At 43.3% G+C, this 144,179-nt stretch overlaps 1 protein-coding gene and 1 long non-coding RNA gene across 6 annotated transcripts; one reads left to right on the forward strand and one right to left on the reverse strand.

Moving 5' to 3' along the window:
* The first annotated feature begins 1,674 nt into the window (after positions 1 to 1,674).
* Positions 1,675 to 47,799, forward strand: LOC307212271. The gene is made up of 3 exons (XR_013836924.1): positions 1,675 to 2,156; positions 4,139 to 4,938; positions 47,299 to 47,799. It is a non-coding gene; the product is annotated as an uncharacterized lncRNA (long non-coding RNA).
* A 30,123-nt stretch (positions 47,800 to 77,922) lies between these two features.
* On the reverse strand, positions 77,923 to 107,490 carry VEGFA (vascular endothelial growth factor A). 5 transcript variants are annotated; one of them, XM_079969358.1, is made up of 8 exons: positions 106,349 to 107,488; positions 99,279 to 99,330; positions 91,919 to 92,115; positions 89,079 to 89,155; positions 87,733 to 87,771; positions 84,591 to 84,640; positions 83,268 to 83,399; positions 77,923 to 81,180 (listed from the first exon to the last, which is right to left on the reverse strand). In XM_079969358.1, exons 1-7 carry the CDS (start codon positions 106,412 to 106,414, stop codon positions 83,284 to 83,286), a joined length of 597 nt encoding a protein of 198 aa, XP_079825484.1. In that variant the 5' UTR covers positions 106,415 to 107,488; the 3' UTR covers positions 77,923 to 81,180; positions 83,268 to 83,283. The 5 variants fall into 5 exon arrangements, with proteins under 5 accessions (XP_079825484.1, XP_079825483.1, XP_079825482.1 ...); XM_079969357.1 differs by having other exon boundaries at positions 84,587 to 84,640; XM_079969356.1 differs by having other exon boundaries at positions 84,569 to 84,640; positions 106,349 to 107,487.
* Positions 107,491 to 144,179: the final 36,689 nt, after the last annotated feature.

The raw sequence follows: 144,179 nt of genomic DNA on the forward strand, positions 1-144,179 counted from the left end.
TTTCGAGCATGCTGACAGAAACCCAGGTGGCTGAAAGCCTCTGCACCCTTGCAAATGGATGCAGTGTTAGAAATAATGTCACCAGAACAGTGATTGACACCATCGTTAGCATTTGTGACCCTCTATATGCATGCATGCCAATTTTTAGATATTGCTGCTTTTATTTCAAGATGATCATTTGCTCTTCCATGGGCTTTTCAGTGACTCCATCAGATTGTACCACTGAAAGCTGATTTTTTTTCTCCCGGAGTACAAACGATGAATACTCTGCAATCACTCCTGCACAATACAGCCTGTACCGGCTATGCTTATCCATCCGTATTCCTTCATCTGTATTGCAGCAGCAAACTGCAAGCTGCAACCAGGCTCAGGCACAGTATAAAGAGTGAGGACTGGATACACACACTGGATACACACTGAAAAGCAGGCTGCCTTTATACTTCAAGGCACCACTGTACCTCAACATCAGTGAACAAAACCCTTCTCTCTCCTTCAAATCACATTCTCCCATTAGCTTGGTGAGGAATGTGTTTGGCATGAACACAGACCTGTAAGGTCCTTGAAGGTGTACATTGTGATCTGAGGGTTCTCAGCAGTCAGGAGCCATTGCCTTACTTGCTGCTCCAACAGAGCAAGCATACCAACTCGGCTGCAGTACCAGCCTGCCTCAGGAATAGTCAACTGACCTCACTAGCCAATCCTGGGTCACCACAGTCTATAAAGCCCTGGCCTCAGAATTTGTTCCTCATTCTCACCAATGAAAAAGCAGCAATACAAACTCAGTGTGCCTGGGCTAGACTGGCCCTGATTTGAGTAGAAGCAGCCATTTGTGGGGGTTCTGTTCATCCTTAGTATAAACTGGCCATTCTTAGTCAATAATAATGTGGTCAAATGTTCAACAAATCAACAAGCCCAGGACTTGAGTGTTAAGTGAATAAATCACACAACTTCTCCATTGCATACTAAAACTCAGTGAACATTTTCTTAGTCCATTTACCCTTCTGTTGCAGTTGAGAGTATCTGGACACCACGTTGGGCTTTAGTTCTCCCTTCTCCTCTCCAGCACACTTAGAAGCCCTTTATACAGCTAATGCTACATCCTCCTTTCTGAGGGGTAACTACTCAACACACTAAGTGCAACAAATAAAATTAAACAAGAATATACTATTATGATGAATACTGCAAAATCCTCTGAAGGCCAGGGTAGACTATGTATCAGGAAATACTCTACTCTGATGACTTGCAACCACTTTTGTTGTTTAGTTGTTTAGTCATATCCAACTCTTTGTGACCCCATGGACCAGAGCATGCCAGGCACTCCTGTCTTCCACTGTCTCCCGCAGTTTGGTCAAACTCATGCTGGTAGCTTTGATTGCAATAACTATTTCTAACCATTCTGTGGGCTTCCAAAAGGGAACAGAGGAAGCTGACTTGGGTCAAACCTCTGGTCCCTGTACTCTAGTATTATCTACACTGACTGACAGTAGCTCTCCAGATTTCAGGCAGGGGTTTCTTTCCCAACCCTACCTGGAGATGCTGGGGATTGGGACATTCTCTGTGCAAAGCATCATCTCTCAGGAATGCGAGTGGTTGTTGCTTCCTGCCTGGGCATATTCTCTGAGAGGGAGGAGCTGGAACATCTCTAGGGGTGTAACTTGGATAGTGTTTTCTGCAGCCTGCATTGTGGTGGTTCCTTAGGAGAGCACTGGAGCATCTCCCACAAGAACAAGTTGTGTCCGATTGTGACAGATAATTCCTGTTAGAACTGCAATCAAATAGGAGCAAGGAGTCTCTGCATTCTCCTGTACTGGCATATTTTCATAGGTCTCCTTTGTGCAGAGCAGGTCTTCTGGTTTCATGAGTTTAGCATTATGCCATTTGCCACAGACATTCTTCCGGCAAGCTTTATAATAGGCATCCTGTTCTGCAAAGCTGTGGAAATCAGACCAAGATGGAGTTAGTTAGGTGACAAATGCTGGAATCTTGGAATGGAACTTCCATCCTAGGAAGAACTGGGCTGAAGCCTTTTGCCAAAGGTGTTGGCTGCTATGTCAATAGGACAAGGTAGAGGATGGATGATTTCAACCACAGGTGTTTTTTAGTCAGGACAACATGTTCTATTTCACTGTCGCTCTGGAGAAACAACAGACGTGGAGGTAAGAAGGGTTGAAATCTACAAGCCTCTGCAAATTTTCATATTAGGGATGGGGAGAAATTTGATTCAATTTGCACTTACAAGTCAAGCTTTCGAAATTCTCAGTTTCCTAAACAATATGAGAATCCAAACACACCCATCTTTTGAAAATCAGTTTTCTGAATTTTGCGGCACAGTTCTCCAACCAAACAATATTCATGAAAGTGTTTATATTAGGGAGCAGTTTGCATAAAAAGGAATATATGTATAAAATATATTAGGGGAAATAACTTTTGCAAAAATGTGTTCATTAGTCAAAACTGTATATAAAAATGTTTTTATGAGGAGAAATTTGCCTTAAACACTGAGCAATTTTCATGAGGAATTCTTGTTTTAATTGAAATTGCTGCAGAAATGTGGAGAACTGAATTTAAGACTGGAAACATGAGGAAACAGAGAGAACCAAACTGATAGATTCTTTCATTGCTAAATCAGATGAAAACTGCAGCCTATTATTAGAGATTATTTTCTCAGGAATCCCAAAGTGGGGGGAGATTGGCTTCATTTTATTGACAACTGATCCTGATACAGTATTGGTTACCTGAGCAACTTGGACACGGGTGGCGCTGTGGTCTAAACCACTGAGCCTCTTGGGCTTGCCAATCAGAAGGTTGATGGTTCGAATCCCCGCAATGGAGTGAGCTCCTGTTGCTAGGTCCAAGCTCCTGCCAACCTACCAGTTCGAAAGCACCCCAAAAAGTCCAAGTAGATAAATAGGTACCGCTCCGGTGGAAAGATAAACGGCATTTCCATGCACTGCTCTGGTTTCGGTGTTCCGTTGCGCCAGAAGTGGCTTAGTCATGCTGGCCACATGACCCGGAAAAACTGTCTGTGGAGCGGACAAATGCCAGCTCCCTCGGCCAGTAAAGCGAGATGAGTGGCGCAACCCCAGAGTCATCTGCGACTGGACGTAACTGTCAGGGGTCCTTTACCTTTACCTCAGCAACTTGGAGGTGCTTCCCATATAAAAGAGATCTGTTCCAAGTTTTTGCTAATGATGACTTGGGAGCCTTAAGTGCTTCTGGTGGGCTGGTTTGCATGCTGGCATATATATCACACCTGAACAGGGAGCTGTGCACCTGTGTGTGTGTCCTCTATGTGTGTGCATGTGAAATTACATGTGAGTGGGACTGCTCTCAGTCTTTCTCTTTACAGAGGGCTTTCCCAGTCTCTTTCCCCATCACGCCACCTGAAAAAACTGCCCAGTTTAGCACCCATCAGGCACAGAGGTTGCTGCCAGAAAGAGATATTGTTCCTCCCTCTATATGGGGAAGGGAAGTGGCTCAGTGGTACAGCATCTGCTTTGCATGCAGAAGGTCCCTGGTTCAGTCCCTGACATCTCGGGGGGGGGGGGAGGTTATGCTTTATTGAGATTAAAAAGAAATAACAAACATAAGGATTATCCAGAAGAAAGAAAAGAAAATGGTAATATTTGTTATTCCACATCACAATAAGTTCTTCTTGAGTTTCTGAAGGCTTTCCACCACCCCATCCTGCATCTACCACTTAGTCTATCTAGTCTTTTGTTAATTTTCATCAATATTATATTCTCTTATAATTATCCACAGAAGTCATTCAAGGCCTGCCACTGACGTCATATTTTTACAGTAATCCTTAAGATATTTTTTGTACATGTCCCATTTCCTAATAAATGTTTGATCAGTATGACCTCTCAGTTTTTCTGTTATTTTTGCCAACTTGGCATATTCCAACAGTTTACTTTGCCACTCCAGATTTGTCAGAATTCTCTCTCCTTTCCAGTTCATAGCGATTAATATTCTTGCAGCTACCATGGCATACAAGAATATTTCACTCGCACTTTTTGGTATGTCTGGGCCTAATATCCCCAGGAGGAAAGTCTCCGGTTTTTTTATGAAGGATACTTTGATCATTCTTTTGAGCTCATTATAAATTACATCCCAAAATTCCTTTATTTTCTTACAGGTCCACCACATATGTAAAATTGAGCCTTCCGCTTCCCTGACATCTCTGGATAGGGCTGGGAATATCCTTTGTCTGAAGCCCTGGAGAGTCCTTGCCAGTCAGTGTATACAATACTATGTGAAATGGAGTAATGGTATGATTTAGGATGTGTCAGCTTCCTGTGTTCCTATGGAAGCAGAAACAGCTCTCCTCCTATTGGGAAAATGTCTGAAGCTTTCCTATTTTATATGCACACAGGAAGCCATGATTAAAGTGTTTATAAAGTTTGCATTTTCTGTTCTCTCATTGCTGCCAGTAGTTCAGCAAAGATGCCACACAAACCCCTTAATAAATATCTGGGTATCTTTTTCCTGATGGTGTCAGTGCAAGTAATTCCCACGGTCCCACGCTGACACTTGAACGACAAATGGTCCAAACTCACAGCAATGTTAACATACAACAATTCCAGCTTCTGGGAAGGAAAAGTTTCCCATTTCAAGTGTGGCAAAATCCATTTGTCTCTAATTAGAAAAAGCAGAACCCACATGGCAGTAACCAATGTGCCAAGACAACTCATGAAAAATGGAGAAACATCAAAAAGGCAACAGAGTTGCATTTAAACTGATTTTTCTGAGGGAAAGCTGAGAAGAACTGAAGAGAAGCCAGTCTGGAGCAGCCAAAACAGTCTTGGGAACTGTCACATATGAAAATGACATTTGGAGAGGTGTGTCTATGCTTATGCAAGAAGCCTCCAAGCCAAGATAAGCTCTGAAAGGAAAGGAAAGGCAACAAGGCACAGTCTTCAGATCCCTGTAGGAAAGGTAAATACAATGAGCACAAATTAATGCACATCGGGGCAGAGGGAAACCTTTACACAGATGCAGTCTGAATTGGCAAAGACTAACCAGGAAAGAGATCTTGGTGTTTATGGTGAATAGCCTCTTTTTTATTTTATTTTTATTTTGTAGAAGTGCATTATAAGATTGAACTGAATACCGGAGAATTAATGTACATAGTAACCAAAAGAATCTTTTTTTAAAATAAAATAATATTAATTAAATATTTTAAGGGTTACAAAAAACAAAAGTAAAAGTAATAACACCATATTAAACAAAAACAAAACAACACATCACAATAAGAAAAAAGGGGAAAAAAACAAAAACAAAAACAAAAAACACAACTAATCTTCCCAACTTATCTTTCATTTGCTTGTTTCCTTGACCTCCTCACACCTCCCTTTTTTGTATTCTAATTCGATTAACTATTTCAGCAAATCCTTTCCATCTTTTCCAATTTTTGTTCTGTAATTTATCTCAATGTAATGTAACTTTACTTTCGCTCCTTTCACCATTTTTTAACCTTATTTTAACATTAAAACTAAAATACTTATATATGCTTAACTCCTTATAACATTTCTGCTAAATCCATAAAATATCAATCCACCATTTTTCTATCACTCATTAATTTTGCGATATTTCTATATATAAACTTTAAATTTTCCAATATTCTTCCATCAACTCCTCTCCCTGGTTTTGGATTCTGCCAGTCCTTTCCGTCAATTCCATATAGTCCATCAACCTGGAGATCTTATGTCCGAGGCTCTTAACTCTTTTCCAGGTCCCTTCTGCAGATCTTCTTCATATTCTTTAATGCTAGAGAGCAAATCTCGAGAGAACTCCATCCTAACATTACTTTTATTCCTTCTGGACAGTTCAGCCAAATTTCCATAGTTGAAGCTAGAGTCTATACAGTGTTTCAGGACGTATTTCAAGACTCCTCCAAATCCAAAGGCCCCCAAAACTTCAATCTCCTTCAAATCCAAGTCCATGTCCCAAAAGTCAATTAATCCCTGGATAGAGAGATCTTTCCAACTTTCCTTCTTCAGTCCAACCAGGATCCAATCCTCAAAATCTGGCTTTTTCTAGATTCAATCATAAAAGGCCTCAATTTATAGTCCTCAATTTGCTTCTGTAGAACTAAGGATCCCGCTTGTATTATTTTAGGTTCAAAAACAACGACTTTCTCCTTTTCCTCCACCATTTGTTCTGCCAAGGTAGGTTCCTGTGCCAGGTCCTGAATTATTTCTGTGTTGGTGCTCACTTTTTGTCTCATGTTAGTCGCTTTCTGTTCCAAATTATCAATTTTAAAAGTCATGTCATCCATCTTTTTATGAATCTCTTCCAGCAAATAGTTTGTTTTACATAATGCAGTCAAAATAACTTCTCCTATCAACATTTTGAATGGTCCAAGGTCAATCTCTGGTTCTCAGAATCCTTATCTTGCAGCTGGAGACCTCCCAGTTACACTCCTATAACAATTTCAAAGGCTCCCTCTAGAGGGAAACAGTCCCCACTTGTATCAGTTCTTTCAAGCACAACTCAGGCATTAAACATAGTTTCGATTTTCAGTTACTTTTTCCTCCATTTTAAATGCAGAAGAGGACAATGGAAACAGTATCTTGCTCTTATTTTAGCTAGCTGTCAAATCCGTTCTGTCAATAAACTTTCCCCAAGCGTCATCTGGCAGCCCGTTCCCAGGTTCAGAGCTGTGGTAATTTGATTTTCCCCTCACTCCTGCAGGCTTACTAAGTTCAAAATTTCCCCCCTCTTCACCTGCTTCCAAGGGGGGGGTTGTATTTTTAACCGATGGAGATTTAATCCTTTATCAAAAACTTTCAAAGACTTTAGCTTGTAACGTCTTTGCTTCAGTCTATTTACAAAAGCGGAAGGCGGACTTCCTGTTTATGACCTTCCTGCTTTGGGCGCCAAATTAAGGTACTTAAAGATCCAATTTTCCGTTCTACTCACGGGTAGTTGTTTAAAATCCAACTGCCCACAGGAAAAAGTCAGCGCTCTCCAGCAACAGCAATGCGGCTTCACTTCGTGAAAGAAGCAGTCGATTCAAAGCACCGCGCCGCTCACCCCACGTCGCTCCGGATCCCCAAAACAGGGTTTCCCCGTGAGTAGGGGAGGCGCAAAAGGTGCCAGCCGAATCCCAGGTTCACAGGCTTCTTCCGCCTGTGATTTCAGTGGGTCCCCGCCTTCGCCGTGGCGGTCAGACCCTAATTTCCACGGAGTAAGTTCCTCCCGATCGGAAGAGCTCAGCCATTGCCGGAGGCGCCAACCCGGAAGTCCCCAGTAACCAAAAGAATCAAGTAGGAAAAGATAGCTGGTGGATAGCTGAATAAAAGCATCAACTCAGTATGCAACACTGAGGGTTGGGGGCGGGAATTTCTGTGCTATAGATTATTTCAGAAAAGGACTAAATACAGAATAGGCATTATCATATGTCTGAAATTGAGTTTCCCATAAATGTCCAGTTGGCTGCTGTGAGAACAGGATGCTGGACTAGATAGGCTATTGGCCTGATCCAGCAGTCTCTTCTTCTTAAGAAATGCCATGTACTGTTCTACTTATCCCACTTTGAAAAGGATGTCAGGACTGTAAATTGTGAAGAGAAGGGGAACCACAACAGTGCAGCAGTTTGGACACCTTCCCCAGGTCTTAATGCTGAAATGTTTAGTGTTAGGTGACTCAGGGGGGAAAAAAAGACAAGTATGGAGAAGTATTGGGGGGGGGGATGAAAATGTATGGAGAGAATTCTCTCTTTCTTTGATAATACTTGAGGCCCTCTAATAAACCGTATTGGCAGTAGTTTGAGGACAGATCTGCCTTCTCAAGTATTCTATCATGAAACTCATAATTAACCTGTGGAATGCTTGGCCTTTAGATGTGGTGGCTGCCTCTGATTAAAATGGTTTTTGATGGGGATTAAATCAGGGATGGTGAACTTTATGGACTATAATTCCCATCACTCCGACTGTTGGCCATGTTTGCTGGGACTGAGAGGAGTTGGGAGTCAAATCGCACGTGGAAGGCCATGGGTTCCCCTCCCCTGTGTTAGGCAAACCCATGGAGGTTAGGTTTATTAGTGGCTATTAGCCACAATACCTAACTGGAACCTCTGTGTTCAGATGCAACATATCACCAAATAGTTATTGATGCAGAAGGTTTTTGCCGTGCTATTGTTCTTGTGAGCTTTCATGAAGCCACTGAGGGAAAGAGTGATCCATAAAGGCATTCATCCTAGTATTCCTAAATGAACTTCATAAGAGACTTTGCAGGGCTTTTTTCAGCCAGAAATCACATCAGAACTCAGTTCCAGCACCTCTCAGGTGGGCACCATTGCCATTATAAGAGAACAAGGGAAGCGTTCGTGGTGAGTTCCAGCACCTCTTTTTCTGGAAACATAACACTGGTCAAAAGTAATAAAATAACCACACGACGAGCTACAAATTAATGTGTGATACATCCCTTATAAACCTCCTTTTTCATACACCTTCGCTTGAGGTGACAAAAAAGGAAGTGCTGCTTTTAAAGAGAAACAGACAGAAAAGAGAGAGGGAAATGAAAAAGGAGGAAGGTTTAAGCTTTTGTTTTTTGAAAAATGGGGGTAGCTCATAATGCATCACCATGTTTACAGACTGGAACATTACTGCAAGCAGAGGTACTGTGGCTGCCAGATTTGATGCCAACAAGACTTCTGGAGATAATGAATCTAGTTCCACTGCAGTACAGGCTCTTTTGTGAAGACCCTTCGGGGGGCATGAAATTTGTGTCTAGAATAGAGTAGGTCATAAAGCAGATTTAGTATATATAGCAGGCTGCCTATGGGAGGTCTGAATAAAATAGGTTAAACCGTATTCATTTTCTTTGATTAATGCTCACATTCAAATTTGCACCTCTTTGAAAACTTGGACAAGTTTTTGACATAGATTAATTTCTTCGGTTTGCATTTTAATTAAAGTTAAACATCCGTTTCAATGGGCTTAATTAGTTTGACTAATTTGCTTAGAACAGAGTCAAGCCAAGCTGAAGCTCTGCTTGGATCAGAAAGCAATGTGACACCTCTGCCTTATTTGGTAGTCCATTCCATTGCTTTCAGTGAAACTTCCACTGTTTTCAGTGAGATTTACTTGCAAGGAAGTAAATGTATTTGGATTGCGGTGCCACTCTGTGCAGTCAAAGAATCACTCCCATTGGCTTCACTAAACTCAGGGTCAATTCACAGAGCTGTCAGGCCACTTAAAAATAGATTTATGTATGCCGGTGCTTGCTGGCTGACTGCAAGCACCACCCCTCGCAACATTACAATTTTTAGGTGCCCTGGCAGTTGCTTTAAAATGATGTCTGCCAGCACATGTAAGCATTGCTGTCAACCACAAATTGAAATATCTTGTTGGGCAAGCACTCTTCATTTCTTTTATAAGCTTTTGTGGTCGCCCCACTGAGGCCACTGTCCCTTAGGGAAGGAAACACAAAAACTCCAGCCACATGTTGAATTTCTGCCTCACAGGTACCTTTCAACAAATGAGTTTTTAAATGGAGTCAGGGGAAATTCAAGAGAGAAAGAAATCTAGGAGAATGACTGCAGAACAAGCAGGATAATTGTCAGGCCTGGGCATAGTAGCTCTGAGCATGTGCAGAGTTATTCATTTTCCATGAATAACAGCAGGAAACAGGAAATCTGGGACTGCGGGCCATGACTAACTTGTATATGAGCCATGGTTTCCTGAATATTCCTAATAAAAAGGTAAAGGGACCCCTGACCATTAGATCCAGTCATGACCGACTCTGGGGTTGCAGTGCTCATCTGGCTTTATTGGCCGAGGGAGCCGGCGTACAGCTTCCGGGTCACGTGACCCGCATGACTAAGCCGCTTCTGGCGAACCAGAGCAGTGCACGGAAATGCCGTTTACCTTCCCGCCGGAGTGGTACCTATTTATCTACTTACACTTTGACGTGCTTTCGAACTGCTAGGTTGGCAGGAGCAGGGACCGAACAACGGGAGCTCACCCCATTGCAGGGATTTGAACCGCCGACCTTCTGATTGGCAAGTCCTAGGCTCTGTGGTTTAACCCACAGCGCCACCCGCATCGCTAAATAGGATGCATGCTAACAGCTCGTATCTGTATACCCACTGTTTGCAGTTTATTTGTGGGAGGATTACCTTATGGCCAGTCACAATATGAATGGGCTGTGTCAAAGTGATAGGGCACACTCCTCTACTCCTGCACCCTTCCCTCCACTTTTGGAGACATTACCTCACTAAGCTAGCCCAGACGTACACCTGACAGAAACATAAATTGTTCTTTTTGAGGAAAAGGGGCCCTTTATTTCACTGAAAACAACTTGACTGTGAAATGGTGACGTCTGCTGATTTTCCACACATCACTCTGGTTTCTCAACACTGCCTCTTTACTCTAAGGTCTGTCCCAAAGTATCCCATTCCCCCACTCGCATTTTATTTTTTCTACCCTACTGCCTCTTGAAGCATTCTCATGTTTTTCCCCACACAGTTATTTTTCTGTGTGTTACTGTCTGTCTAAGCATTCCCATGATTTCTCCAAATGGTCACTTTTCTGCATGCATTCTGTCTCACACTTTCCCAAATTTCGCGATGCAGTTCTCCAGCCACTTAATGTGTACAAAAACAAAGTAAAGTGTGCATAAGATTTCATGTATCAGTTAAAATAACATACAAAAAAGCAAAGTGTTAGGGGAAATCACTTTGCCAAAATACGTATCTTGGGCAAACCTGCATACAAATGTACAGTGGTACCCCAGGTTACATACACTTCAGGTTACATACGCTTCAGGTTACAGACTCCGCTAACCCAGAAATAGTGCTTCAGGTTAAGAACTTTGCTTCAGGATGAGAACAGAAATTGTGCTCCGATGGCACGGCAGCAGCAGGAGGCCCCATTAGCTAAAATGGTGCTTCAGGTTAAGAACAGTTTCAGGTTAAGTATGGACCTCCGGAATGAATTAAGTACTTAACTCGAGGTACCACTGTATGTATATTAGGAGGAATTTAAGTAAAGAAAGATGTAATTAAAGCTAAAGTCCAACGCACTAGGGATAGACAATGTGGTGCGCTCCACATATTTTTGGCCTACAAGTCTCATCATCCTTGACCATTGCTTATGCTAGCGAGGGCTGATGGGAGTTGTAGCACATCATCTGGAGGGCAATACATTGGCTATCCTGGCTAAACACCTTTATCTTAGAGGAAACCCCATTGAACTCAATGGAGCTTACATCTGAGTGAACAGAAGTCGGGCAGTTAATGTCACCAGTCCTGTGCTTTGGAATATTCTTCCAGGAGAGATTGGGCAGAGCATCCTTGCTTTTGACTTTCAGGCATCTCTGAGAAAACATTTTTTTCCCCATTAACAGGCCTTTGCAGCTGTTTAATCTTTTATTTTTAATTAGAAGTCTTAACAATTATTTGTACTTTTATTTTGAAAATGGTGAGGGGTTTTGTATTCATTTTGTATGCTGCCATGATGTTATATATGGCGACATAGAAAAACTTGTACAAATAAAAAATAAATATGGCTCTTTCCTAGGCAGTTTTGAATTTTCACAGGCATTCTGCTCTCATTTACAGTATAGACTAACAGTTGGTACATTCATACATTCGAAAGCGTCTCATGAAAAAGGAACTGAGTGATCCAGAACCTCAGGGAATACTGCCACAGTTACCCGGAAGTAACTTCCATGATCATAGCGGCCATCAAAATGGAAATAGCTGCTGGGAAGTTGTGGTTGTGTCCATGGATAGCTCAGGACACAATATTACCTTCTCTAAAGAAAATGCAGGAAAATTGTGTCAGTAAGGCTGCAATCCTATTCCCACTGATTTAGGAGTAATCTCCACTCAACTCAGTAGGACTCCTGTCTGAAATGCCATGCATAAGAATGTTCTCTAAACCTTTTATGGGTCTGAGTCAACCTACCAGATTTGCTCAGATCTTACCTGGGTAGGTTTCCATTTGAAAGTTGCCCATGCACACATTCTTGAAACTTTGTGATAGCTTGGGGTACAGAAGAAAAAACTAAATTTAACTGAGCTGGATATTCCAGTTACTTTTTCTAAATGTAGAAGTTATTTAAACCATGAAGGCGTGCTGGCTGGAATGCAGTTTACAATGGTACTGAGGCTTTGATAGATTGTAAATACCTATCATATTGTGCTGCTTTGTTTAAGTGTTTGGGATAGCAAATAAACCAGGCAGCTTTATGTATAGAATAGCCTCGTGAATTTCCTCAGGGAAATTAACTAGGCTGCTTTTTTATGGGAAGATTCTCAGTTATCTATTTGGGCATACCTGACAGAAGGCTTGAAGATATATGGACTTGTGTTACATCTGTACTTCAAAGAAGAGCATCAGGATGGGATTCTCTTTGTAGCCTAAGCATATATTTACTCTAGCTTCAGTTGCTCCAATGCATGCTATAGGTGTGATTCAGAAGAAGAGAATGAGCAAAAAGAAGAATGGCCACGATAGCAAGCAACAAGGGCCTTCCTCTTATTTAGCCTCCCGCCACCAACAGCACTGTCATTTTAGTGAGACAATATATAGCATACATGTTTTATATATGCTGTAAGCTGCCCAGAGTGGCTGAGGAAACCCAGCCAGATGGGTGGGGAATAAATAAATAAAAATGTTGTTGTTGTTGTTGTTGTTGTTGTTGTTGATCCTGAGAGCTCCATCAAATTCCTCATGAAATCAGGTGGGGAAAAGTGAAGACCAATTCTTGTTAGATGTGCTGATGTTCTTATTAACCCAAGTAGGAAGACATTCTCTTCCAGACACAAAGTATGAGATTAGAAGAAAGGAATGTGAAGGGAACAGGCAAGCCCAGGAACTTAACATGTCTAGGTTACCTTTTGTGGATGTAGGGTCCCTCTGGCCTGACGTATTATTCTGACTGACTATCTCTTCAAGAAACAAGGATTTACTGCCATTGCTATGCAATGTAACTGTGGAGAGTTTTGGATTTGTCTCCACAGCAGGATTTAAAAAAGAAGAAGATAACTTCAGTAGCACAGGTAGGGTTGGTAGGGTGGCACAGGTAGGGTGGCATTTCTCACTTGCCTTCTAAACACCAAGCATCGCTGCCAGTTCCTGAGAGGGGCAGGAAGCTCAGCATGGTGTGGTGGTAGTGCCAATCTGACACTGCTGCCACCTCGCTCACACAATGGCTACACTGCAGAGTGTGCCTCAACCCTCCCTCTCAAGAAGCAGTAGAACCATTTGTGAGCATCACTACCCTACCTGTGCCACCCCAGCAACTGCTATTAGACAGCCTACAAAGTACTTCTTCACACATAACATGGAAAACTATGGAATTCTCTACCACAAGAAGTAGTTAAGGCCACTAACTTAAATGGCTTTAAAATGGTTTTAGGAAATTTCATGGAAGATGTCAATGGCTACTGGGCACAAAGGTTTCTTTGAATCCACTGTTATAGGGGGGGACCTGCTCCTTTTACCTTCCAAGAGCCCATATAGAATCCTTAAGTAGGTTCCCTATTGGTAGGAGAAAATAACAGAGGCCAACCAGAGTATACTGAGAAGCAAAGCAGCTAGTAAGCCTGAACTTTATTAACTGTTGCAACAGGGACCCCACTCACCACACACAGGAGGGAGGAGAAAAACCAGAACAATGGTGCGCAAGCCCTTATATATACTTTTGAAGTTGCCCACCCTGTAGCTCAAGACCCCCCCCCCCAAAAAAAAAAAATCATACACACATGACAGAAGGAGGCGGTCTACAGCAGAAATCCTGTCCGCCAGGATATGCTGATAATGGTCACTGATTGCTTTACCTGGACAGCCTAGCCATTCTTTTGTGATGGTAAATAGTTTAGTTCCTGAATCCAGGTCAGACATGTGGTTTATATAGTTATGTATGTGTACATAACTTGTACATTAATGAACATTTAATTTTTTTATTTGAGACCTTAGAATTCTTATAACACCACTATTGGAGGAAGTATGCTTCTGAATACTAGTTGCTGGAAATCACAACTGAGAAGTGCAATGTTATATTCAGGTTCTGCTGGCTGGATTCCCATAGGCATCTGGGCGGCCCACTGTGAGAAGAGGACACTGGACCAGATGGGCCTTTGGTCTAATCCATCTGGGCTTTTCTTGCATTCTTATAGTTATGCCCCATCAAGTAGTTCAGGGAAACATCTTCAGAATAAACTTCCTTTGAAGGCAACATCACTGAAGTTTTGATGGTGCTTTTTTTTAAATCGCGGGAAGCAAAAGACTTTGCATCAAATCTAGAATCTATGTTTTGGATATACAACTAGATCTAGTGGCAGTACATTTCCTTAAATATCCATTGTGGCTTTAATACATAAAGCCCACAATCCAACAAAAGTTAGGCAAGATTAAGCTAGCTGAAAGCAGTAGGCTTAAGAGCACCTTACTCTGTTGGACTGTGGCCCAAAACTGTGCCATCTGGAAGATTGTTCACCAGAGTGCAGAGCTTGGAAGCATCAGATGGCATCTCACCTCTCTTTGATTTTTGAAGTTGTGTTGTGCTTGAAGACTAGTTTTTGTGGTGCTCCTAAATGCTACAGGCCAGTCAGGGACAAGTTGCCATTAGGAAACAATTTCTGGCAACATCCCTGTGATGTGTGAGATGACCCTGAGTCTTGGGCCAGGCCGCAAAACTCTCATGCCCCTTCTCTTTCAAGCAGCACCATATATTTTTATTTGTCTAGCTCACAAACCTTTGAATCCTGGGCAAACTTGATGTGAGGAAGTGGGGATGTTATACTTAGAAATGACGCCAATTAACCATTGCTATTTATTACTTTCTTCCAGAGTTCAGCCAGGTTAGGCAAAGAACAAGGAATAGGTCACCTAGTGTTTACCTTGGCATTTTGAAGAGCAGGCCAGACACTTATTTTTCACCACTATTTCTTTAATGGATCCAAGTATAAACAACTCTTAAAACTTTGCTTCTTTAAGTCGGGGGTTATTTGAAGACAGGAATGGTCAATGTTGACCCAAGGGAAAGCAAAGAGGTGGTGTCAGGATGCAATGCAAATTCTTCTGTATGATGGTAGAATCATTATTAGATAATATACTAGCTCATGGAAAAGTTCTGGAATTTGGGAGATACTTTCAAAATGCATGATGTGATTAGAGCAGGACCAAATGACTGCATATGTCCAACTAAGTTGGCAAATTTTCAGCCTGGGGATTTTCAGATCTCCAAGAATGGATTAAGTGTTGTTTTATTTATTTACTTACATCCTTCATCCTCCCTTGAAGGATTTGTCTGCACAACAACACAGCAGACACACAGCCTTGGTGATGATTATGGTCACCTGAGATGGCACCACAGCTAAATACCAAGAATTTGCAGTGTGTTGCTTCCAGTACAAGAGGTAACAGGATTTCAGCTAAACAAGATCAAAAACCTGAAATTGCCTAGGAGAGACCAGACATAAAAAGGTGATTAATCTAAAGGTCAGACAATGCGGAACATGCCAAAACTATAAGATCAAGAAGTAAAAAGATTGCCAGACATGTTCACATCTGCTGTTAGATTCATAAGCAATTAGCAGTTCAAGCAACGCGTTCCTTAAATAGTTAGAATGGGCATGCGTACGAATGTGGTGCAGAGAGTTCAAAGATTTGCATCCATGCATTAGACATCAGCGCTAGCAGAGCAGCTCTTTGACCCATCAAAACACTTCACTATAAAAGCATCACCTCACTGAACAGGTGGTTCTGTCAGGCACAGTAGCAGAAGAGGAAGAAATAAAAGGGAAAGCACAACCATGCTCTTATGTCATTGGAATGCACTGAAATCCCAGCGGATTCTTCCCTGACCATATTCATCAGTTAAATATGTTAGGTTCTGTAGGCAATATAATGGATTCAGTTATTACTACCTGGGATGCAGTTAGGGATGTCAGAGGAATCAGTTGAGAATGGACCATCATGAGGACTTCCTTCCATCCATATGTTTGACACACACGTACCCGCCCCCATCATGACACGGACCTTCTTTCAGTGAATGACTTTTGCCTTACGTTATTATGTTTAGATACAATCCATGTCTCTGACTGAACTCATATGTGCCCTACAAAGTGCTGTTTTTAATCACTTAGGAATCTCCTCCCACTTCTTACCATACCATTGTCCATATGTTAATGTTTTAAGAAGGCTGATCGCCAATGAATTGATGCTTTTGAATTATGGTGCTGGAGGAGACTCTTGAGAGTCCTATGGACTGCAAGAAGATCAAACCTATCCATTCTTAAGGAAATCAGCCCTGAGTGCTCACTGGAAGGACAGATCCTGAAGCTGAGGCTCCAATACTTTGGCCACCTCATGAGAAGAGAAGACTCCCTGGAAAAGACCCTGATGTTGGGAAAGATGGAGGGCACAAGGAGAAGAGGATGACAGAGGACGAGATGGTTGGACAGTGTTCTCGAAGCTACCAGCATGAGTCTGACCAAACTGCGAGAGGCAGTGGAAGACAGGAGTGCCTGGCGTGCTCTGGTCCATGGGGTCACGAAGAGTCGGAGACGACTAAATGAGTAAACAACAACAACAACAGACTTAGAGACAGTCCAGTGTGACATGTCAGTGACAATCTGCCAGTGTGGGTGGCTGGGTGGGTGCAACCACTTCTCTGTCCTCCCTGGACACTGACAAGGACATAGGAAAACCATAACAATTTCACTGAAACCTCGTGATTATTGCTTAATTACAGATATTTTGTGCACCAGCATTGGCACATGAAGAAGAAAAAATAACATCCTATAAGCACACACCCCATCTTATTAATTTCACCAAAGATGTCCCTACCCTCAGAGGGGTGTGTATATGAATGTACCAGCCATACCACAGATACTCACAGTCAAGGGTATGAAGGAGGAATCAAGTAAGGACCCTTCCGAGTGAGCAAAAATACTTGCAGGATCTGAAATATGAGCAACAGCATTAAATAGGTTAAAATGGATATATTGAATAGTATATGAGAAATATGCAGCATTCAAGTGTAAACAGGGAAACCATGGAAGGGGTGGATGGATGGATAAAGTAATTTACAATTTATGTTAAAATCTGTAAAGTTTTTTGTGTGAAAAATCAATAAATAAGGTTTAAAGATACTTGCATCCAGGGAGGGAAAGTGATATGTGGGGGGAAAATTGAAACTAGAGAAGTAAAAATGTGATTCAGATAAAACCCCTCTGTTTACAGATGACACACAAGACTCTGGAAGCTGCGACTGTACATCCAGCTCCCTGCACAGGCACCAGCCATTTAAGAAATATAAAGGATACAAACACATTTCAAGTTGCCTTTCACACATGCACACCAACAATGGAAAAGAAACTCAGAAACACTCTAAGTGGCATGTGCAGATTCTGTCTCTGACTCGAGAAAAGTATTTTGTGCAAGACAATTGCATGCCAGCCAGGACATGGTTTTGTAATGGCCGACCTGCTGTCAGGGGCACATGCTCCACTTGTCAGCATTCAGCACAGTCATGTGGAACAAGCAGCAACAGTTCATGCGGACATGATGGAAGCCTTGTGTGCTTCATCTCCCAAGACAGACAGAAACAGTCAAGCACAAAAAGGTACATGCTCAGAGACAAGATATGAATTGGTGCTATGCCTGCTCACCGTGCCTCTCTGTTGCAGTTTGTTTCTTTGTGGTTTATTTTGATCTGTCCCCTGGTTGTCTTTCATGTCTTGGGTTAATCTTTGTGCATTTGCACTGCATATATAGGTAAAGGTAAAGGTACCCCTGCCCGTACGGGCCAGTCTTGACAGACTCTAGGGTTGTGCGCTCATCTCACTCTATAGGCCGGGAGCCAGCGCTGTCCGCAGACACTTCCGGGTCACGTGGCCAGCATGACATCGCTGCTCTGGCGAGCCAGAGCCGCACACGGAAACGCCGTTTACCTTCCCGCTGGTAAGCGGTCCCTATTTATCTACTTGTACCCGGGGGTGCTTTCGAACTGCTAGGTTGGCAGGCGCTGGGACCGAACGATGGGAGCGCACCCCACCGCGGGGATTCGAACCGCCGACCATGCGATCGGCAAGTCCTAGGCACTGAGGTTTTACCCACAGCGCCACCTGCATCCCACACTGCATATATACAAGAACTGCATATATACAAGAACCCAAAAAGCCTGTTCGCTCAGAAGAGTGGGTGGCATTATGATCCCCAAACTAGAGCCGTATTTGGGAATATGACCAGGGTGAGTTGCAGACCCATGAGCTCGTCCTATTTATTCTAAGACATAACCCAGGAAAGGCAGTTCAGTCCTAAAGAAAATTACTAAAATTCACCGCTAGTCTGCACAAATGGAAAGTTGTGTGATAAAACTGCTCATAGATTGAACCACTTCAATCTGCAGGTGAGGGATTATCAATAGACAGATATTGATCTATGATCTGTCTGTCTAAGTCCCTGCAGATAAAAATAAGGGAGAAGGGCTCTAGCCTAAATTTTCTCCTGACATATTCATTTTTGACATGTACAGGTGAAAAATTTCCTCCACATGAGAGCATTCAGGCAAATGATTTCACACCTGCAGTCTGAAGCGGTACCGTCCAGAAACACTTGTACTGTGTGATACGGGTTGCCCCAGCCACTTTGGGCAGCTTCCAACAAAAATAAAAGCATAATAAAACACCAAATATTTAAAAAGGCAACAGGGTTTAGTGAGCAGGAGGAGGCTGTGGCAGAGGGCAGTCCAGATTCAGAGGCAGGAGAGGAAGGGGGCCAGGAGACAGAGAGGAGGTAGGTTGCTGAAGAATCCAGGGAGTCTTCCCCTCCTTGTGTGACCCTCCACACTGGTCTCCCAGAACATGCAGAGAAATGAAGATGGAGGAACAAGAGACAAGAGGACAGAGCCTTTGGCTGCTGTGGAAGGAACCAAGGGAGGCACCTTAGAGAGCGGTCCTCACAACTGCTTCATTGGGGCAAGACTTACTGGGAAAGGTTGCTGTGACCACTAGGGCTGAGCTGATTTGCTGCTTTGAATAAAGAGTTAACTTCACTGACATCAGGTGCTTTATTGCCTGACTTCAGCTCCTGGTGGCTGGACAGAGTCACAGCAACAGCTTCTCGGCAGCGGAGGCGCTACCGCTTATCAGGAATGGCGAGGGGCAAGGTGGCATTTAGGCTGGGATTTTGTGGGTGTATCAGTGGGAACACCAAGATTAACTTTGCCTGCGCATCTACACAGTCCTGAACTTGGTGTCGCCTCATCCCTCTGCCACCGAAAGCCTGTTGCTGTGAGCCCTGCTGCTCTGGTTACCAGTTGCTGTTCTCATTACTTGCTTAGGGGCTTCCCATAGACAGCTGCTCAGCAGCTCTGAGAACAGAAAGCTGGACTAGATGGGCCTCTGGTTTTATCTAGCAGGGTTCTTATGTTTTCAAAAAGGTTGTGGAAGGGGCGATGTCCCTACCAGTAATACAACACAATACCAATCAGTCATGAGAAATTGAATAGCGGCTCATGAGCCCCTCCCTTCAAAAGCCGTTATTGTCACTCTTTTTCTTCCTTTTCTTCTGACCTCATTCCTCCATGCTAATCTTTTTCTGAACTTAGCACAATATCTTGCTTTGTATCCCAGAATGCAAAAGATTATTTATTGCTTCCTTGCTTCATTGTTCGGGTGGGAAGTACCCAGCATTATGGGTGGAAACCCTTGATAAAAAATACAGATATTCCCCCTGTTTTGTTTTGCTGTGTTATTTGATGGAGATAATCATCAAATCAACAGCTTATAATTGTTTCTTCTTCTTCAACACTCCTTTGATAAGTATAGTTCTGTTTTTACTTTTCTCTCTGCCTTAATGATTCACCAGGCGTGTTTAGTGAATTAGTTGTTCCTTAGAGCTACGGATATTGCCTAACAAAAGTAAGTAAATTCTCCTAGGTTGGAAATAGACCTGCACCTTCAATAGATAATCTGGGCATCAAGGAGGTTTCGCCCGTCTGTCCTGAGTTATTATTTCCTTTGCCAGTGATCATGGATTTGAGCTGTAGCCAGTTTTCTTTCATTCAGATCTTTATTTCAGTCATCTTCGTTGCTGGCTGTTATTCTAAAAAGGATGGGAAAATTATATGTTTATTCATGCTCAATCTTGCCCTCCTGCTGGGAAGAAGAGGACACAAACTGATCTTTCCTCCTTTTTTATGATTCCCTTCCCTTCTCACTGGTGGCAGGGAGTGATAAAGTCATAAATCAGGTACCTTTATCTATGAACAATTCAAATTTTCCCATTGTGTTAAGGTGAGTAGTTTGCATAGATAGTTGCTTCCAGAAGAGTGGGTGAAGAAAAGCAAACATAGAACACCATGCCCTTTATTTCAGGAAAATACCCTGTTGAAGAAATCAGCCCCAGAACAGTGGGTCTCACATTATGGAAGTGGATGCAGAATTCTTGTTCAGTAGCTCACTGCCAGTGACACAGTGCTAAAGGCAAAACTGCACCCCATGATCCATGATCAGAGAAGACATCTGGATTCAAGGACCCAGCTGGCAGATGCATTTGAAACAAAGGATGGAGACCAACATACATTTGAACTGTGGTAGAAGTGGCTTGAATATACACTCTCTGCCCCGAAAGCAAATACATTGGGATGCAGTAGGTGGGTGTCCAAACCACTTCTAGCATCCTTTTAACGTGTGTATATGTGCCTGTCATCATCCCAAAAGAAAATTCATTTATGGGTTCTCAGTTCTTACTTTAACTATGTAATTGGTTATCTATGCATACAAAAATACAGTATAAAACGCACACGAGCTGCATCAAATGTGAAGTGCTCATTTATGTTTTGTTGAGAGCATAAGAGCCCAGCTGGATCATCAGTCAGGCAAGAGCCTTCTCCTACTGCTGTTCCTAAGATGGTCCTTGTCCCTCTCAAATGCAACTGAGCAGCATCTGATCCTTTCCCAATTGTTGTGCGTATTTTAAAGTGACAATTGCTGAAAACAGCGCTTGCGTCCATTTCATTTCTCAAATACAGTGCATGTATTTTATACTTGAATGTGTGTTGCTGAATATATATATATTAAAAAATGAAGTGAGAACTGGGCCCCTGTGAATCAGATAATTCAGAAGACTTCTTTACTAATAGGCATCAGGTGTAGCTGTAAAGAACTACATTCCATGCTTGTGCCAAAACATCCATTATTTATTCTTAGCAAGCTAAGCTAGAAGGTGCTCAGTCTTTGGTAGCCCCAGTGAAAGTGGGCATGTTTCTCAGGTAGTAATGTGATCCACTAGCTTTTCACACACACAAAAAACACTGAAGGTAGGTCACTTCTGTCTGATAAATTCCTATCCTATATGCATTGCTTCAAATTAAGAAAGAAAGAAAGAAAACGAAACCTTGGCAAAGTAAATTCTTAACTCGACAGAAGAAATCAAGTTATCCCCTGCACATTGCTGAACTGAAATGACTAAGCCAAGAGCCTTCCAGGTGCCAGCTTAAGTTATATTTCATCATGTTCATATATAATGCGATTAGGGAGATGAGGTTAGTGGATTAGATGCCATGAAAGCCCTCGTTGAGGCTCAGAGTGCCCACACAAGCCTTGAACTGAAGTACGGTTTGCTGAAGTCAGGCGAGGTGTTAGGGCTTCAGTTTCACATGCCCAGAAGAATTGATTACATTTGGGCACCAGCTCTGAGGTATTTTTGGCAGAACACAAACAGTTAGAGCTTGCCCAAAGTGCTATCCACTATTTCTTGTTAGGATGATCAAAAAATAATAATCATTCACTGAGGTAAAATCAAAGTCTGGGTTACAGTACTCATATATTAAAAGACTAAAACAATACAATTTTTCCCCCAGCTGAAATCCTCCACAACAGTCTTGGTATAAAAATGTACAGATAGGTAGCCGTGTTGGTCTGCCATAGTCAAAACAAAATAAAAAAATAAAAAAATTCCTTCCAGTAGCACCTTAAAGACCAACTAAGTTAGTTCTTGGTATGAGCTTTCGTGTGCATGCACACTTCTTCAGATAAACTGAAACAGAAGTCACCAGACCCTTCTATATAGTGAGAAGGTGGGGAGGGGTATTATGTAACACACAATATCCCCAACTCTTCACAAGACTCAGAGAGCAGGACCATTACGTAACTGCTCTGGTGTAAGACTGTGACTCCGGACTATCTATCTATCATCTCCTGTCTATTCATCTCAACAGACCTTCAGAAAATTATCTAAGGCCAATACTGAGGATGGAGGCTTGCACTTACTTTCATATAGTCTCACATTCTTCCTCAAACAGTAAGAAAAACCTACCTGCTTTAGCATATGTGGCATGCTCTAAGATTTGCTAGTTTACAGCGTCGAGGTTTTATATTACCATTGGACTTTTGTTCAAGAGAGATACCACTGCCAGGGTTTTCTTGCACACAGCAGTCCTTGAAGACCTCTTGTTGCTACTTTAAGATTTATCCACAAATGCACATCAAAGCTTTCCCTATACTATGAAACTTGCTTTTAGGGTCAATCAACTCCTTACTACTTGTCTAAACATTGGCCTCTAGGAGGGCGGGGGGGGGGGGTTGTTTATATATATATATATATATATTTTCTGCCTGTTTGAAGTTTCTGCCAATAGAGCCCTACAGCCAATGAGGTCCTTAAGTACTACTTCAGTCCAAATCCTAATAATGATCTGATGTTGAAAAGCTTACATAGGAACATAGGAAGCTGCCTTATACTGAATCCATTGGTCCATGTAGCTCAGTATGTTGACTGGCAGCAACTGTCCAGGTTTTCAGATGGAGGACATGCCTAGTCCTACCTGGAAATGCTGAGGACTGAAACCAGGGCTTTCTGTATGCAGGGCAGATGTCCTATTGCTGAGCCATGACCCTTCCACTAAACTTGAGTTGATAGATAGCTTTGCCAGATGGTGGCATCTTGAGATTTCAGCTCCATAGGCAGGAATTCCTTTCATTATCATTATCATCAACATCATCATCATATCCTGCCTTTCCCCCAGAACTGGGACTCAAGACAGCATACAAAAATTAAAACAAACATGGATTTGATAGAAAAAGCTAAAAACATATAAAATATATTAGTTAAAAGGTAAAGTTAAACATAGAAATGCATGTATTGGTGAAAAGAACATGGAAAATACATTCTATTAGGAAAAATGATTTGCAAAAATGTGTATATTAGGCAAAATTGCATTCAAAAATGTGTATAGGAGAAATTCACACTAAAATGCTGGTCAATTTTCATGCCCCCCCCCTTTTTATAGATGCAAAGTGATGTGGAACTGGGAAAATGAGAAACCAAGAGATGCCTAAATTGATACATTCTCAAAGTGAGAACTATGTTTGCACCGAAGTGCGAGTCTTGTTTAAAACAAAATAATTAGAGGGAGACACTTAAGGTCTTGTTCTGATCATGAGGATAGTGATACAGTGGTACCTCCGTTTTTGAACAGCTTAGTTCCTGAATGACTCAGAACTCAAACGCTGCAAACCCGGAAGTAGGTGTTCCAGTTTTCGAACTTTGCCTCGGAAGCCAAACGTGCTCCTGTTTTCACTGTTGTGCACCTAATCTGAGTCCCCTGCAAAGTAATTAAGGCTTCCTTCCTTCCATTTTTACTGTTGCGCAGCTCATTTGAGTCCTCCCCATCATAATTAAGGCTTTTTTCCTCCTGCTTTTATCCGTGCGCAACTCATTTGAGTCCCCTCCCCATTGTAATTAAAGCCTTCCATTTCTGATTGCAGTGTTCTGAGGTGATACTTGGTGCTTTTGTTTTTGCTAATTTTTTGCGTTGTTTTTTTCGTGTGGCTTTTTCATTTTTGTGATTGTGGCTGTTTTTCGATTTATGATTGATTGACTGATTGATTGATTGACTGGTTGTGTGATTGTGGAAATGGATAAAAGCCCCCCATCCAAACAATGACTATCATCAGTGCAGGTAAGATTAAAAAAATATATTTTTATCATCTACAATGCTGTTTTATTTATTTTATAGTACAGAACATTGATTATTGCTTTCATTTTATGGATCAATTGTATCGTTAGATAGTAAAATTCGTGTTAAATTGCTGTTTTGGGGGTTACCGTATTTTTTGCTCCATAAGACGCACCAGACCATAAGACGCACCTAGTTTATGGAGAGGAAAACAAGAAAAAAAATACTCTTTGCTTTCGCTGCGCAGCGATCCCTCTTGCTGTTCTGGCTTCTGGGATAGCTGCGCAGCCTGCATTCGCTCCATAAGACGCACACACATTTCCCTTACTTTCCCCCTTACTTTTTAGGAGGGAAAAGTGAGTCAAAGAAATACAGTATTTTAAATTGTCTGGAATGGATTAATCCATTTTGCATTACTTTCTATGGGAAAGTGCGCCTTCGTTTTGGAACACTTTGCTTTTGGAACAGACTTCCAGAAAGGATTAAGTTTGAGAACCAAGGTACCACTGTATGTATGTATGTATGTATGTATGTATGTATGTATGTATGTATTTAATATATTATCCTCCAGGCAGTCCATTTATTGAGCATTCGTCCTGATTTGCTTGTACAAAGCTTACACAGAGGTTCAACTATTTCCTTTCTTTATTGAGCACTTATTCTGATTTGCTTTGCCAAACTATATGACAATGTGTAATCATCCTACATCCATCCTGATCTACATACAGGGTGATTATATGTCTTCACTTCAGTCATTCGTTCACCCCACAGTCCTCAATATATTTCCCATTCACTTCCCAACTGCAAAGAGTCTTGTTACTTTTTTTAAAGGGGCTTGTTGTAATAGGGCAACAAAGCACTTTAATCCACATTAATTGTGACAAGCCTAAATTTACAGTCTGCATTTGACTCACTCCTCCACAATAGTAACAGTATGAATGCAACCACATTGTCCATTTCTTATTATGATGGTTTGGCAAACTTTTACCCAGAGCCCTGGTTTGGGTATTTTTCGGTTTGAATTGTTTATTATTAGAAAAGCTGTTATTTCGCAAAACTTCATGGTTGAAAAAATGTGACCTTGGTCAAAGCTATGTCAAATTTGCAAAACTAGGGGAAATGTTGCACAGCACCCATTGCATAGTGACAACCTACCACCTTGTTTTGCTTGGGAGTCTATCAAGAAAAGGAACAAAGAATGTCCATACATTCTTTAAGAGACTGCGTCTTCAAAATTTTAGGAAGCCTATTCACAATAAGTGAAATGTCTCTTAGCTATCATTCCTCAGATCATTGAACAGATCCTGAAAGGTCAATCAGGAATAGCTCTCTCTCTCTGTGTGTGTGTGTGTGTGTGTGTGTGTGTGTGTGTGAGAGAGAGAGAGAGAGAGGTGGAGAGTGAAGGAGGGATTTGATACTGAATGTTTTTGGAAAGTGTGTCTGTGGCTCTTCTGGAACATTTCCCATCATGCATTGCCAGTGACAAACAATGGCTCCAGTCTGTCCCGTACAAGGCCACCCAGAATATCTCTATGGCTCCCCATGCATTGTGCGCTTCCCCAAAAATAGTACGACTGGCTATAATCATAGTCAAAATTTGGTGATCAAGGAGCCGCAAAAAGTATGTGAAAGCCACAGAACCACTTGGCCATAGTATCTATTGCTTCCATGCCAGAATTATTTGTGAGATGCCAAAATTGCTCTCTCTGGAGTTCTCATTTCAGTTTTGTTATTTTAAGACAACAAAGTACCTTGGCTAATCAAGCTCGAGCTACTCACAGCCCATTTGCATATCCTATATCTAAACCAATCAAATCAAAGAGCAACATCTAAGCACATTCAACTCTCCCAGTCAACCATTCCATTCACTCTAACTGCAAACTTGATGGACCTATGCCAGCAGTAGGGCAATAAAATGTGGCCACCCATAGAGAAGGTAGGGAGTTTTTGCATTGTTGGAGGCCTTCCTGGGTGTGCAGGAAAGTGTCACTTTTGCAAAAACAGGCTGTGCAGTCCCAAAACCTTCCCATAGGGAGTGGGGGGGAGTTAGAAAGGATGTGTCGAGAGGCGACATAAGAACATAAGAAAAGCCTGCTTGATCAGGCCAATGGTCCATCTAGTCCAGCATCCTGATCTCACAGTGGCCAACCAGATGCCTGTGGACAACCCACAAGCAGGACCCAAGCACAAGAGAACTCTCCCCTTCTGTGGTTTCCACCAACCACATTCAAAAGCATTACTGCCTCCAATGATATATTTAGCCAGGAGAAGAGACAAGTGAGAGGGTACTCTGAGAGACTCTGAAAGACTCAGGTGATGGAGCAAATTTGTTTTCTCTTGCTTCAAACTCAGCAGGTTCAAATGATGAGGAAGGGGATTTCAAGTTCCCTGATGGTATGAGTTGTTCAACAGTCTGCCCTTGGAAGGTGATAAACTTTCCTTTGAAGTAGAGACTAGATGGTCACCTAGCAGGAATGCTGTGGTCAGTGCTAAAAAGAGGTGCCGGAACTCACCAGGAACGCCTCCCTTGTTCTCTTATAATGGCAATGGCACCCACCTGACATGTGCCAGAACTGAGTTCCGATGAGTTCCTGTTGGGAAAAAAAGCACTGGCTGCAGTTGTGGCAGAGGACTGGATTAGATTAGGTTCCTTCCAACCCTGCGGTTGGTTCCATAATTCCCCAGCCAGTGTGGATGGAAGGATTCAGCAGTCTTCCAATCAGCTCTAAACTCCACCCTACCCCATAGTACTGTAACATTATAGTGGTCAGTTTGGGGACTGGCAACACAGCATGGAGAGGTGGATTTCACCCTCACTGATTCCCTGTGAGGTACAATCCAGGTTGGATGTCATCCTCCATAACCTCCCTGCCCCCACTTCTCTCCCTCAACAATTGCTTCAGGGGGTGAAAGGGAGGATGAATTCTCATCATACATCCTCAGGGGCCTCAGGCTGAATCAGGCTGCACTAGAGATAAGTCCTCTCACCTATTTGGTACACACCTTGTCATTTTTAAAACTTTAGAAGCAAGGCAACCAGAACGAGATGCATGAACCAATGCATGAGTGAAGGCCCTTTTTTGAACCCTCTGCCCCGTGGCGTGGTCTGATTTAAAAACAAACAAACAAAAAACCCTCCTCAAAGCTGCTATCTGACACCAATTCAATAATATAAATACCCACTTGAAATGTCAGCATCATTTTTATCCCACCATATGTATATTTTGAATCCTTATGCCCTTCAGGATAGTATAAGGGCGTTTATGTACCAGTGTGATGCAGTTGATAGAGTATCAGCTTCACCCCATGGAGATATGGGTTCAGTTCCCAACACAACTATTCAATTCATTGGATGACCTTGGGGTTAATGATCCCTATCTCCCAGCCTAACCTAAGTCTCAGGCTGGGTCTAACCCTATAACAGAAATGGGGTGGGGGGATGAGTAAGAACTTTGGCGTGTAACCTCAGATTACAGTACAAGAGAGAGAAAGCATGTTATAGCAGGCCTTGAAACTTGACACTGCTGGTGTTCTTGTGCAACCAGGAGCCACAGGCAGTGAATATGTAGCACATGACCTCAGGAAGTCAGTGGTAGCAATGTGTGCTTGGAATGGATGAGTCGTATACAACTGCCTGTTCAAGGGTCACTCGTATGACTAAGCTTGCAACTGATCGTTTGTCAGCTTCTGAGAAAAGGAGAGAGAGAGAGCAAAATATATCTCATATGACACACAGACATACAGATGCACAAGCAGCTTCTCTAATGAAACATCATTCAGCAGCACCACTTTACTGCTCAGATAATAATAATAATAATAATAATAATAATAAAACAATTTATTATCTATACCCTGCCCATCTGGCTGGGTTTCCCCAGCTACTCTGGGTGGCTCCCAACAGAATATTAAAAACACAATAAAACATCAAACATTAAAAGCTTCCCTAAACGGGGCTGCCTTCAGATGTCTTCTAAAAGTCAGGTAGTTGTTTATTTCCTTGACACCTGATGGGAGGGCGTTCTACAGGGTGGAACCAAGAAGGCCCTCTGCCTAGTTCCCTGTAGCTTCACTTCTCACAGTGAGGAAACTGCCAGAAGGCCCTCAGCGTTGGATCTCAGTGGATGAACGATGAAGGTGGAGATGCTCCTTCAGGTATGCTCTGGTGATCAGATGCTCTGGTGATTAGTCCAGAGCTCTTCACTCACCACAGGTAACATACTGAGAACTGCTGGCTGTTCAGTCAGATGAGCTAAATAAACCTTTCAGTTAAAAACCATGGCTAATCTAATATGAGATAGTCACAAGTTATACTTGAAGGTGCTGGTCTACGACCGTAATAAAGTTTTGTTGTTGTTGTACTTGAAGGTGCTTTTAATTTGCAGCAACTGCTTTGTCTTTAAAGACTTGTCACCCATCCTATATCCTTCGAACAATGTAGACTACAATTTAAATCAGCATATATGGTAAACAAAATGAAATTAAAACAATTTCAAGAGGTTTAAATGAAGAAATCTAAAATAAATTAATGCAGTGCCATCTCTTCCAGGTTTCTTAATAAATGTGACAGACAGCACCACCTGCTCCAGCACCAACCCTGTAGGATAGCCCGGATAGGTGATTCATCCTATTTCTTTCTCTCTTCATGCCACCATTTGTATATGCATCACCTAGGAGAATGGGCATGGAATCCCCACTACCTTGCGGTGGTCTCCTCAGGAGCAGGGAGACAGCCGGCTGGCATCCAAGTCTCCTACCCAGCAACTTCAGGCCATCTTACTCCTGCCTTTCCAGGCACTTTAATAACCAGTAGTGTAGCACAAACCGTCTAGGCAATGTATTATTAGGACAACCAGTCCTTAAGTATCTCCAATTCAGAAGTTTGTTCAGAGGAATTTATAACATAGGGAAATGGGAATGAACAGTGTGCAGGCAGTTTATGCAGATCTAATGAACCTCAGGTGATTGCCACAGAAGTGCAGAAAAAGTCAAACTATGGCGTTATATACAGATTTCAGCTTCCCGAGAATGTTAACTCTCATTTAAAAATAAAATTTAAAAGCCCACAAGTTTCTAATCTTTGTGAATGCAAAGAGAATGCTTGAGAAGTTTGGGTATGAAATCTCCGAAGCCAGAAGGGAGGCTAAATTCAATTCTAAGCAGACAAAACATTGAGGTTTCACTGACAGGCATAGGACCTTGTCTCCCTGCTCCCAGCAGAGCCATGATAAATTATGCAAAATAGGGAAAAAGTAGAATAAATTATGCAGAACAAAAGAAATTATGGAAAGCTACTTAAAGTGTGTAATTCATACAGGCCAACAAATCCAGCTTTTCTTGATATAGAATTCAGGTTGCCTTAACAGAGAGATTTAATTTATTAATTTTTAGTGCAGCAGAGTACACACAGCCCTGGCAAAAAGTCAACATCTAACTGTTATTTCATTATTAGGTTGGTTTCACGCTATGATTCTTTACAGCTCAACAATGAACCCATTGAGGACAGGTGATGACACTGATGGCAAGTTATATAATCAGATTTGACGTAAGGATTTTGATGATTCACTCATCTGAAAATAAAGGAAGCGAATGGACCTCAGTAGGCAGCCATGCTGGCAAGAAGAGGCAGCTCCTGTGCCAAGCCCAGAGGAACTTCTTACACTAGCAATTCTTCTTGCATTGATCCTTCAAAGCTAGTTAAAGATCTGTGAAATTCAGCACTAGGTGTTCTTAATCATGCAAATAGGGATGGGCTTGTGCTGGCCTCGTGCCTGCTGCTGCGTCACTATAGCACTCAAGCCTGCATACACAGGTGGCCTTGGTATGGTTTTCACCACTGTAGTTCTAAGTAGGAAGGGGCAGGGGATGGGGACAGAACACTTGTTATCTTATCTTTCCTCTTTCTGCTTTTTCACAGCACCTGTCCTGTTCAGTCAAACAAGGTGGGTTAGCAGCCAGTGTGGTGTAGCGGTTAAGAGTGGTGGACTCGTAATCTGGTGAACCGGGTTCGCTTCCCCGCTCCTCCACATGCAGCTGCTGGGTGACCTTGGGCAATCACACTTCTCTGAAGTCTCTCAGCCTCATTCACCTCACAGAGTGTTTGTTGTGCGGGAGGAAGGGAAGGGAGATTGTTAGCCACTTTAAGACTCCTTAAAGGGAGTGAAAGGTGGGATATCAAGTCCAAACTCTCCTCCTCCTCCTCCTCCTCCTCCTCCTCCTTCTAGCAAACTATAGCAGCCCAACAAACTCACATTTGTTCACACATTATCTGCCCAAAACATATGCATAAGTGTTAATGGGGACATAAGTATTAAAGTATAAAAGTCACAAACTCTAATGAATTTCCAAAGAAAAGGGATCAAAAAATGTGAACCAGCCATTAATAATGTCTCTCTGTATATGGTATCACTTTGGAATGCATCATGAGAAAAAGTTAGTCACACCTAGGCTGAGACCTAATTGAACATATACCCAAAAGATTTCTTTTCAAGATAATAAAAAATTATTTTAAAAATATTAATTGGAAGTTTGGGATTTTTAAATTTAACTTAGGACACAGTCCTATGGTCCCTAGCATGCTGTCCCAGGAACCACAGGGCAGAGCAGATCTACCTCTCCATCTATGGTCCTCCCTATTTCTCATTTTCCCCAATTCATTATTTCCAATTCTGTTTTTCCCCTAAATTCAGTTCTCCACTTTTCCAAAGTAATTTGCAATTGTTTTAAGATAAAATAAAAACCTCATGAAAATTCACCAGCATTTTACTGCTAATTTCTCCTAATATACACATTTTTGCAGCTATCCTCTGATTTAATGCACTTTGTATGTTAGTTCCATTAATATATGCACTCCCATGCACACTTTCTCCTAATACATGATTTTTTTGTACACATTAGTTAGCTGGACAAGTGTAGTGCAAAATTCAACAAAGTGCAAATTTCAAAAGATGGCTTCCAAAGATGCTTTTCAGTTTAGTTTGGTACTAAGTATTTGTGGCCCGTATAGTTAAAGCTATGGTTTTCCCAGTAGTGATGTATGGAAGTGAGAGCTGGACCATAAAGAAGGCTGATCGCCAAAGAATTGATGCTTTTGAATTATGGTGCTGGAGGAGACTCTTGAGAGTCCCATGGACTGCAAGAAGATCAAACCTATCCATTCTTAAGGAAATCAAGTCTGAGTGCTCACTGGGAGGACAGATCTTGAAGCTGAGGCTCCAATACTTTGGCCACCTCATGAGAAGAGAAGACTCCCTGGAAAAGACCCTGATGTTGGGAAAGATGGAGGGCACAAGGAGAAGGGGACGACAGAGGACGAGATGGGTGGACAATGTTCTCGAAGCTACGAACATGAGTTTGCCCAAGCTGCGGGAGGCAGTGGAAGACATGAGTGCCTGGCGTGCTCTGGTCCATGGGGTCACGAAGAGTCGGACACGACTAAATGACTAAACAACAAAATAACAATTTGTACATCTGCAGTACTTAATTGTCCACAGTATCTTTTCAAAGGTGGAGGATGAGAAGAAAACCAGGGCAACTTGGCCACACCTCCATGACCTTCTAGCAGCAGCCCCCCGCCCAGGTCCATTGACTCTTCTGCTGCTACTACTATTTGTAAGTAGTCAGTTTACTCTTGGAACTGTCTCAAAGCAACTTACAGAAACTACTAACCACCGGTGGGGTGGGGGCACAAGGAGAAAGGAGGGATGGGAGAGGCATTTTACAATTTATCGGGATATGAGTACTGGCACCTCATATTTTTTTTACCAAAGAAATAACGAGTTCAATGGCTGCCTGGCAATGGGGAAATAACAACAAGTATGAAAGGATGAAGGATATATAACACTGAAGCAGGAGTCAAAACAGCAGGAGAAAGAAGGTAAAAGGAGACAAAGGAAGCTGTCAGAAGATGAGCCAACTTTAAGAGCACAGTATTGTGCTGTGGCAGAAGACAGATGTCTCCTCTGAAACACTCAGAGACAATGAGAAGCCTTTTACAGAACAGATTCTAGTCCAAGTGCAATGTTTATTTTTATTTTCTTTTAAGAAACAAAAGACACATAGATGGCATTAACTGCAAGATGGGAATGTAACCTCTGATCAGAGGTATCTTTAGATCCTGGCAGGAGAATGGAGAAATGCATGGCAAGTAACAAGCCAGGAGAGAGATACATTTGCATTACACACACACACAAATACACACACCCCAAACTGCAAAAGGCCAGATTGGTTAAAAACTGACCAAGTGGAAATCTTACATCTACTTACCACTCAGGGGTGCTTCACACATTCCAACACGTTTCCGTCATGGAAAATCTCTTGGGGGTGGTATGAAAGGACGAAAAAGTTGCACACTGTAATTTGGAGTGGTGACTGGAGGTTTTGGGAACTGGTAGTTTCTACAAAGCCATTGTATCCTGTGTATAGATGGTGATGGCCTAAGCCCACCCACATTTTCCATTGCTTGGCATGTGTAACGTTCCAAAAATATTATGTTTTATTCTTCTCATTCATTTTCGCTGGCTTTTGTGATGGAGAGTTACGGTTGTTTTATTAGTGCCTTCACCCTGGGTTGGGCTTATTGTCTTTGACAATCCAAGCACCACATCTTCCAATTAATACAGACGACATTCAACAATAACACTATAGACTAGGATCAAGGATGCCAGAAATAATTTACATGTTTTAGCTGTGTGTGTGTCCCACCTGGTTTAACAGGGCATCTACCATGCATTTTTAAGATACCAAGGGGCCTTTGAATGGGATCATTATTGCATGCTCTCCAACATTCAGCAGAGAAAAATAGATGCAATTGTACTGCATTCAGTTAACAAAGGGTTCGCATTAACTGCATTAATTGGTTTCTGTGTTGCCAAGTTCTTAGGTAATCATTTGTATGCTGCTGCGTCCTTTATGCACTTCAAAATTGTAAACTTACAAGATTTAGGAGACTTAAATGGTTCATTTATTTCTTCTTCAGAGAACAAGGGGTTCAAATGAATCAGGGAACAATCCAAATGAATGAACCACATCCACTGGATCCGGTAGCAAGCACAAAAGAGGTCTGATCCACCAAGAACTTCTCTTAAGTGATCCCATCTACAAAAGAACAGGAGCAGCTCCTGTTCATTTCAGTGAGGCATGCCCAGGAGATTGCTCTGGTGTACTGTGGCCAAGGTTCTAAACAGTAACTTCAACAAGTATAACCTACTACAAAATATGGGTTTGCATCCTCACTGTCTAGCAGTAATGCTCTTATTTAGGGTCGTGGCCAGCCAGTCATATCTTCCTCCAGGATACTCCATTCTGTTTCCCCACATTTTTCATCTTTCTTTTCCATCTGGTCAGTAACAGTTTGCAGAGTTGCAGCACTCACCTGACTTCCTGTTGCCCAGGTCACTGCTGCTTTCAAGGTAGAGGAGACAACAGTGAGGTTGGTGTGGTGGAAACAGAGGACAGATTGACTCCACCACTGCATTTGCACTGCACCAACCCTGACACTGCCTCAGTACTCTGCTGCTACCGCTAGCATGTGGGTGATGGGAGATCAGGTGAGTGGCAGCACCCAGCCAACCAGCACTGCATCTGCTACTCAAATATCTGCAACTAGTGTGTTCAGTCCACATTTGAAAATTGGGTGTGTGCACCCTTAGGATGTTTAAAATGGGTTTTTCTATACTTATGCAATCCCTAGGGAAACCCCAGTATACAGGTGCCTCCCTCTTGTTTCCCAGTAGCTGCATTTTGGCTCTTATCCTGTTGACATTTGCCATGTGGTTTGCTTTTATAATGAAGGGTGCATATGTTCTCCTACACCAAAATAAACAATTATTTCACCTATCAAGCTACCAAAACGCTTTTTTTAAATAACCCCCCCCCCCCCCCCAGATCTTTGACATTTTAGAACACTGGCAAAGTTGAGAGATCACAAAAGACCAATAGTATTGAGACAATCCAATTGGTGGACTCCTGGAAATGGAGAAAGGCTGTAAATGGAAAGAGAGTTCAGGTTAGGAAGCTGGTTGCCATTTGAAGGAGTAGACACTGATTGCAGTGTGTACACTCATCCCACTATTGTGTTTGGTGAAGAGGCTCTGTGGCTTTGCAGTGCTCAGAAAGCATTCAAAATCGTTTTAGCCATAGGCAACAAAGAAATGTGTGTGCACATCATGGTTAGCAACAGCTCTCTCAAAACCATTTCAGCTTCTCCAGTCTAAGCACCAATATAAAGCATAGTTGTTACTGAGGGGCTAACCTCAGGGGGTGGAGAGCTCACGTGCTTGAAAACTAGAATGTCAGTGTGAAGTATTCTAGTCTAATACTTAATACTAACCTGATCCAGACATATTTGTTTCTGGAGTTCAGATTTTTTTAAAAAATGTTTAAGACTCATCATTCAGTTCTAAGACTTTCCACATTCCATCTGAAGTGGTCTAATGCACATGCACATTTACCACCTCCAGGAAAACTAGCAGCTTGTCACATTTGAGCCTTATTCAGCTGTTAATCCACTTCCCCTCCTGTTGAATTAGACTGGAGTAATCCACACCAAGTGGGACGCAGGTGGCGCTGTGGGTTAAAGCCTCAGCGCCTAGGGCTTGCCGATCGAAAGGTCGGCGGTTCGAATCCCTGCGGCAGGGTGCGCTCCCGCTGCTCGGTCCCAGCACCTGCCAACCTAGCAGTTCGAAAGCACCTCCGGGTGCAAGTAGATAAATAGGGACCGCTTACCAGCGGGAAGGTAAACGGCGTTTCCGTGTGTGGCTCTGGCTCTGGCTCTGGCTCTGGCTCTGGCTCTGGCCAGAGCAGCGATGTCACGCTGGCCACGTGACCCGGAAGTGTCTCCGGACAGCGCTGGCTCCTGGCCTCTTAAGTGAGATGGGCGCACAACCCCAGAGTCTGTCAAGACTGGCCCGTACGGGCAGGGGTACCTTTACCTTTACCTTTTTAATCCACACCAAAGTATACTTGAATTTGTATGAGGAACAACTTTGGTCTCTCCCATTCATATCAGTAGGCGTTCCCTTTTCTGATTGTCCCTAGCTTTTAAGTTGTTAATTCTACTATGTTGATTAAGTGCCAACACGTACCTTCTTGTTTTTAAAAGAATTCCCCACCCAGAAGGTGCACAGAAGCACACATTCAGGCAACTGTAAATTCTCAGCACATGTCTGCATTTTCTGATTTTGAGCAACAACAACAACAACAACAACAACAACAACAATTTATTTATTTATTTATTTATTTATACCCTGCCCATCTGGCCGGGCCTCCCCAGCCACTCTGGGCGGCTTCCAACAAAATATTAAAATACAGTAATGCATCAAACATTAAAAGCTTCCCTAAACAGGGCTGCCTTCAGATGTCTTCTAAAAGTCTAATAGTTGTTGTTCTCTGGTGGGAGGGCATTCCACAGAGCAAATCTGAGGGATCTATAGATCTATTGCTCCCCCATTTAGAACCAAGCCAGAAATAGTTACGAGCATTGCTAGAAAAGAAATGAAAACATGAAGGAGGTAGTGGACATGGGAAAGGGAATAGCCAAAAGTGACAACCGACCCACACAACCCAAAATATCAAACCAAATTATCTGTGGCCTTGAGCGGAGTGGTGTGGAGCCCGATCTTCCCCAGCTTACTGGTTTTACCCCATATTGGATAAACCTGAATTTACAGAGGGAAAGCATTGAGGCTGGTATTGCTTAAGGGCAATGCCATGTGGACCGCCCAAAATAAATGGGAACACAAACAGCTGCAAGCATACAGTAAACTCCAGTGTGGAAAAGCCTTCAATCTAAGTAGGCCTTAGGTACCCACCAATATGCTGCAAGCATTCAATATCTATTGATCTATCTTTAAATAAATACAATTTGGAAGTGTCTTTAATTTACTTCTTCCAGAGGCTGACTTTATACAATAGTAGTAAATTGTGCCTCTCATAGATGAGAAACCTCCCTCAAATTCTAAGGATTATATTGTTCGACCCCTTACTAGTTGTAGGGTACTGGGTGATTTATGACACCCTAATCAGTTACTTGTCTTGGCCCCACAATGTGAGTCATGGTATAAAATTGGATATAATTCTAGCAAGTTCCTTAAAATTCAAAATCAACCCTAGGCAATCAAAGGATTTGCCAACTGACACTGTGAGACCTACTAAGACTGGAGATGCCTTTGCTCAAACCTGCCTCAAAGCCACACCCTCTGTTCTAGAAGCCTTTCCCCTCCTGGCCTCCTCACAGGAGATGACATTTCCTTCCATTTTGAGGATTGCATGATAACCTGCACGTAGCTGCTTGGCTGACAAACATTAAGCAGCATGGCCTTAGCAGGACGTCAACTTCAACCGTCATTTCCTAGGTGTGCATGTGGTCATGGATAAAGAGACACGTGCTTATTGATCAGAGCTGAGGGACAAAGATCCAAGGTTCAATCCTTGACATCTCCAGTCAAAGGGCTATCAGGCAACTAGGGCAGGGATTGGGCACCATTTTCAGCCTGAGGGCTGAATGCCAGTAGACTGTGGGGCCAGAGGCAAATAATGGGTGGAGGAAGAGATGTTACCTTTACCTCTGTACAGTAGGTTACAAGCCAGCCACATATAATAATAATAATAATAATAATAATAATAATAATAAAAATATCCCCTTCATGGATCACTGCCTTGCCGTGCCGAAGGGCCTTGAAGAACTCAGAGAAGCTATGAACTATGCCGAGCAGGGCACCCAAGATGAACAGGTCATAGTGGAGAGTTTTGACCAAACGTGATCCACCTGGAGGAGGAACCGGCAAGCCACTCCAGTATCCCTGCCAAGAAAACTCCATGGACAAAGACAACAGGCATATAAAAGTTATGACGCTGGAAGATGAGCCCCTCAGGTCGGAAGGCGTCCAACATGCTACTGGGGAAGAGCGGAGGGCAAGTACAAGTAGATCCAGAGTTGATGAAGCGGCTGGGCCAAAGCCGAATGGACGCTCAGTTGCGGATATGCCTGGAAGCGAAAGGAAAGTCCAATGCTGTAAAGAAAAATATTGCATAGGAACCTGGAATGTAAGAACCATGAACATGGGTAAGTTGGAGGTGGTCAAAAATGAGATGGCAAGAATAAATATTGACATCCTGGGCATCAGTGAACTAAAATGGAGGGGAATGGGTGAATTCAGTTCGGATGACCATCATATCTACTACTATGGGCAAGAAACCCGTAAAAGAAATGGAGTGGCCCTCATAGTCAACAAAAGAGTGGCAAAAGCTGTACTGGGATGCAATCTCAAAAATAATAGAATGATCTCGATACGAATCCAAGGCAGACCTTTTAACATCACAGTAATCCAAGTTTATGCACCAACTACTGGTGCTGAAGAAACTGAAATTGACCAATTCTATGAAGACTTACAACACCTTATAGAAGTGACACCAAAGAAGGATGTTCTTCTCATTATAGGGGATTGGAATGCTAAAGTAGGGAGTCAAGAGATAAAAGGAACAACTGGCAAGTTTGGCCTTGGAGATCAAAACGAAGCAGGGCAAAGGCTAATAGAGTTCTGTCAAGAGAACAAGCTGGTCATCACAAACACGCTTTTCCAACAACACAAGAGACGACTCTACACATGGACATCACCAGATGGGCAGCATCGAAATCAGATTGATTATATTCTCTGCAGCCAAAGATGGAGAAGCTCTATACAGTCAGCAAAAACAAGACCTGGAGCTGACTGTGGCTCAGATCATCAGCTTCTTATAGCAAAATTCAAGCTTAAACTGAAGAAAGTAGGAAAAACCACTGGGCCGGTAAGATACAATCTAAGTCAAATCCCTTATGAATACACAGTGGAAGTGAGGAACAGGTTTAAGGATTTAGATTTGGTGGACAGAGTGCCTGAAGAACTATGGATGGAGGCTCGTAACATTATACAGGAGGCAGCAACGAAAACCATCCCAATGAAAAGGAAATGCAAGAAAGCAAAGTGGCTGTCCAATGAGGCCTTACAAATAGCGGGGGAGAGAAGGCAAGCAAAATGCAAGGGAGATCGTGAAACATACAGGAAATTGAATGCAGATTTCCAAAGAATAGCAAGGAGAGACAAGAAGACCTTCTTAAACAAGCAATGCAAAGAAATAGAGGAAAGCAATAGAATGGGAAGAACCAGAGATCTGTTCAAGAAAATTGGAGATATGAAAGGAACATTTCGTACAAAGATTTCCATAATAAAGGACAAAAGTGGAAAGGACCTAACAGAAGCAGAAGACATCAAGAAGAGGTGGCAAGAATACACAGAGGAATTATACCAGAAAGAAACGGATGTCTCATATACCCCAGGTAGTGTGGTTGCTGACCTTGAGCCAGACATCCTGGAGAGTGAAGTCAAATGGGCCTTAGAAAGCACTGCAAATAACAAGGCCAGTGGAAGTGATGGTATTCCAGCTGAACTATTTAAAATTTTAAAAGATGATGCTGTTAAGGTGCTACACTCAATATGCCAGCAAGTTTGGAAAACTCAGCAGTGGCCAGAAGATTGGAGAAGATCAGTCTACATCCCAATCCCAAAGAAGGGCAGTGCCAAAGAATGCTCCAACTATCGCACAATTGCACTAATTTCTCACGCTAGCAAGGTTATGCTTAAAATTCTACAAGGAAGGCTCAAGCAGTATGTGGACCGAGAACTCCCAGAAGTGCAAGCTGGATTTAGAAGAGGCAGAGGAACCAGAGACCAAATTGCAAACATGCGCTGGATTATGGAGAAAGCTAGAGAGTTCCAGAAAGACATTTACTTCTGCTTCATTGACTATGCAAAAGCCTTTGACTGTGTCGACCACGGCAAACTATGGCAAGTTCTTAAAGAAATGGGAGTGCCTGATCACCTCATCTGTCTCCTGAGAAATCTCTATGTGGGACAAGAAGCTACAGTTAGAACTGGATATGGAACAACTGACTGGTTCAAAATTGGGAAAGGAGTACGACAAGGCTGCATTTTGTCTCCCTGCTTATTTAACTTATATGCAGAATTCATCATGCAAAAGGCTGGGCTGGATGAATCCCTAGCCGGAATTAAGATTGCCGGAAGAAATATCAACAACCTCAGATATGCAGATGACACAACCTTGATGGCAGAAAGTGAGGAGGAATTAAAGAACCTTTTATTGAGGGTGAAAGAGGAGAGTGCAAAATATGGTCTGAAGCTCAACATCAAAAAAACGAAGATCATGGCTACTGGTCCCATCACCTCCTGGCAAATAGAAGGGGAAGAAATGGAGGCAGTGAGAGATTTTACTTTCTTGGGCTCCATGATCACTGCAGATGGTGACAGCAGCCACGAAATTAAAAGACGCCTGCTTCTTGGGAGAAGGGCAATGACAGGCCTAGACAGCATCTTGAGAAGTAGAGACATCACCTTGCCAACAAAGGTCCGTATAGTTAAAGCTATGGTTTTCCCAGTAGTGATGTATGGAAGTGAGAGCTGGACCATAAAGAAGGCTGATCGCCGAAGAATTGATGCTTTTGAATTATGGTGCTGGAGCAGACTCTTGAGAGTCCCATGGACTGCAAGAAGATCAAACCTCTCCATTCTGAAGGAAATCAGCCCTGAGTGCTCACTGGAAGGACAGATTGTGAAGCTGAGGCTCCAGTACTTTGGCCACCTCATGAGAAGAGAAGACTCCCTGGAGAAGACCCTGACGTTGGGAAAGATGGAGGGCACAAGGAGAAGGGGGCGACAGAGGACGAGATGGTTGGATAGTGTTTTCGAGGTTACCAGCATGAGTCTGACCAAGCTGCGGGGGGCAGTGGAGGACAGGAGTGCCTGGCGTTCTCTGGTCCATGGGGTCACGAAGAGTCGGAAACGACTAAACGACTAAACAACAACAACAACAACAATAATAATATTTATACCCCGCCCTCCCCAACCAAGACCCAGCTCAGGGCGGGTAACACCAGATATAAAAACAATTAATTCAAATACAACTTAAAAAACAAGATTAAAATACAACATTAAAACATTAAAATGCAGCCTCATTTCAGTAGAAACTCCAGTAGAAGTCAAAGGGTTCTAAACACACCTTTCTCCAGCCAGACAATCAAGCAGCAGCAGCACATTTCAAAAATGTAGTCCCATCAGGCAAAATGTTCCACAGGCTGATTTAAAACTACAGATGTACTTCAGTCAAAGAACAAAAAAAGTTATCGGCAACTCTCAGGTTTCCCAATGCTTGCCTTCACTTTGCCCTTTCCAGTTAAGGTGGATAAACTGTTGTTTTCCAAGCCCATCCTACTGTTTTCTCATGACTGGGGCCAAATGCTCAATTAAATGTCAAATTGGTACATGTCGTAAATTCTGAAAGACTCTCACGCACCCAAGTGCATGCCCTCCGTGACCTGCCAAACCATTTCATGCACCTGTATAGTCATTTCTTAAATATCTTGCTCTGTGCGGAAAAATCATCTATGTTGCTAGGAAACAAAGAGGTGCTGTTGCAAAACTTGCCGACAATTTGTAGCTGACTTAACTCAGAACTCCCACCAAGCACCTCTCTGCAGTGTTGATTTGACGCAGGTGGTGCTGTGGGTTAAAGCCTCAGCGCCTAGGGCTTGCCGATCGAAAGGTCGGTGGTTCGAATCCCTGCGGCGGGGTGCGCTCCCGCTGCTCGGTCCCAGCGCCTGCCAACCTAGCAGTTCGAAAGCACCTCCGGGTGCAAGTAGATAAATAGGGACCGCTTACCAGCGGGAAGGTAAACGGCGTTTCCGTGTGCGGCTCTGGCTCTGGCTCTGGCTCTGGCCAGAGCAGCGATGTCACGTGACCCGGAAGTGTCTCCGGACAGCGCTGGCCCCTGGCCTCTTAAGTGAGATGGGCGCACAACCCCAGAGTCTGTCAAGACTGGCCCGTACGGGCAGGGGTACCTTTACCTTACCTTTATCTCCTTAGCTTTGTTTGTGACATTTGTATGCCCCAACCCATAAGAGAGTTGTTTGGGTTGTGTATAATAAATAAGTATATTAAAAAACAAAAACAAAGTAAAGCATTAAATCGTGAAAAAGCAGCTGGAGGGGGCTGGGGAAACAGAAGTCAGCATCAGACTAAGGGAGGAATCCCAAATCAAGTCTGTCACAAGTAGCTGGACTGACTTAAGTTCCAGGAGATCTTTGGCAAGCCCTGCTCTGCCCTTCCCCACCCAGAAATAGCCTGTCTCTTATTGCTGGCAGGAGTATGCTGGCGGTAGCTTCTGCCCACACTTTTGGCAGGCATGGTGGCAGCAGGCAACCCCAGCAGGCAGACCCCAGCAGGGCCAGGTGGAGGAATGCCTCTGCCACATCCAAACACACTCCAGCACAGCAGACTGGGAGGTGGGAGATGGGTTGGACTGGATCTCTGTTGCTTTCCTGTTTTCAGCCCACAGTTCACAATACAACTGAAGAAAAGGAGACAGTACTTGGAGTGCCTTCACCACCCACCTCCCTGATCATCTAGGCCAGAGGATTTGTATCCAAAAATAAGGCAAATATTCATTCCATTAATTCCATTAGTGAACTACTGCCTTATATCTTCCCTGTGTTGTTTTCATGTGGCCACTGCCCTAGCCAGTGATATTTTGCAGGCAACCGGTACACCATTTCAAGGATCAAGTCCATTGATTTCAGGCTGGATCCAGACTCATTTACATTAGGGATCCCTCTAGAGCAGGGATGGAGAACTTGTCATACTACAACTCATCCCCGACCATTGCCTATACTGGGCTGGGACTGACAGAAGATGGAGTCTGGTTCTTCCTTCCAGCTCTAGAATCAAAGCAGCCACACATGGCTTATTTTTATTCTCACGGTTACTCCAGATATATAACTCTAGTAGGTCAGGGGTCCATGATGCCAGTGCAGTACTGTCAGCAGTCTCACCACTAAACACAAACACACCAAACCCAATGAGCAGAGGAAGCCAAAGGAAAACAATAGCCACAATTTATTTTAAGGAGTGTGAGGGAACGTGGTGTAAAGGAATTGCTCTAGGTTCCGCGGGAATTTGTTTTACTTTGAATGATTGCTTCTTGTGGCTGCGGTTTCTACAAGGACACTGTATCCTATATATGTCAGAACGAACCAGCCCCTGAAATAGACCAAGTGAGGCTGGCAAGAGCTATTTTAATAACAGGAGCTTGTTCCCTTTAAACGTCGCCAAATGATGGGAGAAAGCAGTGGAGCAGAAAGAACAAAGTCATATTATTTTAACCCACAGTGTTTGCTCCAAGCTGGGCTAACACACATTCCTGCCACTAGTACATGCGAAGATGTGCATAAATGTCAGGAGCCCTGTTGACCAGGCAGGCACTCCCCAAAGGAGAAAATAGAGGCTATTTCCGAGTAGTCCATGGTCCTCCTGGCCTGGAAAAGTCATGTGATTCTGAAGGTCCAATTTGATGCTACTGAGCAATAGGCAGACATCTTTCCCTCATTATGGTAATGAAGGGGACGACAGAAGACGAGATGGTTGGACAGTGTTCTCAAAGCTACCAGCATGAGTTTGACCAAACTGCGGGAGGCAATGGAAGACAGGAGTGCCTGGCGTGCTCTGGTCCATGGGGTCATGAAGAATCGGACACGACTAAATGACTAAACAACAACAACAACACTGTTGGGAGAATGATATCCACCCTATATTTCAGGAGTGGGGAACCTGTGATCCTCCATAAGCTCCAGACAGCATAGCTATTGGTGAACGATGGTGGAAGATGTAGTTCAGCAACATCTGAAGGGCCTCAGTTTATTCAGCCCTGCTCTATTTCTAATTTCTAACTTGGTCCCACTCCGTCTAGCCTGTAAGTCTGCAACCAGCCTGTCTGCCTCTATCCATGTTTGATACCCAACCTTAAGGAAGAATGGGTGTTCTCTTGTGATGTGTGTGCATGCACCCAGTGCTAAGGTACAGTAACCCCAGATGTTTGAACATCTGTCAGGGACTGGGCAAAGCAGGAATGGTGGAGACCGCCTCCCCAGCTTGACCCTTCCAGGGAGGGGGAAGAGGAAGACAGTTTAGATTTACAACAGGGGTTTGAGGGAGGTCACAACTCAGAGGCAGATAAGGGGAAAATTTGGGATATAGTGGGAGATGAGGAGGAGGAAGCACCAGGTGAGTGACAGTCTTTAGAAAGCATTCCAGACCCTCCCCCAGAACCCAGCAAGCCTTGAAAGTAGGAGAGCAAAGAGCTCAAAGACAGCATCCATAGGAGAGACTATGAGATTCACGAATGAGGAAGTGGGAGAGACCTGGGGGAGGTGGAGATTCACTTGGGTCAATGCCATTATCCAGGAGGCTGGGTTCTATAGCCCCTCTCTGTAAATACTGAATAAAAAGTGAACGGTAAGAAACTTTTCCTTGTCTTTGTACATTCCCGGCAACTGGCCGGGAGTCTCTGGTAGCACCCTGACAGCATCAGAGGAACCAAAGAAGTGGACCCAACCCAGCTGATAGGTTCTGCAGATGTAGCTTGAATGTGCTAGCATTTGCAAATTATGAAACATGCATGTGTGTGCAATCCAGCATGCCATGATAACAGAGAGTACTCAGAAGGGCAGAGCAAACCTACATGGTTGGAGGAAGCAGGGTCCAAGATAAAGGAACAGTCTTGTTCTGGCAGAGTGGAAGGTGGTTGGTGGGGCAGCGTTTTCTTCTACTCTTTGGGGCATTAAAAAAAAATCCCTCTCCCCGTGGGAGGTACTATAAGTACACCAGCTCCAGGGGTGTGTAAAAGGAATGGACAGGCATTATATCTAGTAGATCCAAAGCCTTCTATTCTCTACCACTCCTCTGTTGTCCTTACCACCATTGGAGCAGCCATAGTGGTGGATATTTCCATGCTTGCAACAGGGATGCTTGCAAAGGCAGACCACCTCCTCCCCACACAGATCTCCTTCTCCCACAGGCAGCCCCCAGGACATATCTTCAGGAACCAGGGGATTTCACCCTTAATCACAAAGTTCCTTGTTTTCGCTCCATGCTCAAAAGGACAAACGTATCAAATAACTAAAGAAACGCACTAGAAAATACACAGTCCTTTCCAGATTAGTCACTAGAATTTAGCCATTATCTCTGGTCAAAGGTATAATCTCTTGTAACTAGTGACTTCGACATGTGATATGACTCAAACTTCAATTATCCGCCTCTTCCAGTTCATTTTACCAATATCCATTTTGGTAAGGATGCATCCTATCAACACGTCCTTTGCCGTCATCAGAACACTTACCATTGTAAGTAGGTCTAATCGTGGTGTTGGAAGAGGCAAAACCTCTGAACACAGGATGTGCTGCCCCCGGGATGTGACAGTATCATCCCACTCCTCTTCTTTTTATTTTTGTGCCACCTGTAAAAATATGGGAATTGTGGACAGGAAAGAAGGGAGGGCGTTCTTAAAATATTTCTGCCCCTCCCCCAGGAATGATTTAAATTGTTCAAATTTATCTCCCTCCAGACCAAAAGTCACTGTGAATAAAAAATAAACAAAAATGAGCAATCTAGTTTACGTATTTATTAAGAAAAATTATACGCTACTACTCTATAAAAAAGTTGTCAATCTGGCATACATCAAGAAATAGAATATATAACTCAGGGACAATAAAAACAATACAAGTATAAAACAGTTTAAAAAGACAGTTCATAGAATTGTAGAGTTGGAAGGGACCATGAGGGTCATCTCTTTCATAAGTCTTATTAAACAGATGAAATGTATATAACATTTAACAGAGGTCTTACAATCCTTATATAGCTTTCTTTTAAAGCATCCCCTTCCCCTAATACTGGGATAAATCCTCAAATTCTCCCATTTTGCATATCCAGTGTTATGAATTATAACCAGCCGTGCTGAAATGACCCAAACAGCTGTTTGCATGGTTGGAAACCTCAGATGAGTAAAATCTAATTTTACCTATGGTTAGATCCCATATATTTCTTGTGGGTGAACCTGTTTGAAATAACACAAGCAAATAGTTCAGTGCTCCAGGTGCCCACAAATCAGCTTGTTAATGTCAGTTGATCTACATTCAATTTCTGCTCTAAATTGCTTTTGACTGTCATAGCATATACATATCCCCTCATGAGGCAGAAAATAGTTAAGAGTTCACCATGGTCAAACTGTCTCTGACTCACATCTTCCTACAAAGGCAATGGGAAATTGAGAGTGGGATTGTGGTGGTTTGAATATCTGCCTACAAGCACAGCATGCCGTGAGAGACAATTAGGCTTGGTCTGTCGGTTAAAGAAAGAAACCTTAGTCATTTTTTTAACTGAATATTTAATCAATTAAATATGTATAAATTTGCACATGATGGTTCTAAAGGGGAAAAAAACATCCAAACTAAGTTTGTTGACCTTGGAGTCCATTGAAATGAATATGAAAAGTTAGTAGTGACTACACTGCGATGGAAGAAGAACTAAGTGCGAGTAGCATAGTCTTGCTCCAACCCTATCTTTGAAAAATGCCAGCTGAAGGCGACCCACCTTCTGCCCCTGAAAGAATTTGTCTTGGACATTGAAGATCCTCCAGAAGGGGGCCTGCTGAAGTGAAAACAGCTGGAAGAGGGGCACCAAATATCAGGGAAGAGACACCTTCCATGACTAGAATTCCCACTCACCTGATTTTCAGCAGTGCTCAGCCTGCTCCATTCAGATGGGTTTCCTGATCCTCTGGAGTAGCTTTTAGAAAGGATTTGGGGTATAAGGGAGAAGATGAGTGCTGGAATCAGCTCCCACCAACCATCTTCTGCTGGTACTTCTAAGGAGCCAAATGATTGTGATTAGATGATGGACACAACATGCATTCTTTTTAGAAGTGGCATCCTTTGTTCTCTTATACACAGGAGTGAATGCTTGGGTTAAGCTGGCATCACCCATCCACCATGGAAAATAACTGAAAAATCTGACTATGGGGGGGATAGTTAAGTAAAACACCACCTATTTGATGTCAATTACTGACTAAACATGGCAGTTCCAGTCAAAACTAATTAAATAGGTTTCACAGAGGGCCCATATTAGACAAAAATCCTGGTGCCACACTTATGTAGCAAGAGCATTTTGATTCCTTTCCCAGTTTTCCCTTTGGACAGAACTGAAGCAAGTTTTAATTCCTGTGGAATACATTCAGACATTTAATGCGGATAAATTTATGTCAGTCAATCAAATGTCTCTTACGGTTGACCGACCAGTAAGGATACAATTGTGTAACAGGATCCAGAACCGAATTACTCGAGGCATCTCTTGTTCACTATTGTTAGGAGAGGCAATTATGTGTTAGCAGGTGCCTTTGAACAACATAGTAGAAAGGGGCAGAGGCACTCAGAAAACAATGTCACAGCCCCTAGAGCTTTATTTATGACAACATCCAATGAGTGATCTATGCTTGCTTGGGGTGGAAGTATGGTGTTAATTCGACTCTTGACATGAAGATCAAGCAGTGTTGTCAACACATATCCCTGCCTTTCAAACATTCCTCTGAATCTGGAGTCTGCCATCAGGCCAACAAATTGGATTCCTGCCAGTGGGATTCCATGGAGCTGGGTTGCCTTTGGTTTCAAATTAGTTTTTCGCATATTCCAACAACAGGTGCAAAGAGTAGATGAGTAATAAGCCTGGGGCTCAGATCTGCATGGACACCATGCACAGTATATGCAGTACAATGGATAAAAAAATATATGTTGTTCACTGGAGTGAAGTGATGACTATTCTGATGCTGTGACGGTTGCGAGATCTTTGCACATCTTTATTCAATCTTTGTGTCTTCGGTCTCAAGAGGGAATTTCTTCCCAGTGCAAATAGCTGCTTCAAATGAGTGATATTGGTCAGGGCCACAGCAGGAGGGAAGGGTTAAGCTCCCCATCCCTGTCTGCTGTTCTCCTAATAACTATCCCACACACCTCAGCAGCAGCTACAGTATTTGAATTTTAAAACTCACGCACATTCAGTGCAAAGCAATTTTGTCCGATATAGTTCTTGCCGTGGCTACTGCCCTCTCCCCCCTTACCCCATTGCATGCTGTTGGGACAAGCTATTTCTTCTCCAGCTCCATCCACTTCCACTATTAGTTCCCCTCACCTGTATGGTCCAATTCATTAAAAAAATAAAAGGATCTAACCTGCCAGAAAGGAAACCATGCGGATAAATACTTGGGGCTGCCTCAATCTCATCTCGCTGAGCTCGGGCCACCTTTTCAATAAACAAGGTCCTGCGTGGCTTCCTGTGCCATTCATATATTTGTAAGTGTTTTACGCAATACTTTGATTTCAAATAATCTGTGCTTATCCAAGTCCCTTTGAATGCCTGGTGATATCTCTGCTGATTAATGGGAGCAGCCTGCAAAGAATTACAATACAAGTCAAATATTTGATATCTTTGTTCCCTTTTGTTATAGGTCATGGCTGTGCTGCTTAACCTTGTGAAAAGCCCAGCTACTGGGCTGAACTGCTTTCTTATGCCAAGCCATCTCAATGGTGTTGAAATATGAAAAACAGAGACTGCCAGGAATTTGGGTTCCTTGGATGTAAAGCACAGAAATGAGGAAAAAATGAACTTTAATAAAAGGAGGGAGTAGGTTCAGCTGCAGCAGCTCCTTCAGTTAGCCGTGCTTTCCTTCTGCAGCCCATCATACGTATCAAGCCTTTCTAGCGCTTGTGAGGTGGCCGTCGTCTTAGATTCCCCACATAACATTCTGCAGTGACTATGAGATCGAAGACAGCAATGTGCATTGCCAGTGCTATTTTTTCTAGAAAAAGAGGTGCCAGAACTCACCATGTACACTTCCCTTGTTCTTTTATAATGACAGTGGTGCCCACTGAGTTCAGGTGAGTTCTGGCTGAAAAGAAGCACTGCGTAACATATGTGCATAACATTGACACATGCTAATTTCATAATTTTATTGAAATAATCAATTATTATAATTTAAACAGAAATTGATGTTCCCATGGTGGCAGCCCAGTCGAGTTGCCTTCCCACCCACCCCACCCCACCCCCATATCACCCCAGCGTGTCATCAGAAATTGCGAATAGGGATGGTGGCTTCCACAAAAATTAATATTATTATTTTCTTCTTAATATATTCTTTTAAGATTTGGACAATTATCTGAAATTCTGTAGCTGCACAAAAACGTCAATAACTTAAATGGCTATTCTTCCTAGATTTTCACTATGCCCAAGTAAAATTCCTGAACTTGTTTCGCTTGAAGGGATGCAGTAGAAGTTAGCCTCAGGTTTGACTAAAATGTGAACCTACTAAATTCACACACCATAATATGCAAATTAAAATGCAGCTGTGCTTTGAAATCTGCACTTTCTTGAATTTTGGGGTACAGTTCTCCAAATAATAAGCAAGATATGCCTGTCGAAAAATGCATGTGTTAGGGGAGAGTGGGCATGAAAACATATTATAGAAAACAGCAAACAAAATGTATTATATTAGTGGAAATCATTCGCAAAAAATATGCATATCAGGCAAAATTGCAAATAAAAATGTGTATATTAGGAACAATGTGCACTTAACAGTTTTGTGAGGACCTTTCAGGGTGGGGTGAAATCTGCAATTGATGAGAAACTACAGTGAACTGAAGTTCAAACTGGGGGAAAACGAAGGAAACACAAAGCAAAACAAAAAACACACATCATGGACATGGTAGATATACAAAGGAAAAAACAGTATAAGAATAGATTTTACAATACTGAATGTACAGTGGAACCTCAGTTTTCGAACGTAATCCATTCTGGAAGACCGTTTGAGTTCCAAAATGTTCAAAAACCGAAAACCCAGTACAGAAGCCTCAAAACAGAAAACACAAAATGGAAAACTCAATATGGAAGTTGTGTGGCATGTTCGACTTCTGAGGCGTGTTCAAAAACTGAAGTATTTACTTCCGGGTTTACAGTGTTTGAAAACCGAAATGTTCATCAACGGAGACATTTGAAAACCGAGATACCACTGTATAGCTAATGCACATTTATATGTATATAAACCAGTGAAAGAGAATTAACATCTAACTGTAAGGATCACAGTGGAGTGGGGAGGGAAGAGGCAAACTAGAGATTTGCCTTTTCCTATTCATTTGATAACTACAGACCATTTACACAGATGCTGTATCCGTTGGGCAGAAGTTCCACACATTTAATGCACTCTGTGTGAGGAAACAGCTTCCTTCTTCTGTGCTCTCTTACTGTTGGCAGACACTTCCATCTGAGGGACACACCTTTCCCCAAACACGCTGTGGTGAGCGACGGCTGCCAAATGCAATCAGACCTGCTTTAAAACCTACCCATCCTGCACAAGCTTCCTTATCGCTCCAGCCTGTCGAATTTGATGGCTCAATAAATCTCTCTCGGATATCCAAGAACAGCATTTCCTTTACACGTCAAGTACAGGAACACTAATGACACTTTCACTTCCAGAAATGCTACGGGGCACCTTTCAAAATCGGAAATGAATACCTTGTCAATCCCAGGCAAGGCAGAGGTGGTTTGGAGAACAATGATTCAGATGTTGCTTGTTGGGTAATATACGCTAGGCAGCACAAGCCCAAAGGCGGGGAGGCGGGGGTGACAGTCAAGAGGCTGTAAATGACTCTGGCAGCAAGAGAATGCCTTCCGCAGTGGAGTCAGAGGGGAGAGGTCATCACCTTATTTGCAGAAGGCAAAGGCTGTGCCACACACATCACTGACATTCCATTTCAGCAAAGGATTATTTCACTCCTTTGTGAAAGGATGCATTTGCATGTACAGACCCAGAAACCTCCCCCCTAAATAAATTCACACTTGACTCAAATTTTAGTTTGGTTTTTGGCAGAATTTAGGCCACAACTTTATTGATTATAGAAAGTGACTGGTTTCATAGGCTCTGGTTCGACTAGCTCCCTGCCATGCAGGTAGCGCTGACCCAGGGCACCAGCATAGGTCAGCCTTTAATGGAATACCCTTCACATAGGGATGTGAGAGTGTTCTCCCATCCCTATCACCTGAACCAGAGCCTATCCGCAACCTTACAAGTTGTGACGATTTGCTACGCAGCAGGTGAAACCCAAATGGCAACAGCCAATCAGCCAAGTGGGGAAAATTCCTGCCATGCCCCTCTCCCAACGACAGACGATACACAACAGCATAGCAAGGTCAAGCGCAAGCCCTAAAAGTAGGGAGAGATGGGCAGGTGTTCTGAATACACACGCCGAAAGAGGAAGCTCTGGGTCACGTGCATGGGCATAAATAGGTCCCTTGAACTGTTTGGACTGCGTCCCATTGGCCAGATTGCACCCAGCTTTGAGGGACCTACCAATCGGGTGTTGTGGCTGACCAATCATACCCACCCACAACACAGGATGTCGGTTGTCCAGGTCTCACCACAATATGTGCCCTCTTTAAGGGAGGACCCAATTTCACACCTATGTGCATGGACCCAAAGTGTGCAAGAAGTCCATCCGAACCCTCCATAAGTAGTCCTAAAAGATAAAAGCCTTTTAGCACAACACTTACCCAAGAGAGAGTAGTTCAAGGTACAGCATGGTTTTGACAAGCCAAAGTCAAGGATAGAAAATCAGTTTTAAGTCCAAATCGTGATCCATAGACTAAGTCAAGCCACAGTCCAAGGTCAACTGGTGAGGGTGCTCGGGCAAGGCAGGGAACCCAGATTCAGGCACCAGAAACTCTTTCCAGCATCTGTAGAAGCTTCAAAAGGAGATCTTATGTACTGTGGCCTCCAAGAACATACCCTAACCCCAACTGATGGAAGGCCAGGAGTTCCAGGAATTGCTTACTCATGAGTAGAACCCTTCGCAATGGGAAGACTCTGTAAAAATGGGAGATGGGGTTTTCCCCCTACACACATACACTAATGACAACATGAGAGGGTAAAGGCAAAAGACATTCAGGATGCAGCTAGGGCAGAGTTTCAGTTTACCACCTAATATTATAAAAAAGTTCAGAAGGCAATCCGAGACCAAGGAGAAGAGTCGGTGGAAGAAGATTGGAAGAAATTTAAAGTTTATATACAGAAACATTGTAAAATTAAGGAATGTTAGAAGGATGTTGGAATGAAGTAATGTGGTCTTAGCAGAAATGATATAAAGGATTAAGTAAAAATGGATTGTTAATTGGTGAAAGAACAGAACGTTAAATTATAGTATATTAAGATAAATCATTAGGATAGAAATAAAGATGGAAAGGATTTGCTGAAATATCTAATTGAATTAGAATACAAAAAAGGGAGGTGTGAGGAGGTCAAGGAAATAAGCAAAGGAAAGAAAGTTATGTAAAAGATTGATTTTTTTTAATTATCTGCATCTTTTTTCTGTTTTTTTTCCCCTTTGTTTTTCTCTGTTTAAATATGTTCCTTATTTTTTCTTTTTGTAACCTTTAAAATCTTAATAAAAATCTATTGGGAAAAAAAAACAGAAGGCAAAACTTGGAGAGAGGCGTGGTGAGTAGCCATGGAAAAGAAGGTAAGGCTCAGAAGCTTGATCAAAACTGATAGAAAGGAGTGGTTTAGAACGAGTACATCGTGTTGGAGGAAGTATTTCCTCTTGTTTCATAGAATATTTTGAAGGCACAACTGACCTGCAGACAGCATGAATTTTCTCTGTTAGGTTTAGTAACCAACTAAAATGCTTTTGAGGGAGAAAAGGTTGGAGAAGTAGACGGACACATCACTGCAATATCACTTAAAATGTCTTTGACATCGTGCCCTTTAGCCAGGTAGTGAGTGCCGAGAGCATTTGAGTCCATTAAGCAAATAATTAATAAATAAGCCAACCCTTCACCCACAGGTCCCAGTGTGAGTTAAAACCATTTAAAATTCAGAATTTAAGACAGTTTGCTATTAAACAGATCATAGTCACAGGAATAGATTGTGCCCTGAGAAAACACATCTCGGGTGTCCAAAGGCCAGGGTAAAGAGGCAAGTCTTCAGCATTTCCCAAAAGCCAAATAGCGAAAAAGCCAGATCCACTTCTGTGGGGAGGTAATTCTACAACTAAGGGGCTGCCACAGAGAATGCCCTCCTCTGGGCCACACACACAAACTTCTGAGGGAGGTGAAACTACCAAGAGAGTCCCCACTGTTGATTTTAACATCCAGAAGTGTCCACAGGGAAGGAGGAGGTACTTCAGATACTTGGGGCCTAAGTAATGAAGGGCTTTAAACATTAGCATCAGCACCTTGAATTGGAACTGGAAACAAACTGGCAGTCAATGCATCTGAACGGGGTTTTTATGAGTTCTGAAGGCAACCCTACCATCTCTGAGAATGATGGTCTCTGAGAAACAAGAGGAAGATATTGGGCAGTTCAAGGAAAACTTGAGCGGTGCAGAAATATTTCATTAAAATATTTTTGAAAGCCTAAGGGAGCAACCTACCCACAAAGTAGTTCATTGCAGTTTGAGGTGGAATCTATGCACATATATAAAAACCATTCTGAAAATGCTTTTTAAAAAACATTTTTAAAAATACATTGAATTTTCCATAAGGCTCATCATCGCCGTCTAGTGTCACATTGTATATTGCACTTAAAACGTTTTGTGTGCAGCTGTACAGCTGAGTCCTTGGTATGCTCAATAGTTACAGAAAGTTCAATGCCAACTGAGAAAGGAAAGTCGTAAACCAAGACTTACTTGCACAGAGCATAGCTGACCTTTGGGAATTCTGAACAGAAGCACTCCTTTTAGGAGGTACAAATAAACTACAACCTTTTGTTGCACGTTCCACTTAAAGACATGTAATATTGCTCAGGTACAAAAACTGGTTCTTAGCCATTTTAAGCTGATGAAAAAAAAAAACATGGCAATCATTAGCTGGTAGGTTTCAAAGCTATTCACTGAGGTACAATCAACACAAGACCTGCCTTTCCATTGCAGCAGACTTTTCATTTGAAATGTAGGACACTCAAGTAGTTTAGAATTCTATTTCTGACTCAGGGAATTTCCTTCATGTTCTGGCAGTTTGTCAGAACAGTTAGGCATTAATTGGTGTGCTTTTATAATTGCTATACATTCGCTGAGAGATTAGAAAACACAGTGTTTATGACATAGCTGTAGAATGTAAAATGCTCAAAGGTTCTCTTAGCCACTGCCAGGAGAGAGCCATTTGAATCCACACACACACACACACACACACCCCAGACAACAGAAGCTTCTGGGTAAGATGTTGGCATTATTTGGAGATGTTTCAGTAGCTCACGGCACTGGGCAGCCACCTTAATGCCTGGGGGCAACATGGCCTGTTCCACTGCTTGAGACAGACTCTCCCTGCACTTCCAAATGCTCTCCCAGGGTGAGTGCAATGGCAGTTGGGGTTGCCCACATTTCCCCACCTCTCCTGCTCCCTTTAAAATTAGTTTTATTTGGCCAAGCACATCAAGCTGCGTTCGTGCAAATTAAATGTGCATAAGTTGTGAGTCGACTGTACAATAATGTTAGCAGCCTCTGAGCCAAAGTGGATATAAGAAAAAACTGGTGGGGCAGAGAGAACCAATGGACATGGTTATCTCTGGATATAAACTCTATAGGAAGGACAGGGAAGGATGAACTGGACGTGGTGTCGCTTTGTATGTCAACGACAGCACTGAGTCTAGCAAAGTAGAAATCCCAAAAGGGGCAGACCACCTCCATAGACTCATGGTGGGTCATGAAAACAGGTCCTAATTGTCATTTGGCTCTGGGGACATGCTATCGCTCCCCCCCCCCCCCCGATAAAATTGCTCAAGGAGATTTTGTGATAAATAAAGACCAAATCCAGTAGGAGGCAGAGCTAAACTCAACAGGGCCACTCTTTTCTCTCAGTCTCTCTTCTGCCACCCCTTCTCTCTGTGAGCTGCTAAAAGAAAGACAGATCTATCTGAACTGATTCATTGCAGACAGCTTTTAAAATTAAGCAAAGGGCTGCACCCACTCTGCCACTGGTGTTGGTGAGGAAAATGGCCTGGAGTGCCTGCACTATGCTGGGTGATGTGCAGTGCATGTTCATGCACATGCGATTTACACATATGCATTTTGTACTTGAACAAAATGAAGTACCAAGCAAACATGAAGAAGCAAAGTGCTAGGGTGGTTGTTTAAAAAACAAAGCTGTTTAATATGTAATTTAACTATTACAAAAATATAACCTATTTATAATTACTAATAACCATCCCCACCCTGAATCGCCTTGTCAGCATTAGTCAGCAAAATTCCTGACAGGGAATCTAGAAAACAAACAATGTTCTATGTTCCTCGGGGAGAGCAAACACGAGCGTTTGGGTTGGCTCTTGGACTTCAGCTCAGTCTCCAGCTCGCAGTTAATTTGAGAGCTGCTTGGTTATGCTACTTGATTTTCATAACCTCCTGTTTGTCTCACCTTTGATCCAGTGGCGTAGCGTGGGGGGTGCAGGGGGGGCCGGCCGCACCGGGCGCAACATCTGGGGTTAGGGCAAATCCACGGGTTAGGGGGCGCAAATCCACGGGTTAGGGGGCGCAAATTACTTGCCTTGCCCCGGGTGCTGACAACCCACGCTACGCCACTGCTTTGATCACAGCCTCTGTTTACAGTTCAACTGTTCAGGCAGGAGCTGTGTGTGTATATATAGCTCGTAAGGATTTGCTGAAGGGGTAAAGGTGAACTCCTGCTGGAGAGACCAGCGCAGGTTAAAAAGAGGGTGTTATTTTGGGGCGGTAGGCTTGCCTACTGCTTGTTCCAGCAGATGATCTAGCCAGGTAGTCAGTGATGCCAACAAGCTTACTATGAAATGTCCCGGCCAAACAGAAACTCTTGCTGTGGTGAAATTACTCTGTAGCTCCAGTTGGAGAAGCCATATGTCCTGTTTTCAGTAGTAAACTCAAGTGGTAAACTCTTTCTCTGCCCCCCTCAGGAAAAGGTCTGTGAAAGTGTTCCCAGCTGTGGAGCCATTTCGCAGGGCAGTCCTAGGCATGGCTACTCAAGTCTCAATGGGACGTGCTCCCAAGTGAATAGGAATGCCGCTCAAAGGTCTGTCACCTCTTGATTCTGAAGAGGAAAACACCTGTGCTTCCCTCCACACTGTGGCTGGTGTGGCATTGGTGCAAGAGGAATGAGCCCTCCCTCTCTCTGTGGCTATGTACATGTGGACATTGGCAGAGAGCAGCCAGCTAATGGAGGTCTGCCAAGGCCTTCAACCTTGCCCAGCTTGCAATGTGCATGCAGTTTGCCTGTTTATTAAGTACGACAAGGCTATTATGTGTATTTCTTCTTGCAATATTTGTGCCAGTGAAGTGCATTGCTGCAACTAAATTTGGGCTCAGCACCTATTTCCATCCCATTTCAATCTCACCACCAGCACTGAGTCATGGGCCCACCCCACCCGTGTTTCATCTGTAGGATATGCATTTTGCATGCATCTATTACATAAAACACATAAATGCCATTAGTATACCCCCCCCTATTTTGGACATACTATCCATGAGGAAAAACATAGAGAGAGCTATAATTTTTGTGAGGAAAAAGAATGATTGAGGGGGGGAAAGCCGGCTATCCCAAGAATTCACCTCTTATGTCCTGCTCTCACAATCAAAACTTGACCCGTGTGAGGAAAAAATCCTTTTATTTACCTCAGCATTCCTCTTCCCCAAACTACTCTGATTGAAGTGGCCTTGGAAAATGACCCATGCTGATTAAAAGCTAGTCCTGTCCACCAAAATAAGAGCTTCCCCAGAGACCCATACCTGCTCCCAACATGCCCAGTCTCCCCCACTACCAGAACACTGCTGGTAAGGAATCTACACCAGGGAAGCTGGGGACCTTCAGTGGGCTGAAATTGCAAAACCTTAATGCACACTATAATAATAGTTTTATATTGGGGGGGGGGCTGTTCTGCCAATCTGATATATTAAATAAATGGATCCCAGGTAAGAAGTTTATAGAAAGAGTTAATAGCAGTCCTGCCTATTTTCATATCATTCTTCACTAGGAGAGTCCAGAGGGGTTTTTTGTTTTTTAAATCACATTCTCTGTATAGTGAGCATGTCGAAAGCTGAACTTTACTCTCTACTCTGCTAGCATTTATGAACACTAGCATGCCTCCTCCTCAACTCCTTAAAGAGCCCTGACACAAACTCTGTTTATCCCAGTAAAAGTTATATAGGCGTTTTCTTGCCAGAATGGTCCCACTAGCCTTAAGAGTTACTGAAAAGTGCCTCATTTCCTTTTATTGCCCCCTTAGAGTGATTTGCTTCTGTGTATAGAAAAAAGAAACGAGCTGTGATCCTACCACAGCTTCATAAGATAACACCAAGGGTCTACGGAAACGAATTATGGTATGGAATTATACAGTGTGTCTTGACCTTTTAAGACTTATAAAATGTTAATGGCAGGTATTGTCCCCCTCCCCCTCTTTAATACTTACTGGTGTGGATAACCTACCTTCAGTCAAGTGATACAGTCCAGGAAAGATTGCATGCACTGTGTTCCTTTCTGGTATATTTGAATCAGCGCCAAGACTGTCACAGAACTCTAGCCAGGTGCAGTAGAATCAGGACCAAACTGGACATGATGTTACTTATGTGATTGCAATTAGGTTTTTTTGGAGGGGAAGTAGAAGTCAATACTTGTTGAAACATCTCAGCCAAGGAAACACATAGGATGATCTCCAACATTAGCCAGGCTCAACAGTAGATCTATTTGGGACATGGGTGGTGCTGTGGTCTAAACCACTGATCATCTTGGACTTGCTAATTGGAAGGTTGGCGGTTTGAATCCCCGCAACATAGTGAGCTCCCGTTGCACTGTCCCTGCTCCTGCTAACCTAGCAGTTCGAAAGCACACCAGTGCAATTACCACGTGCGCTCTGGTTTCCATCATCGTGTTCCGTTGCGCCAGAAGCGGTTTAGTCATGCTGGCCACATGACCCAGAAAGCTGTCTGTGGACAAACGTAGGTTCCCTCGGCCTGAAAGGAAGATGAGCTCCGCAACCCCATAGTCACTTTTGACTGGACTTAACCATCCAGGAGTCCTTTACCTTTTACCTATTTGAAATGAACTTGAGTCCATTGATTTCAAGGTCTACTCTGAGTATGACCTAGTTGCTTGTTACCCATATTGTTTTTGGTTTTTTTTTTCAAAACAGAGAAACATTACCAGTTCCATCAATTCTATCCACTCTTAATGAAGGGGCCATAATCTGAGGGAGTCCTAATCCTAAAGAATCCATTGTATTTGCTAAAAAATGCAAATAGTTGAGGATTTTAGTGATTTTCCTAATGCTTCAGCTGTTCTTTTAACTCCTGTGACCTTCTAGCTACTTAACTGCCATTTTTAATTTTAATGGGCAATAACACTTCGATCAGTGAGAGTTAGAACACTGCATATTATTGGGTGTTATTTTAGATTCAACATCTTCCAAATCAGCCCTTATTTTGTAACTGCTGCAGTGGTAAACTGATACCTAATTATATTAAGGACCGAAGAAAATCTAGAAGAGACACTGGATATGCACACAATTTTAAAAGGCAGTGGCCCTTTGATCTGGAGGGCTGCCTTCCTCCCCATGACTTCCCCTCCAAAAAGTTTGTGCCGTATTTGGGTAGTTTCAATTTCAGGCATGTCTAGATTGCAAATCTAACCCTGTTGCAAATGTGCTTAATTGTCATGGCTCCTAGCCAAGGAGAATCTTGTGAATAGTAGTACTGTGAAGGAAGGAAGTATATTCAAGAAATAATTCTCATCACTGTAGTGCCTAGGTTTCTTGGAGGGAAGACTGTGTCAACCTAAGCTGGTTTCAAACCATTTCAAAGCAATTTCACATGAAGAGAAAAATAATTGGTGGCAAAACCATGACTTAACCAATGTTAATAGCAAGCAACTTTTTGAAAAAGATGAAATCTCCCAAATACTACAGGTTCCTTCATTCCCATTTTACTCTGAAGCAAAGTGAAGTCTGAAGTTCTATACTTATGGAGAGAAACTGCTTCCAATTGTATCTCACTTACTTAGAGAAACAGCTCATTGGCATATTTTTAAGAATTTATTCCAAGTATTCTGTGCTGCTTCTTCTATTGAAAAAAGTCTTTGAAGTGACAGTCAGGCAGTAAAATTGCAATAACAGACCTGAAATTAAAGTGATTTAAAAAGCAACAAAACATGCATGCAGTTTTAAGGTCAGAAAAGGAACCGAAAACAGTTAAAGTGCCTTTTCCTGAGTCCTGTTGGGATCATGCTGGCCTGGTGGACGTGCACACTTGCCCTCCTCCTTTCATCTAGCCAGGTTTCCCCCAAAATTAGATCAATTCCTGAGCTAGTCTAAATCTCTTCCCAGTTTGAATGTGTATCAAGTGGCTGAGATGGCTTTGGATCCAAACCATTTCCTAACCCTCTGACATACTTCCTTTTCAGTCCTTGACATAAGGTAAAAGTAATGGACCCTGGACAGTTAAGTCCAGTCAAAGGTGACTATGGGATGCAGCACTCATCTCACTTTTCAGGCCATGGGAGCCGGCATATGTCCACAGACAGCTTTCCAGGTCATGTGGCCAGCATGACTAAACCGCTTCTGGCGCAACAGAATGCCATGACAGAAACCAGAGCACACGGAAATGCCGTTTACCTTCCCGCCACAGCAGTGCCTGTTCATCTACTTGCACTGGCCTGCTTTCAAACTGCTAGGTTGGCAGGAGTTGGGACAGAGCAATGGGAGCTCACCCCATTGAGCATATTCGAACCGCCGACCTTCCAATCGGCAAGCCCAAGAGGCTCAGTGCTTTAGACCACAGCGCCACCCGCATCCCTTTTAGTCTTTGACATAGGCTGGGGCCAGGGCATCAGATGTTTCTACTGTGGCAGAGAGAAGGATTCTACATCGGGGTCTTCATTTCCAACACTGGAGCTTTGTCTCCAGAATCAGAGAGGGAGACCCAATCTATAGAGTCGCATATGATAAAGAGTTATATCCCAACACAGAAAAATGGTTAAAAACAGCAACAGTTGGAAAAACCAACAAGCCAAGTAAATGGCAGAAGCACAATTAAATCAAAAGCCTTGATGAATAAGACAGTCTTAACCTCATACCTAAACAGAAATAATGGAGGAGGCTCAGGAATCTGTCTGAGGAAAGGATTCCAAAGAAAAGGCACCACCACTGAAAAGGCCCTTTCTATACTGACACTAGAACATTATTCGTGTTTCTCAAGCCACAGGACTGACTGTTATGTCCCCTGATCTTGCCATGCTTTACCTCTAGTAACCTTCCACCCCCCCCCCTTTATTTTGAATCTGGCTCCTATTTTAAACATATATAAGGTGACATGTAGAAACTTTCTTAGAAAACGGTCATAAAAAATGAAGAAAATGCAAAGAAAGGCCCAATGGAAAGCAGAAAATTACAGTGTCTGGGTCAGTATTTACAATAATTATAATTATTATAAAGTACAATAGGATATAGAAACCCATAATTCTCATGGTACTCTCTGACTTTTAGACCTATCTTTAGAAAGCACACACTCATACAAGAGGCATAAAAAGAATGCTATGGAGTCATCTGACTCTGTGTTGCAAGTGTTGGTGGAAAGGAGGGAGGAGAAACATGCTTGAAGTGACAATGTGAAATACTGTGTGGTCTTCTGGACCCAATGTGGAGAGACAGTGCTTAGATCTAGGTTACTTGAGTTCAAGTAACACCCTTTCTCACAGTGCTATAATGTTCATTTTCATTCAACCACATTTTAGAAAGGGAAGGTGCATCAGGCGCTATTTCTTCAAGCAGAAAAATCATTTCTATGTTGCAAAAGGCAATCAAATCCATTTTTTAAAAAAATTAATAATTTATTATTCCAATTACTCAACTTTGGCAATCAGTAGTTCATCTTCAGGCAGATTTGCACAGAATTTTTTTGAAGCCATTGGCTAAGTACACACTATATTACCCACCACACACAAACACAATCACATTACCATAACATCTCACTCACTCTGAATCCACACAATTCAATAGTCAATTCTGTTGCACTCTCTAAATTCTTTATTCCATTATTTTTCTGAGTTGGGATGGTTTGTCTATCTCTTATGCTGTCTCTTGCTGTGTATGTGTGGCCTAGTGATGCACTATTGTCACATCTGAACAGTGAGCTCTGACTGCAGAAGTCATCTGACAATCCGACTACCTCAAATTTCCCTTTGGCAATTTCTACCACGGAGAAATGGACCGAAGCTCACAAAATGATTCTGAAACGAGATGAAAACAAGATTTCCAGACCCTCCAAGTGTCCCTATTTTCCAGGGACATCCCTGATTTACAGAAGCCATCCCAGTTTCTGATTTGATCCCGGAATGTCCCACTTTTCCTTACTATTTTCAGTGGAGAAATGTTGGAGGGTATGGAGTTATATGCACAGAGTGGCTGGGGCAACCCAGTAAAATATGTGGGGTATAAATAGTAAAATTATCATTATGTAATGAACGTCCCTATTTTCATCGGAGAAATGTTGGGGGGTATGAATTTCTACATTTTAGGTAGGAAGAATCAGATACACAAATGCAGGATGAGCATCACCTGACTTGACAACAGTGCATGTGAAAAGGATCTAGGATTTTTCAGCAGACCACAAACTAAACATGAGTCAACAGTGTGGCATGGCAGTTTAAAATGGCTAAGGTAATTCTAGGTTGCGTCAGCAGAAGTATTGCGTCTGGATTGTAAGAAGAAATAGTACTATTCTATTCTGTTTTAGTTGTTGGTTTTATTTATTTATCAAATTTGTATACTGCCTGAAATTTTTGAGCTTTTTTTATAGAAGAAACCCCAAATTGAATGAATCCAGATGTATGGCAGCCCTAGGTTCATGACATAATCATTGCAGGTTAAGAAGGACACCAGCACAGGGTAACAAAGTCAATGTGAGGCCTGGAGGCCAAGTTTGTGTCCAAAGTAGATGCACACATTAACATCATACATTTAAAGCACTATGATGCTACATTAAACAGTTATGTCTTCCTCCAGAGAATTATGAGACCTGTAATTTGTTAAGAGTGCTGAGACTTGTTAGGAGACCCCAATCCCCTCCCAGAGCTACAATTCCTAGAGTACCCTAGGAAGAGAGATTGGTTGTGAAACCAGTATAGGAATGTCTATTAATTTCAATGAGTCTATTCTGTGTATGATGTTGGATACATCCACACGTTCACTGAGGGGGGTAATAAAAGAGCTGGATATTTATTATTTGTTTCAAAGGAAGCCCAGGATGGCAAACACCTAAGTGGTAAAACAATATGATGAAAACTAAAATACATTTAAAACACTGAAAAACATCTAAAAACATTTACAAGTGTTAAGAACATCTAAAAACATTTGTTTACCCAGGACTTTTCAATCTGGCATGGTAATATTTTCCCTGTGTGTGGATTTTTCTTATACATGACTGTTATTTGATGAATATTTGAGTTTGTTTTGGCCATTGGTTTAATTCTGTTATTTATCCTTTGCTGTGCATGGTCCTGGACTCTTGTTAGAAGAGGGGCAATCACAAATAAAAATAAATAAATAAATAAATAAATAAATAAATGGGGGAGGGGAAATAGAGGGGTTGTTGACCATAAAAAACTCTCATATGTCATCGTCACTGATACCACTCACAAGGTTCCCAAAAATGCACTGCACAAGTGTGCATTTGACAACCTATGAGAGAGAGAAAGGATCAGAATGTGTCTGAGGACAGTCAACATGACATTGCTGATAGCATCCAACTTGCTATGTGTGGCCCATTTCAACACTGCCACGTGGAAAAGAACTATGTCACGTCTAAGGAGTATAGCATGTTACTAAAACATATGTGGGGAATAGTAGGGATTCCACCTTTAAGAAACAGTAGGAGTGCAAAAAGAGCTCGTGTGCAGCTCTCCTCTCATGTGCCTGTACAGTTTCCCCACCTGTCTGATCAGCAGGTCTGAGGCACAGTAGTACAGAGAAGGGTGCAGTCTGCATGGCAAAGACAAGACACAGTCTGCATAGGAAAAGGAGTGAGCCCAGTCTATTTCTAGAACATGCACCACTATTTATAGAATATGATGATGACATCACAGTGCTATACGAAGAGACAGATGGATGGATTTGGAAAGTCGAAACTAGCTTTGAATAATCTGTTAGGGCCCTTTCTATTGACATAGGCAGACAAACGAAGCACCTTCAAATTAAAAGAGACTGAATAAAAATAATAGGGTTGTACCAATCCCACACACAACATAAGCAACAGCAACAAGCTGAAGTAAGCAAAAGCTGCAGTCTAACCTCTCTTGCTATGCTGTGTGAGAAAGCTCTGGTTTCATTTTATCAAAATAGCCGTTCTCAGGTCATTGGCTCAGCTGGCAAGGTGCTATGGAATGTTTATGAACATCCCAAATATTCAGAAGCTTAAAAGCTGTCAGCACGCATTCTAGCAGATGTATGGGGCTGTGTGCTACTGGTGGGAAGAGTTCTGCACAGAATAGAATAGGCAGCATTATTAACCACCAGAAGTAACCAGCTGCTAAACTGTACATGAGTGCTGTGAATGTATGAAAGTGGTATTTGAGTACTGCATGAGAATAGTTTGTGGTATATATGAGAATAGTTTGTGGTATATACCAAGCCAAAAATGAAAGATAATATAAGAAATGTAATTAATTTAATTGAGTACCTGGAAGTAAGGAATGAAAAACAGGTTGCTTTGATCTTTCTAGATGCGGAGAAAGCCTTTGATAATATTTCTTGGTCATTTATTATCAAGGTTTTAGAAAAAATGGAGACAGGTAATTCGTTTCTAGGAGGTATCAATGACACACTGGACAATAGAAATAGGACACAATATATACTTAAATCTCTGGGAGAAACTTTGGAAAAGGGATTTGAATTTTACTGCGTGTTATTTTCTGAAAGAGAACTATTTGAAAATGATTCATAGATGGTATCTAACTCCAAGTAGGTTGGCTAAGATGTATAAAGCAGAATCAAATATGTGTTGGAAATGTAAAGAAATGGAAGGAACTTTTTTTCATATGTGGTGGACATGCAGAAAGGTGAAAGAATATTGGGAAATGATTTATAATGAGTTGAAAAAAATGTTTAAATTTATCCTCCCCAAAAAGCCAGAGTCCTTTTTGTTGGGAATAACTCAGACAGAAATTCCCAGGTGCCATAAAAGTTTATTTATGTGTGCAAAAACAGTGGCTCATGTTCTGTAGTTCTGCAGAACTTGCAGGTTTAACTCACAGAAAAAGAGAGCAACAAGAACGTATATTTAAAGAAGAGTGGGAAATATTTATTGAATATATGAAAAATAATTGTAGACAGCTGAAAACACTGGCAGCATTAAGATAAATTCAACAGAGTAAACAATATTTGATTGATGTAAAAGTGGGAAATTGATTTGAATGGTTATAGTAAAATATGCAGTAGAGTATGATATATAATATGAACCATAGAAGGAGAAGGGAAGTCATTGGATATTTTAAAGTTTGTAAAAGTTTAATTTGAAATGTAGAAAAATGAAAACTCAATAAATTGCATATATATTGGTTTGTGGTATATATGAGCTCTGTGTATAAGTGGGTGCATATGTGGAAGGATACTAATGGGGAGTCTGAGACAATGCAAGGGAAATTGGCACAAAGAGGTTCTTACCTACTAAGAAACCACATCTGCAAATTTGTGGAGATTTCTACTTCCAAGGCAATATGGAGTCTGACATATTGAAATCAGTCCAATGTTCCAGCTAGCCTAATATTGTCTTATTTGACTGGCAATTGGATGAGGTCCTGTAAATCAGAGATGCCAGAATGAATCAGAAATAATGAGCTCTAATTTTCCCCCATAACAGGATTGGCCCTCATTTCATGCAGGTAATAATATATTTAGTAAAAGGAAATATTAGTGAACGGACCTCATACTTATATGGAGAAATTGCTTGCCAAAATGCATACGTAGGGAGAAATGCAAGTGTAAATGCAGACTTATTTTTTTAAAAAGAAAATGCGAACGGATGCGAAAATAGGGCAAACTGAACTAAAATGGAAAATGAGAAATAGAAAAACCAAAATTGGCAGATTTTTTCACATCCCCACAAGTATGGGACTTTGGGCCCTCCAGTTCCCAGCATGGCCAAAAGTCGGGTCACACATTTCCCATCCTTACCATACACTTAAAATTTCGAATTTGACACAGCCATGTAAGCCATGGTGGGGTTTGTTCGTCACATTACTCTTCATTAGAAACATGGCTTATTTCTAGAGTGCATCTTTATTCTGCTCAAAATGTGATCTGTTTTCCTCTGAAATGTGAGGGGACCACAAAGCTTTTAATAACCCCATTCCTCAGGGAAAAGAAAGGTACATTTGCTTAAGTGGATGAAATTATGACTCCAAAGTAATTCATCTCTTCCTTCTGTCTCAAAGAGCAATGTTTATTCCTGTTGCTCCCCCGTCACACACACACTTCCTTGTTCCTCCCAAGACCTTGGCTCCTTGTTTAAAGAACTTCAAATCACAACAACATGTGTATTGTTTTGTTCATGTGTGTATAAGGGATGAGGGAACGCAATGTATCCAAACAGTGGGGCAAAGGAGAGCATGTAAAATAATCATGGAATGATGCTTGCATTAACACACACCTCCCCCCAGTCTGCTTCCAGGCCTTACAAACATGCATGATTCAGCTGACTTAAGTATTTCTTAGTATTTCAAAGAACCAGTAAGCATATCTTTAACCTCTCCCATTGGAATCAGTGTGGTATAAAAGGGTTTAACTTTAAAATGGATTGTGGCCCTCTGATTCACAGATTTCACAAATCGCAAAGGCTCTTTATGATACTAAAGGTACAATCCTAAGGAGGTGGCTTAACTGCCTTATCCTACGCCCTGGATCAAACCAGCAGGTGAAGTCACAAAAACACTCTAGTCACGTCCCTTCATCTTTTCGGCACTTTCTTCCCTGGCAATTTCTCTTTAACTGGGAACAACAGAGCCTCCAAATATCCTTATTTTGCAGCGACAGTCCCAGATTTACAGAAGCCATCCTGGTTTCTGATTTGATCCTGGAATGTCCCATTCTTCCTTAGGACATCCCTATTTTCATTGGAGAAATATTGGAGGGTATGGAGTTACGCGGCCTGCAAGCCAATGAGATAAGTAACTATACAACCTTTGGAAGACATCAGAAGGCAGCCCTGAATAGGGATATTGTTTAATGTTTAATGTTTTTTAATATATGTTGGAAGCCACCCAGAGTGGCTGGGACAACCCAGTCAGATGGGTGGGGTATAAAGAATAAAGTGGTGACGGAATATTATGTCCCTATTTTCATTGGAGAAATGTTGGATGGTATGGAACAATGGGAAGGAAATCTGCAGGGGAGATAAAGGCAAATCTTCTGAATTCCTTCATATTTCTTCCCATTTCTGAGTGCACATCAGGGGATTGGGCTGGATCTGGATCCAAGGCATTTTCCAGTTCTCCTGTAACACGCCGTGATACACACCTTTTTGGCTGTCCAACTTTGGCTGGACCAGGGTGTTAGAGGATCCCTCAGCAGCAAGGAGGGAGAATTCAACAGGAGATCTCCCCTCAGAAAAAAATATGAGAGCAATGCTGGAGAGGGATATCCCTAGATACACCCACCCAACATGAAAATGGCTGGAAATGACTGACATCACTGTGCTTAGCAGACGAGGGCCATGCAGGCCTAACCCAGGATGCAGTGATGAGCATCAACTTGGATGGCTTAAAAAAAGAGGATTAGAGAAATTCATGAAGAAGAAGCTGTAAATGGCTACTAGCCACAATGGCTATGTTCTACCTCCAGTTGCTGGGAATGGCAGGGGGGCTCTTGCCCTCATGTCCAGCTTGTGTGCTTCCCTCGGGCATCTGGTTGGCCACTGTGGGAACAGAATTCTGGACGAGATGGGCCATTGGCCTGAACCAACAAGCTCTTCTTATGTCCAGTCTTCAAAACCCCTGACATACTTCTCCACGTATCTGAGGGACTTACTTGAAAAAACAAAAGCATTCTTTAGCACACAGATGATTCATTCCTGATATGTGACCAGAGGCAGGAAAAATAGTCTTGTGATGTTGATGTATTTTGCATGAGAGTCCAAAGCTTTCTCGCTCCAGTATAAAATCCAGATCCCTTCTTTGAATTGCTTAAGAGGAGGCCCAGGGGGCCAGAACATTGGGTCTTTTGCATCAGACTCCAGATATCAATCCTTTGAAATTTTTTTTTTTAAAAAAACTTTGCTTACAGGATAGCTGCAGTGACCACACAGGTCAGAATGGAAAGTGATGCCTTGCTACATCCCTACTGCCACCACCTCTGCTGTTCACGAAAGCGTCAGCCCTGGGGTGGTCTACAAGGATTGCCTTGAGAACCTGTCGTGAAGGAATATGGCATCATAATATTAATTGCTAAAATTAATTGTTCCCAACATCAGATCGTTTAAGATATACTGACCTGGAGCTTAGTAGTTAGACTTTGATTTTTCATGGGTACAGGGACGCAGGTGGTGCTGTGGTCTAAACCACAGAGCCTAGGGCTTGCTCATCAGAAGGTTGGCAGTTCGAATCCCCACGACGGGGTGAGCTCCCGTTGCTTGGTCCCAGCTTCTGCCAACCTAGCAGTTCAAAAGCACGTCAAAGTGCAAGTAGATAAATAGGTACTGCTCCGGCAGGAAGGTAAACAGTGTTTCCGTGCACTGCTCTGGTTCACCAGAAGCGGCTTAGTCATGCTGGCCACATGACCCGGAAGCTGTACGCCAGCTCCTTCGGCCAATAAAGCGAGATGAGGACCACAACCCCAGAGTCGGCCACGACTGGACCTAATGGTCAGGGGTCCCTTTACCTTTTAGCCTTGGGTACAACTTTCTTCAGTGGGCCGAATCTTGAGCTCCATGAAATGAGCTCTGCAACAGCACAGGAAGTGGTGCAGAGTGGCCACAGGAAGAGGGTGAAAATCCACAACAAAAATCCCTCTTCCCAATTCCATTTGCAGAAGCTGTGTTGGATCTAGCCCTATGCATTTTTCTAAGGCAGGGGTTGAGAACCTGTGTCTCTCCAGATATTGTTGGACACCAACTTTCATAAAGCTCAGGCAACATTGCCAATTTCTTAGAGATTGTGGGAGTTGTAGTGCAGTGACATCTAGGCAGCCACATGCTCCCCAACTCTGATTTGAGTCCAGTATGTTAATCCACATTTCATGAAGATATCCTTCCTCCCCACCCCCACCTCCTTCTTAAACATGCCTTCTATCCATTTCCTGAATGATTCTGCTTGAAAGAAAATCTATTAATTATTTCCTTGTTTCTTCACTAATGATTTTATTCCCCCCCAGGCCTCAGAAATTCCCTCAAGACATGTGGAAAGTTTCTGGAACAAAGCCTATCATTCAGGTAATAACAAGAGAACATCAGACAGACTGTGACCCTGGCATTATTGTAACAGGAGGTTACTGTCAATTCCCTGCGTCACTGAGAAGATATCAGCGTATCAACAGCGGCCTTACAGTAGGAACAAGCAGGGCCCTTTAAAATATCCCCTTTCGGCTGATTTATAGGCGTTATGGTTTATTTTAGGTGAAACACTGGCATTTTATTCCAGTATGATGATGTCCACTAAAGTTCATGGTCAATAACATCAGTGAGCTTCCTAAAAGTGACAACTAGATATTACACCATAAGGCTGGGTAGATCTCTGTTTTTGATGTCTTTCTGAAATGAACATGGGTTTTCTAAGGCAGCAAGCCTTCCAAAGCTAAGAAATCACACTGCATTTTTCATCTGTTGCTTGGTTTATATTTATCTTATTTACAAAAACAAGATAAAATGCAACCATAAATACAGCATGCTAAAAACAACATTAAAGTGTGTGCAAGAGCCTAGGAGAATGAAGATGGACAATTATTATTGATGATGATTATTTATTAAATTTGCTAGTTGCTGTATCTTACCCAAGGCAACACAACATGACTTACAACCTCAGGTATTTGGGTGTTAAATCGTTTAGGGATCTAAAGGTAAGTACCAACACTTTGAATTATGCTCAGAAATAGCATGTATATAAATGCAGTAAATTAAACAATGGTTTTAAAGCAGCCAATCCAAGTTACCAGAGCGTGGGTAACTGTGACCTGGTGCCAAAGAATTTAGGGCTCATCCAGACTTTGTTTTATGCTGCATTTCTCAGTACAGTCCAAGCTCTAAATCACGGGTCGGCAAAGTTTTTGTGGCTTGTGCCGGTTCACGGTCCTGCAGACGCCGCGGTGGGCCAGAGTGTGTGTGTGTGCACGCATGTGCAAACGCTATTTCCAGCACTCCTTCCGGCACAGAGGAGGAGTGTGCAGCTTTCCATTGACTGCAGGAACTTCCTGCAGCCAATAGGAAGCCAGCCAGCATCACGGAAGGCAGTTCCCACTCTGCTCTACACCGGTTTAGTGTGGCGCACGGGAGCCAACTAAGCGGGCGGTGGGGGTCCATGGGCCTTAGGTTGCCGACCCCTGCTCTAAATCTCCAATTCCAAGCACATTTTCTTCCCCCTGGTGCTTTCCCAGCAAAAACTTGCACTTTAGAGAAAATGGCTCTCCATGGAAAAGCCAAATTTAGGGCTGCCATACGTCTGGAATTTCCCAGACATATCTGGTATTAGTGCATTGGAAATAGCGTCCGAGCAGAATTTCCAAAAATCGCTGAAAATGTCCATGAGAACCCAAGCGTATGGCAACCCTTCTTGTAAGTGTTGGTTTTGGGGGTGAATTTCCTTTAAAAAGTAGCTCAAAAACTTCAACAACTTTTATGTCTGAATTTTCACTTTTTGAAATATGGCAACCCTACCCTTTATAGAGTGAGTTTTCCTGAGGAAAGTGATTGAGTGTGTGTGTGGGTGTGTGTGGGTGTGTGTGTGTGTGTGTGTGTGTGTGTGTGAGAGAGAGAGAGAGAGAGAGAGAGAGAGAGAGAGAGAGAGAGAATCTTGCTTAAATGCTGGCAACAGGCCAGCATCCCTCACTACATGGAGAGCAGCAGGCTAGCTTAGGGGACACACAAAGATCTGCCTTCCAGTCCTTCACTGCCGCTCCCTGCCCCCAGGACCTGCTGCCTTGGTCTGCCTAATGGTAGAGCTGGCCCCATGAGGCTATCATTCCAGGGTATTACTGTACATAGTGTCTGAAAGTACAATCAGGTGAAGATGCCCCTCCCAGAGGTTTTCTTTGTGTGGGATACATGAGTAATGGAGGAAGGTACCTAAACAACAAAATAAACAAAAGTAAGCTATCAGTTTCACATCATGCCTGAGGAGACAAAGAGAAAGCAGTGAGAGGTGTGTAGAAAAAAAGCTCCTCTAAACAACCTGATTTGCATAAAAAGCAGAACCAGGAGAGGAGACACAGACAAGCCAAAGGGTAAATACTTAAACAGGTAACTGCTGATTCACTTCAATGGTAGAGAAGCTGCAGGAGTAGAATTCTTGTCCCTCTTCTTGTTAAATTATTACGTTTTAGGCCATAGGGAATCCAATGTGTGTGCTCTGACTGTGTTTCCAGTTAATGTTCTTTTTCACATAAAGGATTGCTATCTGGTATTTATTATACTGACCTAACCTTTTTTTGTTTTCTTCCCAGGCTTTGGGCAGGGAGGAATGTGCACTCATCAGCAATGCTGGCCATGAATTGTTTTTTAAAATGTGCATTTGAATGAATTAACATAGGAGTGGGATAGAGGTTTCAGTAGGATGCCATTTCATAGGCTCCCAATGCTGTAATTCTTGGCGCCATCTTGCTTTACCCAAAATGCAATGCCCTGGATGTTCTTTCAGTCTCTGACACTGTAAGAAAACATGGTGGCAGCCATGTTTTTGTGGTGGGCACCTTTTTTTACCCACAAGGCCATGGAAGATTTCATATTGGAGGACCTTACATGGCAGAGGGGGAGCTTTAGATGGTGGGCACAACCACAGCTGCCCAGAGTGCAGGCCCCAGCAGGTGTTACCAATGGCAATGAGCTAGCAGGTGTCAGAACTGCCAGTGGTTTCTTGGAAGCTGCTGGGAAACCCAGCCAGATGGCGGGGTACAAATAAAAATTATTATTATTATTATTATTATTATTATTATTATTATTAAAATGTCTTATTTGAGTCCCATGGCTTTCATAGCCACATCCAAGAAACTGGCAAACAGATGAAGGAAGTCAGAAAGGTTTTTATTTTTATGTATTATTTATTTAATTTCTATACCACCACTCTTCAACAGATGATCAGGTGGCAGTTTTGTGAAAACGTGGATGGTGGGCAGAAGATTTCATAGTAGCAGCTCATTTCTTAATCAGGAAACTGTGGAGTTTCCTGTACCAGGAAGGTATACAGCTCACCATGGGAAGATATGCAAAAGTTCTACCTCAAGCCATGGTAGTGAAGCACCACCACAAAAAGTGTGGGCACCTGTGCTTCCTGTTATTCCACATCTTCTTCATGTCCAAAGCTCTGCTCATGGGGCAATCCTAATCATGTCTACCAAAGTGCCAAAAGTGTTGTTGGACTATGATCCCTTTCATTCCTGGTCATTGGCAGGGTGGCCAGTCAGGCTTTGCCAAAATGAGGATTTGCACCAACAAAACGGAGATCAAAAGCGACGGGCAATTTGCTGGTGGCAATTTATATGTATAGCTACAAATTTACAAATAATTACTGTCATTTAAATGGAAATACTATACATCTCGGGACGCAGGTGGCGCTGTGGGTTAAAGCCTCAGCGCCTAGGGCTTGCCGATTGAAAGGTCGGCGGTTCGAATCCCTGCGGCGGGGTGCGCTCCCGCTGCTCGGTCCCAGCGCCTGCCAACCTAGCAGTTCGAAAGCACCTCCGGGTGCAAGTAGATAAATAGGGACCGCTTACCAGCGGGAAGGTAAACGGCGTTTCCGTGTGCGGCTCTGGCTCTGGCTCTGGCCAGAGCAGCGATGTCACGCTGGCCATGTGACCCGGAAGTGTCTCCGGACAGCGCTGGCCCCTGGCTTCTTAAGTGAGATGGGCGCACAACCCTAGAGTCTGTCAAGACTGGCCCGTACGGGCAGGGGTACCTTTACCTTTACTATACATCTCACCATAGTGGGGAAGACACCAGGTGACATCTGTGCCTGCTCAGGCTGCTGACCACTTCAAGGCACCTGCTGTCCTTATTTATAGTTCATTCTCTTTAAGCCAGACGTGAGCTGGACACCTTCCAATGGACAAGTGTCCCCTGGCAGCCCTTCAAAATAGAGGACCGTTCTTGATAAAGCAGGGCATACGGTCACCCTAACCATTGACCATGCCGGCTGGGGCCATTGGAGTCCAACAAGATCTGAATAGCCATCAGTTCTTCAACCCTGCTCTATACATGTCAGTGGGGCTTAGCCAAAGCTGGTAAGTGGGTTGTAGCCTTAGCCAGATTTTAGCATAGTTCTTTAACACAAGGCAAGGTTACGCACTTCCTAGGCCTAGAACAGGCTTAACACACAACTGCATCAGAAAATGAAAGTAACCACAAGAATAAGCAAAAGGGTGGAGTCTTAGTTCCAACCCACAATAACTAGAGACAATATTTAACCCTACAGTTACCAATTACTGCATAGAGCCTAACAAAACTTGTAGGCATGGCGAGTAACCATGGACCTTGGATCACAAACTGCACACCCAAATAGCTTAATCTTTATTACCACAACTTGCAGGCATTTGTGTCTGTAAACACCTGCAACATGATGTGTTGTATCGCCTTTCACAAGGCGGCAATGTGTGGGACATAAGGCTTTTCACACAGTCACCCCTGTAACAGGTGACAGGGGGTGCTTGGAAGATGCTGAGGTGCTTCTGCTGACTCATGCTAGCCAATAGCATTTAATAGCATCCCTCTGATAGGATGAGGGGTTTGCACGTTCATGCCTCTTCAAGGCAAAGTCCACTAAGAGGAGAGTTTCCTGCCAAGGGATACCCTAGGAATAGCCAAGTATACCTGAATTGATGGACAATTATCAGGAAGGACTGTGGTGCAATGACATCCAGTGTGTGCATGCCATATTTATAGCAGAGTGAGACAAACACATGATTGCATATACACAGAGGAAGCACTGGGCAAGGTGTAGGTTACACCAGCTTCAAAACTCGCATCTGAATTTAGCCTTCGCTCTGCACACTAGGGCACTGTGTCCTAATATTACAAATACCAAGGATGACATATAGGGTTTATTAATAGTGTGAGAGGTGTTTATTGCTCAGCAACAGTCAGTAGCAAGGAGGATATTACATGCCAAGGTCTGAGATCTTTGTTGTTATGGAGTCGGCTCACTCCTGTTAATACTTACTTCAGCTCACAGGAGGATCAAGGCCTGAGGATAGCTGCCAATCACCCAATCCCACCACCCTTCTGAGTAATACCCCTCCCCACCTTCTCACTATATAGAAGGGTCTGGTGACTTCTGTTTCAGTGTATCTGAAGAAGTGTGCATGCACACGAAAGCTCATACCAAGAACTAACTTAGTTGGTCTTTAAGGTGCTACTGGAAGGAATTTTTTTATTGTGTTTAATATTATTAGTGTTATTTATTGGATTTCTTACCTGCCTTATACCATGTGATTCCAGGCTGGATTACAACAATGTTAAAAGACAACATTAAAAGCCAGTTAAAACAATTTAGCGAGGCCATATCCAGTACTATTATACCACTTTAACAATCATGGCTTCCCCCAAGGAATCCTGGGAACTGTAGTTTATTAAGGATGCTGAGAGTTGATGGGAGATCCATATTCCCCTCTCAGAGCTACAATTCTCAGAGTGCTTTAACAGTTGCTTCCTCTTCCCATATAACACTCTGGACATATGTCCTACTTTACAGGATACAAAAGAGGCATCTTCTCCAGGGAAAGGATATCTGGTCCAAGTCTAGTATAAAGATAAAGAGCCATAAGAAGGTGAGAGCCTTGAATTTCGTAGAACTGAATCCTTCATCTAAGTCATTTATAAAGATGTTGACCAACAACGGACCCAGGACAGAACCCTGCGGCACTCCACTTGTCACTTTTTTCCAGGATGATGAGCAATAATTAGTGAGCACTCTTTGGGTTCAGTCAGTCAACCAGCTGCAAATCCACCTAACAATTTCCCCCTCGAGTCCACACTTTACAAGTTTCTCCACAAGAATATCACAGTGGACTTTATCAAAAGCCTTACTGAAATCAGGATACACTATGTCCACAGTATTCCCCTGATCCAGCAAGCTTGTATGGCATGACTTGTTTTTGAGAAACCCATATTGGGTCTTAGTAATCACAGCAACTGCTTCAAACTGCTGACATACTGACTATTTAATGATCTGTTCTAGAACCTTTCCTGATATCAGTAACAAGCTCACCAGTCAGTAGTTACCTGGGTCTTCTCTCCCATCCCACTGCCGCCTTTTTGACGATAGGGACAACATTTGCCCACCTCCAGTTGGCAGGCACCTCACCTGTTCTCCAAGAATTCCCAAAGATTTTAAACAGAGGCTCTGAGATTACTTCCACAAGCTCCTTTAGCACCATCACCTTTCCTCAGAGATTGAAATTCATTTAAAGTAGTTAGATGTTCCCTTACCACCTCTTTCCCCATCTTGGGCTGCAGCTCCCTCCTTGCATCATTTATTCTGTTACCACCAGGTTGAGTTTGTATAGGGATGAAGAAGACATTTTCTTTTCTTTTCCTGACACTGTTTGTATTTGCCCTTGGTGGCCTTTATATACCTGTCCTATCTTTCCTGTAGGATGTTTGCAGGGGTGGAGGTCAATTTTTTCAATTTCAATGAATGAGTTAAGCTCATAGCTTTCTGTCTCTTGATGAAATCAACCCACTAACCTGTGAATAATGGACAATGAGGGACTCAGTGGGTCTTACATCTGAGAAGACATATATAGGGTTACACCATAAGGCTGGAGTCTCAGGCATGTTTACTTGGGGGTGAACCCCACTGAAATCAGTGGGACTTATTTCTCAGTGAACATGCTTAGGATCACACTGCAAAAAGGCCTTAATTTGAGCTGGGTTCTTTGTATCCCACACTTAAAATATCCAGTGTGCTTTCTGTTCTTGATTCAGGGCAGTCCACTTGTCTTTCAACGTTCCATGTGACTTTCCCTTAATATGCGAGTTCAGGGCCCAAAAGCTGAAACAAGAAGCAAGCACACTCCTAGAAGTTGCATCCGTTGGTCTTCTTCTTTCTTTAGTGCATATTATCATTTTTCAGAAGCTGATTCAACCTTTCTAAAGCAACTTTTCTATGTATTAGTGAAAGTGGTATTTGACAGTTGCATTGTGGTTTGCCGTTGTGTTGCAATGCATATTGTGTAACGTTATGTAACAAATTAACAGAAAGTTCTTGGCCTAGGAGGCAGTATTACTAAATACATATCCAGTAAAAGTGTGTAATAAATCAATTGGTCTTGAAACTGACAAAAAGGCAAGGATTTTTTATTTCTTGTATTGACCATGCTTCAAGCTGTTGGAGGATCATGAAGGGCTTTCAAGTTCCTACACCACTTGACTTTTAATAGAAAATGTCAAATTTACAAGTTTAACAGTGCCATCTTCATAGATGTTTTCTTAGAAGTAGGTCCCACAGATTGAAAGGTACTCCCAGTCTGTATTCTCAAGTACGGATAATTCTTTGGTGACCAATGTAACATTTGTAAGCTTCTTTAAATAATATTTTATGTTTTAGCTATTAACTCCAATTAACATTAAACTATTTGTTAACTGGTTTAATCTTCCCTACCAAAATAATAATGAAATATGCACTATTGTTGTCTAACTCTTGTTTTGCTTTGTATTTATGTACTTAAACATTGATTTGGCAGGGGGGGTTGTTTGTTTTGGTAATGCTGATTTATTCTGCATTTGTTGAAATGTTGATTTTTGTCATTTGAATTTACTAACATGTTCTGTATTTTTGTATGTTTGTATTTTCAATATTTTGATGTTTTTGAATGTTTGCTGTGAGCTGCTTTGGGCAAAACTCATTGTGGAAAAGCAGCATATAAATAAACTCAACCAATCATTATGCTACAAGTAGTTTGATTTTTTTTTCATTGTGGAATTTTTTTTTTTTTTTAAAATGTGACCAGTGTAACTGTTTTGCAGCCTCAATAATTCTTCGCAACTTTGATTCCCCCCTCAAAAAAAAATATGGATCAATAATTTGTTTTCCATCTGAGCTAATGTTTCATAGACGAGTCTCAAAATTATGGTAATGTTTATTGGAAACTGTGGGGAATAGGCTCTCTGGTAAATGACCTGGAACCAATGTATCATGACCAATATAACATGTGACAATTCACTGATAGACATCCACAAATAAATAGCTCCAAAGCTAAACCCTCTTGCATTCACAAGTTGCCAGTCAGCATCAAGTCCATGAGGGAAGTTGTAATTCCCAAAGGAATTTATACTTAGCTGCAGGCAACACTCAAATGATTTGCTTCTTTCCAACCAAACATTTGTCATTTTCAGGAAGGCAAATGCCAAAAAAAGTTCCTCTTTTTGAAGATGACTTCATGTTAATGAATATAATATTGCATCACCCAGTCCACTTTTAAAAAAAAATTCCCAGTCTTAAACCCCAAAATAACGAAGTTGCCAACTGACACTAGTAGTTCACTGGTTGTTTCTGCTTCTGCACTTTCATTCAACATAATCACATTTCTCCTAGGGACATTATTCCCCATGGTTGTAGCATTTATCTTAAATTATGTTGAAATTCATTAATGCTTTGTGTTCCAAGGTTGCCTTCAACATTTCACAGGCAAGAGACCTTCAGTTCCTGAGGTGAAATTTCAAGATCAGGGGTCAGGAAACTCCAGAACACGGCCCAGTCTTGGCCTGACAGGCTTCCATAATCGGGCCATGAGGCCATTTTGAGCAAACCATAGCCACCCAACCTGCAACTGATGTCATACAGGTGTGTGACCAAAAGAGTGGGGCTTGTCCAGCTTCCAAAGTGCAAAGAGGCTGGTAACCAGCTGGTTGTCGGAGACTTTGAAGCACTGCCCGAAGTGGGAAAACCAGTTTAAAATCCAACATGAAGTCCTCTGGCCACGATTTTACCTCACTTTTGGCTCTAGACACCCAAACATCGTAACCTTTCCTCAAAGGGGAACCGCTCCAACTTCATGTTAATTTCAGTTGCAGCTTTGACATTTTTATTTTCCCATTATGTGTTGTAAGCAGTTTTTAAAGATCTCTGAAAGAAAGGCATGGTGTCCATGTTTTAATAAAATGGAACCCTGAACCAGCTGGAAAACCCATCCGACGGCCCCGAAGAATCATCTCACCTGCAGTTAACCAAAGATTGTGATGCAACTGTATTTTCTGAAAGCCCAAACTCATTCTTGCTGAGGATATGTACTTCAGGAAATCACTAGGTAATTGATAAACTTAGTTGCGAATGCCATCAAAAGACTGGCATCTGTGGCATAGGTTCATATGAAAGAGCCTTCAATAAAGTCCACCACAACTAGCTTGCACAGATAAACAGCAGTTGTATGAAAATGCTAGGTTGTTAGGTCTTCCAGCAACCTCTGTGTTCATTAGAGCCTTCTGAGTGGACATCTTACTTTCTGACTGAACTGTTTGCTAGTGCAGTGGTACCTCGGTTTTCGAATGTAATCACTTCCAGTAGACCGTTAAGACTTCTGAAACATTGGAAAACCAAGGTGCAAAGGGCCGTCTGCAAACTCAATAGAGAAAATTGGGGGGGACTCAATGAAAGCCATTTGACTTCAAAGGTGCGTTCGAAAACAGAAGCATTTAATTCCAGGTTTTCGGCATTTGAAAACAAAAACGTTCGACTTCCGAGACGTTCGAAAACCGAGGTACCACTGTATAGGAATATTTGGATATCTTAAGAGCACAAGTAGGGAGCATTGAAAGCATACAGTGGTACCTCGGGTTAAGTACATTATTCGTTCCGGAGGTCCGTTCTTAACCTGAGACTGTTCTTAACCTGAAGCACCACTTTAGCTAATGGGGCCTCCTGCTGCTGCTGCGCTGCCGGAGCCCGATTTCTGTTCTTATCCTGAAGCAAAGTTCTTAACCCAAGGTACTATTTCTGGGTTAGCGGAGTCTGTAACTTGAAGCGTATGTAACCCGAGGTACCACTGTATTGGTATTCTGCCCATAGATCAAAGAGGGCCGTTTTGTGGCCTTAGGTCACTACATAAGACAATTTTGCTCCCCTATGACAGTTGATATCCTGGCCATTCATGTGCACTTTTCATTTAACCATTAATTAATTGGCTACTTGTTACCTCCCAACCTCACATATACTCTCGATATACAGTGTATGGATTGTCTTGGCATGCCCAGAGTGTTGATTCTGTACATTGCTTTCTGTACAACTTTCACAGCTATACAAGCCCTTCCCCCCGTGACCCCCTCCCCACAGCCGATTAGCAAAATCAGTTCAAAAACACCAGCAGAAAAAAAAGATGCAAAAGAAGTTTGGGAAAATAAACCAAGTGAGAATTAAATTCTTTATTACAAAAAAAGCCATAGATGGTGGTTTTTTTAAAGATATATTTGTTATTTTTTTGTCTAAAAATAAATATTTCATATGGAATCTTGAGATTAGCCAGTGTGGCAAATGTATTCTTTTCTTGCCACATTACAGATAAACAGTAGCACCAATAAATAAAATGATAGTAAATTTTTCTATATTTCTGGGGCGCAGGAGCGGGTTACATATATAAAAATCGTAGTGTCTATTTATTCCGAATCACACATATACATAAACATATATATATATATATATACACACACACATACATATAACCAAATATATATATAATATGTAGATGTATAACCCTTGCCTCAAAAGGAATGTGTAGGGGGAGGGTGTTAAGAGATATTAATTAAATAACTGATCATGCTACTGACTCTGTCAACAACTGGGGAGAGATTGGATGGAGCAGAAGAGTTAAAAATTTATACATAACAGTACAAAAAAAGAGGTACGGCTTATAAATAGTAAAATTAAATATTAACAAAGAATACTGAAAAATACCTAGTTTAAATTATTATTTTTAATTTCTAATTTTTAAAAAGGGATATTAAACAAGTATATAGAACAATGTTTGTCACCTTGCACAGCATGTATACATTTCAGCTGTGTGCGTGTGTGTGCACGCACAAGCACACACACACACCTGCACGCACACACAAACTCACACATACACCACACTTGCTATTGGGTAGAAGGAAATTTCATAGTGGTTAATCATCAAACTTGCAACAAGTTGATTTTTTGCTTGTCTGGAAACAGACAGGCATTTGGCAGCATTCTCACACAGACCAAATGTAACTTGATTTTTTAAAAACCCAGACTTCTGAAACTGAGCACCAGGCAATTGGAAGCAAGCTTCCATACACACACACACACACGGTGGGCACATGGTTCTAGACCTCTGCATTCACAGCCATCCACCACTGAATTAGGAAACAGGTCTGCAATGTGAAATGGATGGCCAGCGCTAAGTGCTGAATCTCTTGGGGGGGGATCCAGAACCTACAGCTACCCCAATGCAAGGGAAGAAGTTTGGATTCATTCCGCCCACTCACCAAGCCAATCAGAGCTGGCCTTACTACCTTTTGAGCAGTCAGGCAGCCACAGGTCCATGCATGCAGCATCACTCAGGTGCGCACACACACATACACACTGAACACCAATGTATTTTACATAAATTAAATAGGAATAGGTTTTCAAAGGCAACAATGCTGCTTCAAATCTCAAAGAGTCTGCACCACCTGCACCTGCTTAGAAGGCAGCAGAAGCCGCCCACAATGTCACAGGTGCTGGGTTCAATCCGACTGGGGGAGGGGGGAACGGAAGCACTGCCCTTCCAGGATCAAACCAAGTGCAGGAGCACCAGTTCCACTCACCCAACAAGTAAATTTCATCTAGAACTAATGAGTGAGGGGGGAAAGGCTACCAGTGGATTGTATCCATGTTGCACTTGCCAAGTCATCAATATGGCCCTATTATCATCAGCACTCATTTGCTGGCCAAGGCCAGGGTGCATTTGGGCAAGTCAACAAACTTCAGATATTTAAAGTACATTGCTGCCAGCTCCTTTCCAGATCAGAATGTTTACTTAATACCTAGTGGTTTGGTGTGCTTTGGTGTTTATAGTGTTTTATCTAGCAAAGGCACTGAGCATTATAGCCTGATCTCACAAGAGCACTTAGGCATCCGTTACTCAAAATTTGTGCATTATATCTAGGTGACTAGCCCAAGCTTCTGTGTTGTAATGCAGTCCCCATACCAGTGTTACAATGGAACTCTTGCCAGTTTTAAGAGTTGCAAAGCTTTTTTCTACTTTCCCAAGGGTTGTGCACACATGGTCCCGCAAATCGCAGGCAATGCACGTTTATAGTGGCTGTTGACTGGGCCTGATTTTACAAACACACACACACACCTTTAATTCAACAGCCTTCCCCAACCTAGCTCAGTTAGTTGTAATCCAAAAAAAACTTAGTTGTAGTAAAAACAACAGTAACCACTGGAAAGTACCAGGTTGGGAAAGCTGTACTAAAGGGAGTTAAACGATACTGCCAACATCTAGAGAGCCTGAATATATTAGCCACTCTAGGGTGCTACCAACTTTAACCAGGTTCCACATAAGAATGTTCTGAACCTTGTAGTGCAGAAGCATGATGAATGGGGTCAATTTGAGGCTATCTTTGTCACATCAAGCCAAGTCATACAAGTGTTTTCTGAACAATTCAACACTGAAAATTCAAGATTCTACATGGCACATTGCTCAAGGTTACTGGGGAAGGAAAATTTAAGATGGGCACCCCCAAAGTCCAGATGAGAGTTTACTTCAGGCAAATAAACTCATTATAAATTATCCAACGTTTGGTGGCGAATGCTTCATAAGTCTCTTGTTAAATAAGTTTCTGTTGCAACGGAACACGTTTTCAAATAAACAAGACCGTGTATTGGTAGGATAGGCAACATTATGCCACCAGCATGATGGTGGAAAGGAATAAAGTTACAAAACTCCAGCATAGCACAAGATGTCTTGGCACATTCATGTTACAACAGATTGAGAATATTAATGAATTCACAAAACGAGAAGTAATCTCTCATCGGATACTGCCCAGCAGGCTGTAAATGCCACTTTCCAGTTTTGAACCTGTATATTTGTGTGCATATACTCCCCACACAGACACACACTCACCCCCCACCCCAATCTATTGTACATATATACTTCAGATTAATATCCCTTTCCAGAGATGTTCCATAAGCATCTTCAATGGCAGCTCTGTGCATAAGGATGGCAGACAGCACTGCTCAACTGCCTGGCTATATATTCTTGCTTCCATGTACTGCCAAGCCCCTATATCCTTGATTTAAGTAGCAAAGAGAGGTTGCAAGATTGTAGATCCCAGCAACGCCTGCTCAAGTTGACAAGCACCAGCCACTGACAAGCACCGTTAAGGCCAGAACATAGATCCAGGGCAAAGTTCCTGCAGCAAAGTCAATTCGACAACATACAGCAGTGTCCCATCAAAACAGGCAGGTTGCAAGACAAGTTGGGGCAGATCGTTTTGGAGAGGAGGGAGAGGGAAGTTGACCGAATCCTCAGACCTAGTGGCTAGAGTCACTTCCTTGACCTTTTGACCCATAATATTCCAAGGCCCCATCTTTGGAATCCCCTGCCACCTCCTCTCTGGTGCCAATGTCTCTCCATACAAGACAGGGCCTGGGGAACTGAGCTTGGTGGAGCAGCATGCTTAACAGAGTCAGCAAGAGTATGAAGATTACACTGAGCGCTTTTGGCTGAAGTCCAGTCATCGTTTCTTTCTTACGCCCCAAGTAGCCCACTTGTGTCCACAGCAGTTGAATATATCCAGTGAAGACACCAATAATGTTAGCAATGTTTTTTTTCTCTCTTAAAACTCAGAATATATATGTATATCTATATTTACAAACATATATATTTTTATTCGTGTGAAACGAGAGTCCCAAAACATACCACTCCAGTCTCCCTGGCTCTATTATTTAGCAGCATGAGAAGGAAAGTCTCTATAGAAAACCAGTTCAAAACCAAAAGGTGAATCTTGTGAGGGTCCTCGGGGAATGTTCCTTCCGGAGTCCATCGTCCGTACTCAAAAGTGCTGTGCTCTACTGATCCTTCATTTTAGTGTTCATTTGGATTAGTGTTTTTTGACCAGGCGAGATATCAGGCTCCAGAAACCAAGGCTCTCTTCCCCCACTCCTTTTCTTCTCTGCTGCTCACCGTCTCGGTTTTTCACATCTGTTGAAGAGAGTGGGTGGGGAGAAGAGGTTATGGTTAACTGAAGTAACTTAGGTGTGGGATTCTCTGAGGTGATGAAGGCAGTGGTAGGGGAAGAGGAGAACTACAGAGCTACTAGAAGAACAGCCAGTCCCATTGTTTCCCCACATAAATCCATACAAAGCAGGTGAGGTGGGTGACTTGAAATTTGTCTTAAAAGAGCAATTTTTAAAAAAAAATTTAAAACACCACTGCGTTTCCATGTGATCCCTGCTCCCAAATAATGACAGAAAACTACTTTCCTCTCCAAACTGTCATACCTCCTTGCACGTCGCAACTCTCACACACACAAATTATGCCCCCCCCCCAATCTAGATTGTTTTTTGTTTTGTTTTTTTATGTGGAGGTGCAGCCAAACAAAGCCGTGAGTGTCTCACGCAGGCAAAAGGGAAACAAAAAATATATATCATTTGTCATTCCACTCTTTGCCAAGAGACAGTGGTTAGTGCCTGAACACAGCAGCAACAGTTTGTGGCAGAAGCAGGAAGAAGATGAATTTGCTGTGCCCTTTTAAGGTCCAGATTTCATAACTCGGTCGGAATGAAAGTTCATCTGAAGCAGCTTTCCACACTCACACAGATATGAGGTTGCCAGCCCCAACGAGTACAGCCTCTCCTCCCACCTGACGCACTGACAAGACACTCTGAAAATCAGCATTTCACCCTGGCACAGGGGAGAACCTAACCATGCGGTGAATAATTTCCAAATCCTAGAGCATTTTCCTTCCTCCTTTGAGAAACCTTCTGAGCCTTAAGCTTCTAGCAAGGATGGTTTTCCAAAGCTGCTCTTTGGAAAGTTTGAGGAAAAACTATAAAGGTCAAGGGCAAGAAGATGCCTGGTTTCTCTCCAGGGACTACTTCTGCAGGGTGAACTGTAACCCAAGAAGAGCTGGCTCCCTTCTTTCTGCAGCAAAAGGCATCCACACTCAGGTTACAACCCCTCACAAGATTCCCCTGCATAGAGAGCAGTGTGTCTCAAACTCCTCCACTAACAGAGAATGGAGCTTCCTGGCCAATCATATCAAAAAGCCCAACGGTATCCAGCTCAATATCTGCAAGCACACATGGTCGACTGCGGATATTGTAGGTCAGTCTTCACCAATCTAGTGTCTTCCAGATGTTTCTGACTACAGCTGCAACTCTGCAGAGTCCCAGCAAGTCCAAAGCATCTGCAAGGCACCAAATGGACAAAGCTACTGTAGAACCACATGTGCTATTCTCAGAGAACTAAATGGACTCCTGCCCTTCTAGCCTTGGCTGCAGGGGACCCTTTCTATCGAGGCAGAAATGCTCGTTTCCCAAACGTAAGAACAGGATGTATGAAACCTCTAGGTGACAAGAAGCTCTGGGATCTTTGTGAAGGGTTGGGTGGTATTTGTGGTTACAAAGTGGATACAGAGATGATGACATCTTGTATGCACTCAGTCAGACTTTGAGGTGGTGCATATCATTGGCTTGTGGCATTGCTTCTCTGCCTATTCTAGTCCACGCAAGTCACTCTTCCAATTACACCACAGATGGAAGGACTCAGTCCTAAGGTGGACTACCGCTGCAAGCCTTAATAAAGATTTTAAAGAGCTTGTCTAGTTACGCTTCAGTTCTCCTTACAGCCCTGTGTCTGGAGCAAAAGGGACTTCTGTTATGATCCAATAGCCTATATCCTACTATACAAGCACTTGCATCAAAGGCACCGAGCCCTTTCCCCTGGTTTCCAGCAGCATGAAATGAGCCATCTTGCTAGCCAAGGAGCACGTTCTATCTTAACACCGCCCTGTCTTGTTGTCATTCCAGCCCAGCCCTACCATAACACAGAAAGCTTGTGACATGAGACTCATAATAGCCCTGTCCTTTTCCCTATCCATGTCAAGCAGGGGAAAGGAGGGATCATAGAACATTGGCAACAGAAGCCAGCAGGAAGCAAAATTTCTCTTGCTCTTTCTCAACTTGAGAGTGTTTGTGTGTTTGTGTGAGCTGCACGCACGTGTGAGTGTGTGTGTGCCCATATGTTTGTGGGTATTTTCTCTCTCTTTCATTCTTCAGGACACAAACCTGCAAGTGCGCTCGTTTAACTCAAGCTGCCTCGACTTGCAACGTGAGTCTGTGAATTTGCAGGAACATTTACAGGTCTGGGGATCTTGTTTGAACAAGTGCTTTCTCCTTTCTGAGCAAGGTTCACAGTGACTGCAAAAAGGCAAAAGGAAAGAGGTCTAAGCTACAGCGCTTTAGCGGGAAGAAATTTACACATGCAACACCCTAAACATTGAAGCAACCCCTGCCCCCAACCCCCACTCGCTCAGCACTGCTCATTCAGAACACTGCTGGCTGGCAGACAGTCCCAAAGGCGTTCCAACACTTACTTGCAACAGCTTAAAGAGAAAGAAACCGGCTCTCTGCAGCTGCACAATTCACAAATCCTGCATTAGTCCAATTGGCCAAGGTAAAAATGGCGAGAGCCTCCTCATGTTAACAGAGGTCCCCAAAACAAGAGTGAAAACATGTTAAATACCCAGTGGCAGCTCCTCCTACAAAGAAAGTCTTGCTAATGTCAACTGGGGCAACAGCTATACCAAAAGGTGGAGAGGAGAGGAGACAGTCTCCTAGATTCAGCTGCTTTGTGCGTGGGGGCCTTAATAATAATAATAATAATAATAATAATTTCCCCCTTAGGGATTGAATCAAAATAGCTCCTTTTCAAATCCCTTTCCTGCTCCAGAACTGCCACCAGATTATTAGCAATGCAGGATTCTGTGAATTGAAGAGAGAGAGAGAGTAAAAGAGGAACCACCAATATCCAGAAGAGAGAGAGAGAGAGAGAGAGAGAGAGAGAGAGAGAGAGCGCTCCTCATATGTTTCCCAGAGTCCTCTAGCTCCTCACTGGTTAGTGTTACCATCAGATCACACACAGAGACATAAACATGCATGAATGGCAAGCATCAAGCCCTTGTTGCCAGCCTCATTAACAATGACAGCCTTAAAGGGAAAGCTGAAATTAAGGGAAGCGAGGAGATGGGAAATCACACAGGGGGAATTGCAGGGTGCAGCAACAGTGAAGCAAATAAGCCTGCCTGTCCCTTCATGTTGTTGTGCCTTCAGAAGAGAAAGAGTAATCCCAAGCAAGAAGAAGAATCGCTCCTCCTTTTATGCCTCTGCGTCAGACGTGCCAAAGCTGCTACGCTACCACCACCAGTGAGGCCACCCCAGCTCTCCACGAAGGAGTGATTTGGAGAAGTGGGGGGGGGAATTGTCTCTTTGTTGTAATTAGGTGTATCACAAGCAGGTGTTTTGATTTGAGGGGTGATGGGAAGAAATGGGAAAGGGGCAGAGTCTACAAGCACATGATGCAAACGTACAAGTTTTGTGGTTTATACCGGCCTCTCTTGCGCTTTCTCTTTTGACCCTTCCCCTTTCCTCGCTTTGATTTTCTGGAAGAAAAACAAAACAAAAAAAAAGCAGAAAGAAAGAAAAGAGAAGGAAGGAGGAAGAGAAGAAGCGGGAAGGAAACAGGGAGGGAGGACAGGAAATGGGGGAGGAACTGCCCTGTGAGCTTGGGCGAACAGGAAGCCCAGGAAGAAGAGAAGGCTGGAAAGCCTTTGGCTCAAGGTTTCTTTTTTGCCACCTCTTACTCTAGCCCCCTTCACACCACCAGCACAACCCCTGTCAGGGCTACGGAGCTGAACCATGGCAGACCCAACAGTGTCTCAGCATGCAACCCTGCCACTGGCCCAAGAGATGGGAGGAGCTACTTCTCCCCACTTGGCAGAGGGGCTTGCTGAAAGAGGCCTGGAAACTGCCTGTGCCCAAATGAAATGCACTATTCACCATCAGCTGGTAAGAGACAGTGCAGGCAGGCATCCTTGATAAAGCATTTGCGCCTTGCCCAGCATATGTCTGGATTATTCTGACACACAGAACTTCTGACCTCAGAAATCCAGTTTGAAGAACTCCAGTAAAATTATAAGGGTGGAATTCAAAGTAGCACTAAGGAGACCACCCATCTTTGCCCCTATTCTGTGGGTTGATTTGGGGGGGGCACAGAAGGAAGGAAGCCCCATTGCATTAGCTGGACTTCTTGTGTTGGCTCCCGCTAGCACAACTATTTAGTTGAACTCAGCCCTAAGTGGTGCTCAAAAGTAGGCAGGCAGCAAATGGAACTGCTGACTAAAATCTCAACCTCAGTCCCTTTGGCCTTACTCTGGAGACCATGAACTCTGGGTCCATTTGAACCCAGCATGCTGTTCCACAGCTATGACTGTCATGTTGCAACTGACAGCAAAGCAGCCAGTTCTGCTATCGCTTTGCTGCTGGGGTCATCCACAAAGACTGAAGCCATAACTGATGCTGGCAGGTGAACAACGATGCAAGAAGAGGAGTCCAAACCCAAAGAATCGGCTGCTGAACTTCTCTTGCCTCTCAATCCCTGCTGGGAACAAAGACCTGCCAAACAGCCTATTTCTAAATGAAGAGATGGTAAAGTAAAGCCTCAACCTAGCTAGCACTCTTTGGGTTATGGCCCAGTCCTGCCAGAGAATTTGGAGCCACCTTCCTGTAGCTAAAATAAGACTGATAACCTGCTAATATGGGAACTCAAGTCTTATTCCAATATGGGAAGCTGCCTTATAGCAAGCCAGACCACTCAGTATTTATTATGCTGACTAGTAATGGCTCTCCAGGGTTTCAGGCAGTCGTGTTTCCCAACCCTACCTGGAGATGCCCAAGACTGAACTTCAAACCCTTTGGGTACAAAGCTTATGCTTCACTGCTGAGCTACAGCCCTTCCAAATGTTTGTTGATAATGTGAATTGATTGAGATCGGCAGGAATGCTCAGCTCCAACCCCATGACCCAGGTGGATGTCTGGGGAACCCTGATTCCCTGTGTTAGCAGCAGATCTAGGGAGAGGTGCACACAGAAAGAAGCAAGAGCATTTTGAGAGGGTTCCTACGTCTCGCTCCCAAGTTCCACCTCCTTCCCTCCCACAGGTAAGTCCACATCAATGGGATGGGAAGAAGAGGCGGGCTGTGGGGGTAACTGGCTGCATCTTTCCCGGGACTTGTTCAAGCCTGTTGGTTGGCACCAGTTTCTCTTTTCCTTACTACAGGCAGAGTAAGCACCCCCAGATCGCGGCTAGAGCTACAAACAAGACAGAGGGAGTGGTGCCTGCTTGAGGAAAACCTTTCCACAATGCTTGACTTTGTGAAGGACACACTCCCCAGGAGGAAAGCAAAACCAACAGCATCAAGCGCAAGAGGAATTTCAGCTTAACTCAAAGCAGAGTGCCCCATGTTCTGCGAAATTTGCAAAGTGAAGCAAGCCACCTGAAGTTCAGCCAAAGGTGAGGAGTGGAAGTTTCAGCAGAAGGTGAGAGGACTTTGGCTACACGAGCATTTTCTCTCCATCGCAGCAGCACACCCTGATCTCTTTCAGCCACTCCATTGAACAAGATATTCCAGAAAGAACAAGCCAAGAAGAAAGTGCTTTGCTGGGCTCTCCCCTCTTGATGGTTCCGTGAAACGAATCCCAAGGAGAAGGTTAGAACATGGTAATGGCAACATAACTGGCCATTAAGAGTCTCTTTCTTCCTTTCTCCTTTCTCTGTTTCTGCCTAGCTGCCATACCAAACCAGAGACTGTCCACTGTCCTACTCATGCCCTCATAATGCATGTGTAATTATTATTATTTTTAAGCCAGGAGTGGGAGGAGAAAACATTACATTTGCCCTTGTTCGGTATGGTCTGGGAGATGGATAGAGAGGGATTTTTTTCCCCAATCAACACTGCCGCATTAGTCCACACAAAGCTGAAAGCAGATCGCCGTTCACATTATAACATCAGCTAGTCCCTTTCCCACAAGGCAGCCCATCCAATGTCAAGAAGGTTCACATGTCAAGAAGGTTCACTTTATTTTATTCTACCCATTGTGATCAATATGCGAAGTTCATTCACATGTATGTCACCTCACCGCCCATACCCTGAACAGGCTTCTACTTTCAGCTTTTCCCCCTATAGCTGGCAGAACTCCCCTTCTCTGAGAGAGACAGCAAAGCTCACATGCATAGCCTTGGTGTTAGGAATCTATGCAAGCGGCTATGAATAAGTCAGCAAGTTTTCACCCAAGCAGCAAGAGAGAGGCAATGATTTCGAGTGTCCACAACAACAACTGCTCATGGAAGGAAACTTTAACCTAGAATCCATTCCCAAAGGGAAGGAGGGAGGGGGAGATTCTGTTGCTTCATTGTTGTTCTTTACCAATTTTGTCCTTGCTATTCTTTACAAATTTCTATGAGTAAGCCGTTTCAGTATGTTATCAGGCAGGAAAGAAGCAACAGTCATCAAAGCTAGGTGTGTGCATGTGTTATCTGCCTACAAAGAATGGATTCAGGGTGCAGCCCTTATGATGGCAATTTTGTTTGTTTGTTAAATCAGTTATTGTTTTCCATGATTGGAAGGAAAGGAGGGAGGGAGGGAGGGAAATTACCAACACCAAAAGAGAAAAGGAACTTAAGCCAAGTTACTTACTTTTCTTGTCTAGGTTTCACTTCTTTCTTTGGTCTCTCTCTGTGTGGAAAGACAAGAGAAGAGATATCAGGAGGGAACCAAGAATATACACACAGGTATCACACACCCGCCTTCGCCATGTTAAACCCCCTCTCCCCCAAAAAATGATTACAAGGGTGCCCTTTCTATCTTTCAGCATGTTGCTTGCGTTATATGTTGTGTGCTAATTTGTTTTTATTCACACTTCTGTAAGCCATCCTGGAATCTCTCAATCAAGGGCCATTAACAAACATTTTAAATAAATTATCACAGCCAGATGCAAAATAATTCCTGGCCACGATGCTAAGATGTTTCACAGCTAGCTATTGGCATCTAATGGAGTCTCATGCTGTGTGCAGGTATTCTGCCTGAACATGTGATGCTCAAAAGGAAGAGATGGAGGCACGGGTGAGCATACAAGCTCCTCCCCCCCCCCCCAGCTTCCCTAGGCACACAGGCTTCCCTTTAGATTGGGAGTGGGGGGCCACTTTCCGTCCAAGGGCCTGATCCTAACCTGGCTAGCCTTCTTCCAGGGGCTGCAATACAACAGTGGGAAGGAGCAGAGGCAGAAGGGGGTGGGGCTGGTTTCAAAACATATCTTACATACTTTTATATACTGTTGTATATAAAATATTTCAAAAATATGTAAAAATGAATGCAAAATACGTAAAATGCAGCCTTAGGAAGACTGTGGAAAATGGCGAGGAAGGTCAACATAATTGTCAAATGCCAACACATGGCTGGGAGGTGGGTGGGGTTTGCTAGAAATGACCATTCAGAGAGGCCTGGCAGGCCTCCTTAGGCCCGTGCTTCAGAGGTCACAGAGAGCTGTTTCTGACCTTAACAGAAGATTCTGAAGAGGGTTTCGCAAGTGTGCTCCATTGAATGCACTTAGAAACCGCCCCACAAGTGGGAGACACAGCTCAGTAGGGCTCCTGGTTGTGGGAAGTTTCTAACCATGTTTGATTGAACGTACCTATAAACCCTTTTCAGGTGTTTACAACTAGTTGAGTGAAGATCTAAAGGGAAGCCCATGTGGCAAGAGAAGTTGGAGGTGGGAGTTTAACTAGGTGTCCCTGCCCCAACTTCGCGAGCACTATGCATTCACGGCTTCAGTCTGCACCATCCTGTGAACATACCTAATTGGTGGCGAGCAACCTACAACTATTATATTAAGAACATAATACCTCTATTGAAATATTCTCCTTCAAGCAATCATCAAACAGAGGCCCCTCCGTACTAAGGCTGTGGACCTTTTTTGCCTTTTCTTTTTTTAAGATGCAACTGTAAAGCAGTCAGTTCAATTCCAAGAAGGTATCCACTCTCACCTGCATTCACATTCTCTGTGCTGCTGGAAGCTCATCCGGCTTAAGTGCTGGCCTTGAAAGTGTTTAATTCTCAGGATCTGAAATGAAAGGAGGGGAAAGAAAGAAGGTAGAGGCTAAGTCTCATTCACCAATCACAATCTCTCAAAACAAAGAGGCAAACAGCACTATGGCAAAACAAAATTAAGAGAGGCTGCAATCCTATACCCGCCTAACCTGAGAGCAAGCCCCACTGAACTCAGTAGGACTTACTCCTGAGTAGGCATGTATAGACTTGCTTTCTAAAGCAGTAAAGAAGTCTAAAACTGTAATTCCTGCTCCGGATGACCAGCGCAAGAACTCTCAATCAGCAGTTTGTTAAAAGGGCATGTCTATGCATATTTTTCAATCATCTTCCTCTTACTTGAATTTTAGCTACCAAGCAACCTACTTGCCCACAAAAATGGGCACAGGTCCTTTGCACAGGTGGGGCAAAGGACCATTTCTGGAGGTATATTGGTGCCTGGATTCAGAAAGACACAATGAAACATGACTTGAGCAAGGCAGCTACAGACTCAGGAGACTTTTGGCAGCCACAATGATTTCAAATGTCTGTAGAGCACACAGGATGATGAAACTTGAAGTGCAGGTTGCTACTGAGTGCATGTGCATTTGCAATACTAAGGAAAGAGAGATGTGTCCAGGAGCAAATCACACATGCAGGGCTCATTCCATCAGCCAACTCTATTGGGCCTCTTCTCTCGCTTGTCAACTGGAAGCAGCCATTCCAGGAGTCTGCCTTAGCAGAAGAAACGGGAAGCAGGGCTCAGTCCATCAGCTCTGCTGAATGGACCCCTCCTGCCCCTGAACTGTTTCCATTCCAGCTGGTCACTAAAATAACTATTCAACTTTTAGGAACTGGCATCTGTGTTTGCTTTTCCTTCTTCTCTTCCCTCCCTTTTCCTTTTGTGTTGGGTCTTTCAGATTTCACACCTGCAGGCAGGGACTGTCGTGTCTGAACTACTTGCATGCAAGTGACTTTTGGGTGGAGAGCAGGGTACTAATTCTATATAGTCCTGCAGACTCTAAACTGTGTCTCAAAGACAGGCTTGCCAGTGTTGTCTGTTTGGTGAACAGCAGGTTTAGGTGATAAACCCTTCAGCTTGGGGGCCTGTTCCTCTGCCTTGTGCAACAGTACGCAAGGGTGGCACCGCCGAAATGATAACTGGCAGGAATGCAAGCTTAACTCCATACTTCACTGAGGTCATTAGTAGAACTGGTTTCCTTGGAATACACATTGCCACTTGTGGTCTTGGGTCTGTATACCAAAAAACCACCATGGCATTTACGCCCTCTGTTTGGGTGAGGCCAGGTCTAGAATGGCAGGTTGACATCTGTAAATGGTAACTGGGGAGCATCAGCAGTCGTTTTCTTAGGCATGGATGCGGATGCAGATCAGGATTCAAGACATTTTTGCAAAGCTGAGAGGAATAGACAGGAAGCAAGTTCTGGCAGAGGCGCATTGGCTGTGCTCTGTGTGGAAAGCGTGCATCCTCACAGTATGCTTTGGCCTTAGCTATTCTTTCCAACCACTTCCCTTCAGGATGACTAAATTCAAAGTAAAAGAGAGAGGAAGCTCTTCCATTTGCCTCTGCATTGTTGTTCTTCCTACCCCTGCAGTGCCTTTGCAACTAACAAGTCAGAACTCTAGCTTGGCCAGTGGACCCTGACCTGGCCAACTTTTGATGAAGAAAGTTCACAGCTCCTTTTGTATGCCACAGTCTGCTGCACTGGGAGATGGGGTTGGAAGATACAGAAGCCAAAACAAGAATTAAGCAGAAGCCTGAGTAAAGAGGGGCCAATGGACCTGAGGGGATCCCTGTCTACACATAGATCCTCAGTTTGTAGCTAACAGGTTCCCTCCAGATATTGCTGGACTCCAGCTCCCACCAGTCCCAGCCAGCATGGTTGATGGTCAGAGATGGTGGGAGTTATAGGCCAAGAGGATCTCAAGGTGCAGAGGCTCCCCATCCCCAGCTTTTCTATGAGACTTAATGGGGACAAAAAACAACAAGCTCATCTAGTGCAAGGGTAGTGTGTAAGCTAGATTGGAGTGGGCAACATATTCAGTCAGGGAGTAGATGGATTCTCCCCATTCAAGCTGCTCAAAAAATCACGGACACTCCAATTGGGCAGCCCAGTAGCTGAGTGAAGGGCAACAATTCACATGCTGCTTCTAGACCAGCTAGCTATTTCTCAAATTATTATTATAATTATTATTATAATTATTATTATTATTATTATTATTATTATTACTACTACTACTACTTATTGAATTTATACACTGCCCTATACCCAGAGGTCTTAGGGCAGTTCACATAAAAAGATCACAGTATATGAAATAAAAATAAAAGAAATGACCCAGTAATACCCCCCCCCAAAAAAGAGCCAAATTTCTCACAGCTGCTTGGTACCCTTCCCTCAAGTGGAGAGGAGAGGTCTCTGTAATGCTATATAAATCACTAGGTCAGTTCTCCATTTTCTGATGCAAGGAGTGTGTGTGCTCCTTTTGACTTCACCAGCACTCCCTAGCAAGTAAAATCGCTCGAGGAAGGAGTGCCACCCGGCAGGCAAAAAGCAGAGCAAAAATAAGAATAAAGAATCCTTCTACTCCAGTGCTTTGACAGCCAACAGCATCAGTAGACGGAGGAGGCTGATAGATGTGGTTCAAGAGCTACCAGATGACCATTCCTGATTTAGATAAACCACCCGTGGTCCTGTGTGAGTTACACTGAAGGAAACAAGCAATGTCACCTCCCCCTTTGCTCTGTCCCCCACCTCCAGTTCCTTAGCTAGAGCCTCACCTCCATGGTGACATTGTACGTTGATGTGGGTACGCACTCCAGCGCCTCGTCATTACAGCACCCTGCACACCTCATCAGGGGCACACAGGATGGCTTGAAAATGTATTCCACCTCGTCAGGGTATTCTTGGAAAATATCCACCATGGTCTCAATTGTCCTGCAGGCACTGCGCTCAAAGACCACCAGAAATGAGATAACTACAAAAAAAAAAGAGGTGGGGGGAGGGAGAGAAATTAGGAATTAAGAACATCTCTGTTTTGCACTGTGATCGTTCATAAGCTGTTTCAAGGCAATGTAGGAAACAGGGCTGTGGGTGTGTGGATTAATGGCTCTGCACTCGGTGCTCTTTCTGCCTAGATACCTTTCCCATTATCTCATGGGCTCACTGAAACATGCTGTCAATAAATGCATTAGTTCAGTTAAAAAGTACTTAAACCCAAGAAGATACAGAGTAGAACAGGGGTTGTAGAAAAGCAAGATAGGGCCAAATCACTGGCAGGTTCAGCATTTGCCCGTTTGAATTTTAATGAGCTAGATATCCTGAACGCATTTGCAAGGCAGAAACTAAAGCGAATCGTGAGCTCAGAAATCAGAGCAGATCTCACAGAGGACCATGGCAGACCTTATTAGAGCAGCATTCCCCTGAAGCTAGTGGAAGTGGCATGAGGAGTTTGACGCACTCTGCTCAGAAACCAGTTTGCCAAACCCAGATAACTCAACCCAATAGCTCACCATATGAAAAACAGATAAGCCACTACAAGTCCTAGACGTTGTGCATTTCAGGGCCTCTCTTAAAAATTGGCAATTTTCACAGAATAAAAGGCAGCTGTTAGGGAGAACCAGACATCATCTCCTAAGGAAGCACTTCTGCGGTGGGGATATTTTCCTGGCACTCATCACATAATGTTTCATCACAAGGAAAATGTGCTTTTCCCTTCAACTACAGTATTAAGCTTATTGCGATTGGCATGGAATCTGGAACAGCGGCTATGCAAGTTCTAGAGTCACCTACTGGATACCTGTCCATCACTCAGGTAAACCCTTAAGGCAAAGTAAAGGAAGGAATGACCTGCCATTTTTCAAGCCTTTCAGAAAATGTTCAGGTTACTTTTTTCAGAGCTGTGCTCTCACTCCTTCCTCATTTCAGCACTGGAGTGTTTGTGTCCCAGGATGTTCCTCCACCCCACCCCACCTGGCAAAGAGCAAAGAAGCTACCAGCACCCTCCAACAAGGCTGCTTCCATACATTACAACGAGACAGGGTGTATATTGGTATGGCATTAGCAAAATTAATACACTTTTCCTCCCGCCCCTTCTTCCTATTGCTTGTGTTTCATGCTCTATACTTTGTGTGTTTGCAGGAAGGATCCTACCTGACTTCCAGTATTGGGGGAAAGCTTTAGCCTGGGTCCAACCCGTCATCACCATAAGCTTTAATAATGTGTTTCATTATCCAGACTGGTTATTAGACTTGTGTCACCATTTTTTATGAATATAAAAGGATATGTTGTATTTCAACAGTATTGAAGACATGAACAGGGCCACAAATATGCAGCTAGTAGAAAAGGTGCAATGGGCTGAGTTGCACCCATTTCAGCTGCAGATTTTCCATGCTATACAAACATAGGAAGCTGCCTTCTTGATTTCAAGTAGTTATACATTGCTTTACGTCCGAAAAGATCACAACTCTGTTTTACAAAAAAAAAAAAAAAAGCAAAGGTATGTGCAAGCAATTTAAATTATAATTTTTATACTATTAGCCCATTGGTCAATTTGGCTAAGTATTGTTTACACTGACCAGCAGTCCAGGGCTTCAGTTAAGGGGTTTTCCCAGCCCTACCCAGACACCCTGCAGACAGAACTGGTGACCTTCTGCATGCAAAGCAGATGTTCTACTACTACTGAGCTGCAGCCCTTCCCCAAAGACCTTGTGCATATGCCAAGAGAAAGAAACTTAACCAATTTCCACACACACCAATTTCCTAATGTTCCCAAGTGCACAGCAGAGCTTGGACTTGGGGAGGAAAGGCTGCAGAACAACACAAAAGGAACACATGCAAGCGTGCAAAGTCCTCGTCCCAAGATTGTGCTGCATACTTCCAAATACACTCCCAGCAGCATGGGATTGTTCCTTCTTCCTCCAGCGTGCAACTGTTTTTTAAAACAAGCTGTTAGCAGGGCTCAGTTCACAGACACAGCAGATAGCATCTGACCCGAGCTTTCTTGCCTTCAGATCATACGCCTGTGCCGTATGCAGAGTCCCTGCAGTAGTGAGGTTGATAACCCGGTGTGATAACAAGCACAAACTGCTTGCATCATGGGGAAAAAAAGGGACTCCGGTAAGCATTTCTGAAGAGCCCTGAACCTGTGACAAACCTGCATAAAGGTCGGTCCATCGAAGCAGTGGAGGTGCAGGGAGGGAGGGAGGGAAGAAAGGAATGTACAGAAGCTGCCAGGCTTTGAGCTCAGGGCTTCTCAATTAATTGTCAAAAGTTAATTCTCGGTCATGTGGAGCTGACAGTGCCACAGTGCTGCTGGCAGCAGGTATAACTAAGGAGGAGGCTCCGCCTGGGATTTCTATGGGCTGCCCTGCCTAAGTGCCTATTAAAGAGGCAGTTGCTCAGGAAGCAAAAATGCAGAGTACTGACTGGCAGTGCTCATGGAGGAAATGCAAGCCCCTTCATTGCTTCCACCTCCCCCCTCCTTTCTTCACCAGCCCTCTGCCCAGTCCAAAGTCTGGAATCAGCCTCTCATATCCCTTCTTGCCTGGTATGAGGCCACCTCCTTCTCCTTCCCCTTCAGAGTGACCTTAACCTTAAAATACAGCTATCTATAAACTGGAGAATTAAACAATTCAGCGCCTGGGAAACTTGCAGGCATGCAGCCAGACACGTAACCACATTGCTGATTATTCACACCTTTCCTAGCATGAGGCAGCAAGGAACCCATTGGGGTAAAAATAATTTTTCTGCTCAGTATCCATCTGCGTACAGTGGACTCTCCGGATACGGACTTAATTCGTTCCAGGGGTATGTACGTACTTTGAAAAGTCCGCATCTAGAGGCACCGCTTCTGCGCACACGCACAGTGTAATAGAGTGCTTCTGCGCATGTGCATGTGGCGAAACCCGGAAGTATAGACTTCCAGGTTTGCCACGTTCGCAACCCGAAAGTTACATTACCCAAAGGTAATGTAACCTGAGAGTCCACTGTAATATATATATATATATATATATATACACACACACACACACACACACACACACGTATATGTATATGTATATGTATATGTATATGTATATGTATATGTATATGTATATGTATATGTATGTACACACACACACACACACACCAGTGCTAAGCAGCTATGGGCACAGAGACAGAGCATCTCAAGATCCCTTCCATCCATGCTGCAAAAACACAAAAGCCAGCAGGTGTGGGGGTTTTTTACAGAGTATGCAAAGTGGCAGCAATTAAGTGTGTTGATTTATCCACTGTTCTTACATGAGCAACCTCTTCACCCCCGGTCACATCAAAATTCATCAAAATCTGGAGGGCTGCACTTAATTACACAGGACAAAATGTGCAACTGAACATGCAGTCTGCATATCACTCAAAGAAATATGCCAGGTGCCCAAATATAATCGATAGGCATCATGCTCTCCTTTTTTTTATTCTGACATTTTTACCTTTAAATGGAAGGGGGTGAAGAGAGGGGTTGCCTAGCCTCTAAGAATCTTGGAATCTCAATAGACAGCCACATCTACAGCACAAGAAGCAGAGATGTAAACCAGCTAGGAGCTTCCAAAGAAAGTGGCCTGACAATTTCCATTGCCTACAATGAGTTACACATTAAGATGAGGAATAAGAAAGGGAAACTGTGTGAATATAAAGAATTTTGAGAATTAGTGCTACTAAATCATAAGATGTCAATCCCAGATGGCAGAATCAGGCAGCTCTGTGGAGAAAGTGATGCACAACTGGAAGGAGAGAGCATGTGTTGTAGAGTCCCTCATTTGTGGCTACACATACAGTTGTGGTGCTTTATAGATAGTGCATTATGATAAATTTCATTATTAATATAGCAGTAAATCTGCAGGTGAGCTTTAAATGCAGTTGCCTGAATCTAGCTCAGTGACTGTACCACATCTGCCCACCACTTATATTCATCTGTGACAATCATGACAATGCATAGTGATAAAACACTGTCACAAGAAATTTGCTATAGAAGCTGCCACTTTAACTGGCTGCTTCTTGAGCATCTGAACACGAGAGGCATGTTCCACAGTCTTTAAACAGCATTTGAAATGTAATTAGGATAAACCTACAAAACCAGGAGCCTGCTTTTGACAGCAAAGCTAACTTGGCTGGACAGTTTCAGTACATAGCATTCTGTAGAACTGATATCAGGCCTAAAGCTAAAGGATGAAGGAACCCAAACAATTGCTTTGTGATAGAATAGCATCAACGATGAACCACAGCTTGAGCCTCTGCTGCCATTGATATACCTGCAGCTCAACATAAAGGGCTATGCAATCTAAAGAGCAATCACAGCAGCCAGAGGTTTCCCTTATATACATACTACAGGGAGGAAGCATTTCCCCTGAAAGCAAACATGGTTTTTTGGATTCTCTCTGCGCTGGTCCACATACTTCAGAGGGATATAAATTCTAAATTCTACCTCCACTGTCAGAGGTAATACGTCTCCGAATACCAGTTGGTGGGAATCACAGGTGGGAAAGTGGGTCCTGTTTGCTGATTTCCCACGGGCATCTGGTTGGGAGTAGGAAGCCAGACAAGATGGGCCATGGTCTTGATCCAGCAGGCTCTTCTTATGTCTGCATGTTCTTATGAGGTCTGATCTGGCCCTGTGTGTGGAGCTGCCGCTGTCTCTGTCACCCACACAGGGACAACCCAGGGCCTGCACACATACAATCCTATGCAGCATCGGCCTAAATAGGTCCATGGATCCTCCACAGAAAAATTAATTTGACCCTCCACAGAAAATTAAGAGATCAACCCCACGACTTTGGCCTACCCACACAGAGTATACAGGCTCCACAGGTGGCCAATCCCCTTGTGGGTAGCAGAAATTAAACCTGTCGCACTTACTTCCGAGTATGCATGTATAGGATTGCGCTACAATTTACTGTACTCCTAAATCATGTAGACCGACAGCTAAGTGGTAGTTGCCCAGGAGCAGTAAAATACAAGTGGCTATCATTTTAATCAATGAAGACCAGTGTATGCCTAAGCCCATATAAAACCCCAAGGGAACAAAGTGATCTTTCATCCCCAAACCAGTACATGTTCTGTGAATATTAAGGAATAGAGGCTAAGCATGAGTACGCAATAATTGGGAGGAGAAACTCAGAATTCCGGTCCTACTCCTTCCTCTAGAACTCAACAATTCTCCTCCCATTTAGTTAAAACAAACCCAGAGAGCAACAAATGTTCAACTGTCCCACCAGGAAATAAATCCAGCTACAATATAAAATGGGTCCGTTGTTACAAACTTGCTCTCCTATAAGCCTCTGGCAATGCTCCTCTAGTTTACCCAGCCAAAAGAAATTGTTGCAATTGTAACCTACTGTGGCAAGATGAGAGGCTGCCCCCTGGTGCCCTGCACTAAGAACAGCAGCCCAGTGCCACTCCCTGAGAGTCCCAAAGCAGGCAGGTGACATTGCCGTTGGAAAAGTGGTACATTGCAAAGCTGGAAAACAGCAACTTGGTGACCTCACTGTGGGTGGAGACTGCACAGCCTAAAGGTCCAAAGTTTGCATCATGTATTGTTATACAGAGGTCCTCACAACTAGGAAGTAAGTCTTGCAGAGGTGATTCAGTCACCTATCAAAATAAGCTCTGCTCTCTTTACTCACTAAATCCTCCTCTGGCTCCACCTCTTCACCCAATGCTATTCCTGCCTCCAGCATCTCTCAACCTTCTCTTTTATGATGCACATTCATGCAAGATATAAGACTTTTGCAAGGAGCAGGGAGCTGGCTGCTCCCTCTCTCTCAAGAGGCTTGTTGTGAAAAGGCTACACTCACTTCCGGAACAAGACCTAATTGGCCAGCACTTGCTGAAAGTCTAATGACCAGGAAAGTCAACATGGTGTCCATCAGATGTTGTTGGACTGCAACTCCCATCATCCCTCAACATTGGTAAGCTGACCACAGCTGACGAGAGCTCTAGTCTAAAAACATCTGGAGGGCAGCACATTGGGTCCCCTGGTTCAGAAAGCAAATGCGTTCAGACCCACCACCACTACCCTCCAAATCGGTATAGTCACAACATCCTGGCCCCAGAAGTGGCTGAATTGCCTGTTCCAACATCTATAACGTCAGACGCACCAAGGAGCTTCCATTCACCCTTTGCCCATATTCCCAGCTATACTGGACTCTGATCCCTAGCAACGTATTGACTGGAAAAGTTCAGCCCCAATGCCCTGCCTTGTGCAGAACAACTGATCTAAAAATTAAAAACATGCCCACACATGTGCTTTCCCTCCTCCCAATACATTGACAGTGCCATCGTGTGCATGTTTCCTCCAAAGTAAACCCCACTATGTTCAGTGACGTTTGTCCCAAGGTAAGTATGCCAAGGATGGCAGCATTTGAAAAGATGGCCAACTTTCTGATAAGTTTCACTGCTGCTAAGGATAGAGAGGGAATTGACTGGGAAATTATCCCCTCTTAATTCCCTAACTCAGGTTTGCCAGTGGCATGATCTTTGGAAGACTCAAACACTGGTTACTAGTTTGGTGTCTTGCTTCTGTATCTGAACAATACAACCTGGGTCAAAGGCTTCCCAATGGGAAAGATGCACAGGTGCCCAGTGATAACAAAAAAATGCCAAACCTTCCACAGAAACCATGGCAAATTTCTCCATATTTCTTCAAAGTGTTGCTGAGAATGGGGGGGAGGGGCATTAATTTTATTTTTAATTCATTCAAATTAAAGGGCAAGCATCCTGGAAACTGAAAAATAAGCTTCAGACAATATGTTTTATAGGGTTTGGTAAAACTCAGGGTTTCACACTGTCTGTGCTCCAAAACAAAACAATATTTTTCTTGGTTGGGGCAATTTTAATTGGGGGGGGGGAACACAAGCTGGGATATATTGAAGCTAAGGCAAGGCTAAATCTGGTCGTTAACTGTTCAAACTGTATTTCCCATTCCTTCCTTGTAATATGTGTGCTTGATCCCCCACAGTTTATACCCATTTTCCAGAAGGTGGCAGAATTAATGAGGCTCCCCCCCCCCTCAGCAGCCCAGCAAATGGATCCAATCCACCTCCACAACATAATGTATCTGCACCCACCATGCCAATTAGGGGAGCAGAAGGAAGACAAGCCACTTACCCTCACTCTGTTGCTTTTCCCCATCTCCCTGGGCAGGAGCAGCCTGCGAGAACTGTGAAAACAAGAGAAAATTCATCAAAACACAAAAACACTGTTAACCTGTCTCCAGGAAAAAATGCTTCTAATCAAGAGAACCAAGTTGCTTCCCAGGACTCTACAGCAAGGCAAAATCAAGACACCATTTTAAACAGTCATGGCTCCCCCTGCAAAGAATCCTGGGAAGTATAGTTTTGTATGGGTGCTGAGCATTGTGAGGAAAGCCCTATTCCTCTCACAGAGCTACAGTTCCCAGTGATCTTTAGGAAGTTGTTAAACTACTCTGGGAATGGTAACTCTGTAAGGGGAACGGGGTCTTCTAACAACCCTCAGCGCCCTTGACAAACTACATTTCCCAGGATTCTTGGAGGGGGGCCATGATGCTACAGTTATGATAAAGTGCAGAAGAGGCCTGCTATAATTTGTGGCATTATTACAAAAATGTTGATGGCAAACAGTTGCAAGTCCGCAATTCTTCTCTTCACTGGGAAATGAGACATCCTCAAAGGACCATGTCTGAATTATCAGCTGAAACACTTCTGGGGTATAGCAGGGCTGCGTGGAATTGTTTCTTTCTTTTCATTTGTGGGGTGTATTTCTCCAGTTTCCATACTGAAACACCCACAGAGACCCTTCTCTTTCCCTCAGACAAGAAGGAAAGTGGGCTTCAAATGCCACCCATCAGGGCAAGGGAAGGGCAGGGGGGAAGGAAGGCCCAAGAGAGCCAAGTTCCACAGGCTCCGTCCATGAAAGGAGGGGAGCTCAGGAAGAGAGATCTCACAGAAAGCTCTTCTCCCTGTCACTTTAACAGGCAACAGAAGTGCAACTAGCTGCTCTCAAAGGCATTTCAGATTATTAAGGTCGAAACACAAGAGAGCAAAGCTGAACTGGGGAGCAGGGTGGCTGAGGAGAAAACAACATTGGTGACCTTCTAGCGCTGACATGACAAATATGCCACGAGATTTGTACACGTCCCTGTTCCATGGAAAGTCAGTAGAAGGTATTTCGAAAAGGGGCCTGTCTGCTACAAAGCACTCCAGGAGCAGAGCGCAAAAGGGAGCTGACAGAGCCATTAAAGGGTCCACAATCAAAAAAATTTCCCCTTCCTAGTTTCGTAACAGGATGGGCATGGCGTGATGCGATGCAAATTCAGAGCAGAAGTGTCCCTCAGGTTGGAGACTCTACCTGTGCTACATCTGCACAAGAGTGGTGGCTCCTAGCTAGCCTCAGGGCCAGCATGTGGTGTGGTGCTTCGCGTTGGACTAGGACCTGGGAGACTAGGGCTATAATCACCATAAAGCTCACTGGGTGACCCTGAGCCAGTCACTTTCTCTCAGCCTAACTTACTTCACAGGTCTGTTGTGAATATAAAATGGAGGGACAACATTCATGCTGCCTAGAGCTGCCTGGAACAAAAGAGGAATATAAATATAATAAATAGTCTTAAATGCAGTATCACAAAATGTTGGGTTGTTTCCCCACAAGTCTTTGAAATTAGATGTCCCATTAAAATCGGATAAGTGTTAGTCCTCACCATCCCTGCAAGTATTTCCATCTTTTTTTCTCAATCACTCCATCGCAAACAAGCACCTATCTCACATCTAACCTGCCCAAGATACGCTCTATAGTTCTTGTTATCAGAGAACTGTTTAAATGGCATTCTTCAAAACCAGCTCCTTTCTCAAGTGCTCAAATACTAAAACCCTTAGGAAGTCACTATTAACAGTCCTGGTTTTCCAGCTAAGCCATTCTCTTCACTGGTGTCTATGTGTTTTTGGGTGAACATGCGGCATATATATACAAGCAACACACAATTTGCAGGTTCCACGTTTAGTCAACAAATTAATTTCTGTAGCTGCATGAATGGAAATTCAGCCAGAACAGTGAAGAAGGATAGCACAGGCAGACAGCAGGTGGCCATATCTATATGCAAGCAGTTTGCACATTTATTTTAGAGAGAGTAATGGGGGTTTAAAATTGAGGAAGGGGGGAAGTATTCACATAAAATTTCCCCTTCGGTTTGCATTTGCTACTGATATGCCTCCAAGTCTCTCGGTTTCTGTCCCAAAACTTCAAGGAATTTGAGTGATGCTTAGTTTCAGATCTCTGAGTTACTCAGCCAAGGTCGATAATCCAGTTTCAGTGAGGAGAGAAGACCATCAGGCCATTCCATTAGTGTCAACAGTCCTGATCTGCAGATAATGGATAAGAACCCATGAAGGTGGCTGCAGGAGAAGTGAGAGGAAAGCAGCAGAAGATGCTCGGCCTGCGCTCTTGAACAGCTCAGCTGCTGAACTCACATTTACATCCATGAAATCTAAGCAGCCTAAACTGTGTGCTGGCCAAGTGGACAGAACCACCTGTTCTTAAACAGAAAGAAAACTCACAACTGGCTGGCTTTCTTACCAAAGAGAGCTTGGTAGTCAACAGGCTACAATGTGAAGAACAGAGAAAGGTTTCTATTCAAAAACAGGGAGCGGTTTCTATCCCAGTGTGAAGGTGACGACAACAGGTATAACCATGATTTGGGAGGAAGAGGCCACACCTGAACCCCAGTAACCATCCAATGCCAGCAGGCAGCTGGAATATACTCAAGGAAAAGTTGCGTCCGAGGCCTCAGATGCACAGCCTGCAAGTGAGATGGCAAGCTGCCACAGCTGTCAGGCAGGTGTCCACCCACCTCGCCGGCACCGCGTATCGCACGTAGCCCTTATGAGCAAGCATCAAGTGGCAAGCTGTCCTGGGACTCCTCCAGTTTATGATGGAATACCACACCTGCAGCAAACGTGATCGCATGCACCTGTTCCCACATGAGTAGGCAAGAACACAATGCAGGCCAAACACATTCAGGGCCCTAGTGAAAGAGCAAAATGTCTCAGCTTGCCATCCTTTATTTCCTCGTATTCTTCTTTGGGAGATTCTGAATCAGCTACAAGCTGCTCATTACTTTTTAGCTAAAGTTGCCATTGAGGGACTTTGTGTTGTTTTTTCAAAGTCCTGTTAATTTCGCTTGAAATAGTGCTCTCTCTCTCTCTTGCTCTCGCTCTCTATCTTCAATGTTCAAAACAAAACAAAAATACATTTAGGAAAGGGACTGATGTGGAACCTGTGGCTTGCCATGTGTTCCTGGACTCCAAATCCCATCAGCCCCAACCAGCAAGCCAACAGACAAAGATGATGGGAGCCATAATCCAGCAACATGTGGAGAGATACTGGCTCCCCATGCCTGGGTTACACTATTGCTTACAACACTCTGCTCTGCTAAAACCTCTAGTTTCGGAGCTGGCTGAAAGGCCACTAGAAATCATTCCAGACACTAAATGGAGATTTACTCTGGGTTGTTTTTGTTTTTTTTAAGTATGTGTTAAGACGAGACTGAATACTGCTGATTAACAGAGATCAGATGTATTACATCGAGGTATTCTCCCGAAAGGGATTGCCATCTATCTCCATTGCTCCTGTAACGACACAGTTGTTAGCCATCACGTACAATATTTTCACAGCATTGCTCATGCCGTTTGCCTTGGGATCGAGACAGCCTCTTGGAGCTATTTATACAGCAGTGTCACCTTGAGTCTATATCAGAAACATGAAGGTGCTTTGCTTGCCTACAGTGCTGAATTATGTTCTCTGCTGTTGTGACTGGGCAATCCTCAGCTAACCAAAGCAGCAGTGCTTAGGCGGAGGGCAATTTGTCCCCATTTACACTGAACTTTTCTGCATCGCAGGGAAGACACTAAAGGGGGGGGCGGGATCCTTCCGAGGGACAGAAGGGCCTAGTGCCCTTCTGAAGGTCAGGCTGCTTCCACCCATCTCCTTTGCTGGCTTGGGGTTTTACTCATTGTTTCTATATGATGGCTATCTTTCCACCTCACTTCAGACTTTCCCATTAGACAGATTCTGCCTTAGAGAAAAGACAGAGCAAACTGGGTACTAGGGAAAATGAAGTCACCAAGAAAGACTCTCTTCTTGAAACTACTACCTCCTGCTTTTACAACAAGGTGCCCGGTTCCAGTTTAAACCAAGGAAAAGGTTAATCCAATAAATTACACACAGAGACACACACACACACTTTACTCCTTCACACCACAACTACCCCTTTCCCTCCTCCCCCACCCCTCCCCCTAATCTCTGCAGCCTCATTAAAAGAGCTTTGTAACTGTTTAGGACTGGAACAAACAATCCAGCTACTTTGGAAGGCCCCCTGGGACAGGAGTTAAAACCCTTTCCATCTCAGGCGCTAAAAAAGTCTTCTCAGAGGTTTCTACTTAAGGAGGAGCTTTGGTCTGCAAAATCTCTCTCCTTCCACCCCCACCCCCCATTATGCATACAAGGGGAGAGAGGCCAGTAATCCAGGCAAGCAGCAAGAGAGGGATCTCTGAAATGGCACATTAAGAGGAGAAAGAGAGGCTTGGACTGTTCAGAAATGACAGGAATATTACCAGAGGAGCAATGGAAGGGGGGGGGGGAATCTGCCTTTTGCTGAGAATACTTGTTGATCCTGGTGGGAGGTGACCCGCTCTGTTCCTTTCGAGCTTAACACAAGGAGTTGGGAGGAAAGCCCTGTCCCCAGTGTGGCCTGATCAACAGCAAGCGGCTAGTGGCTGCAAGATCATTAGCAGTCTAGTCACACGCTCTTGTCCCCTCCCCCTCCTCCTCCTCCTCCCTCCGCGTTTGATCTTTGCCTGATCCCACTGGAAACACATCCTGGGAAGGAGCTCCAAGGCATGTTCACTACACCTAACTTAACATCAAACTGCACTAAGTAAGGTGATGGCGGAAAGGGAACTGCAAGATGCCAGTTAAGTAAAAACCAGGACAGAATATAACTGTCCAAGGTCTTGGACGGAGCCTAGATCCAAATGGTCTTTGAACTAGGGCAAGAAAATCAACAGGAACATGAAGTACCCAAAGTCGTAACTTCACAAGTTTGGAGCAAGTCATCTAACCCTCTTCCCACCATATCCTGACCAGCAATTTCAGAACTGGCTAATCGCTGGGGTAGACAAGGAGCTGGGGAATGGCCACTGACTGCACCAATATATCCACAGGAGGTACATATAGACATATATTGGAAACCAACACCTGTGGTATCTCTGCCAGGTCACTGACTTGCAGGTTTCCTGGACTCACTTCACAGCCTCCATCTGTGGTCAGTAAATGTATCTTTCCCTTGACAAAAGGAACCTTATCACAACCCGGCACCTCCCCTTTTGTGCTCACTTAAAAGCAACTGCACAGAACTCCGATTCTTCTCCCTCAACACATCCAGCGGCAGGCAGGTGTGTGTAGTCAGAACGGCAGGAAGTTGATAAATATAAATTTATCAATTTCCCTTTCCCAGCAGAGACACAGCTTGCCAAGAACATGAGCTTCGGCTAGCACTCCTATTACTCTCCTTTACTATAGTTCCATACAATCTACCCAAGGGACAGTGCAGTCTTCACAGCTGAGCATCCCATCACCACACCTCCCTGGAAGAAAAGGCATCTCTGGTTCCCCCCAACTATCTCTACCTACACTCAATTTTTCATTCACCTCGGAGTAACGCTCCCTCTTTCACTTCACCTGCAGGACCTCATATTTAAACAATGCCATTTTAAGAGCGCTTTCCAAAGCGAGCATGGAAATGGTATCACGCTGCCTTGCTGCAAGGCTCCCCAAAGAAATCGGAGCCACGTTTCACCATCAGGCACAGCCTAATCTGCTGATGTCACTTGAAGACAAGTGGCAGGCTAACAGGTTAGCAGGAAAAGCATGTGACCCCCCTGGCAACAGGACATCTGAAATGGCTCCTAACTGAGGTCTTACATTTGGTGCTAAATTAAACAAATGCAGATTCATTTTCCTATGACACACTGATTCTCATATGTTGTTGCAGGGGTGGTCTGTGCCCACACTGACCTCCCCTAGAATTTCTCAAGACTAACAGCAGAATAAAACTTATTCTGTACTAATTATGACATGAATCTCTACTCAACAGCACACAGGAGCCACCTCAGCTGGAAAATCTGTCTAAACTCCAATGCCCAACTCTAGACTCTCTCTTTTTTAAACAAGGAGAGTTCAAACAAAAGTCCGATGAAAGAGCAGGATAAAAGCCCTTTATGGTATATATTAGGAGTAATGGGGTGGACTTCTACAATCAGAAGTACCAATAAACTGATATAGGAAAAGAGTTATGAGGGCAGAACAAACTTCCTACTTATGGTAGCTCAGCAGAGCCGTTTATTTTGAAAATCAATCTGGAAGAAATACAAGGATCCATTTTGTGGTCTTTGATCTCTATTTGCTTTTCCAAGCCAGGAATTTTGAACTCCGGTCAGCAAACCTGCCTCTACCTAAAGCAAACAGGCCGAAACAGCCCCCCCCCGCCCCATTTTGCAATGTCAGGAAGGAGAGAGCGTGTGTGTGTTTGTGTGTTTGTGTGTGTGTGTGTGTGTGTGTGTGTGCTGATGCAAGAAGTCAGCGCGCTCCGCTGCCTCCCCGCTCGGCGATCGATGACGACGCAGAACCTGTGTCGTCTTCACGCCTGGTTTTCCAACTCCTGCTCAACTCCGCAGACAGACAGAAGGGAGGGCAGCCCAGCAGGAACCGTCTGGGCAACGTGCGAGGAAGAGGAGGTCCGACCTGTCCTCCTGGGGGATCCGATCCCGCGCCTCCCTTCTTGCCACAGGCCCCGCGCGCCCCGTTCGCGCGAACGCCAGCAGGGAAAACCTCCACGCCTCGACCCTGCCTCGCTCCCGGCCTTTTGTTGGCAGCCGCAAGCGGCGCAGACACCGCATGTCCGCGCCAGGGCAAGCCGAAGGTGGCGTGGCGCCGAGGAGCACCGAGGCACCTGGATCTGCCTTCCATTTGCGCCAAGGCAGCTTCCGACACGCGCGCGCGGATTTCTTTCTGGTCCGGCTGACGATCCCCTGAACCCCCGCGACGCGCCCTGGCCGCCAAGCGAGCGTGCAGCGAGCAAGGCCACGCGGGGGCAGGAGGAAGGCTTCCCCGCCGCCCCGGATCCGCCCGCCCGCCCCCTGCTTTACCTTGGCGTTCTGGAAATAGAGCAGCGCGGCCAACCCCCAGTGCATCCAAGCGAGCAGAAAGTTCATGATTCCTGGCGCGAGGCAAAGAGGAGCCGGAGTAGCTGGTCGGAGCCGCGCTGGCTCGCTCTCTTGAACTCCTCTTCTTCCTTTTCCTGGGGCCGCTCCGATCAAGGAAAGCGCAGGGGTGGGTTGTGGGGGGGAGGGGGGGAGACTTCAGTCTCTGGTTTCACCCGTCCATAAGCCCGGCTCCCTAGGCGCCCGAGACGCAGACTCCCCTCCGCACACCTCTCGGCTCTCTTTTCGGCTTGCAGAAAGGCTCTCGGGGCTTCCTCGCTTCGGATTCGGAGTCTCTCCGTAGGAATCCCACCAGATTCGTCAGAAGGTTCTGAATTGTAACAGATTTCCAGCCGCCCACTCTCTCACTCTCTCTCCAACCCTCGGTGGCAAGACACCACACGCGAGCGAGCGTGCACTGCACAGGCAGACACACACACACACACACACCGAAAAAAATAGAGAGGGGGAAGCGAGGAAAGTTTGCGCGAAGTTTCAATGCATTTTCTCTCCCCCAGGTCTCTCTCGAACGCACGCGTGGGCTTGGATCCTGCAGCCGCTGTCGCTGCTTCCAAGCAGAAGTGGCTGGGTGGTGGGGGGGGGGTCTCTCTCTCGTCTTAGCACCACCTTCGGGGCCCGGGATCGCTCAACCCAGTTCGATTCGGGACTCTCCTCTGCTAGGCGTGAAGAAGAGGAGCAGAAAATGTCCCCCCTCTTTCTTTCCACTTAACCAAAAATTAAAAAAAAAAAATCCAAGTTGCTTAGCGAGGAAAGCGAAACCTCTCAGCCGATCGTGGTGGTGGAATAAATTAATAGAAAAAAGGAATAGCAGATCCTAAATGCGTAGGATATAGGGAAGATCGCTCCTCTTCGCCTGAATCTTTTCTTTCTCGTTCTTCTGTCTTTATTGCCTTCCTTCCTCTTTTATTTCTTCCCTTTCCTTTCCCGAGGGAGCCTGCACTTTTCGCTCTCTGTGCGTCCGCGGCTCCCTTTCTCTCTCGATTGAATGTCAGGCAGCAGCAGCAGCAGCGACGCTCTGACTGGCTGGCGCGCTCGGTGAGCTTTGCCTCTCGCGACTCGGCTCGGAAAGAGACTCTTTTTCAGGCTCCGTAGTCCCTCCCTCGCCCTCCTCCTCCGCGCTCCTCCCTCCTCCCCCCTCACTCCCTCCCTACTTATGACACTCCGTACTTGTCACCTGGAATTAAAAAAGACCCTCCTCTTTACCACCGCCCGCCTCTCTCCGCTGCACACGCAGATTCTTCAGCGCACTGAAGGCTGAGCCGGGAATCCGGGATCAAGGCGCATGGAAAGGCTTCGGCGCGAGTCTGTTTCACTCAACGAGTGGAAAGAGCGCAGATGTCCCATTCATTTACGCGAGGGTTTCTGACTGAATTGTGCCAGTGCGGTTATGACCATCATTATAAAAAGGCTAAAAAAAAACCACAAAAACCCCACATTAAGAAATGAAATACCAACTCCATATAGTGACCGTGGCGCCTGTTCACGGGTCGGTTGTTTTTAAAAAAAGAGCCAAAGCTATTGGCGTGGGACAAGGAGAAGTCGCGGGTGGAGTTCCTTCCTTGTCCCCGTGTTCCCTGAGGAAGAGATCTCGCTCAGTTGTAAAGCGTAGAAAAGGTTCGATCCTATCCATCTCCTGGGACAAAAAAAGGAAGGGGGGTGGTTATCTGTTGTGAGCCGCCCTGTGATCTTCGGGTGAAAGGCGGTATACAAATTCAATAAATAAGAATGATAATATCTGAAACGCCAGCCAGTGCTGACAGTGTGGAACTAAACAGAGCAACGATCTGGTACACGGCGGCTTCCTTCCCGCCCCGTTTTTTCTTGAACTAAGGCTTGCGAGTTTTTAAAGTTCTAGGCAGCTTTTGTAAGCCTCTCTTCTCCCACACGCTTTTGCCTGCAAAAGAGGCAAGCATGCCACTCCTGAGCGCGCATGTGGACATACTTTGTGCTTTCCAGCGAATTGGCCTTACTGTCTGCTCCATAGGTGAGCGTAGGCCAAAAGCTGCGCGCACCATTCTCTCTCCAAGTTCATCAAGCCCCCTCTTGGCTTTGGAAAGCCATTCCCAGTGTATTCCCCACTTGGGAAGCCCAGTTTCACCCCCCTCTGTCTGCCCAACCACTTCTGAATCAGAATCTCTCCCTGAACTCTGCAATGGTTTCCACACTTCAGAAGTTCAGCCCGGGCAAAATGCAAGCTCTTCGCCGCAGCTGAAGGAAGCAAAGCGCGGTGGGGGGTGGGGAGGGGGAGAGGAAATATCATTAGAAAGCAGTCGGCGCTAAACCTAGGGACCTTGAATGAAATGGGCAGAGCTGTGACTGTAGCGCTACCTGGTGGCAGAAATTTGAAGAAACTTGAGCAAATGTGGCTAACTCCTCACAGAAAGTGTGGGAAAAGGAGTTGCTTGGATATTTGCAGCATTAAAGCTTTGCACATTGGCAGAATATTTTTTAGTCAACGAGGTTAATCGGAGGCATGGTTACTGAGGATTTAAAATGACATGATTTTTTTATGTTGTATTTTTTCGCACCAGCCACATTAAATGTGACACTTTTCCTCTTTGGGGGAAAAAATCCATTTAGGGAAAAGCATGAAACAGACTTGCACTTTGTGATCACACGTGATGTTCACACCTGTATATAATATTTCACTAAGAAGATAAGAAGAGTCTGCTGGATTAGGCCATTGGTCCATCTAGTCCAGCATCCTGTTCTCACAGTGGCCAACCAGATGCCTGTGGGAAGCACACAAGCTGGACGTGAATGCCATACTGCCTCTGACTATGCAAGCAGAGCATAGCCATCATAGCTAAAAGCCACTGGTGGCCCTCTCCTCCATGAATTTGTCTCATCCTCTTTTAAGTCCATCCAGGTAGGTGGCAATCTCTACATCCTGTGGCAGTGAGTTCCATAGTTTAACTATGCACTGAGTGAATAAGTACTTTCTTTCACCTGTCCTGAAACTTCCAGTAAAAATAAAGGGACCCCTGACCATTAGGTCCAGTTGTGGCCGACTCTGGGATTGCAGCGCTCATCTCACTTTATTGGCCGAGGGAGCCGGCATACAGCTTCTAGGTCATGTGGCCTGGCGAACCAGAGCAGCACACGGAAACGCTGTTTACCTTCCCGCCGGAGCGGTACCTATTTATCTACTTGCACTTTTGGGTGTGCTTTCGAACTGCTAGGTTGGCAGGAGCAGGGACCGAGCAACGGGAGCTCACCCCGTCACGGGGATTTGAACTGCCGACCTTCTGATCAGCAAGTCCCAGGCTCTGTGGTTTAACCCACAGCGCCACCTGCGTCTCATCAGAATCTTCCAGTATTCAGCTTCATTGGACATCCTCGAGTTCTAGTCTTATGAGAGGGAGAAAAACTTTCCTCTCTCCGCTTTCTCCATGCCATGTCTATCAGGTCACCTCTTGCTCACCTTTTCTCTAAAGTCTCAAATGCCGCCAACTTTTCCTCATTGGGGAATTACGCCATCCTCCTTATCAGGAGGTACACAGGTACTGGACAGTTTCATGCAGTTGTATACATGCTGAGCAGCAGGTTATACACATCAGGATCATCTTATATTATAATGTACATGGAGGTCTTCTATTTTTCCTCACACATTCTCAGCCTTCAACTCTATGCACAGATACCTGAGAACAAGGGCAAAGCAAATTTCCCTACTCAGGCTTTAGAATAACCAAAGCGTTTTCTTTGAATTTTTGAATGTGGCTTATTTGTGTGGCTTATTCAAAGCCAGATTCCTAGCCAAATGGGAACCCATTGTGCCCACAATGATGGATGAGGGCTCAGTCCTCCCTTCATCTACCTCCATTGAGCTTCCAAACTGCTTTCCTCACTTGCCCCTATACCTGCCTGCCTGCCTCCTGGCTTGCTGCTTTGGCACTTACCTGCGGAGTACCAAACTAGTTGTGATGTTAACTGTATGGATGCAATTAATGCACACATGTTTTGTGATGTACGCAGTAACTGCTGGAAAAGCCTATAACTGCTGGGAAACCTATAATAATAATTATTATATTATTATTATATTATTATTATTTTTTCCCTTCTTCTCCCCACCCTTATGGCTCAAGGCGACCCAGACTACCCCTCACTAGCTTTTTACACAAAGAATTGCATGATTGTTGGCTCCAACCCATTAACACCATGCAAAAGCTTCAGAGATTCAGTGACATCAGATTCAGTTGAACTCAGATTCCTCCTCTTGACTCACAATTCTGTAAATTTCTTATGAACAGTAAATTCATTATTAACTTGTCCTGTTTATTGTGAAATCGCTCATTAGTGGCTGCTGCAATATTATCAAAATGGAAAGAGTTTCAGTGAGGTAAGAAACTTACTCGGAGTAAGAAACTATCAGAGCTAGGGAAGGAAGACTTTGGGACAAATACAAAAGAAGAGGAAGTGATATAAACCAACAAAAGCCACCAGTCCCATTCCTATGAGTGCAGATCATTTTTTAATTATTATTTTTCTGTTCCTTTTGAGGTTCTGTAGAAAACTACAGTCATACCTCGGGTTGAAGTCGCTTCAGGTTAAGCCTTTTCCGGTTGCACTCCACGGCAACCCAGAAGTAACAGAGTGCGTTACTTCCGGGTTTCACCACTCGCGCATGCGCAGACGCTCAAATGATGTTGCGAGCATGTGCAGAAGCAACGAATCATGACACGCGCAGACGCGGGTTGCGCTCGCTTCAGGATGCGAACAGGGCTCTGGAACAGATCCTGTTTGCATCCAGATGTACCACTGTATATATACCTATTACGGTCAGGGAATTAAAAATATCTCTGTGTGTCATCATATACAGAGGAAAAAGCCAAAAGTGAACAAAGCCAGTGATTCGGAAAAATCTGTCCTGGTATGCTAGGATAGGAGAAGTGTTCAGAATTACCATGTCAGATAAGTTAGTTTGGTATTAATCAGAGATGCTACGTTAGGATTATCCAGGATCTCAGTAACAGTGAAACAGTTTATCCAAATATTTTCCTTCTAAATTGTCCATAGTTTCCTTTACAAGTGTGATTAAAATCCTGCCAATGTTTTAACCTGCTTGCAGTGGTCTCGTATATAAATTATAAACTTTCCCCATTCTTTTTTAAAGTTCTTGTCTTCTTGATTTCTGAGCTTCCCAGTTAGTTTTGCCATTTCGGCATGGTCCGAAATCTTGATTTGCCGTTCTTCTCTGGTCGAGGTTGACTCTTCCTTCCATCTCTGGGCCAGTAGCATCCGTGCAGCTGTTGTCGCATACATAAATAATCTTTTCTGATCCTTTGGGATCCTAGTAAGAACGCGTCTGGTTTTTAAACAAATGTTATTTTGAACATTTTTGAAATTTCATTATATATCATCTCCCAGAAGTTTTTTACTACTTTACACATCCACCACATGTGACAAAAAGGTACCTTCTTTTTCTTTGCATTTCCACAAAACCTTGGAGATTTCAGGACCCAGACTTGAGACCTAGGGGCAATCCCTGGTGATGTCATGGGGCGGCCCCTGGTGATTGTTCCCCAAGAGACTCTACAATAATTTGCAGCCAGCTCGTGCCAGGCTGAAGCTTGCAAGCTGCACACATAGTTTTCTTAATGTTAAAAAAACTGCAGAGGCATTCTCCCTCACCTGGAGATTCAAGCCCTCCCCCTGCCATGGGGGTGGGAAGGTAAAGCTGGAGACTTTGGGTCAGTCCTAGAGGTCTGGCAACCCTAAGTCCTGCTGAACTCAATGGTGCTTGCTTCTGTAGACATCCATAGACTTGCACTGTAAATGTCTTCTTTGGAGCTGAGAAATCTACAACAAATGCAAAGGAGCTGAAAAATCAGCCTTCTCAAGGCGCTTGATCATCCAGTTAAAGAAAATAAATACTCGCTTGTAATGAGACTCGGGGTAAAAATAAAAGAGGCAGAAATCAGCAAAATGCAATGAGCTAATAAATGGACCTAGAGGTTACTGATCAAATAATTTCAAACAAATTCTCAGCAAACCGCAAGTTGTCTATTAGTAAATCAGCATCTGAATCGTGGGCCAGGTTTCTCAAATAAATTCCGTATGTGAAACTATACATGAAGGTGAATATAAAGGGGAGAGAAATCATGCTGGGGAGAATTTCAAGGTAAAGTAATCCATCAAAATAGTTTGCTGTCCACTAAAAGGGGATATCCCTGTAAAGCTTCAGTGCAGCCTCTCTTCTAAAATTACCACTATGGCTTTGCTTGGCTGGTTTTATATTTCATCTGGATCTCATGGGCCTGACACTTGCCATAACATCCTGTACCCCAAAAAAATCAGTCAACGTTAAATGAGTTCGTGCAAGTGCATGAATTCAGCAAAAAAGCCATGAAAAGCCCAATTCTTTTATTTCATTCCAATTCCAACAAAAACTCTGGTGTTGGAGACAGCAATATGTTTTTCCAGGGATCTTAAAATGCTGGCATTCAGCATTACAAAGTAACAAAATAATGCCGTTTTTAAAAATATGATGTGCATTATTTCTGCTCTTTCACACACACACACACCATTGTTTCTGTCAAATTATTATTATATAATGTATAGCATTTTAGCGTGCAGCCCAATCCTATTCATGTTAATTCAAATGTAAGGAGCCTACCTGTGCAATCCTAAACAAGTTTACTCAGTCTAGAAGGTAAGTCCCACTGAACTCCATCAGGCTTACATTTGAGTAGACATGTCCAGGGTTCCTCTACCAGCCTCACTTTGTTCAATGGGGCTTATTCCCAGGTTCTGTGTATAGATTTAAAGCATAGCAGGGAATGGTAGACCAAGGAATCCACAGTTCAAATTCCATCATAGCCATAGGTACCCATGCTTAAGTCAGGGCTTATCCATACTTCCTCTGGCGATGCTGCTTTCCACCCAAAGAAAACTGTTCTCTAGCACTCAGTCAGAGCAAACAGCAAGTTAGGGTTTCTCTGGATTGCCCTTTGCTCCAATTTAAAGCTAAAGAGTGAGTCAAGCAGAAAGCCACTCAGACCCATGCTTTCCAGACAGGACAAACAGAAGTGTAGATGAGCCCTTACTCTTTTCAAACTCATTCACCAACTGCAATGAAGAGATAACAGCGACCTGCCTTACTGGGCTGCTATGAATATTAACACAATAGGGTAGATGAATAACTTTGAACACTCTGTGGCAGGGGTGATGAACCTTTGGCCTTCCAAACATTTGCTGGATTCCAATTCCCAGCATCTCCATCCAGCATGGCCAATGGTCAGGGATGATGTAGTCGAGCAACAGCCAAAGAGCCACAAATTATCCACTCCTGCTCTAAAGCATTAAATAAGCACTGGGGGGGGGGGGAGAAGAAGAAGAAGAAGAAGAAGAAGAAGAAGAAGAAGAAGAAGAAGAAGTGTAAGAAACATTTGCTCTTTTGTACATTTAAAGGTAAAGGGACCCCTGACCATTAGGTCCAGTCGTGGCCGATTCTGGGGTTGCGGCGCTCATCTCGCTTTATTGGCCGAGGGAGCTGGCGTACAGCTTCTGGGTCATGTGGCCAGCATGACTAAGCCGCTTCTGGTGAACCAGAGCAGCACACAGAAACGCCATTTACTTTCCCGCTGGAGCGATACCTATTTATCTACTTGCAATTTGACGTGCTTTCAAACTGCTAGGTTGGCAGGAGCAACGGGAGCTCACCCTGTTGCGGGGATTCGAACCGCCAACCTTCTGATCGGCAAGTCCTAGGCTCAGTGGTTTAACCCACAGCGCTAAAAGGCATCTGTGCAAGAGTACTACCTACTCAGAGATAGTCCAAGCCATGTAAATTGTCCTGCACACTGAAAAGTCTGAGGCACTGCACATTAGTAATAACTTCTGAATCTTATCCCATGAAACTATACAGTCGTACCCTGGAAGTCAAACGGAATCCATTCCAGAAGTCCATTTGACTTCCAAAACGTTCGGAAACCCAAGCCAGTTTGAAGTTGCAGAAGCCCCATCAGACGTTTGAGTTCCAAAGCACATTCGCAAACCAGAACACTCACTTCCGGGTTTGTAGCGTTCGGGAGCCAAAACGTCCAAGTACCAAGGCGTTCAGAATCCAAGGTACGGCTGTATTCCCATTCTTTGGAAGCAGTTTGATCTGTGTCCTCCAAAGAAAAGTCCAAACATTTTTAAGGGAGTCCTGTGCAAAATTCAAATGTCAATTTCTATTTGAGAAAATTTGGGCTTTAGAGAAACCAAACTAAACACTTATTTTCTTAGAGTTCCATCTTGTGAAGTTATTTGGATTTGGATAATTTGGGAGAGAAGTCAGGGAAACAAGAAGAAGAATCGTGTGATGGTATTGGTGTGATGCCAGTTTTATTTCTTAATTCTCAAACCACACTCTGATTTCGTATAAAATCCCTGGACAGGAAACCCAAAGCCCAGCACCAGAAAAAGCAGCTGACATCTTAGGTTTCTCAGCAGATCAAGGGAAAAGGCCAAAGAGCATTCACTTCCGAGGAAAAGCAGTCCAGAAATCCTCACATCTCAAAAATGCTTCATGTCACTCATACTAACCAAAACTGCAAAATAAATTTTAAAAATGCAATCACATACAGTAGTTGTACAGTATTATTGCATAGTACTGGGACTCTTGCAGAATGCAAGATTTGTTTCAGCTGCACTTGCATGAGTAGCTTAAGATATCAGAGATACTTTTTTTACACAGCATGACTAACACTCCCTCTGGTGTGTTCAAGGCAGAAATACACTTTGTATTTGCCCAGTATCATCCTTGGAAGTGTGATTTTCCTTCAGATTCATCCCTGTGTACACTGATGAGCAAGACATTTTTGTGACTGCACTCACTTGCATGGAGTAGCAGCTCCTCTTTTGTTGCTGCTGATGGCAGCCAGTTTGTGATGACATCCACGGCCCTTTTTTTATTCTACGAGTACCAGCACCTCAATTTTTTACCCACCAACAGCATTGCCTATGAGTAAGCCCCATTGAGCACAGTGGAATTTATTTCTGAGCCAGCATGCACAGAAGTGCATTTTTTAAAGTATATTATGCAAGCCTGTTGCTTTTGTCTGTTTTCACACGCACCTTTTAGTCTATGCTATTCATTTGAATATAGAAATCAAATAGGATTGTTTTCAGATCAAAGGTACAGTTGTAGTTTTATCAACCCATTTATACATGTGGAATTTCTTTTTAAGCATTTAAGCATTACTGATGAATCATAGAATTGTAGAGTTGGAAGGATTCCTGAGGGTCATCTAGTCCAACCCCTTGCAATGCAGGAATCTCCGCTAAAGAATCCATGACAGATGGCCATCCGACCTCTGCATAAAAACATGCAAGGAAGGAGAGTCCACCACCTTTCGTGGGCATCTGTTCCACTGCTGAACAGCTCTTATTGTCAGAAAGCTTTTTCCGGATGTTTAGTCAGAATCTCTTTTCTTGGTTCGAGTCCTACCCTCCAGAGTAGGAGAAAAAAAAAGCATGTTCCCTCTTCCATGTGACATCTAGTCATCTAGTCCAACCCTCTGCAATGCAGAAATCTCAACTAAAGCATCCAAAACAGATGGCCATCCGACCTCTGCTTAAAAACCTCCAGTGAAGGAGAGTCTACAACTTCCTGGGGGAGTCAAACAGCTCTTACTGTCAGAAAGTTCTTCCTGATGTTTAGTCAGAATCTCCTTTCTTGTAACTTGAAGCCATTGGTTCGGGTCCTACTCCTACTCTCCGGAGCAGGAGAAAACAAGCTTTCTCCAGTCTCCATGTGAAAATGACCTTTGGTTCTCTGTGCCTATTGTAGAACTTGATCACTGGTGCTCCTCTTCATCCACTATTCCTTCCTAAACTTTAACTTATTCCTCTTTGAAGCTTTTAATTTCTACCTGCACAAGTAGAGGATATTGTTATGTGTGCAGCCTTAAAGCAGGCCTAGCCAATGTGGGGCCAGGGATGATGGGAGTTGTAGTCCCAGAACATCTGGAATATACCACATTGGCTACCTAGATTTAAATTAACTCACAGAAGCCCAATAGCCAATGTGAAGTTCATTCTACTGAACTGAGTCAAACATGAAACAGGAAGTAAAACTGCCAATTGGGGTGAGATTTAAAGAAACTGTACAACATAGGTATGATCCTAGCTGTCAGCATTTCCCTTTTCTTGTGAGGAATCCTATTCGGAATAAGGGAATTTCCCTTTAAAAAAAGGAAAACATTGACAGCTATGGGTATGATAAAGATTTCAGGAGTAATGAAGGTTCCTTTCTGATGCCAATTATCTTGGGTAGGATTGGCTTAGTTTAAGATCAAACACTTTTTCTTATCTCCCTAGAAATAGAAGGTCACTTAAGGAATATTGGCAAAATTATCAACCGATGAAGATCATTCCGCCTTGGGGAAAGCATTCCAAAATGGCATTCCCAGCCCATTCCCACCTGCAGCCTGAGCAGAACTGCTTGTCTCAGGATTCATTCAACTGCAGTGTATGGACTAAATGCATCACAAGCAGTGAGGAAGCTTTCGATTACCTAGGTATTCTTCAAGCTAAATATTCAACTAAAATCTCAGACAGGATGGGGAGAGAAAGATTTTTCAAGGGATGATAGAAAAGTCTCAAAGTCTGCCATTTGTAACAGTTTTAAATCAACTAAAGAACTCAATTACTCCAAAGGCCATGCCTGCACACAGAATTTGTCTCCCATCTGAGAGGAGAAATTGAATTTACTCCTACACCAAATGCAGGCTAAAAACTTACAAAACCTGTTTGAGCAGATCCTGCAACAGAACAACAACAGGAATATGTATAAACTGTGGGCAGTGATAGCACAATCACACCATCCAACCACTTTGAAAATGTTACTTTGGTATATAAGCTGAGTTGTAACCCCATTATCAGCATATCCTGGTACCATTTTTATATGACTCTTCTCTGTACGTTTTCCAATTCATGACATGAATTGAACAGGACAGTCCCTAACACTCAAGTTATACTTAGAAGATGGAACCAAAACTATCAGAAAATGCATTTTCTTTTCAGCAGCTAAGTACTCTGCTGTTAGAGAGACTTTGTGTTAATTTTTATTTTAATAATTTGTATATTGCTTAATCACAGTCACCAGGGATATACTATCCCTGTCCAAGAATGGCCATGGCTGGCATATCATCCATAACTGGCAAAAGGCACTACTGAAGCTACCCAAAACTCCAGCTGCAGAGATGGTTCCAGAAACATCTCCAAACTCTGAATGTATTATTACAGAGGGAGTGCAGCCCATCCAGAACTGATCTTTCAGCTTATTAGCCCTCATCCACTCCACAACTTCATTTTTGTCATTTCCTATTTTACAGTTTAAACATCAGTTATCCGTGAGTAATGAATGGCAATATCTTCAATTACAACGTTTGTTAGTGTCTATGTATGGGTCATCTGTTCTGAGTATTTCAAAGTCTCCTAAACTGTTGGAATGGATTATTGAATCTTTATGGATAAACCACTGTTTATAAATGCTTAATGGAACTTTTGTGATATAAAAGTTCGGGAACTTAGAGAAGTGTGGATTAGGGAATTAGAAATCATGTCCTCCCTAAAAGAGGGCACATGTTGCGGTGAGACCTGGAGACCGATCCCTTGTGTTGTGGGTGGGTAAGATTGGTCAGCTTCAACACCTGATTGGTAGGTTCCTCCATGTTTGGTTCAATCCAGCCAATGGGGCGCAGTCCAAACAGATCAAGGGACCTATATATATGCCCATGCACGTGACCCAGAGCTTCCTCTTTCGGTGTGTGCATTCGGAACACCCGCCCACCTCTCCCTACTTTTAGGGCTTTGCGCTTGACCTTGATATGCTGTCGTGTGTCATCTGTTGTTGGGACAGGGGCACGGCAGGAATTTTCCCCACTTGGCTGATAGGCTGCTGCCATTTGGGTTTCGCCTGCTGCGTAGCAAATCGTCACAACTTGTAAGGTTGCGGATAGGCTCTGGTTCAGGTGATAGGGATGGGAGAACGCTCTCACCATCCATATGTGAAGAGTATTCTGTTAAAGGAATCCAGGGAATCAAATGGTTTGGTCAACCCCTGTGAGGGGGTTGTGCCAGTGCCTGAGTCCAGGCTACATCTGGGTGGCGGACATAGTCTGTTCCCGACTTTTCGCCCATCTGGGTGTTCACCCTTGGCTGACCTATGCTGGAACCCTGGGTCAGCGCTATCTGCAAGTGCAGGGAGCTAATCGAACCAGAGCCTATGCAACTTTCTGTAATCAATAAAGTTGTGGACTAAATTCTGCGAAAAATCAAACTAAAATTTGAGTCAAGTATGAATTTATTTAGTGGGGAGGTCTCTGGGTCTGAACACGCAATGTCTATTACAGTGTAAACAATGTAAAATTGCTTTAGAATCTATATGGAATGATTCTTTAGATTTGAAGCTGAGATCAGTCTGTCAAAAAATAATATTTCAGGTATATTGGACTCCACAACATCTGTGTAGGCAGGCACTGTTCAATACAAATAGATGATGGAGGTGAAATTCTGAAAAGGCCTCACTGAGGCACATGGTGTGGGTTTTGGGGTGGGGAGAGGACGTTGTCAGAAGTTGTTGTTCACAGTTTTGTCCCTGCAGTATACTTTTTAAATTTTATTCCTGTGGTATGGGAATTAATGGCAGGACAACAAAAATGGATATTTTAAAAACCCTTATGAATAGATTATACTTGAAGCATAAATATCCACGGTCTATCACAAAATGGCCTGAGGACCTCACCACTTTGACTGCACTTGAACATATTTCATATAGACATCAATTTTGTATTGATACCTATTTGGACATCTGGAGGGCTAATAATAATTTATGTTTACTTTAAGATTGATTCACTGATTGCATCCTTAACGTGAGGTAATGGTATTACTACTACTACTACTACTACTACTACTCATATGATCTCTTCTTTCTTTATTTTTAAAATAGCCATTTTACTTCTCTTTGTTTAATGTGGAAATAAAAAAATCAAACAAAAGAAGAACTGCGAGACTCCAATAACCATATTCATTTGATTTGCCTCAGGCAAATAAATTTTAATTATTCTGCCTTACCACCTGCACTTTCCCTTGGGTACTGCTAATATATTTACACACCAAACTTCTTTCTTTACTTCATGTCTTGGGTGCATGTAGTTATTTTGTTGGGAGGGGTGGCTTGGGTTGAGGGTGGATTTCTTAAATTTTTAATTTTTGATTTGGAATGTTCACTACTTTTAAAAGGGAGCTTTGTTTGTTAAGCACCTCTTTGGTGAAGTTCCTGTTTGTTCCACCTCTTTTTAAAGCAGGTTTCAGGCCAGTCTGTCTTTTGTGGGGTTGACATCTAGCATCCTGCATCAACTGACAGGTTTATATTGCACTTCCGCAGTTCATTTATTAATTAGCACATTGCCAAGCCATTTTCCCTAATAGCCCCTTTCAGGGTTGAAACTTGTGCTGGCTGTCAAAAATCTGCATCTTTCGAAGACGGTGATTACCTTGTAACCAGCAACAACTTGGCCAAACCATTTAGTTTTTTTTCATCTGTGCCATATCATTCTATAATTATCTTGCATCCTCAAGAGAACCTTGTAAACGGTCTGCTGCTTGAATCAATTAGTCTTCAACATTTTGCTAGAAATTTCCAAAGGCTGGGCCCAGGACCAGGTGGGTCTGTGACTGGAACAAATAATGCAAATTAAACAAATTGTTTCAATTGACTCCACTTGGTCGCACAGTGTGTTCTGTGGTCCTGTTAAAAACAGATCATTTTGTTCCATGTATTAAAATTACAAACTGTCGCTGCGAGTGGTATTCAGTCACATACCTGCCAATTCAAGTTGCGCCATTTAAAGAGGATTTTGTGCTCTTGCACTTCCAAAAATAAAATAAAAACTAGACTTTTGCAGTAAGGAAAGTGATGGAGAAATGCACTGAAAAGGGTGGGATTCAATTTCCTCCATGAGATGTCATAAAACCTCATCAGAAACAAATCAAAATGAATGCTCATTAAACTGTGGATATCACATATTAAAGAAACCTGCAAGCCTTTCACAAACAAATGATGACGATGGCTGAATAAACAGACAGTGTGAATGCACAGAAGCTGTAGGTGTGGTGAGAGAGAAAACTAGGCTTGAGGGGAATTAGGAAGATGAGGAGAAGAAGTGCTGACTGGCACTCAGTAACTGCAAGGCCTTTCAACCCATCAGGGATTAGGAGTGACAGCTTTCAGACTGGGCTGGGGGAATTTTATTTTTATTTAAGCAGATCTGTGCTCAGTGGTACTAGTCTTGAATACGATGGTCCACAAAAGCTTGTGCCATCATTAATTTGTTAGTCTTTAAGGTGCCACAATATTTCTTATTTTCGCTGCAACAGGCTAGCAGGCCACCCTTCTGTAGACTGATGCTATTGGCAAGGCTATGTATGGAAGAGATGCATGTGTTTTATATAGATTTAAGATAGCTCAGTCAGAAGAGCATGATACTCTTAACAGAATGCTCCCCTTGGCCCTACGTTGAATACAACCCATAGTACATTTGGCCTGCGAAGCCACACTCAGTCACAACTTCCTACGCATAGATTTGATAATAATATTTGACCATCTGCATGCACTTTGAAGCCTTTCCCCCTCTACAGAGGTGCTTTCCTTGGTGTAAATGGTTGAAGCACCTTCTTTTTCTTCTTTGGTGATCACTCGTAGCCGAGTAAGATTTTCTTCCATAAACACGGTTTTAACAATGGAAAGCGTAACGCTGGTGGTCAACAAAAGAGGTTTAAAGACTGTCTCAAGGCAATTTTTAAAAAAATGTAGTATAAACACCAACAATTGGGAAACACTTGCCTGCAAGCGCTCCAATTGGCGAACAGCCTTTACCAAAGGTGTCACGGGCTTTGAAGACACTCGAACTCAGGACGCAAGGGAGAAACGTGCTAAGAGGAAGGCACATGGCTAATTGTGTCATGAGCCACTATGAACAAGAATTCACTACAGATTCATCAAACGGGGGTGTTGCCTGTTGAATTATATTTCTCTGTTGTGTTGATCAATAAATCTTTTGTATTTATTTGGCTCTGATATAGCCTTGAGGTTTTTACCCTCACTTTTGCATTGTGTGTATTTTACTGTTGGCTGTGACTAAAGACAACTCCCTTTTTTGTGTTTGTGTAGATCCTAAAGGGCGCCCCTGACAAGTACCAGCATATTGCACAGAACAGATAGTGATGCACAGGTGAATGTACCTTTGAGAGCATGGCTGATGCCCCCTGCGATACAGAGTAAATGAAGGGAAACAGCTGGTGCCAAAGCGGCAGGTCTTGATGTTTTGCTGCATTGGGTGGTCGACTGCTGGTGGTGAGCAGCTGTTTCAGGTTAGACACCAGTCAATTGTAGCCATTGTTAATTGAGCAGAACCCAACCAGGGACACAGGCAACCAATTAGAGTAAGGTGCCAGATTAGAATTTCCTCAAGCATTTTTAACCAATAGCTTCCCTAACGATCCATGACAGCTTGGGTTGCAAATACTGAATATCAGATTTGGACAATCAGCTACTGGCTATGAACTGTCATTCCTCTTCTCACAGGCCTTTGGCCAATTAAACAAGCTATGGCCTTTTAAACTGTGGGTGGATGTATTGTTTCTGTTTGTTACTAGGTTGTGTATTTTTGTATTTCTATATTTTAAACAGGGCAGTATAGAAATTAAATAAATAAAATCCTTAAAATTACACATAGAATTGTTGTTGTTTTGAACTCACAAGGTTTCCCACCCAGTCCTTAATTGATCGCTACATTTACCACATCCCTTTCCTCTATCTTTTCCTCACAGATCGCAAGTTCCCTGTTTTTTAGGAAACTGTACTGCTCTATTCTGAATACCATTGCTCTTTTCTCTACTAAATAAGCAGAAAACTGTATTATTAAATGTCAGGGGTTCAGGAGCAGAAGCACAGGGAAGAGGGGAGATGGAGAGCGAAGGGGAAGAATCTGAAGGCAGCGTAGGAGAAGATGACAGTGGCCCGAGAGATTCCATGAGCCTCTCCAGCGAATCGGAAGATTCACAGAAGGGGGCGCCAGTGGCCAGGGCAAGGGGATTCCCAAGGGGGACACTCCAGGAGCAAGGGGCCAGCAGGGACTCCCAGAGTAGCAGTTGGAAATCAGGACCAGCTTCCCCACCAGAGCATAGTGGGGGGGAAGAGTCCCAGGTATCGAGGGCAGAGGATTCCACACCAGGGAGTGAAGATAAGTCAGGGCTGGCCACGCCTCCATCGGAGAGCCAGACTACGGAGGGGAGGTCAGATCCGGGCAGTATCCCGGAAGAGGGAAGCAGTGACAGAAGCAGTGTGACGGTCAGGAGGAAGGTCACTGGGTTGGCGCGAGAGGCAAGTTCAAATGTACAGGAGCGCGGGACAGCAGAGAATGAGGATTGGGAACCGGGTCCTAAAGCCCGCCGGAGACAGGGGGAGGAGTCAGCCGACTCAGCGTCGGAAGAGTCCAGAAAGGGGAAAGCCCCGGCGGGCAGGAGGACCCAGAGGAGAAGAGAACAACGGAAAAGGTGGAGCAGGGCTAGGATCTTAAACTGGTGTCAGAGGGGAGGAGATTCAGACGGGACTTCGCCGGTCTAGGGTTTAAGACGTAGAGCTGCGCGCTGCGGCTTTGGAAAGGAAGTTGAACTTCAATAAAGACTTTTGTACATAACGACGATCGGGCGTTGGTCCTCTGTGAGCTGGGACCTAGGGGCAGCTCTGACATTAAAGCACAGAACTTAAATAACACAAATTTGGAGGTAAAAAAATTGTTATTTCTAACTGGTTGTGAAACCAGCATAATTTGAGAATGTAATTCTGTGGTTGGGATAGATGTGGTCAACTCTTTCTCCTTCCTCCTTTTCTCCATCCTCTTATTGTTATTGAGATAGACATCAAGATAATATAGTGCTGTCACAAGAGTTTTGCTGTGTCTACTATACTTTCAAAGCAGCCAAAGGGGTAAGCTTCACTCTGCAGCTTTCCTGGGTGCTCACACTTCAATTAATGCCTAGGGGTTGACATCCTGAGGTAATTCCTCTCCTGGGACTTTTCTGGTCAGGAAGCATATGGGCAGACAGGGGGGCTGCAAAGTGCTGGGGAAATGTTTACAGGGAAGAAATAAAAATGCATACCACCTTTAACGAATGAACAGCAATAATCCACACTACAGAATTTCTGAAGTGTCCTGAGCATGAGAAAGAGAGAAATGGAAGCCTCTTTCACAGGGGAAGAAAACTTCTAAGACAGGTTTCAGCTGAGCACTAAGAGGAGAAGAAGTCGGAGCAATGTCACAGTTTCGCTTCAGCAAGCCCCCTCAGGATGCTACATTCTGGTGCAAGTCTAGCTCCATTGTGTCCATGTTAACTCTGAAGCTCCGTAAGCCCAGCCTTTGATATCTCTGCTGGATAGATTTTACCCTGCTCCTGGAACCACTGGAAGGCCACAGCATTAATCCCATTAACCTACAGGAGTAGCCAAAGATCCCTTGGCTTAGGATCACCAAATACGCCCTTGCCCTGAAACCCTAGTAGTCTTTCTTTTCTCTTTTTAAAAAGTTACATTTAACAAAACAATGTAAATTGAAACAGAAAGTAATTATTACAATCCTGTTTGGTTATTGTTTTTAAATAATTTTACCAAACTATAAATAGCAAGTCCTCACATTCTTTTACGATTAAAGATGGCGATGGTACTCCAGCCAAGACATAATTGCTGTCTGACTTGAAGAATGCTTTCACATGAATGACAAATGGTATTTTTATTTTTCGCAAGTGATGCTTCTGCTTTTTGCATTTTCCATGTCTGTAAATTGAATGAAAGCCCTGCATTGTCTAGGAGGCACATTCAATTTAAAAATGGCTCTCTTCTGCTTTCTATACCACATTAACAGCGTTCAAAAGTGACATTCCTCTCTTTAGGCTGCTTTCCTGTACTTTCTGTATACATTGCACAAACTTGATGGTAGGATTGTACCCTAAAAGTGTTCTTGGCATCCCTTGGTAAAAAACACTCACAGTCTTTTAAAATAAAGCAGCATGCATGTATTTGAAAAGAAAAAGGCAAACAATGTTTGTGAAGAATAATTGCAAGTTTCACCCTCCCCTTCCTTTTGTGAACTCTTATATAATTAGTCGAAACAGCAATTGCCCACAAGCACAAAAATGGCCTTAAAAACTTAAATCAGTCTCCAGACCCAGAGTCTATACAATTTCTGCAGACTGCTCCCTCTCCCTTTAGAAATCCAGGGGGAATGAGGAACAAAAACCATAAGTAATTACAGAAACCAATATCCTGTGGTTACTGTCCAGCACATAAAAAAAGGCTTCACACACTGCTGACCATAACTGTATTTCCATTCTGTGTTTCCATTCTGGCCCACAAGTCCCACTTTCAAAATGACTCGAGCAGAACGAAGCACATCACACAGAAAGCTGAAGGAGAGGGAGTACAAATATGATCAGGAAGAGGCAAATTCTCTGTTCAACAAGGAGCCACAATCACAACCAACTCCAGTTCCAAAAGATAAGGATCCTGAATAATGTCCTCCTCTGAGTGGTTGGCCTTGTAGCTTCTTGTTCCCATGAAAATAGTTGTTGCTAATTTCGAATTAGAAGGCAACACTTGGCATCATGAAATTGTCCGTCTCTCACACAGTCAAATAATTCAGGCCCAAGCCACAGCATTTGAAAATAAAGGGGTCCAGCTCACAACAGCAATATTTTGCTCTGACAGATCAGGGGAGACTCTGGTTGTACCAGGGCTTCTGCCATGGAGTCCTCTGGTTTCAAGGCAGCTCGCCTCACCCCCTGCTTTGAGGAAGCAGTCGGCACTCCCTGGACCGACCTAATCAATCTCCTCTGGCTAGCTACCACAAGTCATGATGGGAAAGGGTCAAAGTTGCAGGTGGTAGGCCCAACAACTTTACGCCACCTAATAAGGCTGCAACGACTGAAAATAATCTGAAATAACCAGACACAATATGCTCAGGATGCCTATGCCAGAGTTGTAACAACTGTGGTGTGACATTCAACTCCAATGCAGGCAATTTTTGCCTCAAAATGCTCTGGAAACTTGCCACCGCAGGCCTCCAAGTTCTCAGGACTGTCTCCCAAAGGAGAGGATTGTACCAGCCCCCTAACCACCTGGGAAAGCTCCACTGGATAACTATTGGAGCAATTGCAGCTGACAAGTCTGTTTCTTTGCCACCATACAGTAGGTGTGATTGTGATCTCTGACCTGTGCTCACTCAGTTGCCTTTATATGGTACTTGAGCCACTTAAGGATAACCTTGTCCATGGCTCTTTCCATCTCGCCGTTCCACAGAGAGAAATTGAGAGCCTCAACAGGAGTGCCTGCTATGCCAACTGGAAAATCCAGTGGGAATGCCAAGGCCTGCAGGGGGCATAGACACAGGAGAAGTCAACTTGAAGAAGGTCCCAAAGAAGGTCCAAGTGGGAATATCTAGGGGGAGAGTGGAGCTACTAATATTTTCTATGGACTTGGTCACAAATATTAAATCAAAGCCAACCCTAGGTCTCCTCAGTGTTAGGAATTTTTTCAGCACATGCTGCTTAGTAAGTGCTCCTGCGGTCAAGTCTTATCTTCCAAATGCAAATAGAATCTCTTAAAAACAGGATTCTATGAATAGATTCTATGCTCCCTAGAGTTTCTTGCCAAACCAGTACTCAAAGGCATTCCCAGCCCTGGTGTGATTTTGCTAATATGTCACTTCCAGCAATGGTTGAGCAAGCAAGGAAGAAAATGTGTGTTGCTTTAGTAGCTTGAGATATTTTCTTCAGTAAACTGGTCTTCTGTCTCCAGCAGAAATGCCACTGAACTTCCCTGTTGTCAATGGACAGATCATTTCTAGACATGTGCCAAATTTCTTGGGGAAACTGTCCATTTTAAACAACTCTTTATTACCCACCACTGGGAGCTGTGAGGTTAGAAAGAAATTACAGGGAGAATCTCGGTTTCAAAGGTAGATGCATCCAATGAGTAAGGTAGTGGCAAGCTTTATTTACATCCATTGCCTTGGAAAAGATAACAATGGTCTGTTGCTGGTTTAAGAGTCATTGGCTTCAAACAGGCAGAAGTCATTAATGTGCAATAGGCACCTGATGGAAAGTCCTTCGGCAGAAGAGAAGCATGAATGCCACTGTATCACATCTCCTCATACACACATCCCGGTCCAATGTCATGCACAATGTGAAAAATGCAATGAGAAATGAATTGCAGCATTTGGGTATTGAGGGATTCTGCGGGAGTGCAGATAATGTTCCACTAGGCAACAAATTCAGCTTCCAGAGAATCTTTGTTTACCATTAAATAAAAAAGTTTCTAGTCCCTGTGGTTGAAAAGGTGTGCTTGAAAGTGTGTGGTGGTGAAATCCCAGAAGTGAGGAAATATATTGAATTTGATTTCCATGGTAAGGGGGGAGAGCTGCCCTTCCCACGACCAGCAAAACCAGAACAAATTATGCAACTTAGCAAAATTGCAGGAAGAAAATTGCTCAAATTGCTGAACATAAACAGATTTTAGATATATATATATATATATATATATAAAGCACTGAATATATACAGCCTTAGAAATAAAAACAAATTACCACTATATGGCATAAGGTATGCAACTCCATATTCACATGAGCAGAGCTCTGGTAGATCTATTCATTTGGTGGGAGGGCATGCAAAGCTATTGAGAAGAAAGGAATGAGAAACTTTTCAAGTACTCAACAAGTATGTAAGAAAACCAAACCTCTTTTAGGATAACAGCACATGGCTCCTTTGGTCTGTGTGAACTGATAAAGGAAATGTGTGTGCCATCTGGCACTGTCTCCAGCCAGGAATGAAGTTTGTTTGCACATCCCAAGACTTCAGATTTTTAGACATGTTTGTTGGACCACTGGTTAGTCTGTGTCGCAGACCTCCTCTATGGTCTTGGACAAATTACCTGTTTTAACTCTGTCTTAGCTTTTCATTCGAGATGAGTAGCACCTCCTTGCCGGTCAGGGCTGCTGAGTTTATCAATATGTTTCAGATGCTGAATACCTTGGGTACTACTGTAAAAGGGACACATGGTGTAATCTGGGACTTCCAGGAGACTTTTGTTTCTCTTCTGGAAATGGAACAACATTCTTCACTGTGTGACCCAACAAAGCACCAAGTTCCTGCTCTGAGAACACTCATATTATTTTGTTATAGCCCCAATCATATTTAACTGCAGGTTTAAGCAAATCATAATAGTTTTAACAGCATAGTTATATGTATTTCCCTTGCTAGCCATCTTGTGATTAGGTCGTTGTTGATCTAGTCACCGATCCCATGCATGTTTACAAAGAAGCAAATTCCATTGCAGTCTGCTCAATTTTTTTTATTGATTTTCCAAATTTTAACCCAATTATACAAATTATTTCCAAATCAAGCAAATTCCATTGCCATCAAAAGCAACGAAAAAGGTTGGATTTGTAATCAGTCAGCGGCAGAAGACAAGGAACAACTCAAGAAGGAGCAGAACACGGCTACTTATTGATATACAGGAGCCCATTATGGCAGCCCACCAAGAAGAATCTGAAAACACAGCCCCAATGGTTTCCTTGCCAATCTGTCGCAAACTATAGTGTAACCTGATAGCTTCATTATCACCTCATTCACTTGCCGGAGCGAGGAGGGCCCATCAGTTACGTTGGTGCTCTAGTGGGCTGTGCCATTGCTCCTGTTGTGAAAGAAGCCTCTGAGGTGCAGTTCCATGTATTCCCTCTCTATTGCACCTGCCTAGAAGCAAGACTGTAGGGCAGATGTGACGGTAAAGAGGATGATGGCCTTATCGGGAGAATGTTGTGGAGAGGGGTGTCGCTGCAGTGTGCAAACCAGGCATGGGACTGAACGAATCCTTGGCCAGTGACTTTCTGGCATGTTTCCATTATATATCTCAAATGCCTTGGAGATATGCTGCTCTCCTTCACAGTTTACAGTGTTAACACTGCAAACACCCTATGAGAGCCAGTATGCAAGAGTGGTTTGATTGTTGGGACTAGGAGGCCAGAGTTCAGGTGCCCAAGAAGCTCATTGGGTGACTTTAGGGTAGTCACTGTCTCTACCTCACAGGACTGTTGTGATGAAGAAGGGGGTGAACCATGTACGCCACCTTGAGCTCATGGAGGGGGAAAAGGTGGGATATAAAAATAATGAACAAACAAACAAAAACGAGAAACAGCCTTAGGAGCACTTTAGGAGATCAACAAAAGTTGTGCAGTTTCGCACCTGAACTGAAGCCGGGCAACTATTCATGGGAGAAATATATAATTGTGCCTCAAAAAAGCAAGGGGAAAAAATTAATCTTACTTTAAAGAGTCATGAATTCACAATGGAATGTTAGATGGCAGAGAGCTGTGTATGGACACAACCTGCCCTTGACCCCTGAAAATAATCTGCTGCCTTAGTGGAAGATACTTATGTAGGGGGAGCACATTGCCATTTTCTCCTGCACCTCAGGCAGCCGGCCCTGCTCCTTACATTTCACTTTTGTTTGCAGTGCTTTCCAAAGAATCACATAGTTAATCCTTTCAAATAAGCTTTGGAAAATACAAAGAACAGAGAAACTGTTAAAATCCTCCTCCTCTTACTTGCTCACATTGTATACCTATCAGCTGGGCAAAAGCAACACACACACACACACATACACACACACACACACACACACACACACACACACACACGTAAGGGTGTCCTGAACCCTCAGATCCGACACTTGGTTAAGTCCCAGAAGAATAGTTTCAGATTTTACACAGATTTTACACAGAAGAAAAGAGATCTGCATCTGTTCAATTACATAATCATAAAATCCTAAAGAAACACGCCTTTCAAGTAGCCTTCCCTTGAGCCCAATGTTCCTGTTGTGTTTTTATGAGTAAAAGTCCCCTCCTTCTTAGAATATGATGTAAGTATCAGCAATGGTTTTCAGGAGCTAAGAGATGAACATATTGCTCTAAGGCCCCTAGAACACAGCAATTCTCTGATAATCCCTAGTTGAATATTCTGCTTCTTCGCGGGAATGACCAAACCAAATTTCTACACCTGGTCAATCTGTCTTCATTCCCTCCACTCCCCAGCTTCCATTGATCTTTCATAGCTTTCTTCTGCAGATCCATGTCACTCTTTTCCTCTGTAAAATTATAATTCTCTCCTCTGCTCCTTCCTCAAAACTTTCAGAACTTTGGACATTAGGGCTCAGTGCAACACTGACTTTTCTGGTGTGGGTGTGCATAATTGTATGTATGGGTTGGAGCCAGACTTAGTAAGTTAGGCATGATGGAGGTGTAGCATAAGCATGGCTAAAATCCCATCTGCACAATACATTGAAAGCAGGATCACACCACTGTAAACAGTTACAGATTCACCCAATGAATCCTGGGAATTTTAGTTTGTCAAGGGTGCTGAATGTTGTTAGGAGATCCCTATTCCCATCACAGAGTTACAATTTCCAGAGTCGCTTAACAATCAATCCCTCTTCCCAACTGTACCTCTGAGAGGGGAATGGGAATCTCCTAATAACTCTCAGCACTCTTAACAAAGTACAATTCCCAGGATTCTTTGCCGGAAGCTATGGTATGTCACTTAATTCAAACCTATATCCGCAAGTAAAAGACAGGAAAATGTTACTGAAGATTCAGGATTTGGCTTCAGACAGATCAAAAAATTGTAGAGTTGGAAGGGACCCTGGGGTCCCTATATAGTCCAGCCACTGGACTATATAGACAGATAGATGTAGATAAACTGCAAATGTGCCCAAGGTTTTAAGAGGCACAGAAAGGCCATTGTCAGTTTGGTTATAGTATGCCAGAAGTTGCTGCACCATTGTAATATTTGAGAGATGTGGGAAAACATAATCTCAAGGGATAGCTCAGTTGGTAGAGCATGAGACTTTTAATCTCAAGGTCATGGGTTCGAGCCCTACATTGGGCAAAAGATTCCTGCATTGCAGGGGTTGGACTAGATGACCCTTCGGGTCCCTTCCAACTCTACAGTTCTAGGATTCTAAGGGGTGCTACCAGATTTCAGCAACAGCAAAATTTGAGGCAAATTGGGGTGAGGCAAAACATTATTATTTTTATTTTATTTTTTGAGAATTTTGAAGTATATTAAAGGATATTTTTCTAAGATTTTCTGAATTTGATTGGATTTTCCTCAAAAGGCCTATTTCATCTCTAACAATAAGTGAACCTTTGGCATGGCCTGCAGTAAGACAGATTTTTTTTTAACTTAGGGCTACGTTTTCACCACCAACATCCCTATTCCTCAAGGGTTTTTTGTTGTTGTTGTTTTTTAAAGTGACCTTGCGGGAGATATTGAACATTCCCTTACTGGGCAATAATACAGCCAGCCTAGGTGGGGGAAGGGTAAGGAGGATCCTTCGCCAATCGCCCCTTGTTAGGCTACCTCACCGACCACTTTAATCACAGCTCCATTGACCCAAGTGTCTGCCTCATCAAAAGAAACTGGAGTTCAGTGTCTGTTCTGGGAAAGGCAGAGGGAAAGGAAGGGGCTAGGGGGTGGAGCGGGGGTCAGAGCGGATGATGGTTTCCATGGTTTCAGCCTTCACTCTTTCCTGGTGATCCCTTCTTCCTCATTGGCAGCTAATTCCTCCCGCCTAGGTCCCGTTCATTGAAATTCACTTTTCTGGGGAAGACAAAGGCGCACATTATGTGACATGTTAAATCTTTCACCAGTTGAGGTCAATTGAGTTGAACCTGCTTACACCAGAATAGATTTTGGCCAATGGCGTATATGCGTGCGGCTCCACTTCGCTTCCAGTTTTCAGCCAATACTACTTGATTCTTACCAGTCAGTGCCACGCTGAATATGGCCTGTCCTAGATTTGTTGCCCTGAGAAACCATGACATTAAAAATGTATAAATCCATCCTTTCCTTCTCTCACACACACACTGCTTTCCACATGCCTGCTATGTCCCCCCCCCCTTCAATCCTAGCAACATATTTAGGGGGTCCGTGTGTCCTGCCCTCTGTTTGAAGAGCTTTCATAGAGTAGTCCTCAGTCTGCTGTCCAGCTGATGGGCAATTTCAAGGTTTCTGCTGCTCTCCTTCCTTAGGTTTCTTTATCTTTAAACCAGACATGAACCAGGCAGCCCTTTCAAAGATCTATATATTTATTTGTTGAATTTGCAAAATAAATAAATAAGTATTTGAAGGCCGTCTGGTTTGAAGATGAAGAACCCTAACAAGAGAGAGCAGCAAAGGTCTTGAAGTTGCCCTTCAAAAGTTGGCACCTGGAGAGCAGAATGAACACACACAATACAGGCCACCTGGTAGTGCTATTTTTCTAGAAAAAGAGGTGCCGGAACTCTTATAATTGCAATGGCACCCACCTGAGAGGTGCCAGAACTGAGTTTTAGTGAGTTCTGGTGAGTTTCAGCTGGGGGGGGGGAGCCTTGCTGCCTGTCTTCCCCACTAGGGTGAAAAGTATTGAATTCCTATTTAAAGCATATTATTTTTAAATGTGCATCTATATACATAAATTAGCATGTGCAAATTTTGTGCAAACCTACACCAAATTTTCTGCCTTTTGCGTTGCCTCTTTTTTGGAGACAATGTGTAACATAACTGGCCACCCTAATCAGATTATAATCAGATTATAGCTAGAAGGATCATCTCTAGTCCATGCCTCTCCAACAGGAGGATTTCCTAAAACTTAAATGCTTTATATTTTGTAGCAAAGCTGCATTTGCGTCCTTCCTGATTTCATCAGCTGTGCCTGGAGTACTAGGCTTGCCAGATGTCTTCGTTTAAAGGAGTTTCTGCTTATTTTCCTGATACAGTATTATAATCCCCTGAAAGAGAATCAATACCAGGGAAGGTCCTAGAACAGATAATTCAACAGTCGGTCTGTGAGCATTTGAGAAAAGGATGCTGTTATTACTAAGACCCAGCATGGGTTCCCCAGAAATAAGTCATGCCAGACCAATCTGATTTTTTTTTTAATGGAATTACAAACTTGGTGGATCAGGGAAATGTTGTGGACATGGTGTATCTTGATTTCAGTAAGGCTTTTGACAAAGTACCCCATGATATTATCACAAGGGAGCTGGTAAAATGTGGATTGAACGTTGTAACGGTTAGGTGGATTTGTAGCTGCTTGACTGACCAAACCCAAAGAGTACTCATTAATGGTTCCTCGTCATCCTAGGGAAAAGTGACAAGTGGAGTGCTGAAGGGTTTGGTCCTGGGTCTGTTGTTGTTCAGTGTCTTGAATGAAAGAATTGAGGGGATGGTAATCAAATTTGCAGATGACATTGGGGGGGTAGCTAATGCCGCAGAAGACAGAATCAGAATTCAAAATGACCTTAACAGATTGGAAAACTGGGCACAGGCTAACAAAATGCATTTCAATAGGGACAAATGTAAGGTTCTGCACTTAGGCGGGAAGAACCAGATGCACAAATATAAGATGGGGGGCACCTGGCTTACTAGCAGTACATGTGCAAAGGTTCTAGGGGTCTTGGTGGACCACAAGCTTAACACGAGTCAACAGTGTGATGCAGCAGCAAAAAAAGCTAATGCAATTCTAGCCTGCATCAACAGAAGTATAGTGTCCAGATCAAAGGAAAGTAATAGTACCATCCCATTCTACCTTGTTCAGACCACACCTGGAATATTGTCTCCAGTTCTGGGAGCCACAATTTAAAAAGGATATCGACAAGCTAGAACGTCTGCAGCAGAGGGCAACCAAGATGATTAAGTGTCTGGAAACTAAGCCTTACGAGGAGCGCTTGAAGGAGCAGGGTATGTTTAGCCTGGAAAAGAGGAGACTGAGAGAAGATATGATAGCCATCTTCAAATATCTTAAGGGCTGGAAGAGGGAACATGCTTTTTTTTTTCTCCTACTCTGGAGGGTAGGACTTGAAACAATGGCTTCAAGAAAGGAGATTCTGACTAAACATCCGGAAAAAGCTTTCTGACAATAAGAGCTGTTCAGCAGTGGAACAGATGCCCACGAAAGGTGGTGGACTCTCCTTCCTTGCATGTTTTTATGCAGAGGTCGGATGGCCATCTGTCATGGATTCTTTAGCAGAGATTCCTGCAATGCAAGGGGTTGGACTAGATGACCCTCAAGTTCCCTCCCAACTCTACAATTCTATGATTCTATGAAACCTACTTAGAATTAAATTGTTAAAAGGATCATTCGCTGTGCTGTAGTTTAATACTGCTTATTTCATCTAATGAGAATAACATATTGCCATAGCAGTATTCCCAAGCTCTCATACCCTAGAAAGGAACTTACTATTTTATGTTAAAATTTGTTATTTATATCTATCGGTCGTTTTCAACAAGCCATGTCCACCCAGTAAAGAATGTGAAAGTAACAATATCCTCCACCCAAATCTGTGGGAAGCTAGGGTTTGCTTTGTACTTCTAGAAGCCTTTTTTACTTTTAAACGAAAAGTAAACGCAACGTGACTTACAATATAAAATTAGTGACATAACTATACACACACACACACTTTAAATGCTATTAACTACACACACACACGCGCCATTAAAATATGAATAGGATTAAATTTATCTTCTCTTTAAGAAACAGAGGAGAAAATGGAGGTAGAAAGTACCAGTCAGACAGACTGAAAACTGAACTCGTATTGTAAGTACTAAGCGTCTTGAAAAAATAATAATTCTGGTGTGAAGACCTCAGTCATGTTTACAAATACACAAACACAGCCCAACCTTTGGCTTGCTCCCAAAGCAGCACGTCCCCACAACTGGCTTGTGTTCAAGTCTTGGCGTTGACTCCCCAGAGTCATTGTAAGTCAAAGCAGAAGCCCAGAATATGACATAACACAGTTTTTTGCGCAATATTTTCATGCACTTTGAGGTACAGCAGAGCAAGGCTGGTAGTGCTGTCCCCATTACTTCAGTTACAAAAATATTATGCTCTGCCCTGCATTGAACCTTGAATAGTTTGTTTAAGAGATGAGCACTAACGTTTGCCTTCCCACCAGCACCAAATGATTTGATTCAGTAATGCTGAAGTGCCTGGATGGCTTTTATGTCCAATTCATTATGGGGAGTGGGAGAGAGAAACCCTTACTGGTACTGGCCTGTGTGTAGACGCTTCTCCAGGTCCATATAAGCTTACTGTTCAGTCATTCTTTATGTGATGAAGATATGTATTCCACCACTGGCTTAATGAGACCTTGAGAGTGTGTGTATGTGTGTTGTGAATTTGAGGGGAGGGGTCCCTAACAACACAGCTTAGTAGTTTTGTAGTCACTGGCAGTTAGGCCCAGGCAGGTCTCAGAAGAAGCCAAGCCATGGTTCGGCCTTCTTCAGCTGCCTGGCTGATGCATTATTACAGAATCCAGCTGACTACTGCATTTCCTACATTGCATTACCAGCTTTGACTTGGATGTTAGCTGCAGCTAGGATTTCAGTAGCCAAGCAATGAAAAACCTTGGGGGGAACTCTACGTTTGTTTTTGTGGTGTAAGAACTTGTGGACTTCAGCTATTGCAGAGGAAAAAAATGCACATGAACTGCATTAGGATCCAGAATGCTTTTATGTCATTTGATTGGATTTTATTTCCCATACTTCAGGCTTAAATGCTCAGCAGTCACCATCCACACATGAACTCCAGGGCAATGTACATTAGAATCAAATATATTTGCAACATTAAAACAAAGAATTGAAAATACTTTATCAAAATAATTACTTTTGAAAAACAATAAACCAAAAACCAGCTAAAACAACACAATAGATTTAAAATCAGTTTAATGGGCTCTTAAAGGGTTCACTTCAAGAATATTTCAGTTCTGTTATCTGTCATAAAACTGGAACTATAGGAAATAGAATTGCTATTTTTGAGTGTGGACTGTGCCTCTTCAGCAATGACCTCCGTTTCCCAGAGCTCACATGCAGACTGCTGGTGTACCAGGTAGAGTCTGTGTTCAGTTGTTTGTGGATTATGGGTATTGATTTCACTAGCCTAATTTCACGAGTGTACTGAGAAAGCTCCAGTTAGACATGACCTAAAGGACACTTGGACCTCTCACTATTATGCAATCACTTGTGCTGTTAACAGTCCCTATGCTCTTGCTTAACCATTATAGTGTTTTCTAACAGTTCCCCACTGGAAGAAGCTCAACAGAAGCTTTTGGCATTACTCCCTCTCCATGCTGAGCAAAGATGTGGCCTGCTGAACGTCTGCCTGATATATGACCCTTGAAAACACAGGAAAGTTGAGTGGGGTGACAGCCTCAGTGTTCGTTGATCACCAAAGTTAGCTTTTAAAGAGCAAGAAGACTCCAAGCAATTTCTTATCTACTTGTTCAAATCAGTGCAAATATTTCCTGTACAAATACATTGCATTTATACAGGAAGTAGCCACAAAAAACCAAGGGCATGTCAGAAACACCAAACAGAAAGAAACAGCTGCAGGAGGGGAAGAACTAGGGAGAATTCAGAGCAATTCCTTCTGCGAGACTAGAAGATCTATAGAGTCACAGAGCTGGAAGAGAACCACGAGGGTCATCTAATCCAACCCCTGAAATGCAGGAATCTTTTGCAAAATTATTTCTAATGTGGAAATGGGAAAGTGCCAATACAGTCAAAAGGATGTAAATTGGGTTTGCAACCATTGCGAGTCGTTCAGTATATGAATATCAACTTCTGTTTTTAAAACACCAAGTCTCCAGTCCTTATCAATGCAAGGGGAGGCTCATCAAAGCAAGTATACAAAGCCAATGCTGTTTTTTAAAGGGACAAAATAGCGGCTGCAATACCCCTTCATCCCTGTCATTCATGGACTTTTAGGAATTATTTATAATATATATAATTAAATAGTTTTTGCATTTTGTCTTATGTTAGAGCACGCACCCACAATTGTGAAAAGAACGGACAAAAAGGAGAATGGCTGCCCATTCTGCTAAGCTGTTCTACTGGTATTGGTGCTGGAATCAGGGGCGGTTTTAGGGTAGCGCGACCAGTTTGGCCACACTGGGCACCAGCGCCACGGGGGCACCACAACAATGGTGTAGAACAGAGTGCAAAAGGTGGGGGGAGCACGAACTGTGCGTTGCACAGGGTGCTGCTGACATTTGAGAGCCCAAAGTCCACCACTACTGGAATGTATCACTGGGGTTTCTGAATGTATTACACAAAAAACAACATGCACACATGGCATGTTTTGTTTCATCACATGGAAAGGTCCTTTGTTTATGTCTCTGTCTATAGTCCCTTTTCAAAAGCAGATGTTATCATTAACGCTTATGCTTACGCAATGTCCAAAGCCCTTGAACTCAAGACCTAGCTTTGAGGGATTAGAAAGTGGGGGCCCGTAGAACATCACTCAGTTGTTGGAATGTAGCTGCAGAAATGCAACAAGGTTGCTCAATAAAAATAGGGTATGCTGATTATACAGCACTCTGTGTTTTGAGAACAGAGTTGTACATTTTGTGTTTGCATGTGTGAAACAGTCATATGCTATCTACTGTGGAGGAGAAAACGAATGGAAGAAGAAAATGGAAAATTAACAAACATATTGAATCTTGGTAACAGAACTATCACAGCATCGCACACATAAAAAAAAATCATCTATCACTGACAAATCTCCTGTTTGGAGAGGTGGGGAGCCTTAGTTCAGGCTCTTCACACACACACACACACACACACACACACACACCACAAACACAGCTGGAGGGATGCCTTGGTTCAGTTCCCTATCCCAGAAAGGTGGGCACGCAAAGCTAGAGAAGAACCTAGGTGCAGTTCCTTTTTCTAAACAGGTAGTCAACATCAGCTAAAAAATGTTAGTGGGCACTTCTGTTATCTTTCAGTGCTGAATGCATAGTTTCTCAATCATAGTTTAGAACCAGATACCCAACTCTAGGGACCCCATGGGTCATACAGAATGAACCCATGGAAGTCTGTGTGATTTGTTTGTTTGTTTGTTTGTTTACTAAGTAAAAGGCATGCCAGATTTAGTAGTAGGTGATGTGGCAGGGCAACAGCATACACCTGGCCTCCAATTGCATTGTTGCTGCTTACAGGGAGGTAGAGGGGTGAGTACAAATGGGCAGTGAGTTGGCACCATTCCCCTCCGCTTCTATCTCCCCAGAGATCAAATTAGCCCCATTGCCACCACCATGTTGTCCGCTACTCATCAGATTCAGGCAGGGGGAAATGAGAGAGGAGAGATAATACCTACATTTTGAGAAAGAAGTTGAACTTCAATTTTTTTTGGGGGGGGACCTAGATTTGAAAGGGAACAATACTTGCTGTTAATGGCTAAATATTCCAAATTGTATAAATTCTTATATCTCAGGGGAAATTGGCATATGTGATATACTCCCATATCTTAACAAGAGCTGAAAGCAATTGGTAGAGGAATTCACACTTCATTTCCAAAATTTCAAGCTTACAGATGTCCGAAGGCACAAAGACAGACAATCCCAACGAGAACAAAAAGCGGGAGGCATCTAAAGAAACCAATGGGGCTGCATATGGAGCCTGTAGGTGATCTGAGATGTAAGAAAGGAATGTATAAGAAATAGAAGAAAGGATAAACCACAAAGGAAGAGTACACATAAGTGGTAAACAGTTTCAGGGAGAAGGTCAGCTCAGAATGAAGTCAAGCTTGCAAGAGAGGTTAAAAATATTGACAGAGATTTCTTCAGCTATGTTTGAAGCAAAAGGAAAAGCAAATAAATAGTAGGTTCCTTTGGGGAAGAAGATGGTGAAATCCTATTGGGTGACAGAGAGAAGGTAGAACTGCTCAGCACCTACTTTGCCTCTGTCTTCACCCAAAAGGAAAACAGTGCCCAACATGGTGATAACAGAATAAACAATGTATGGAGGGAGCTGCAGCCCCAAGATAGGAAAAGAGGTGGTAAGGGAACACCTAGCTACCTAAAATGAATTCTAATCTCCAGGGCCTGGTGAGCTGCACCCAAGAGTACTAAAGGAGCTTGTGGATGTAATCTCAGAGCCTCTGTTTAAAGTCTTTGGGAATTCTTGGAGAACAGGTGAGGTCTCTGCAGACTAGAGATGGGCAAATGTTGTCCCCATCATCAGAAAGGTGGGCAAAGAGGACCTAGGTAACTAGTGACTGGTCAGGTTGATGTTAATACCAGGAAAGGTCCAAGAACAGATAATTAAACAGTCGGTCTGTGAGCACGTAGAAAAGGAAGACCCAGCATGGGTTTCTCAAAAACAAGTCATGCTAGATAAATCTCATTCTTTTTTTTATTATATTCTTGTAGAGAAGCTGGTAAAATGTGGACCACATAACTGTTAGGTGGATTTTTAGCTGGTTGACTGACTGAACCCAAAGAGTGCTCATTAACGGTTCTTCGTCATCCTGGAAAAAACTGACAAATTGGCTTGCAAAGGGTTCTGCCCATTGTTGTTCAACATCTTTGTAAATGACTTGGATGAAGGAACCGAGGGGATGCTCTTCAGATTTGCAGTTGGCACCAAACTGGGAGGGGTAGTTAATGCTACAAATGCAAAATTGGGATTCAAGATGACCTTTTAACAGACTGGAGAACTGGGTCAAAATTAATAAAATGAATTTCAATAGGAACAAATGTAAGGTTCTACACTTTGCCTAATATGAGATAGGTGACACCAGGCTTGCCAGTAGTAAATGTGAAAAGGATCTAGGGGTCTTAGTAGACAACAAGCTTTACATGAGTCAGCAGTGTGATACAGCAGAAAAGGAAAAAAAGACCCTTGATCATCTTGGTTGCCCTCCTTTGCACACATTCCAGCTTGGCAATATCCTTCTTAGATTGTGGTACCCAGAACTGGACAGAGTACTCCAGGTGTGGTCTAACCAAGGCAGAATAGAGCAGAACTATTAACTTCCCTTGATCAGGACACTATACTTCTGTTGACTACCTCACTTTTTCTTCCCTCTGTTTTCCGCTAAACTATCAAGCAGAGACTTAATCACATAGTTGGAATTTGCTGCCAAGGAGTGTGGTGGAGTCTCCTTCTTTGGAGGTCTTTAAGCAGAGGCTTGACAACCATATGTCAGGAGTGCTCTGATGGTGTTTCCTGCTTGGCAGGGGGTTGGACTCGATGGCCCTTGTGGTCTCTTCCAACTCTATGATTCTATGATTCTATGATTCTATGATTCTTTTTACTAGAGGACACTTGATACATAGTATGGCTTGGGTGCTGTTTTTTAAAGATAAAGCATCCTTGCTATACACCTGAATGGACTTGGCTCCTAATGTTTTACCAGCTTGAGTGGAAATGGGTGATTGTTAGAACTGTGACTGAGATTTGGTTGACAGGGATCACGTTTCTGTGTGCATTTACATTCCTTGGAAACTGGAGTTCTGATCTTGTGTTTGGAAAAATGTCTGACAATAAGCATCAGTGTGGTACTGAGAATATCATTATGAAGTCTGCAAGCATAATTTTTGGCAAGCTTGATAGTCATTTCCCCATTTTCACTGCTTCTTCTTTTTTGTCCTTACAAAAATATTTGCTTCTGCTCTTGCTCATATTTTTGTAGCTGCTGTATGTTTAAGCTGACAGGATCAAAATCAGGGATGTGTTCATAGTAAAACGTTTTGTAAAACTATTGAGATGAATACACTTACTACAATTCACAAAGCCCACTCAATAACATAGTTGGCTCTTTGTAGGAGGATGTGGTGTTGTGCCATGTGCCAGATTGGGATCACTGTGTGTGCTATAGATGCTCCTTGTATTGGATGGCCATGGGAAAGTCATACAGGGTTCCAGTGAAAAGTCCCTTCCCTGGCTAATTTTTAAATGGCAATGATTTTTGTAATCACTGTGTGAGTCTCAAAAGCAGGAATTCCTGGGAGGTAATTGGCTTTGTCGGTCTGTTGAGTGCACCCGGCCTTGATCTCTTCAATTACTGCATGCACGTACCTTCTCTCGCACCAACATGCCACGAAAAGGGAAGCCTGCTGGCTTGCTGAATGGGGGACATGTGCTCAGAAAAGCACAACTCTCCTGTGATCTAATCTGGTGCATGAGAGAATGGGCAATGCCTGCAAAGGGGTGTCAGACCCTTGGCAGTAAATTCAGCAGATGGCTGGTGATACTGTGCCCTCTCTGGTCACACAGGGAGGAAGTGGGAGCTGTCATCACAAACATTCAAACCAGAATCAATAATCCTGAGATAAGGGAGCTCAGAAAGTTACAGGATTTATTCCTCAGGCCCCAACATTTCCATTTTATCTGTCTTCTGGGCCCCTTTGAGCCAATGCAAGACACATACCAATGAAACCATGGGTCCTATTTTCTTAAATATGCTGGGAACAATAACTTCAAAAGTGGACTAAGTTATAACATTTCAATAAAATAGCCAAATTTTACATGGACAGCAGTGCCCATTAAGTGCTCACAAATGGTATTTTCCCACCAAATTGTGTTCTGCTCTAGTTGTGTCAGCCATTCCAGTTAACAACATAAGATGAGGCCTGTTGGATCAGGCCAAAGACACACCAAGTTCAGCATTCAGTGGCCAATGAGATGCCTATGGGAAGTACAGCAGCACTCTCCCAGCCCATGAATCCCATCCATTTATTCTGCTTCTATTCTTGCCAGCAAACCTCTCTTTCTAACAGTATACACAGGAAGGGAGGTGGTTCTAATTTACTTTAAAAACATGCCAACAGTTAAATAGTACAAAAGTCACACCTTAGTAAAACTACACCCACATCCCAAACATGTTCACACCGATAGAATCTGGCATCAGAAAGAGCAATATTCACAAAGCAGTGGAAGAACATGTCAGCCTCCCAGGTCACTCTGTTATGCTCTTAAAGTGACATTCTTGAGCAAAGGAATTTCAAAGGGAGACTTCAGCCTGAAACTGCTGAATTACTATTTACCAAGATGCTTAATTCTTTTACCCCTGGCCTGACCTGAGATAGCAGGTTGTTATCCCACACCAGGTGCTAATTAGCTGACCGGTGTCAAGATTTTCGGAGAGGTGGCTCTGTTAGTCTGTTGCAGCAAAAACAATGCAAAATCTTGAGGCACCTTAAAGATTAATGTTCCTACAACATTGGACTAGAGCCCATTTTATCATGATGCGTAATCCTCAGGTATAGATAGATAGATGATGGATAGATGATAGATAGATAGATAGATAGATAGATAGATAGATAGATAGATGATAGATAGATAGATAGATAGATGATAGATAGATAGATGATTGATGATAGATAGATAGATAGATAGATGATAGATATAGATAGATGATAGATAGATGATAGATAGATAGATAGATAGATGATAGATATGATAGATGATAGATAGATAGATAGATAGATAGATAGATAGATAGATAGATAGATATAGATAGATAGATAGATGATAGATAGATGATAGATAGATAGATGATAGATAGATAGATGATAGATGATAGATAGATAGATAGATAGATAGATAGATGATAGATAGATGATAGATAGATGATGATGATAGATAGATAGATAGATAGATAGATAGATAGATAGATAGATAGATGATAGAGATAGATGATAGATGATAGATGATAGATGATAGATGATAGATGATAGATAGATGATAGATGATAGATAGATAGATAGATAGATAGATAGATAGATAGATATCACATATGATTGAGGGAACGAGTTGTAAGCAGTGAGGCCAAAGGAAATTGAAATGCAGGTAAGTGACAGAGAGCAACAATTCAATTAGGGCTAGAATTATGCAAAACAATAATAGTGACCCTTTATGACAACAAAGATAAGTGAGACAATAATCAACTTGCCCAGCTGTGACATGGCTGAAGTTATAGTATATACACAACCTCACTCAACCAACATTTTCAAGAACATCCTTTTGATATGTGATTTGGAATCATGTTAAAATTGTGACAAATCCAATTCAATGCATGCCAAGATCAATCTAGGGAGACTGAACCACTTTCAATGAGCTTCCATCATGGGTTGGGAATTCTAACAAAACCATCACCCATGTGACCTGCTTATCTTCATCAAGGTGTGATCTCATGTGCCTTCAGGCTATTTCTTGGGGACAGCACTGCTAGCATATTGGAATCATTTGAAATTCAATAGGATTGTAAATTCAAACACTGTTGCGCCTCAAATTAGCCTCCTACCCACCCCGCACCCTGCCTTATATTTTTGGCGCACATTTCTTTGCTGCTATCATCATTCCTCTTGCTTTCTTTCCATTCACTGGTCACTTTTTCCAATGGGGGGGGGGCAAAATGGTCTTGGAAACTACCTAGCAACTGTGGCTCACCATTCGATCTCTGGTGTCTTTCATCTGGTCACTATCCATTGCTATCTGATTCCAGACATATTTTTGAGATAGAGGCTGGATTTCATACTCCCTCTGTTCCTTTAATTGGATTCAGCATCCCCCAGGCAGGAAGGGATCTGTGGGGCTTGTAAATTCTCTCCTGGCATTCCGAGGGAGTATCTCATCCAGTAATTGAGTGAGCTTTCCACGGACAGTTTCTAATAAGAAATTAAAGAGCAATGCAACCTCTAACAGGGGCATGGGCAACCCCCAGCAATATAAACACTGGTTTGCAAATGTTGTCTCTGAGTATTGCCACATGTTCTGCAGACACCGAGCTAAAAGCGGTCACCTCAGCTATTTTCACTGTAGGCAGAGTGGCCATCTGCTCTGGAAGGTTTGTGTCAGGAGAAGAATACATGACTGTGCTCATTCGTCTGTAAATCAGGCCTGTCCCTGACAACTGCCATAGGTCTGTTTTCTATATACCCTTATGAGGACAGTTTGACATTGCCCATACTGAGGAAGAAGAAGAGGCCTGCGTGTTCTGCCAACAGATCCCAGGCTGAGATAAAAGTCAGGGAGAAACAGGCCTAGCTCTCTTGCAGAGGGACAACAACTCAGGGGCAGAGCACATGCTTTCCCTGTGGCACCAAGCCCTGGCACCCCCATTTTAAACGGCTCAGGGAGCAGGTAATGGGTGAAGGGAGGATCTACCTGAGACCCCAGAGAGGCAGTGCCAGGCCTGATAGACAATACCATGCCAGAATCTAATCACCATGGCATCAACTGATTGGCAAATGGGCAGCCCTGCCCACCTGCCAATTTTGGCCTGCCAGGGGTGGGAGAGTATATGCTGTTATAGAGGGGGGAAATGTTGCCACTCCTCAGTGCCAGACTCCGCTGACTGATGCCAGCCTTATCAGAGAATAGCAATCTCAGAGAAAGCCATCAGTCCCGCTAATAGTGAACTTGTGATGCCTATCAGCAGAATGGGGCCACCCAAAAATAAGAATGTGTTTTCTACATATTCAGGGGACTCCGGAATATGTAAAATTAAAAGAGGGGGGCTGTGTTCTTTTATTAAACCAGCAAACTGGCCCTGTGAGCTTCCAGGACCTGTGGAATATTAAGGGCAGTGGTGACACCAGAAAAATATGGAGCGAGCACAGATGCGGCAAAGTTGGTGGGCAAGCTGTGTCCCTCATGTCAAGATCGCTGAAAGAGAAATAACAGTATACGTTACTGGTAAAGCCCTGCAAAGAAAGCAGGGCAAGTGGAAGGCAAGTTGCTTGTTGGGGGGGCGCTTCCCCCCTGTGCCCCCCTCTGGTTCCACCCATGGTTAAGGTCATTGAATTAAGGTAACACTAAATTAATTAATCTTGTTGTCTAAAGAAGGAACTTTCTGTTGCACTGCTACCTTTGGTTTATGGTGGAGGACACG

Source organism: Podarcis cretensis (assembly GCF_951804945.1).
Source record: "Podarcis cretensis genome assembly, chromosome: 3".
NCBI lineage: Eukaryota > Metazoa > Chordata > Lepidosauria > Squamata > Lacertidae > Podarcis > Podarcis cretensis.

Excerpts from the sequence above, each read along its gene's own strand:
- VEGFA (XM_079969356.1), bottom strand. The coding sequence starts at position 106,414 with ATGAACTTTCTGCTCGCTTGGATGCACTGGGGGTTGGCCGCGCTGCTC. Across the intron at positions 92,116-99,278 it reads GGAAAAGCAACAGAGTGAGG|TTATCTCATTTCTGGTGGTC; the intron begins GTAAGTGGCTTG and ends TTTTTTTTGTAG. Across the intron at positions 84,641-87,732 it reads GTGAAACCTAGACAAGAAAA|AAAATCAAAGCGAGGAAAGG; the intron begins GTAAGTAACTTG and ends TTTTTCTTCCAG.